The 108607-nt window shown below is 40.5% G+C and overlaps 15 protein-coding genes and 1 long non-coding RNA gene across 17 annotated transcripts; all 16 read right to left on the bottom strand.

Moving 5' to 3' along the window:
- Positions 1-12737: 12737 nt before the first annotated feature.
- Positions 12738-17007, bottom strand: LOC149975277 (uncharacterized). Its single transcript, XM_090209721.1, has 6 exons — positions 17003-17007; positions 15305-15354; positions 14654-14944; positions 14275-14526; positions 13919-14073; positions 12738-13815 (listed from the first exon to the last, which is right to left on the bottom strand). Exons 1-6 carry the CDS (start codon positions 17005-17007, stop codon positions 13723-13725), a joined length of 846 nt encoding a protein of 281 aa, XP_090065847.1. The 3' UTR covers positions 12738-13722.
- LOC149975276 (uncharacterized) lies at positions 16130-18709 on the bottom strand. The gene is made up of 5 exons (XM_090211523.1): positions 18675-18709; positions 18042-18314; positions 17663-17914; positions 17307-17461; positions 16130-17207 (listed from the first exon to the last, which is right to left on the bottom strand). Exons 2-5 carry the CDS (start codon positions 18232-18234, stop codon positions 17115-17117), a joined length of 693 nt encoding a protein of 230 aa, XP_090067649.1. The 5' UTR covers positions 18235-18314; positions 18675-18709; the 3' UTR covers positions 16130-17114.
- Positions 18710-19834: 1125 nt separating this feature from the next.
- On the bottom strand, positions 19835-21784 carry LOC149975275 (uncharacterized). Its single transcript, XM_090209720.1, has 5 exons — positions 21781-21784; positions 21382-21672; positions 21003-21254; positions 20631-20785; positions 19835-20531 (listed from the first exon to the last, which is right to left on the bottom strand). Exons 1-5 carry the CDS (start codon positions 21782-21784, stop codon positions 20439-20441), a joined length of 795 nt encoding a protein of 264 aa, XP_090065846.1. The 3' UTR covers positions 19835-20438.
- A 1408-nt stretch (positions 21785-23192) lies between these two features.
- On the bottom strand, positions 23193-25142 carry LOC149975274 (uncharacterized). The gene is made up of 5 exons (XM_090209719.1): positions 25139-25142; positions 24740-25030; positions 24361-24612; positions 23989-24143; positions 23193-23889 (listed from the first exon to the last, which is right to left on the bottom strand). The coding sequence occupies exons 1-5, from the start codon at positions 25140-25142 to the stop codon at positions 23797-23799; spliced, it is 795 nt and encodes a 264-aa protein (XP_090065845.1). The 3' UTR covers positions 23193-23796.
- Positions 25143-26550: 1408 nt separating this feature from the next.
- Positions 26551-31169, bottom strand: LOC118941496 (uncharacterized). Its single transcript, XM_036955131.2, has 6 exons — positions 31051-31169; positions 28747-28796; positions 28096-28386; positions 27717-27968; positions 27347-27501; positions 26551-27247 (listed from the first exon to the last, which is right to left on the bottom strand). The coding sequence occupies exons 1-6, from the start codon at positions 31167-31169 to the stop codon at positions 27155-27157; spliced, it is 960 nt and encodes a 319-aa protein (XP_036811026.2). The 3' UTR covers positions 26551-27154.
- LOC149975273 (uncharacterized) lies at positions 30351-37142 on the bottom strand. Its single transcript, XM_090209718.1, has 10 exons — positions 37138-37142; positions 35440-35489; positions 34789-35079; positions 34410-34661; positions 34050-34204; positions 32094-33950; positions 31461-31733; positions 31082-31333; positions 30726-30880; positions 30351-30626 (listed from the first exon to the last, which is right to left on the bottom strand). The coding sequence occupies exons 1-6, from the start codon at positions 37140-37142 to the stop codon at positions 33858-33860; spliced, it is 846 nt and encodes a 281-aa protein (XP_090065844.1). The 3' UTR covers positions 30351-30626; positions 30726-30880; positions 31082-31333; positions 31461-31733; positions 32094-33857.
- Positions 36600-40492, bottom strand: LOC149975272 (uncharacterized). The gene is made up of 6 exons (XM_090209717.1): positions 40488-40492; positions 38790-38839; positions 38139-38429; positions 37760-38011; positions 37396-37550; positions 36600-37296 (listed from the first exon to the last, which is right to left on the bottom strand). The coding sequence occupies exons 1-6, from the start codon at positions 40490-40492 to the stop codon at positions 37204-37206; spliced, it is 846 nt and encodes a 281-aa protein (XP_090065843.1). The 3' UTR covers positions 36600-37203.
- LOC118936466 (uncharacterized) lies at positions 39950-44103 on the bottom strand. Its single transcript, XM_090209716.1, has 6 exons — positions 44099-44103; positions 42401-42450; positions 41750-42040; positions 41371-41622; positions 40999-41153; positions 39950-40899 (listed from the first exon to the last, which is right to left on the bottom strand). Exons 1-6 carry the CDS (start codon positions 44101-44103, stop codon positions 40807-40809), a joined length of 846 nt encoding a protein of 281 aa, XP_090065842.1. The 3' UTR covers positions 39950-40806.
- On the bottom strand, positions 43226-47466 carry LOC149975271 (uncharacterized). The gene is made up of 6 exons (XM_090209715.1): positions 47462-47466; positions 45764-45813; positions 45113-45403; positions 44734-44985; positions 44380-44534; positions 43226-44280 (listed from the first exon to the last, which is right to left on the bottom strand). Exons 1-6 carry the CDS (start codon positions 47464-47466, stop codon positions 44188-44190), a joined length of 846 nt encoding a protein of 281 aa, XP_090065841.1. The 3' UTR covers positions 43226-44187.
- On the bottom strand, positions 47335-48857 carry LOC149975270 (uncharacterized). The gene is made up of 5 exons (XM_090209714.1): positions 48854-48857; positions 48455-48745; positions 48076-48327; positions 47720-47874; positions 47335-47620 (listed from the first exon to the last, which is right to left on the bottom strand). The coding sequence occupies exons 1-5, from the start codon at positions 48855-48857 to the stop codon at positions 47528-47530; spliced, it is 795 nt and encodes a 264-aa protein (XP_090065840.1). The 3' UTR covers positions 47335-47527.
- A 1408-nt stretch (positions 48858-50265) lies between these two features.
- LOC149975269 (uncharacterized) lies at positions 50266-52215 on the bottom strand. Its single transcript, XM_090209713.1, has 5 exons — positions 52212-52215; positions 51813-52103; positions 51434-51685; positions 51062-51216; positions 50266-50962 (listed from the first exon to the last, which is right to left on the bottom strand). The coding sequence occupies exons 1-5, from the start codon at positions 52213-52215 to the stop codon at positions 50870-50872; spliced, it is 795 nt and encodes a 264-aa protein (XP_090065839.1). The 3' UTR covers positions 50266-50869.
- A 1406-nt stretch (positions 52216-53621) lies between these two features.
- On the bottom strand, positions 53622-57775 carry LOC149975268 (uncharacterized). The gene is made up of 6 exons (XM_090209712.1): positions 57771-57775; positions 56073-56122; positions 55422-55712; positions 55043-55294; positions 54671-54825; positions 53622-54571 (listed from the first exon to the last, which is right to left on the bottom strand). The coding sequence occupies exons 1-6, from the start codon at positions 57773-57775 to the stop codon at positions 54479-54481; spliced, it is 846 nt and encodes a 281-aa protein (XP_090065838.1). The 3' UTR covers positions 53622-54478.
- Positions 56898-59684, bottom strand: LOC149975267 (uncharacterized). The gene is made up of 6 exons (XM_090209711.1): positions 59662-59684; positions 59442-59491; positions 58791-59081; positions 58412-58663; positions 58052-58206; positions 56898-57952 (listed from the first exon to the last, which is right to left on the bottom strand). Exons 1-6 carry the CDS (start codon positions 59682-59684, stop codon positions 57860-57862), a joined length of 864 nt encoding a protein of 287 aa, XP_090065837.1. The 3' UTR covers positions 56898-57859.
- Positions 59685-60601: 917 nt separating this feature from the next.
- On the bottom strand, positions 60602-63387 carry LOC110517953 (uncharacterized). 2 transcript variants are annotated; one of them, XR_016489044.1, is made up of 6 exons: positions 63261-63387; positions 62826-62952; positions 62175-62465; positions 61796-62047; positions 61444-61598; positions 60602-61344 (listed from the first exon to the last, which is right to left on the bottom strand). It is a non-coding gene; the product is annotated as an uncharacterized LOC110517953 (long non-coding RNA). The 2 variants fall into 2 exon arrangements; XR_016489045.1 differs by having other exon boundaries at positions 62826-62971; positions 63261-63382.
- A 3447-nt stretch (positions 63388-66834) lies between these two features.
- LOC110498164 (uncharacterized) lies at positions 66835-70977 on the bottom strand. The gene is made up of 5 exons (XM_021574774.3): positions 70827-70977; positions 70278-70571; positions 69916-70170; positions 67543-67703; positions 66835-67446 (listed from the first exon to the last, which is right to left on the bottom strand). The coding sequence occupies exons 1-5, from the start codon at positions 70873-70875 to the stop codon at positions 67276-67278; spliced, it is 930 nt and encodes a 309-aa protein (XP_021430449.3). The 5' UTR covers positions 70876-70977; the 3' UTR covers positions 66835-67275.
- A 14082-nt stretch (positions 70978-85059) lies between these two features.
- LOC110498163 (DNA-binding protein inhibitor ID-3-A-like) lies at positions 85060-87562 on the bottom strand. The gene is made up of 3 exons (XM_090211522.1): positions 87168-87562; positions 86724-86810; positions 85060-85977 (listed from the first exon to the last, which is right to left on the bottom strand). Exons 1-2 carry the CDS (start codon positions 87468-87470, stop codon positions 86757-86759), a joined length of 357 nt encoding a protein of 118 aa, XP_090067648.1. The 5' UTR covers positions 87471-87562; the 3' UTR covers positions 85060-85977; positions 86724-86756.
- Between the last annotated feature and the right edge of the window lie 21045 nt (positions 87563-108607).

The following is a 108607-nucleotide window of genomic DNA, read 5'->3' as shown; positions in this document are numbered from 1 at the left end:
CAGTTCTTAGAAACATGTCAAACGAAGTATGGAATCAATCTTTAGGATGTTTTTATCATAAATCTTCAATAATGTTCCAACCGGAGAATTCCTTTGTCTGTAGAAATGCAATGGAATGCAAGCTACCTCTCACGTGAACGTGCGTGGTAAGCTCATGCCACTCTGGCAGACCTCTGACTCATTCAGCTCCCATTCCCCCCTCCTTCACGGTAGAAGCATCAAACAAGGTTCTAAAGACTGTTGACATCTAGTGGAAGCCTTAGGAAGTGCAAGATGACCCCATAGACACTGTATATTCGATAGGCAATGAGTTGAAAAACTACAAACCTCAGATTTCCCACTTCCTGGTTGTTTTTTTTCTCCGTTTTTTTGCCGCCATGTGTGTTCTGTTATACTCACAGACATCATTCAAACAGTTTTAGAAACTTCAGAGTGTTTTCTATCCAATCTACTAATAATATGCATATATTAGCTTCTGGGACTGAGTAGCAGGTAGTTTACTCTGGGCACCTTATTCATCCGAGCTACTCAATACTGCCCCCCAGCCATAAGAAGTTTTTAACATGGTTAAAACTATAATTTTGATATCATGGATGGTCAGTCCTTGCATCCATAGCTCAGCCTATACATTTGAGAGTGGTTACATTTTTCCAGCCCTGTCCCTCAACTGTTTACCATACAATTAATGTGTCAAAGAATCCATCTACGGTGGCCTGACTAGGTCAAGTCTACCCTCTCATATACACAACATTGATGGGTAGGTGGAACTAATACCATGTTACTGCTGACTGGTACACCTATCTGATCCTACAATCAATGTGGTGTAAACCTGAGCCAGGGGTTCATTTAGGATTGGACAAATCTGGAAAAAGTGGGCTTTGTGGTATAGTAATAACACATACTAGAACACATAAAGATTTTGGTATAAAACAACTTCACAACATGTTGATGTGTGAAGCCATGTGGTTTACTCTGCTGCTATTGTTTATGTCCACTAGGTGGTGCAATGTCCCATGGTTTATGTACAAGGTGTACATGAACTGATGTAACTCAGTGACTGTATGATGTGACCTTCCACAGACCCCTCGATCAAATTTGATTAATCTGTTGATGTTAATAATATTATTATTTTTCGAACCGGCAACGGACCTCAGTTTGGGAGGCCCACCTTCCTGTTCTTCTTCTCTCATGTCTGGTGATGCACTTCCTGTTTCAACTTGGAGGTGTTCTGCTGGTGCTGGTTCTTCTCAGTGAAGTAGACAGTCTGTATCTCTGGAGAGTGATGTGGTTCTGGACAGGAGAGTGGTGTGGTTCTGGTCAGGAGAGTGCTGTGGTTCTGGAAAGGAGAGTGCTGTGGTTCTGGACAGGAGAGTGGTGTGTTTCTGGTCAGGAGAGTGCTGTGGTTCTGGTCAGGAGAGTGCTGTGGTTCTTCTCTCCCTGGTGAAGTCTTCACTGCTCTTGGAACAATGACCTGTTTGGAGATGAAACATTACAACATTTAAATTATTACAATGATTGTTATTTAAAACTAGCCAAACGTAGCTGCTGCTCATGTTGGTATCTGTACTGATGGCGCAAAAGCCATGACAGGGAGACATAGTAGAACGATAACGCACGTGTAAGCAGTTTCTCCTGACACCACTTGGGTACACTGCAGCATCCACCGAGAGGCTCTTGGGTACACTGCAGCATCCACAGAGAGGCTCTTGGGTACACTGCAGCATCCACCGAGAGGCTCTTGGGTACACTGCAGCATCCACCGAGAGGCTCTTGGGTACACTGCAGCATCCACCCAGAGGCTCTTGGGTACACTGCAGCATCCACAGAGAGGCTCTTGGGTACACTGCAGCATCCACCGAGAGGCTCTTGGGTACACTGCAGCATCCACCGAGAGGCTCTTGGGTACACTGCAGCATCCACTGAGAGGCTCTTGGGTACACTGCAGCATCCACAGAGAGGCTCTTGGGTACACTGCAGCATCCACCGGGAGGCTCTTGGGTACACTGCAGCATCCACAGAGAGGCTCTTGGGTACACTGCAGCATCCACGGAGAGGCTCTTGGGTACACTGCAGCATCCACCGAGAGGCTCTTGGGTACACTGCAGCATCCACCGAGAGGCTCTTGGGTACACTGCAGCATCCACCGAGAGGCTCTTGGGTACACTGCAGCATCCACAGAGAGGCTCTTGGGTACACTGCAGCATCCACAGAGAGGCTCTTGGGTACACTGCAGCATCCACCGAGAGGCTCTTGCTGCCAAGGGAATGCTTGACAGCTTGAAATACTTTTCAGACACGACAGTGAAAATGGTTAACTTTGTTAAAGCAAGGCCCCTGAACGCTCATGTATTTTTTGCACTATGCAATGATATGGGCAGCGACCATGTAACACTTTTACAACATACAGAAGTGCGCTGGTTATCAAGGGGCAAAGTATTGACACGTTTTAAAAAAATTGAGAGACGAGCTTAAAGTTTTCTTTACTGACCATAATTTTAACTTGTCTGACCGCTTGCATGATGACGAGTTTCTCACACGACTGGCGTTTCTGTGTGATGTTTTGTCTCGACTGAATGATCTGAATCTAGGATTACAGGGACTCTCCCCAACTATATTCAATGTGCGTGACAAAATTGAGGCTATGATTAAGAAGTTGGAGCTCTTCTCTGTCTGCATTAACACAGACAAAACACAGATCTTTCCATCATTGTATGATTTTTTTTGTGTGCAAATGAACTCAAGTTTACGGACAATGTCAAATGTGATATCGCGAAGCACCTGAGTGAGTTGGGTGCTCAATTACGCAGGTACTTTCCCAAAACGGATGACACAAACAACTGGATTCGTTATCCCTTTCATGCCCTGCCTCCAGTCCACTTACCGATATCTGAACAAGAGAGCCTCATCAAAATTGCAACAAGAGGTTCTGTGAACATTGAATTTATCAGAAGCCACTGCCAGATTTCTGGATTGGGCTGCGTTCAGAGTTTCTTGCCCTCGCAAATAGTGATGTTAAGATACTGATGCCCTTTGCAACCACATACCTATGTGAGAGTGGATTCTCAGCCCTCACTAGCATGAAAACTAAATACAGACACAGACTGTGTGGAAAATTATTTAAGACTGAGACTCTCTCCAATACAACCCAACAGTGCAGAGTTTTGTGCATCCTTTCAAGCACACATCATTAACCTGTGGTGAGTTATTCACAATTTTCCATTAACAAATAAGGTTTTATATGTAAGATGGTTAAATAAAGACCCAAATTATTGATTATTATTATGTTATTATTTGTGCCCTGGTCCTATAAGAGCTCTTTGTCACTTCCCACGAGCCGGGTTGTGGCAAAAACTCACACTCATTCTTATGTTTAAGACATGTACCGTATAGTGTGTGTGTGGCAGGCTTACAATGACGACAAAAAACAACATTTGAGAGTGCGCTGACCCTGGTGCTAGAGGGGGTAGGCAGCTGGAGGTTGAATGTTTGAAGGGGTACGGGACTATAAAAAGTTTGGTAACAACTGGTCTAGTATAATGCATAGATTAATGAATGACAGAGCAGGTATCTTTTCGAGTGAATGTTGTTCTTTAGGGATTTTATGTCTTCTGGTATGTTTGATGTATCCAACACCAAGTAACTAAGACTAATCGAACAATAACAATACCCACAATGGTGCCAACTGGAAACACAATGGTGCCAACTGGAAACACAATGGTGCCAACTGGAAACACAATGGTGCCAACTGGAAACACAATGGTGCCAACTGTAAACACAATGGTGCCAACTGGAAACACAATGGTGCCAACTGGAAACACAATGGTGCCAACTGGAAACACAATGGTGCCAACTGGAAACACAATGGTGCCAACTGGAAACACAATGGTGCCAACTGGAAACACAATGGTGCTAACTGGAAACACAATGGTGCCAACTGGAAAAACAATGGTGCCAACTTGAAACACAATGGTACCAACTGGAAACACAATGGTGCCAACTGGAAACACAATGGTGCCAACTGGAAACACAATGGTGCCAACTGGAAACACAATGGTGCCAACTGGAAACACAATGGTACCAACTGGAAACACAATGGTACCAACTGGAAACACAATGGTGCCAACTGGAAACACAATGGTGCCAACTGGAAACACAATGGTGCCAACTGGAAACACAATGGTACCAACTGGAAACACAATGGTACCAACTGGAAACACAATGGTGCTAACAGGAAACACAATGGTGCCAACTGGAAACACAATGGTACCAACTGGAAACACAATGGTGCTAACTGGAAACACAATGGTGCCAACTGGAAACACAATGGTGCCAACTGGAAACACAACGGTGCCAACTGGAAACACAATGGTGCTAACTGGAAACACAATGGTGCCAACTGGAAACACAATGGTGCCAACTGGAAACACAACGGTGCCAACTGGAAACACAATGGTGCTAACAGGAAACACAATGGTGCCAACTGGAAACACAATGGTGCCAACTGGAAACACAACGGTGCCAACTGGAAACACAACGGTGCCAACTGGAAACACAATGGTGCTAACAGGAAACACAATGGTGCCAACTGGAAACACAATGGTGCCAACTGGAAACACAATGGTGCCAACTGGAAACACAATGGTGCCAACTGGAAACACAATGGTGCCAACTGGAAACACAATGGTGCCAACTGGAAACACAACGGTGCCAACTGGAAACACAATGGTGCCAACTGGAAACACAATGGTGCCAACTGGAAACACAATGGTGCCAACTGGAAACACAACGGTGCCAACTGGAAACACAATGGTGCCAACTGGAAACACAATGGTGCCAACTGGAAACACAATGGTGCCAACTGGAAACACAATGGTGCCAACTGGAAACACAATGGTGCCAACTGGAAACACAATGGTACCAACTGGAAACACAATGGTGCCAACTGGAAACACAATGGTGCCAACTGGAAACACAATGGTGCCAACTGGAAACACAATGGTGCCAACTGGAAACAACTTTTTTTGTTTATGATGTATATTTTTTATTTTTTGGGGTGGGTGCACTGCATATATTAATATTATCTAGGATTAACAAATGACTAACTCATGAACTTTGTTTCTGAGGCTACATATATTTCTATGAGCTAACATGAACCCTTTCCTGGGTAGCCTATCTAAAACTGAACTCACAATCATAATAGGTTGTATTTCTAATAATTATATTACTGATACTAAAAAAAGGAATGAATGGGTTTTCAGCAGATGATGTTCAACAGAAGCCTTGTCTGGTTCAGCTCGGCCGCAGCAGGACACTCTATTATTCTGCATAGCTGTCTTGCTGGGCTGTTGGGCTCTTCTGATCAAATCAAATGTTATTGGTCAAACACACATGGTTAGTGTAGCGAAATGCTTGTGATTCTAGTTCCGACCATGCAGGAACATCTAACAAGTAATCTAACAATTTCACAACAACAAAGGAATGAATAAGAATATGTACATATAAATATATGGATGAGCAACGGCCGAACGGCATAGGCAAGTTGCAGTAGATGGTTTAGAGTACAGTATATACATATGATATGAGTAATGTAGGGTGTGTAAACATTATATAAAGTGGCATTGTTTAAAGTGACTAGTGATACATTTATTACATCCAATGTTTTATTATTACATTTTTTTTTGATTGCTTAAGCACGATTTTCAAAACACTACACACAATTAGCACAACCACACACCCAAGTAACAAAACACTACACACAATTAGCACAACCACACACCCAAGTAACAAAACACTACACACAATTAGCACAACCACACACCCAAGTAACAAAACACTACACACAATTAGCACAACCACACACCCAAGTAACAAAACACTACACACAATTAGCACAACCACACACCCAAGTAACAAAACACTACACATCCTTTGCAAAATTAAACACTCTTGTAAAAACTATACACTTCTTTTTAAAAACAACACTTTGTTACCATATGAAACACACACGTTTCACATTACTATACTCTGTTGACACGAGTTACACTCTGCTGTGATAAACCTAAAACACTTTTAGCACTTCTACTTCCCTATGACTAGAGTAGGCTACTATCAACAAAGTACAAATATAATGTAAATTCACCAAACACTACACAAGACCAATGTTGCAGACTGAAGAAACTAATTTATTTCTCAACACGCCCAAAATGTTGACAAGGAGATTCATAATACTGTAACCAAACGTCACTTTACGTATTGTAAGTAAAAAAAAACAACATAAAAACTAGACATTGCCTCTTCGCCTAGCTGGATCTGGCCAGAGAATTTCATCAACATCGCAGGCAATGTTGCCATTAGCAAGACACCTTGGAAAGAAACATCTTGAATGACGAATCCATCCTTGCATTGCTGCTACCTCCATCTGGTCACAGGCCTCCTCCATGGCTTGGATGAGGGGTACCTCAGCCTGAAGACAGAGATCATATACCTTCCACCGCCATGCCGAGAAAAACTATTCTATAGGGTTGAGGAATGGAGAGTATGGTGGAAGATATAGGACAGTGAAATGTGGATGTTGCTGAAACCAGTTCTGAACCAGAGCAGAGCGGTGGAAAGACACATTGTCCCAGACAACAATGTATTGCATATGATCGATTTGATTTGCTGCTGTTATGTTGTGCAATTGGTCCAAGAATGTAAGTATGAGTGCTGTGTTGTAAGGGCCCATATGGGCATGGCGGTGGAGGACCCCATTCTGTATAATGGCTGCACAGAGTGTTATATTATGCCCACGTTGCCCTGGGACATTGACTGTTGCCAATGATGTTTCTTCCCCTCCTTCGTGTTCTCGTCAGGTTGAACCCAGCCTCATCTACGTAAATGAACTCATGCTGGACCTCCTCTCCATCCATTCGTAAAACAGTGTCAGGCAAAATTGTGTAGTTCAGTGTAGATCTAGTATACATATTACAGTACAGTAAAAGATTATGAGACAGTATGCAAGATCACACTGCTAAAGTGAATACATACCTCTGCATAATCATGCCGCAGTCGTTTCACCCTTTCGGAATTGCGCTCGAAAGGCACTCGATAAATTTGCTTCATTTGAATATGTTATTTGTTTAGGATGCGTGCCAGTGTTGATGTTGAGACCTGATGGATATCGTGGAAAATGGCGTGGTTATTGACAATGTTAGCTTGGAGCTGCTTGAGTGTTATAGCATTGTTGGCCAAAACCATGTTTACTATCTCCCTCTCTTGCTGTTCTGTGAACATAGGAGGCCTTCCCCCTTGTCGTCCCTGACCCTCAATCCTATGTAGAAAAAAAGCCAGTATACAATAGTACAGTAATTTCACAGGAAAAGGTAACAGAAGTGCTGATAGTGCATAGAATACAGTACTGTAAGCAGTTACTGAAACCGTGCAGATGTTTTTGATATGATGATATTTTTACAATACCTATTTTCCAGTCGAAATGTTCTCATCACACTTGCGACTGTATATCGGCTTAGATTTGGCTGTACTCGCAGTCCAGCCTCCCTCAGCGTCAGGCCGTGGTTGACAACGTGGTCAACCAGTGTTGCGCGGATCTCATTTGTCAGATTCGGTCCTCTTTGAGCAACTTCTTGTCTTCCTCTTCCTCCCCTTCCTCCTCCTCCTCATCCTCTTCCTCGTCCTCCTCGTTCTCCTCCTCGTCCTCGTTCTCCTCGTCCTCCTCGTTCTCTTCCTCCTCCTCCTCGTCTTACTCTTTCTCTGACTCTTTCCATTGTGCTTGAAGACCGATGAACTCACCTGCTGCTTTTTATAGTGCTTATACACCTGAGTGGTGTGTCTACAGTTAAGCAAACGAGTGTTTGCACACCTGATGACTGTGTTGAACCAATTGGTTGGACGGTGTGGTAATTTGACAGTCAGTGCTTTGGTATTGCAAGGACGTGACTTCATGATAGATGTTTGTGTGTAATGTATGTTAAGTGTGTTTAGTGTTTTGCAAATCACTGTGTGTATAGTTTTGCAACAAGTGTGAGGTTGACAATGTGCTTATAGTTGTGCAAATAGGGGCTGATGTTTTGCTTCTTGAGTGTAAGGTTTTGCTAATAGTGTACTACTTTTAATTTGAGTGTGTAAGCAATCCAAAAAAACTGTAAAGTGGCTAGAGATTTGAGTCAGTGTTTTGGCAGCAGCCACTCAATGTTAGTGATGGCTGTTTAACAGTCTGATGGTCTTGAGATAGAAGGGTGTTGTCCTGTTAGCATTGGGGGTAGTGGGGTGGTGCTGTCAACCTCTGGAAGGGGCACGATGGTTTTGCACATAAAATATTTCCAGTTTTTTTGGGGGGGTGGGGTGGGGGGTGTTATTGATTTTTCTCCCCAGTCCCTAAATGTCTTTGCTCTGCAAAAGATGAGAGAGAACTTTACCGATGTCAACTAGATTGAAGCATTAATTCTAACGATCTACTGCAATATTCTGTTGAGCAAGGGTTTATTTAGTCTTCAAGGTCAAACATGTAATGACACAAGAGAAGCCGCATGTATCTAGAAAGGGAGTTGACTAACAAATAACCTACCAAAATGTCAGAAATTATAAGCAGAAGCATATCTAAATCAGGCAAAAAGTATCCTGCACCACATGCGGGTTAGGGTTGGGTGCCAGCCTCTGATTTTCACTTTATCACATATAGTGAGTGGGTGGTAGCAATTGCGGGTGGGTGCGGGTGAACAAACAGCCGACCCGCGCACAGATAATGTACACCTTGGTCCGTCTAATGTTACTAGCCCCAGTTCTGACTTCTGATTTCTGTTTCACTAATGTCTGCTCTTGTAAAAGCCTGGGTTTGCTGACATGACACTTGGCATTCAGGCCAAAGAGTTCAATCGTGGTTTCATCAGACCAGATAATCTTGTTTCTTCTGGTCTGGGAGTCCTTTAGGTACCTTTTGGCTAACTCCAAGCAGGCTGTCATGTGCCATTTACTGAGAAGTGGCTTCCATCTGGCCACCGTAGCATAAAGGCCTGATTGGTCGAGTGCTGCAGAGATGGTTGTCCTTCTGGAAGGTTCTCCCATCTGCACAGATTATCTCTGGAGCTCTGGTAAAGTGACCATCAGGTTCTTGGTCACATCCCTGATCAAGGCACTTCTCCCCCGATTGCTCAGTTTGGCCAGGCGGCCATCTCTAGGAAGAGTGTTTGTTGTTCCAAACTTCTTCCATTTAAGAATCATGGAGGCCACTGTGTTCTTGGGGACTATCAATGCTGCAGACATGTTTTGGTACCTTTCCCCAGATCTGTGCCATGACACGATCCTGTCTGTGAGCTCTACAGACAATTCCTTTGACCTCATGGCTTGGTTTTTGCTCTGACATGCACTGTCAACTGTGGGACCTTATATAGACAGGTGTGTGCCTTTCCAAATCATGTCTAATCAATTGAATTTACCACAGGTGACCACCAATCAAGTTGTAGAAACATCTCAAGGATGATCAATGGAAACAGGATTCACCTGAGCTCAATTTCGAGTCTCATAGAAAAAGGTCTGAATACTTATTTAAATAAGCTATTCCTGTTTTTAATACATTTGCATGCATGCATTTCTAAAAACCTGTTCTCACTTTGTCATTATGAGGTATTGTTTGTCGATTGTTGACGAAAAAAATAATTTAATCCATTTTAGAATAAGGCTGTAACGTAACAAAATGTAGAAAAAGTCAAAAAAAAATAAGTCAATCAACACAGCGGGAAGTTTTCCCCTCATCAAAGAGCTCAACATACTTACATTACACACACATGTGCACTGCTGTGGAATGATTGGTGGGCCTGATAATGTTTAAACCACAGAGGAGCCTGGATAGATCAGAGATAATACACTCTGGACGCATGAGTTCCCTGCTGGGTAAACATGTTATCTAGCAGAGCTATCAGAGCCTACATTCAAATAAAACACAAGTTGCATTAAACTGAGACATAGCGATATGATGTTGCCACGACCAGCAGAATGAACCACAGAATTTGTAGATAAGCGCAGAGCAAGACATTGTACTCACAGACTATATGTTCATGTGTAGGGTGTGCTTCACCTCAAAACATGCAGAGTTTAGCCTCATGCTTCAATGCTCTTAGTTGTTGTGGAAGTCGACCCGACACGGCTCTCCCTTTAAGCAGATACACTGCAGATAATACTAAATTAAATATGTGTTTTTTAAAAATCCCATGATATTACAGTCTGTCATATAAGATGCTGGTCAATTGGGTGTTGCTGTCCTGGTTTCTGCACATTTCTGTAAAGTGTTTGTACCTCAGAAGGGCCCAGTGGATCATCAACGATGACCTGCTAAAGATGAGACATTACAACATTCAAATCATCATTTAATAAAGCTAACAATCCTAACTAATACATTCATTTCACAGGAAGTACCTGAGTTGAGTCATCTTCTTTTGAGGATATCCATCTCTTGATCTTGTTAATGGCCATTATGGTGACAGCCAATCCAACACAGACAATCACTGATCGAACAATATTGGCTGCAATGGTCCTGACTGATAATGCTGAAGCTTTGGCGTCCTTCTCACCAATACCTGGGACACACAATCTGGGTTACCCTCTCAGAGCCAAAAATACAATATTCCCTCACTAGTTACATTAGACTGCAATACATTTGGTCTAATGTGATGGTCATTGTTTCCAACAGTCAACATTACTCTGTGGCAGGTACCTTGTATGTATCGAACGGTTCAATCAAAAGTCCTTGCAGCCAAGATTATAATAAATTGTTCCAATTATTATAGTTATACATACAATAATATAGTATAATGTAGTATAATAGTAATTATAGTATAATAGTAATTATTATAGTACATCTGTTTGCAGTTGTAATTCCAAAAAGAGTCCATGTAAAATATATATCCACAGGGAAAAGCACAGGAAGGATATCGAAGCTTTATGCTTAGGATGTTCATTTATTTCGAGTCAGTTTATCAACACCCAACGTCTTGACTAGGATGTTGTTGTTGTTGAAAGTACTAATTGACTTAGTCATCAAAACAATACCTAGTCAAAACATCAGGTGCTTATGTGTTTTCTCTAAATAAATAAAATACTAATTAAAGTACTTTGATATCCTGCGTTTGATTTTCCATGTGGATATATTTTTACAATGTGTGATATCGCATCATTTAGTATTAAACAATGACAGAGGTATTACAGAATGACTGTACAATATCAACATGAGGTTCAGCTTCTAACCTCACGGGTAGATCCTTAAATGAACGCTAGAATGGTACTTACAGTCCTTCATGGGTTGATAGATGGTCTGTGTGCTGACGTAGTTGCTGCTGGTGCATTGGATCCTTCCAGTCAATACGGAGATGGTCATGTTACCACCAGTTAGCGACGGAGACTGTTGTGACAGTGTACACTGACCGCTGTCACAGACAGACAACATCCAGCCATCTTTAACTGAACAGTTCACTGTGACATCACAGAGTCCCACACTTGTGTTGAGAGATGTGACATCCATGACTGGTTTGGGAACATGATCTATACGAACCAATGGAGTTGGGAAAGAGATACCTACATTCATGAGTGGTCTAGAGACTACAGTTGTATTTTTTAGTTTTTTAATTTCACCGTTATTTAACCAGGTAGGCAAGTTGAGAACAAGTTTTCATTTACAATTGCGACCTGGCCAAGATAAAGCAAAGCTGTTTCCTGTTTCAGCATGAAAATGCCCCCGTAAACAAAGCGAGGTCCATACAGAAATGGTTTGTCGAGATAGGTGTGGAAGAACTTCACTGGCCTGCAGAGAACCCTGACCTCAATCCCATCGAACACTTGCGAGCCAGACCTAATCGACTGCGAGCCAGGCATAATCGCTCAACAGTGCCTGACCTCACTATGCTCTTGTGGCTGAATGGAAGCAAGTCCCTGCAGTAATGTTCCAACATCTAGTGGAAAGCCTTCCCAGAAGAGTGGAGGCTATTAAAGCAGCAAAGGGTGGACCAACTCCATGCACATGATTTTGGAATGAGATGTTTGAACAGCAGGTGTCCACATACTTTTGATCATGTAGTGTAGCTACCGTTGTCTTCAAAACTCAGAGGAAGGACAAGGCAGAGTAAAAAGTAGCAGGTTATTGGTACAGAGATTATAAATACTTGTGTCCCAGTTAAAAGATGACTGATATCTATTTGTTTTGTTGAACCTTTATTTAACTTGGCAGGTCAGTTAGGAAAAAATTCTTTAAAAAAGACATATGACTTTGATGGCTTGACAGATAAAATGTGTTAAAGAATCCATATACGGTGGCCTAATGAGGTCAAGTCTGCCCTCTCATATACACAACATTGATGGGTAGGTGGAACTAATACCATGTTACTGCTGACTGGTACACCTATCACCCACCTAAGCACTCACATGCGGCCCAGTCCTCTCGCAGCAGTCAGAGGAGATGTTCACCCCTCCGCGTCCAGACTGAAAATGAATCGCGCATGCGCGAAGCCGCCGGAACTGATTTCCGCCCTGGTTTACATTCAGTGCGGGATGTAAATGTATAAAACTAAACTAAAAATATAAAGTAAATAATCCAATAAAAAAAACTAACTCCGCCAGTGTCTCTTTCGGGTCACTTTTGCCGGTCCCAAGCCCGGATCAAGGAGGAGGGTTGGAATTGTGACATTATACAACCCAAAATCGACAGAAGAAAGTTCATTTGTAGTTCTGAACATTTTTTGTGTGTTTTTTACTCACTTTTTGTCTCAATTCAAGGGGCTTTATTGACATGGGAAACACATGTTAACATTGCCAAAGCAAGTGAGGTAGATAATATACAAAAGTACACTTCAGATTTGACCATTCAACAAGTCACATGGCCAGTAATCCTATTTGTATCTGACTTCAAACCACCAGGAAGGCAGCTTAAAATATCCTATTCCATGTGCTATTTGACTGTTCAGACTGCAGGAAAAAATACGTTTTGAATTGGATGTGCAAAACAAATGGATTTGAAGTGAACGAGGCTTTACAGAATGGAACCCAGTTTGAGTCTTTGCGGGTCAAAAAAATACACGCGTCAAATAACACTATTTCACACGTTAAATGAGAGTTTAATTTGAAAACGTCAAATAGGGTTGCCAACTGTCCCGTATTAGCCGGGATGGCTCTTATATTGGGCTAAATTGGTTTGTCCCATACGGGACCTCCCTTGTCCCGTATATTCATCAAATCACAGTAAACACGCCAATTCCTGCAAAGTAATTTCTGTTGTTGTTCTCTCGGTTTGGCATATCAACGAAATATGGATAAACATGCAACAAAACCTCTCCTTCACTGATCTGGAGCAGGTGTTTTCCCTCAAAATGACAGAGACAGTCAGTATGGACCAACTCTATGAAGGGTTTTGTGCTTGCTGGGAGTAAATGCAGGAAGCTATACAGGATACCACCAAATCCACCAGTGAGAAGAACTAACAGACGGGTACTACATGTCAAGATACATTTTCAGTTTGTCAAAACATTTTATGATACATATTGCTTTTTTGTATTTCCACTTTTACTGATCATTTCAAAATAATGGTTCAATTCTATCTGTAACAATGTGAAGAGGGGTTTGTTCTCCACCCACTTCATTTCATGGATAAAGAAACTTCCATGAAATGGAATATAAAAATGTATATATATGTGGTTCTGGACAGGAGAGTGATGTGGTTCTGGACAGGAGAGTGATGTGGTTCTGGTCAGGACAGGGCTGTGGTTCTGGTAAGGAGATGCTGTGGTTCTTCTCTCCCTGGTGAGGTCTTCACTGAGTTGTAAACTCTTGGAACAATGACCTGTTTGGATATGAAACATTACAACATTTAAATGGTTGTCATTTAAAACTATTGTCTAGTATAATGCATAGATTAATGAATGAATGAATGACAGAGCAGGTACCTCTTCTAGTGGACTTTGTTCTTTAGGGATTTTCTGTCTTCTGGTATGTTTGATGTATCCAACACCAAGTAACACAGCAACTAGGAGTAATATACCAGTAACACAGCCCACAATGGTGCCAACTGGTAACACTGAGGCTTTCACATTACCACTACCTGAGTTCACACACACACACACACACACACACACAGATTAAGAACAGTGTTCATACAATGATAGTTTCAGGCAGAATTATTCCAATCTTAACTAGAGAAGAATCACAATAATGATGTCAAAACTTTGACCTAACTTGAATTCATATGTTATTAAAAAGTGATAGAGGTACACAGTGAAGGTGGAGGCTAAATGGTACTTACAGTCCTCCATGGGTTGAGAGATGGTCTGTGTGCTGACGTGGTTGCTGCTGGTGCATTGGATCCTTCCAGTCAATACGGAGATGGTCATGTTACCACCGGTTAGTGACGGAGACTGTTGTGACAGTGTACACTGACCGCTGTCACAGACAGACAACATCCAGCCATCTTTAACTGAACAGTTCACTGTGACATCACAGAGTCCCACACTTGTGTTGAGAGATGTGACATCCATGACTGGTTTGGGAACATGATCTATAAGAGACAGTTTTTAGAACCAAAGAAGAGACAGATAATTATTAGTCCCACATTCATTATTGAACCTGATCAGACACATTAAATGTACAGCAAATGACCAGAACTGAAGCCTTAGAAAACTCACCCTCCACTAACAGTCTATATGTAGTAGTTGATTGTTTCCAATGTTTCCTGTAGTTTACCATGTAAATTCCACTGTCAGTTTCCATTAGATTCTTAATACACAGAGAATGGTTATCATTGTTATAGTCCACCTTATCCTTGTATTTAGGAGAGATCTCGTTGTCTCCAAATATTACATCACTGTCCTTCCTCCATTGAAGTCCTTTGATCATCTCAGGAGGTTCTGGAACAACCAGACATATTGAACCCCCCTTCAACCCATGCTGGTCCACTGAAGGTTCTGCCCTGATTCCTAATGAGAGAGGACCAAGATCACATTTAGCATTTCACTGACTGTCATTAATGTACATATTAAATCAGTAAATCATTTGCTGCCTATAAAAAAAACTTTTCCAATTACCCATTTTATGTGCACAAAGTTAACATTCTACAGTTTAATTCCAATATCAAAAGAGATGTCTCCACACAATATAATGAATAGGTTACCTATGGTGATGCATAGCCATAAAATGAGAAGAAACCCCAGAATATTCATATTCCTTTTGAAAATGAGAGATAAAGTTTCACAGCGCAGTCCCTGAATAATGCTGCTTAATATATATCACTGCGACTTCAAACCACCTCTTCAGAATCAGGCCTGAACTATACTTACTGTTGATTGGTTCTCGGCCAAAGTAGGTGGTTTCAGGAGAGGCAAGTAGCCTTGTGGGTTACAGCGTTGGGCCGGTAAACGACATCAAATCCCCGGGCTGACAAGGTAAACATCTGTCGTTCTGCCCCTGAACAAGGCAGTTGTCGCTGTGTAAGTTAACGTTAGACCTTAATGTTAAGGCTAAATTGGGAACCGATCTCTCTTATCTGATTATGTTTACATCTGTGCTAGTAATACACGCATATGAAATGTGGTTATAGTATATTCATGTTTAGCTGATGTGGGCAGTGTTGCCAACTTAGCGACTTTGTCGCTATATTTAGCGAGTATTCAGACCCCTCTAGCGAGACTTTTTCAAAAAAGCGACTAGCGACAAATCTAGCGACTTTTTCTGGTGTTATTGGAGACTGACGTGAAAGCACGTATCGTTCTTACTCTTCTCAACGAGCAGCGGGTGCTGCCGTGGGCCCCACACCGTCCCAAAGCACTCACATGCGGCCCAGTCCTCTCGCAGCAGTCAGAGGAGATGTTCACCCCTCCGCGTCCAGACTGAAAATGAATCGCGCATGCGCGAAGCCGCCGGAACTGATTTCCGCCCTGGTTTACATTCAGTGCGGGATGTAAATGTATAAAACTAAACTAAAAATATAAAGTAAATAATCCAATAAAAAAAACTAACTCCGCCAGTGTCTCTTTCGGGTCACTTTTGCCGGTCCCAAGCCCGGATCAAGGAGGAGGGTTGGAATTGTGACATTATACAACCCAAAATCGACAGAAGAAAGTTCATTTGTAGTTCTGAACATTTTTTGTGTGTTTTTTACTCACTTTTTGTCTCAATTCAAGGGGCTTTATTGACATGGGAAACACATGTTAACATTGCCAAAGCAAGTGAGGTAGATAATATACAAAAGTACACTTCAGATTTGACCATTCAACAAGTCACATGGCCAGTAATCCTATTTGTATCTGACTTCAAACCACCAGGAAGGCAGCTTAAAATATCCTATTCCATGTGCTATTTGACTGTTCAGACTGCAGGAAAAAATACGTTTTGAATTGGATGTGCAAAACAAATGGATTTGAAGTGAACGAGGCTTTACAGAATGGAACCCAGTTTGAGTCTTTGCGGGTCAAAAAAATACACGCGTCAAATAACACTATTTCACACGTTAAATGAGAGTTTAATTTGAAAACGTCAAATAGGGTTGCCAACTGTCCCGTATTAGCCGGGATGGCTCTTATATTGGGCTAAATTGGTTTGTCCCATACGGGACCTCCCTTGTCCTGTATATTCATCAAATCACAGTAAACACGCCAATTCCTGCAAAGTAATTTCTGTTGTTGTTCTCTCGGTTTGGCATATCAACGAAATATGGATAAACATGCAACAAAACCTCTCCTTCACTGATCTGGAGCAGGTGTTTTCCCTCAAAATGACAGAGACAGTCAGTATGGACCAACTCTATGAAGGGTTTTGTGCTTGCTGGGAGTAAATGCAGGAAGCTATACAGGATACCACCAAATCCACCAGTGAGAAGAACTAACAGACGGGTACTACATGTCAAGATACATTTTCAGTTTGTCAAAACATTTTATGATACATATTGCTTTTTTGTATTTCCACTTTTACTGATCATTTCAAAATAATGGTTCAATTCTATCTGTAACAATGTGAAGAGGGGTTTGTTCTCCACCCACTTCATTTCATGGATAAAGAAACTTCCATGAAATGGAATATAAAAATGTATATATATGTGGTTCTGGACAGGAGAGTGATGTGGTTCTGGACAGGAGAGTGATGTGGTTCTGGTCAGGACAGGGCTGTGGTTCTGGTAAGGAGATGCTGTGGTTCTTCTCTCCCTGGTGAGGTCTTCACTGAGTTGTAAACTCTTGGAACAATGACCTGTTTGGATATGAAACATTACAACATTTAAATGGTTGTCATTTAAAACTATTGTCTAGTATAATGCATAGATGAATGAATGAATGACAGAGCAGGTACCTCTTCTAGTGGACTTTGTTCTTTAGGGATTTTCTGTCTTCTGGTATGTTTGATGTATCCAACACCAAGTAACACAGCAACTAGGAGTAATATACCAGTAACACAGCCCACAATGGTGCCAACTGGTAACACTGAGGCTTTCACATTACCACTACCTGAGTTCACACACACACACACACACACACACACAGATTAAGAACAGTGTTCATACAATGATAGTTTCAGGCAGAATTATTCCAATCTTAACTAGAGAAGAATCACAATAATGATGTCAAAACTTTGACCTAACTTGAATTCATATGTTATTAAAAAGTGATAGAGGTACACAGTGAAGGTGGAGGCTAAATGGTACTTACAGTCCTCCATGGGTTGAGAGATGGTCTGTGTGCTGACGTGGTTGCTGCTGGTGCATTGGATCCTTCCAGTCAATACGGAGATGGTCATGTTACCACCGGTTAGTGACGGAGACTGTTGTGACAGTGTACACTGACCGCTGTCACAGACAGACAACATCCAGCCATCTTTAACTGAACAGTTCACTGTGACATCACAGAGTCCCACACTTGTGTTGAGAGATGTGACATCCATGACTGGTTTGGGAACATGATCTATAAGAGACAGTTTTTAGAACCAAAGAAGAGACAGATAATTATTAGTCCCACATTCATTATTGAACCTGATCAGACACATTAAATGTACAGCAAATGACCAGAACTGAAGCCTTAGAAAACTCACCCTCCACTAACAGTCTATATGTAGTAGTTGATTGTTTCCAATGTTTCCTGTAGTTTACCATGTAAATTCCACTGTCAGTTTCCATTAGATTCTTAATACACAGAGAATGGTTATCATTGTTATAGTCCACCTTATCCTTGTATTTAGGAGAGATCTCTTTGTCTCCAAATATTACATCACTGTCCTTCCTCATCTCAGGAGGTTCTGGAACAACCAGACATATTGAACCCCCCTTCAACCCATGCTGGTCCACTGAAGGTTCTGCCCTGATTCCTAATGAGAGAGGACCAAGATCACATTTAGCATTTCACTGACTGTCATTAATGTACATATTAAATCAGTAAATCATTTGCTGCCTATAAAAAAAACTTTTCCAATTACCCATTTTATGTGCACAAAGTTAACATTCTACAGTTTAATTCCAATGTCAAAAGATATGTCTCCACACAATATAATGAATAGGTTACCTATGGTGATGCATAGCCATAAAATGAGAAGAAACCCCAGAATATTCATATTCCTTTTGAAAATGAGAGATAAAGTTTCACAGCGCAGTCCCTGAATAATGCTGCTTAATATATATCACTGCGACTTCAAACCACCTCTTCAGAATCAGGCCTGAACTATACTTACTGTTGATTGGTTCTCGGCCAAAGTAGGTGGTTTCAGGAGAGGCAAGTAGCCTTGTGGGTTACAGCGTTGGGCCGGTAAACGACATCAAATCCCCGGGCTGACAAGGTAAACATCTGTCGTTCTGCCCCTGAACAAGGCAGTTGTCGCTGTGTAAGTTAACGTTAGACCTTAATGTTAAGGCTAAATTGGGAACCGATCTCTCTTATCTGATTATGTTTACATCTGTGCTAGTAATACACGCATATGAAATGTGGTTATAGTATATTCATGTTTAGCTGATGTGGGCAGTGTTGCCAACTTAGCGACTTTGTCGCTATATTTAGCGAGTATTCAGACCCCTCTAGCGAGACTTTTTCAAAAAAGCGACTAGCGACAAATCTAGCGACTTTTTCTGGTGTTATTGGAGACTGACGTGAAAGCACGTATCGTTCTTACTCTTCTCAACGAGCAGCGGGTGCTGCCGTGGGCCCCACACCGTCCCAAAGCACTCACATGCGGCCCAGTCCTCTCGCAGCAGTCAGAGGAGATGTTCACCCCTCCGCGTCCAGACTGAAAATGAATCGCGCATGCGCGAAGCCGCCGGAACTGATTTCCGCCCTGGTTTACATTCAGTGCGGGATGTAAATGTATAAAACTAAACTAAAAATATAAAGTAAATAATCCAATAAAAAAAACTAACTCCGCCAGTGTCTCTTTCGGGTCACTTTTGCCGGTCCCAAGCCCGGATCAAGGAGGAGGGTTGGAATTGTGACATTATACAACCCAAAATCGACAGAAGAAAGTTCATTTGTAGTTCTGAACATTTTTTGTGTGTTTTTTACTCACTTTTTGTCTCAATTCAAGGGGCTTTATTGACATGGGAAACACATGTTAACATTGCCAAAGCAAGTGAGGTAGATAATATACAAAAGTACACTTCAGATTTGACCATTCAACAAGTCACATGGCCAGTAATCCTATTTGTATCTGACTTCAAACCACCAGGAAGGCAGCTTAAAATATCCTATTCCATGTGCTATTTGACTGTTCAGACTGCAGGAAAAAATACGTTTTGAATTGGATGTGCAAAACAAATGGATTTGAAGTGAACGAGGCTTTACAGAATGGAACCCAGTTTGAGTCTTTGCGGGTCAAAAAAATACACGCGTCAAATAACACTATTTCACACGTTAAATGAGAGTTTAATTTGAAAACGTCAAATAGGGTTGCCAACTGTCCCGTATTAGCCGGGATGGCTCTTATATTGGGCTAAATTGGTTTGTCCCATACGGGACCTCCCTTGTCCCGTATATTCATCAAATCACAGTAAACACGCCAATTCCTGCAAAGTAATTTCTGTTGTTGTTCTCTCGGTTTGGCATATCAACGAAATATGGATAAACATGCAACAAAACCTCTCCTTCACTGATCTGGAGCAGGTGTTTTCCCTCAAAATGACAGAGACAGTCAGTATGGACCAACTCTATGAAGGGTTTTGTGCTTGCTGGGAGTAAATGCAGGAAGCTATACAGGATACCACCAAATCCACCAGTGAGAAGAACTAACAGACGGGTACTACATGTCAAGATACATTTTCAGTTTGTCAAAACATTTTATGATACATATTGCTTTTTTGTATTTCCACTTTTACTGATCATTTCAAAATAATGGTTCAATTCTATCTGTAACAATGTGAAGAGGGGTTTGTTCTCCACCCACTTCATTTCATGGATAAAGAAACTTCCATGAAATGGAATATGAAAATGTATATATATGTGGTTCTGGTCAGGACAGGGCTGTGGTTCTGGTAAGGAGATGCTGTGGTTCTTCTCTCCCTGGTGAGGTCTTCACTGAGTTGTAAACTCTTGGAACAATGACCTGTTTGGATATGAAACATTACAACATTTAAATGGTTGTCATTTAAAACTATTGTCTAGTATAATGCATAGATGAATGAATGAATGACAGAGCAGGTACCTCTTCTAGTGGACTTTGTTCTTTAGGGATTTTCTGTCTTCTGGTATGTTTGATGTATCCAACACCAAGTAACACAGCAACTAGGAGTAATATACCAGTAACACAGCCCACAATGGTGCCAACTGGTAACACTGAGGCTTTCACATTACCACTACCTGAGTTCACACACACACACACACACACACACACACAGATTAAGAACAGTGTTCATACAATGATAGTTTCAGGCAGAATTATTCCAATCTTAACTAGAGAAGAATCACAATAATGATGTCAAAACTTTGACCTAACTTGAATTCATATGATATTATTAGTAGGTTATTAAAAAGTGATAGAGGTACACAGTGAAGGTGGAGGCTAAATGGTACTTACAGTCCTCCATGGGTTGAGAGATGGTCTGTGTGCTGACGTGGTTGCTGCTGGTGCATTGGATCCTTCCAGTCAATACGGAGATGGTCATGTTACCACCGGTTAGTGACGGAGACTGTTGTGACAGTGTACACTGACCGCTGTCACAGACAGACAACATCCAGCCATCTTTAACTGAACAGTTCACTGTGACATCACAGAGTCCCACACTTGTGTTGAGAGATGTGACATCCATGACTGGTTTGGGAACATGATCTATAAGAGACAGTTTTTAGAACCAAAGAAGAGACAGATAATTATTAGTCCCACATTCATTATTGAACCTGATCAGACACATTAAATGTACAGCAAATGACCAGAACTGAAGCCTTAGAAAACTCACCCTCCACTAACAGTCTATATGTAGTAGTTGATTGTTTCCAATGTTTCCTGTAGTTTACCATGTAAATTCCACTGTCAGTTTCCATTAGATTCTTAATACACAGAGAATGGTTATCATTGTTATAGTCCACCTTATCCTTGTATTTAGGAGAGATCTCTTTGTCTCCAAATATTACATCACTGTCCTTCCTCCATTGAAGTCCTTTGATCATCTCAGGAGGTTCTGGAACAACCAGACATATTGAACCCCCCTTCAACCCATGCTGGTCCACTGAAGGTTCTGCCCTGATTCCTAATGAGAGAGGACCAAGATCACATTTAGCATTTCACTGACTGTCATTAATGTACATATTAAATCAGTAAATCATTTGCTGCCTATAAAAAAAACTTTTCCAATTACCCATTTTATGTGCACAAAGTTAACATTCTACAGTTTAATTCCAATATCAAAAGAGATGTCTCCACACAATATAATGAATAGGTTACCTATGGTGATGCATAGCCATAAAATGAGAAGAAACCCCAGAATATTCATATTCCTTTTGAAAATGAGAGATAAAGTTTCACAGCGCAGTCCCTGAATAATGCTGCTTAATATATATCACTGCGACTTCAAACCACCTCTTCAGAATCAGGCCTGAACTATACTTACTGTTGATTGGTTCTCGGCCAAAGTAGGTGGTTTCAGGAGAGGCAAGTAGCCTTGTGGGTTACAGCGTTGGGCCGGTAAACGACATCAAATCCCCGGGCTGACAAGGTAAACATCTGTCGTTCTGCCCCTGAACAAGGCAGTTGTCGCTGTGTAAGTTAACGTTAGACCTTAATGTTAAGGCTAAATTGGGAACCGATCTCTCTTATCTGATTATGTTTACATCTGTGCTAGTAATACACGCATATGAAATGTGGTTATAGTATATTCATGTTTAGCTGATGTGGGCAGTGTTGCCAACTTAGCGACTTTGTCGCTATATTTAGCGAGTATTCAGACCCCTCTAGCGAGACTTTTTCAAAAAAGCGACTAGCGACAAATCTAGCGACTTTTTCTGGTGTTATTGGAGACTGACGTGAAAGCACGTATCGTTCTTACTCTTCTCAACGAGCAGCGGGTGCTGCCGTGGGCCCCACACCGTCCCAAAGCACTCACATGCGGCCCAGTCCTCTCGCAGCAGTCAGAGGAGATGTTCACCCCTCCGCGTCCAGACTGAAAATGAATCGCGCATGCGCGAAGCCGCCGGAACTGATTTCCGCCCTGGTTTACATTCAGTGCGGGATGTAAATGTATAAAACTAAACTAAAAATATAAAGTAAATAATCCAATAAAAAAAACTAACTCCGCCAGTGTCTCTTTCGGGTCACTTTTGCCGGTCCCAAGCCCGGATCAAGGAGGAGGGTTGGAATTGTGACATTATACAACCCAAAATCGACAGAAGAAAGTTCATTTGTAGTTCTGAACATTTTTTGTGTGTTTTTTACTCACTTTTTGTCTCAATTCAAGGGGCTTTATTGACATGGGAAACACATGTTAACATTGCCAAAGCAAGTGAGGTAGATAATATACAAAAGTACACTTCAGATTTGACCATTCAACAAGTCACATGGCCAGTAATCCTATTTGTATCTGACTTCAAACCACCAGGAAGGCAGCTTAAAATATCCTATTCCATGTGCTATTTGACTGTTCAGACTGCAGGAAAAAATACGTTTTGAATTGGATGTGCAAAACAAATGGATTTGAAGTGAACGAGGCTTTACAGAATGGAACCCAGTTTGAGTCTTTGCGGGTCAAAAAAATACACGCGTCAAATAACACTATTTCACACGTTAAATGAGAGTTTAATTTGAAAACGTCAAATAGGGTTGCCAACTGTCCCGTATTAGCCGGGATGGCTCTTATATTGGGCTAAATTGGTTTGTCCCATACGGGACCTCCCTTGTCCCGTATATTCATCAAATCACAGTAAACACGCCAATTCCTGCAAAGTAATTTCTGTTGTTGTTCTCTCGGTTTGGCATATCAACGAAATATGGATAAACATGCAACAAAACCTCTCCTTCACTGATCTGGAGCAGGTGTTTTCCCTCAAAATGACAGAGACAGTCAGTATGGACCAACTCTATGAAGGGTTTTGTGCTTGCTGGGAGTAAATGCAGGAAGCTATACAGGATACCACCAAATCCACCAGTGAGAAGAACTAACAGACGGGTACTACATGTCAAGATACATTTTCAGTTTGTCAAAACATTTTATGATACATATTGCTTTTTTGTATTTCCACTTTTACTGATCATTTCAAAATAATGGTTCAATTCTATCTGTAACAATGTGAAGAGGGGTTTGTTCTCCACCCACTTCATTTCATGGATAAAGAAACTTCCATGAAATGGAATATGAAAATGTATATATATGTGGTTCTGGTCAGGACAGGGCTGTGGTTCTGGTAAGGAGATGCTGTGGTTCTTCTCTCCCTGGTGAGGTCTTCACTGAGTTGTAAACTCTTGGAACAATGACCTGTTTGGATATGAAACATTACAACATTTAAATGGTTGTCATTTAAAACTATTGTCTAGTATAATGCATAGATGAATGAATGAATGACAGAGCAGGTACCTCTTCTAGTGGACTTTGTTCTTTAGGGATTTTCTGTCTTCTGGTATGTTTGATGTATCCAACACCAAGTAACACAGCAACTAGGAGTAATATACCAGTAACACAGCCCACAATGGTGCCAACTGGTAACACTGAGGCTTTCACATTACCACTACCTGAGTTCACACACACACACACACACACACACACACAGATTAAGAACAGTGTTCATACAATGATAGTTTCAGGCAGAATTATTCCAATCTTAACTAGAGAAGAATCACAATAATGATGTCAAAACTTTGACCTAACTTGAATTCATATGATATTATTAGTAGGTTATTAAAAAGTGATAGAGGTACACAGTGAAGGTGGAGGCTAAATGGTACTTACAGTCCTCCATGGGTTGAGAGATGGTCTGTGTGCTGACGTGGTTGCTGCTGGTGCATTGGATCCTTCCAGTCAATACGGAGATGGTCATGTTACCACCGGTTAGTGACGGAGACTGTTGTGACAGTGTACACTGACCGCTGTCACAGACAGACAACATCCAGCCATCTTTAACTGAACAGTTCACTGTGACATCACAGAGTCCCACACTTGTGTTGAGAGATGTGACATCCATGACTGGTTTGGGAACATGATCTATAAGAGACAGTTTTTAGAACCAAAGAAGAGACAGATAATTATTAGTCCCACATTCATTATTGAACCTGATCAGACACATTAAATGTACAGCAAATGACCAGAACTGAAGCCTTAGAAAACTCACCCTCCACTAACAGTCTATATGTAGTAGTTGATTGTTTCCAATGTTTCCTGTAGTTTACCATGTAAATTCCACTGTCAGTTTCCATTAGATTCTTAATACACAGAGAATGGTTATCATTGTTATAGTCCACCTTATCCTTGTATTTAGGAGAGATCTCTTTGTCTCCAAATATTACATCACTGTCCTTCCTCCATTGAAGTCCTTTGATCATCTCAGGAGGTTCTGGAACAACCAGACATATTGAACCCCCCTTCAACCCATGCTGGTCCACTGAAGGTTCTGCCCTGATTCCTAATGAGAGAGGACCAAGATCACATTTAGCATTTCACTGACTGTCATTAATGTACATATTAAATCAGTAAATCATTTGCTGCCTATAAAAAAAACTTTTCCAATTACCCATTTTATGTGCACAAAGTTAACATTCTACAGTTTAATTCCAATATCAAAAGAGATGTCTCCACACAATATAATGAATAGGTTACCTATGGTGATGCATAGCCATAAAATGAGAAGAAACCCCAGAATATTCATATTCCTTTTGAAAATGAGAGATAAAGTTTCACAGCGCAGTCCCTGAATAATGCTGCTTAATATATATCACTGCGACTTCAAACCACCTCTTCAGAATCAGGCCTGAACTATACTTACTGTTGATTGGTTCTCGGCCAAAGTAGGTGGTTTCAGGAGAGGCAAGTAGCCTTGTGGGTTACAGCGTTGGGCCGGTAAACGACATCAAATCCCCGGGCTGACAAGGTAAACATCTGTCGTTCTGCCCCTGAACAAGGCAGTTGTCGCTGTGTAAGTTAACGTTAGACCTTAATGTTAAGGCTAAATTGGGAACCGATCTCTCTTATCTGATTATGTTTACATCTGTGCTAGTAATACACGCATATGAAATGTGGTTATAGTATATTCATGTTTAGCTGATGTGGGCAGTGTTGCCAACTTAGCGACTTTGTCGCTATATTTAGCGAGTATTCAGACCCCTCTAGCGAGACTTTTTCAAAAAAGCGACTAGCGACAAATCTAGCGACTTTTTCTGGTGTTATTGGAGACTGACGTGAAAGCACGTATCGTTCTTACTCTTCTCAACGAGCAGCGGGTGCTGCCGTGGGCCCCACACCGTCCCAAAGCACTCACATGCGGCCCAGTCCTCTCGCAGCAGTCAGAGGAGATGTTCACCCCTCCGCGTCCAGACTGAAAATGAATCGCGCATGCGCGAAGCCGCCGGAACTGATTTCCGCCCTGGTTTACATTCAGTGCGGGATGTAAATGTATAAAACTAAACTAAAAATATAAAGTAAATAATCCAATAAAAAAAACTAACTCCGCCAGTGTCTCTTTCGGGTCACTTTTGCCGGTCCCAAGCCCGGATCAAGGAGGAGGGTTGGAATTGTGACATTATACAACCCAAAATCGACAGAAGAAAGTTCATTTGTAGTTCTGAACATTTTTTGTGTGTTTTTTACTCACTTTTTGTCTCAATTCAAGGGGCTTTATTGACATGGGAAACACATGTTAACATTGCCAAAGCAAGTGAGGTAGATAATATACAAAAGTACACTTCAGATTTGACCATTCAACAAGTCACATGGCCAGTAATCCTATTTGTATCTGACTTCAAACCACCAGGAAGGCAGCTTAAAATATCCTATTCCATGTGCTATTTGACTGTTCAGACTGCAGGAAAAAATACGTTTTGAATTGGATGTGCAAAACAAATGGATTTGAAGTGAACGAGGCTTTACAGAATGGAACCCAGTTTGAGTCTTTGCGGGTCAAAAAAATACACGCGTCAAATAACACTATTTCACACGTTAAATGAGAGTTTAATTTGAAAACGTCAAATAGGGTTGCCAACTGTCCCGTATTAGCCGGGATGGCTCTTATATTGGGCTAAATTGGTTTGTCCCATACGGGACCTCCCTTGTCCCGTATATTCATCAAATCACAGTAAACACGCCAATTCCTGCAAAGTAATTTCTGTTGTTGTTCTCTCGGTTTGGCATATCAACGAAATATGGATAAACATGCAACAAAACCTCTCCTTCACTGATCTGGAGCAGGTGTTTTCCCTCAAAATGACAGAGACAGTCAGTATGGACCAACTCTATGAAGGGTTTTGTGCTTGCTGGGAGTAAATGCAGGAAGCTATACAGGATACCACCAAATCCACCAGTGAGAAGAACTAACAGACGGGTACTACATGTCAAGATACATTTTCAGTTTGTCAAAACATTTTATGATACATATTGCTTTTTTGTATTTCCACTTTTACTGATCATTTCAAAATAATGGTTCAATTCTATCTGTAACAATGTGAAGAGGGGTTTGTTCTCCACCCACTTCATTTCATGGATAAAGAAACTTCCATGAAATGGAATATGAAAATGTATATATATGTGGTTCTGGTCAGGACAGGGCTGTGGTTCTGGTAAGGAGATGCTGTGGTTCTTCTCTCCCTGGTGAGGTCTTCACTGAGTTGTAAACTCTTGGAACAATGACCTGTTTGGATATGAAACATTACAACATTTAAATGGTTGTCATTTAAAACTATTGTCTAGTATAATGCATAGATGAATGAATGAATGACAGAGCAGGTACCTCTTCTAGTGGACTTTGTTCTTTAGGGATTTTCTGTCTTCTGGTATGTTTGATGTATCCAACACCAAGTAACACAGCAACTAGGAGTAATATACCAGTAACACAGCCCACAATGGTGCCAACTGGTAACACTGAGGCTTTCACATTACCACTACCTGAGTTCACACACACACACACACACACACACACAGATTAAGAACAGTGTTCATACAATGATAGTTTCAGGCAGAATTATTCCAATCTTAACTAGAGAAGAATCACAATAATGATGTCAAAACTTTGACCTAACTTGAATTCATATGATATTATTAGTAGGTTATTAAAAAGTGATAGAGGTACACAGTGAAGGTGGAGGCTAAATGGTACTTACAGTCCTCCATGGGTTGAGAGATGGTCTGTGTGCTGACGTGGTTGCTGCTGGTGCATTGGATCCTTCCAGTCAATACGGAGATGGTCATGTTACCACCGGTTAGTGACGGAGACTGTTGTGACAGTGTACACTGACCGCTGTCACAGACAGACAACATCCAGCCATCTTTAACTGAACAGTTCACTGTGACATCACAGAGTCCCACACTTGTGTTGAGAGATGTGACATCCATGACTGGTTTGGGAACATGATCTATAAGAGACAGTTTTTAGAACCAAAGAAGAGACAGATAATTATTAGTCCCACATTCATTATTGAACCTGATCAGACACATTAAATGTACAGCAAATGACCAGAACTGAAGCCTTAGAAAACTCACCCTCCACTAACAGTCTATATGTAGTAGTTGATTGTTTCCAATGTTTCCTGTAGTTTACCATGTAAATTCCACTGTCAGTTTCCATTAGATTCTTAATACACAGAGAATGGTTATCATTGTTATAGTCCACCTTATCCTTGTATTTAGGAGAGATCTCTTTGTCTCCAAATATTACATCACTGTCCTTCCTCCATTGAAGTCCTTTGATCATCTCAGGAGGTTCTGGAACAACCAGACATATTGAACCCCCCTTCAACCCATGCTGGTCCACTGAAGGTTCTGCCCTGATTCCTAATGAGAGAGGACCAAGATCACATTTAGCATTTCACTGACTGTCATTAATGTACATATTAAATCAGTAAATCATTTGCTGCCTATAAAAAAAACTTTTCCAATTACCCATTTTATGTGCACAAAGTTAACATTCTACAGTTTAATTCCAATATCAAAAGAGATGTCTCCACACAATATAATGAATAGGTTACCTATGGTGATGCATAGCCATAAAATGAGAAGAAACCCCAGAATATTCATATTCCTTTTGAAAATGAGAGATAAAGTTTCACAGCGCAGTCCCTGAATAATGCTGCTTAATATATATCACTGCGACTTCAAACCACCTCTTCAGAATCAGGCCTGAACTATACTTACTGTTGATTGGTTCTCGGCCAAAGTAGGTGGTTTCAGGAGAGGCAAGTAGCCTTGTGGGTTACAGCGTTGGGCCGGTAAACGACATCAAATCCCCGGGCTGACAAGGTAAACATCTGTCGTTCTGCCCCTGAACAAGGCAGTTGTCGCTGTGTAAGTTAACGTTAGACCTTAATGTTAAGGCTAAATTGGGAACCGATCTCTCTTATCTGATTATGTTTACATCTGTGCTAGTAATACACGCATATGAAATGTGGTTATAGTATATTCATGTTTAGCTGATGTGGGCAGTGTTGCCAACTTAGCGACTTTGTCGCTATATTTAGCGAGTATTCAGACCCCTCTAGCGAGACTTTTTCAAAAAAGCGACTAGCGACAAATCTAGCGACTTTTTCTGGTGTTATTGGAGACTGACGTGAAAGCACGTATCGTTCTTACTCTTCTCAACGAGCAGCGGGTGCTGCCGTGGGCCCCACACCGTCCCAAAGCACTCACATGCGGCCCAGTCCTCTCGCAGCAGTCAGAGGAGATGTTCACCCCTCCGCGTCCAGACTGAAAATGAATCGCGCATGCGCGAAGCCGCCGGAACTGATTTCCGCCCTGGTTTACATTCAGTGCGGGATGTAAATGTATAAAACTAAACTAAAAATATAAAGTAAATAATCCAATAAAAAAAACTAACTCCGCCAGTGTCTCTTTCGGGTCACTTTTGCCGGTCCCAAGCCCGGATCAAGGAGGAGGGTTGGAATTGTGACATTATACAACCCAAAATCGACAGAAGAAAGTTCATTTGTAGTTCTGAACATTTTTTGTGTGTTTTTTACTCACTTTTTGTCTCAATTCAAGGGGCTTTATTGACATGGGAAACACATGTTAACATTGCCAAAGCAAGTGAGGTAGATAATATACAAAAGTACACTTCAGATTTGACCATTCAACAAGTCACATGGCCAGTAATCCTATTTGTATCTGACTTCAAACCACCAGGAAGGCAGCTTAAAATATCCTATTCCATGTGCTATTTGACTGTTCAGACTGCAGGAAAAAATATGTTTTGAATTGGATGTGCAAAACAAATGGATTTGAAGTGAACGAGGCTTTACAGAATGGAACCCAGTTTGAGTCTTTGCGGGTCAAAAAAATACACGCGTCAAATAACACTATTTCACACGTTAAATGAGAGTTTAATTTGAAAACGTCAAATAGGGTTGCCAACTGTCCCGTATTAGCCGGGATGGCTCTTATATTGGGCTAAATTGGTTTGTCCCATACGGGACCTCCCTTGTCCCGTATATTCATCAAATCACAGTAAACACGCCAATTCCTGCAAAGTAATTTCTGTTGTTGTTCTCTCGGTTTGGCATATCAACGAAATATGGATAAACATGCAACAAAACCTCTCCTTCACTGATCTGGAGCAGGTGTTTTCCCTCAAAATGACAGAGACAGTCAGTATGGACCAACTCTATGAAGGGTTTTGTGCTTGCTGGGAGTAAATGCAGGAAGCTATACAGGATACCACCAAATCCACCAGTGAGAAGAACTAACAGACGGGTACTACATGTCAAGATACATTTTCAGTTTGTCAAAACATTTTATGATACATATTGCTTTTTTGTATTTCCACTTTTACTGATCATTTCAAAATAATGGTTCAATTCTATCTGTAACAATGTGAAGAGGGGTTTGTTCTCCACCCACTTCATTTCATGGATAAAGAAACTTCCATGAAATGGAATATAAAAATGTATATATATGTGGTTCTGGACAGGAGAGTGATGTGGTTCTGGTCAGGACAGGGCTGTGGTTCTGGTAAGGAGATGCTGTGGTTCTTCTCTCCCTGGTGAGGTCTTCACTGAGTTGTAAACTCTTGGAACAATGACCTGTTTGGATATGAAACATTACAACATTTAAATGGTTGTCATTTAAAACTATTGTCTAGTATAATGCATAGATGAATGAATGAATGACAGAGCAGGTACCTCTTCTAGTGGACTTTGTTCTTTAGGGATTTTCTGTCTTCTGGTATGTTTGATGTATCCAACACCAAGTAACACAGCAACTAGGAGTAATATACCAGTAACACAGCCCACAATGGTGCCAACTGGTAACACTGAGGCTTTCACATTACCACTACCTGAGTTCACACACACACACACACACACACACACAGATTAAGAACAGTGTTCATACAATGATAGTTTCAGGCAGAATTATTCCAATCTTAACTAGAGAAGAATCACAATAATGATGTCAAAACTTTGACCTAACTTGAATTCATATGTTATTAAAAAGTGATAGAGGTACACAGTGAAGGTGGAGGCTAAATGGTACTTACAGTCCTCCATGGGTTGAGAGATGGTCTGTGTGCTGACGTGGTTGCTGCTGGTGCATTGGATCCTTCCAGTCAATACGGAGATGGTCATGTTACCACCGGTTAGTGACGGAGACTGTTGTGACAGTGTACACTGACCGCTGTCACAGACAGACAACATCCAGCCATCTTTAACTGAACAGTTCACTGTGACATCACAGAGTCCCACACTTGTGTTGAGAGATGTGACATCCATGACTGGTTTGGGAACATGATCTATAAGAGACAGTTTTTAGAACCAAAGAAGAGACAGATAATTATTAGTCCCACATTCATTATTGAACCTGATCAGACACATTAAATGTACAGCAAATGACCAGAACTGAAGCCTTAGAAAACTCACCCTCCACTAACAGTCTATATGTAGTAGTTGATTGTTTCCAATGTTTCCTGTAGTTTACCATGTAAATTCCACTGTCAGTTTCCATTAGATTCTTAATACACAGAGAATGGTTATCATTGTTATAGTCCACCTTATCCTTGTATTTAGGAGAGATCTCTTTGTCTCCAAATATTACATCACTGTCCTTCCTCATCTCAGGAGGTTCTGGAACAACCAGACATATTGAACCCCCCTTCAACCCATGCTGGTCCACTGAAGGTTCTGCCCTGATTCCTAATGAGAGAGGACCAAGATCACATTTAGCATTTCACTGACTGTCATTAATGTACATATTAAATCAGTAAATCATTTGCTGCCTATAAAAAAAACTTTTCCAATTACCCATTTTATGTGCACAAAGTTAACATTCTACAGTTTAATTCCAATGTCAAAAGATATGTCTCCACACAATATAATGAATAGGTTACCTATGGTGATGCATAGCCATAAAATGAGAAGAAACCCCAGAATATTCATATTCCTTTTGAAAATGAGAGATAAAGTTTCACAGCGCAGTCCCTGAATAATGCTGCTTAATATATATCACTGCGACTTCAAACCACCTCTTCAGAATCAGGCCTGAACTATACTTACTGTTGATTGGTTCTCGGCCAAAGTAGGTGGTTTCAGGAGAGGCAAGTAGCCTTGTGGGTTACAGCGTTGGGCCGGTAAACGACATCAAATCCCCGGGCTGACAAGGTAAACATCTGTCGTTCTGCCCCTGAACAAGGCAGTTGTCGCTGTGTAAGTTAACGTTAGACCTTAATGTTAAGGCTAAATTGGGAACCGATCTCTCTTATCTGATTATGTTTACATCTGTGCTAGTAATACACGCATATGAAATGTGGTTATAGTATATTCATGTTTAGCTGATGTGGGCAGTGTTGCCAACTTAGCGACTTTGTCGCTATATTTAGCGAGTATTCAGACCCCTCTAGCGAGACTTTTTCAAAAAAGCGACTAGCGACAAATCTAGCGACTTTTTCTGGTGTTATTGGAGACTGACGTGAAAGCACGTATCGTTCTTACTCTTCTCAACGAGCAGCGGGTGCTGCCGTGGGCCCCACACCGTCCCAAAGCACTCACATGCGGCCCAGTCCTCTCGCAGCAGTCAGAGGAGATGTTCACCCCTCCGCGTCCAGACTGAAAATGAATCGCGCATGCGCGAAGCCGCCGGAACTGATTTCCGCCCTGGTTTACATTCAGTGCGGGATGTAAATGTATAAAACTAAACTAAAAATATAAAGTAAATAATCCAATAAAAAAAACTAACTCCGCCAGTGTCTCTTTCGGGTCACTTTTGCCGGTCCCAAGCCCGGATCAAGGAGGAGGGTTGGAATTGTGACATTATACAACCCAAAATCGACAGAAGAAAGTTCATTTGTAGTTCTGAACATTTTTTGTGTGTTTTTTACTCACTTTTTGTCTCAATTCAAGGGGCTTTATTGACATGGGAAACACATGTTAACATTGCCAAAGCAAGTGAGGTAGATAATATACAAAAGTACACTTCAGATTTGACCATTCAACAAGTCACATGGCCAGTAATCCTATTTGTATCTGACTTCAAACCACCAGGAAGGCAGCTTAAAATATCCTATTCCATGTGCTATTTGACTGTTCAGACTGCAGGAAAAAATACGTTTTGAATTGGATGTGCAAAACAAATGGATTTGAAGTGAACGAGGCTTTACAGAATGGAACCCAGTTTGAGTCTTTGCGGGTCAAAAAAATACACGCGTCAAATAACACTATTTCACACGTTAAATGAGAGTTTAATTTGAAAACGTCAAATAGGGTTGCCAACTGTCCCGTATTAGCCGGGATGGCTCTTATATTGGGCTAAATTGGTTTGTCCCATACGGGACCTCCCTTGTCCCGTATATTCATCAAATCACAGTAAACACGCCAATTCCTGCAAAGTAATTTCTGTTGTTGTTCTCTCGGTTTGGCATATCAACGAAATATGGATAAACATGCAACAAAACCTCTCCTTCACTGATCTGGAGCAGGTGTTTTCCCTCAAAATGACAGAGACAGTCAGTATGGACCAACTCTATGAAGGGTTTTGTGCTTGCTGGGAGTAAATGCAGGAAGCTATACAGGATACCACCAAATCCACCAGTGAGAAGAACTAACAGACGGGTACTACATGTCAAGATACATTTTCAGTTTGTCAAAACATTTTATGATACATATTGCTTTTTTGTATTTCCACTTTTACTGATCATTTCAAAATAATGGTTCAATTCTATCTGTAACAATGTGAAGAGGGGTTTGTTCTCCACCCACTTCATTTCATGGATAAAGAAACTTCCATGAAATGGAATATGAAAATGTATATATATGTGGTTCTGGTCAGGACAGGGCTGTGGTTCTGGTAAGGAGATGCTGTGGTTCTTCTCTCCCTGGTGAGGTCTTCACTGAGTTGTAAACTCTTGGAACAATGACCTGTTTGGATATGAAACATTACAACATTTAAATGGTTGTCATTTAAAACTATTGTCTAGTATAATGCATAGATGAATGAATGAATGACAGAGCAGGTACCTCTTCTAGTGGACTTTGTTCTTTAGGGATTTTCTGTCTTCTGGTATGTTTGATGTATCCAACACCAAGTAACACAGCAACTAGGAGTAATATACCAGTAACACAGCCCACAATGGTGCCAACTGGTAACACTGAGGCTTTCACATTACCACTACCTGAGTTCACACACACACACACACACACACACACACACAGATTAAGAACAGTGTTCATACAATGATAGTTTCAGGCAGAATTATTCCAATCTTAACTAGAGAAGAATCACAATAATGATGTCAAAACTTTGACCTAACTTGAATTCATATGTTATTAAAAAGTGATAGAGGTACACAGTGAAGGTGGAGGCTAAATGGTACTTACAGTCCTCCATGGGTTGAGAGATGGTCTGTGTGCTGACGTGGTTGCTGCTGGTGCATTGGATCCTTCCAGTCAATACGGAGATGGTCATGTTACCACCGGTTAGTGACGGAGACTGTTGTGACAGTGTACACTGACCGCTGTCACAGACAGACAACATCCAGACATCTTTAACTGAACAGTTCACTGTGACATCACAGAGTCCCACACTTGTGTTGAGAGATGTGACATCCATGACTGGTTTGGGAACATGATCTATAAGAGACAGTTTTTAGAACCAAAGAAGAGACAGATAATTATTAGTCCCACATTCATTATTGAACCTGATCAGACACATTAAATGTACAGCAAATGACCAGAACTGAAGCCTTAGAAAACTCACCCTCCACTAACAGTCTATATGTAGTAGTTGATTGTTTCCAATGTTTCCTGTAGTTTACCATGTAAATTCCACTGTCAGTTTCCATTAGATTCTTAATACACAGAGAATGGTTATCATTGTTATAGTCCACCTTATCCTTGTATTTAGGAGAGATCTCTTTGTCTCCAAATATTACATCACTGTCCTTCCTCCATTGAAGTCCTTTGATCATCTCAGGAGGTTCTGGAACAACCAGACATATTGAACCCCCCTTCAACCCATGCTGGTCCACTGAAGGTTCTGCCCTGATTCCTAATGAGAGAGGACCAAGATCACATTTAGCATTTCACTGACTGTCATTAATGTACATATTAAATCAGTAAATCATTTGCTGCCTATAAAAAAAACTTTTCCAATTACCCATTTTATGTGCACAAAGTTAACATTCTACAGTTTAATTCCAATATCAAAAGAGATGTCTCCACACAATATAATGAATAGGTTACCTATGGTGATGCATAGCCATAAAATGAGAAGAAACCCCAGAATATTCATATTCCTTTTGAAAATGAGAGATAAAGTTTCACAGCGCAGTCCCTGAATAATGCTGCTTAATATATATCACTGCGACTTCAAACCACCTCTTCAGAATCAGGCCTGAACTATACTTACTGTTGATTGGTTCTCGGCCAAAGTAGGTGGTTTCAGGAGAGGCAAGTAGCCTTGTGGGTTACAGCGTTGGGCCGGTAAACGACATCAAATCCCCGGGCTGACAAGGTAAACATCTGTCGTTCTGCCCCTGAACAAGGCAGTTGTCGCTGTGTAAGTTAACGTTAGACCTTAATGTTAAGGCTAAATTGGGAACCGATCTCTCTTATCTGATTATGTTTACATCTGTGCTAGTAATACACGCATATGAAATGTGGTTATAGTATATTCATGTTTAGCTAATGTGGGCAGTGTTGCCAACTTAGCGACTTTGTCGCTATATTTAGCGAGTATTCAGACCCCTCTAGCGAGACTTTTTCAAAAAAGCGACTAGCGACAAATCTAGCGACTTTTTCTGGTGTTATTGGAGACTGACGTGAAAGCACGTATCGTTCTTACTCTTCTCAACGAGCAGCGGGTGCTGCCGTGGGCCCCACACCGTCCCAAAGCACTCACATGCGGCCCAGTCCTCTCGCAGCAGTCAGAGGAGATGTTCACCCCTCCGCGTCCAGACTGAAAATGAATCGCGCATGCGCGAAGCCGCCGGAACTGATTTCCGCCCTGGTTTACATTCAGTGCGGGATGTAAATGTATAAAACTAAACTAAAAATATAAAGTAAATAATCCAATAAAAAAAACTAACTCCGCCAGTGTCTCTTTCGGGTCACTTTTGCCGGTCCCAAGCCCGGATCAAGGAGGAGGGTTGGAATTGTGACATTATACAACCCAAAATCGACAGAAGAAAGTTCATTTGTAGTTCTGAACATTTTTTGTGTGTTTTTTACTCACTTTTTGTCTCAATTCAAGGGGCTTTATTGACATGGGAAACACATGTTAACATTGCCAAAGCAAGTGAGGTAGATAATATACAAAAGTACACTTCAGATTTGACCATTCAACAAGTCACATGGCCAGTAATCCTATTTGTATCTGACTTCAAACCACCAGGAAGGCAGCTTAAAATATCCTATTCCATGTGCTATTTGACTGTTCAGACTGCAGGAAAAAATACGTTTTGAATTGGATGTGCAAAACAAATGGATTTGAAGTGAACGAGGCTTTACAGAATGGAACCCAGTTTGAGTCTTTGCGGGTCAAAAAAATACACGCGTCAAATAACACTATTTCACACGTTAAATGAGAGTTTAATTTGAAAACGTCAAATAGGGTTGCCAACTGTCCCGTATTAGCCGGGATGGCTCTTATATTGGGCTAAATTGGTTTGTCCCATACGGGACCTCCCTTGTCCCGTATATTCATCAAATCACAGTAAACACGCCAATTCCTGCAAAGTAATTTCTGTTGTTGTTCTCTCGGTTTGGCATATCAACGAAATATGGATAAACATGCAACAAAACCTCTCCTTCACTGATCTGGAGCAGGTGTTTTCCCTCAAAATGACAGAGACAGTCAGTATGGACCAACTCTATGAAGGGTTTTGTGCTTGCTGGGAGTAAATGCAGGAAGCTATACAGGATACCACCAAATCCACCAGTGAGAAGAACTAACAGACGGGTACTACATGTCAAGATACATTTTCAGTTTGTCAAAACATTTTATGATACATATTGCTTTTTTGTATTTCCACTTTTACTGATCATTTCAAAATAATGGTTCAATTCTATCTGTAACAATGTGAAGAGGGGTTTGTTCTCCACCCACTTCATTTCATGGATAAAGAAACTTCCATGAAATGGAATATGAAAATGTATATATATGTGGTTCTGGTCAGGACAGGGCTGTGGTTCTGGTAAGGAGATGCTGTGGTTCTTCTCTCCCTGGTGAGGTCTTCACTGAGTTGTAAACTCTTGGAACAATGACCTGTTTGGATATGAAACATTACAACATTTAAATGGTTGTCATTTAAAACTATTGTCTAGTATAATGCATAGATGAATGAATGAATGACAGAGCAGGTACCTCTTCTAGTGGACTTTGTTCTTTAGGGATTTTCTGTCTTCTGGTATGTTTGATGTATCCAACACCAAGTAACACAGCAACTAGGAGTAATATACCAGTAACACAGCCCACAATGGTGCCAACTGGTAACACTGAGGCTTTCACATTACCACTACCTGAGTTCACACACACACACACACACACACACACACACACACAGATTAAGAACAGTGTTCATACAATGATAGTTTCAGGCAGAATTATTCCAATCTTAACTAGAGAAGAATCACAATAATGATGTCAAAACTTTGACCTAACTTGAATTCATATGTTATTAAAAAGTGATAGAGGTACACAGTGAAGGTGGAGGCTAAATGGTACTTACAGTCCTCCATGGGTTGAGAGATGGTCTGTGTGCTGACGTGGTTGCTGCTGGTGCATTGGATCCTTCCAGTCAATACGGAGATGGTCATGTTACCACCGGTTAGTGACGGAGACTGTTGTGACAGTGTACACTGACCGCTGTCACAGACAGACAACATCCAGCCATCTTTAACTGAACAGTTCACTGTGACATCACAGAGTCCCACACTTGTGTTGAGAGATGTGACATCCATGACTGGTTTGGGAACATGATCTATAAGAGACAGTTTTTAGAACCAAAGAAGAGACAGATAATTATTAGTCCCACATTCATTATTGAACCTGATCAGACACATTAAATGTACAGCAAATGACCAGAACTGAAGCCTTAGAAAACTCACCCTCCACTAACAGTCTATATGTAGTAGTTGATTGTTTCCAATGTTTCCTGTAGTTTACCATGTAAATTCCACTGTCAGTTTCCATTAGATTCTTAATACACAGAGAATGGTTATCATTGTTATAGTCCACCTTATCCTTGTATTTAGGAGAGATCTCTTTGTCTCCAAATATTACATCACTGTCCTTCCTCCATTGAAGTCCTTTGATCATCTCAGGAGGTTCTGGAACAACCAGACATATTGAACCCCCCTTCAACCCATGCTGGTCCACTGAAGGTTCTGCCCTGATTCCTAATGAGAGAGGACCAAGATCACATTTAGCATTTCACTGACTGTCATTAATGTACATATTAAATCAGTAAATCATTTGCTGCCTATAAAAAAAACTTTTCCAATTACCCATTTTATGTGCACAAAGTTAACATTCTACAGTTTAATTCCAATATCAAAAGAGATGTCTCCACACAATATAATGAATAGGTTACCTATGGTGATGCATAGCCATAAAATGAGAAGAAACCCCAGAATATTCATATTCCTTTTGAAAATGAGAGATAAAGTTTCACAGCGCAGTCCCTGAATAATGCTGCTTAATATATATCACTGCGACTTCAAACCACCTCTTCAGAATCAGGCCTGAACTATACTTACTGTTGATTGGTTCTCGGCCAAAGTAGGTGGTTTCAGGAGAGGCAAGTAGCCTTGTGGGTTACAGCGTTGGGCCGGTAAACGACATCAAATCCCCGGGCTGACAAGGTAAACATCTGTCGTTCTGCCCCTGAACAAGGCAGTTGTCGCTGTGTAAGTTAACGTTAGACCTTAATGTTAAGGCTAAATTAGGAACCGATCTCTCTTATCTGATTATGTTTACATCTGTGCTAGTAATACACGCATATGAAATGTGGTTATAGTATATTCATGTTTAGCTGATGTGGGCAGTGTTGCCAACTTAGCGACTTTGTCGCTATATTTAGCGAGTATTCAGACCCCTCTAGCGAGACTTTTTCAAAAAAGCGACTAGCGACAAATCTAGCGACTTTTTCTGGTGTTATTGGAGACTGACGTGAAAGCACGTATCGTTCTTACTCTTCTCAACGAGCAGCGGGTGCTGCCGTGGGCCCCACACCGTCCCAAAGCACTCACATGCGGCCCAGTCCTCTCGCAGCAGTCAGAGGAGATGTTCACCCCTCCGCGTCCAGACTGAAAATGAATCGCGCATGCGCGAAGCCGCCGGAACTGATTTCCGCCCTGGTTTACATTCAGTGCGGGATGTAAATGTATAAAACTAAACTAAAAATATAAAGTAAATAATCCAATAAAAAAAACTAACTCCGCCAGTGTCTCTTTCGGGTCACTTTTGCCGGTCCCAAGCCCGGATCAAGGAGGAGGGTTGGAATTGTGACATTATACAACCCAAAATCGACAGAAGAAAGTTCATTTGTAGTTCTGAACATTTTTTGTGTGTTTTTTACTCACTTTTTGTCTCAATTCAAGGGGCTTTATTGACATGGGAAACACATGTTAACATTGCCAAAGCAAGTGAGGTAGATAATATACAAAAGTACACTTCAGATTTGACCATTCAACAAGTCACATGGCCAGTAATCCTATTTGTATCTGACTTCAAACCACCAGGAAGGCAGCTTAAAATATCCTATTCCATGTGCTATTTGACTGTTCAGACTGCAGGAAAAAATATGTTTTGAATTGGATGTGCAAAACAAATGGATTTGAAGTGAACGAGGCTTTACAGAATGGAACCCAGTTTGAGTCTTTGCGGGTCAAAAAAATACACGCGTCAAATAACACTATTTCACACGTTAAATGAGAGTTTAATTTGAAAACGTCAAATAGGGTTGCCAACTGTCCCGTATTAGCCGGGATGGCTCTTATATTGGGCTAAATTGGTTTGTCCCATACGGGACCTCCCTTGTCCCGTATATTCATCAAATCACAGTAAACACGCCAATTCCTGCAAAGTAATTTCTGTTGTTGTTCTCTCGGTTTGGCATATCAACGAAATATGGATAAACATGCAACAAAACCTCTCCTTCACTGATCTGGAGCAGGTGTTTTCCCTCAAAATGACAGAGACAGTCAGTATGGACCAACTCTATGAAGGGTTTTGTGCTTGCTGGGAGTAAATGCAGGAAGCTATACAGGATACCACCAAATCCACCAGTGAGAAGAACTAACAGACGGGTACTACATGTCAAGATACATTTTCAGTTTGTCAAAACATTTTATGATACATATTGCTTTTTTGTATTTCCACTTTTACTGATCATTTCAAAATAATGGTTCAATTCTATCTGTAACAATGTGAAGAGGGGTTTGTTCTCCACCCACTTCATTTCATGGATAAAGAAACTTCCATGAAATGGAATATAAAAATGTATATATTTGTGGTTCTGGACAGGAGAGTGATGTGGTTCTGGACAGGAGAGTGCTGTGGTTCTGGTCAGGACAGGGCTGTGGTTCTGGTAAGGAGAGGGCTGTGGTTCTGGACAGGAGAGGGCTGTGGTTCTGGACAGGAGAGGGCTGTGGTTCTGGTCAGGAGAGTGCTGTGGTTCTGACCAGGAGAGTGCTGTGGTTCTGACCAGGAGAGTGCTGTGGTTCTGGCCAGGAGAGTGCTGTGGTTCTGACCAGGAGAGTGCTGTGGTTCTGGTCAGGACAGGGCTGTGGTTCTGGTAAGGAGATGCTGTGGTTCTTCTCTCCCTGGTGAGGTCTTCACTGAGTTGTAAACTCTTGGAACAATGACCTGTTTGGATATGAAACATTACAACATTTAAATGGTTGTTATTTAAAACTATTGTCTAGTATAATGCATAGATGAATGAAAGAATGACAGAGCAGGTACCTCTTCTAGTGGACTTTGTTCTTTAGGGATTTTCTGTCTTCTGGTATGTTTGATGTATCCAACACCAAGTAACACAGCAACTAGGAGTAATATACCAGTAACACAGCCCACAATGGTGCCAACTGGTAACACTGAGGCTTTCACATTACCACTACCTGAGTTCACACACACACACACACACACACACACACAGATTAAGAACAGTGTTCATACAATGATAGTTTCAGGCAGAATTATTCCAATCTTAACTAGAGAAGAATCACAATAATGATGTCAAAACTTTGACCTAACTTGAATTCATATGATATTATTAGTAGGTTATTAAAAAGTGATAGAGGTACACAGTGAAGGTGGAGGCTAAATGGTACTTACAGTCCTCCATGGGTTGAGAGATGGTCTGTGTGCTGACGTGGTTGCTGCTGGTGCATTGGATCCTTCCAGTCAATACGGAGATGGTCATGTTACCACCGGTTAGTGACGGAGACTGTTGTGACAGTGTACACTGACCGCTGTCACAGACAGACAACATCCAGCCATCTTTAACTGAACAGTTCACTGTGACATCACAGAGTCCCACACTTGTGTTGAGAGATGTGACATCCATGACTGGTTTGGGAACATGATCTATAAGAGACAGTTTTTAGAACCAAAGAAGAGACAGATAATTATTAGTCCCACATTCATTATTGAACCTGATCAGACACATTAAATGTACAGCAAATGACCAGAACTGAAGCCTTAGAAAACTCACCCTCCACTAACAGTCTATATGTAGTAGTTGATTGTTTCCAATGTTTCCTGTAGTTTACCATGTAAATTCCACTGTCAGTTTCCATTAGATTCTTAATACACAGAGAATGGTTATCATTGTTATAGTCCACCTTATCCTTGTATTTAGGAGAGATCTCTTTGTCTCCAAATATTACATCACTGTCCTTCCTCCATTGAAGTCCTTTGATCATCTCAGGAGGTTCTGGAACAACCAGACATATTGAACCCCCCTTCAACCCATGCTGGTCCACTGAAGGTTCTGCCCTGATTCCTAATGAGAGAGGACCAAGATCACATTTAGCATTTCACTGACTGTCATTAATGTACATATTAAATCAGTAAATCATTTGCTGCCTATAAAAAAAACTTTTCCAATTACCCATTTTATGTGCACAAAGTTAACATTCTACAGTTTAATTCCAATATCAAAAGAGATGTCTCCACACAATATAATGAATAGGTTACCTATGGTGATGCATAGCCATAAAATGAGAAGAAACCCCAGAATATTCATATTCCTTTTGAAAATGAGAGATAAAGTTTCACAGCACAGTCCCTGAATAATGCTGCTTAATATATATCACTGCGACTTCAAACCACCTCTTCAGAATCAGGCCTGAACTATACTTACTGTTGATTGGTTCTCGGCCAAAGTAGGTGGTTTCAGGAGAGGCAAGTAGCCTTGTGGGTTACAGCGTTGGGCCGGTAAACGACATCAAATCCCCGGGCTGACAAGGTAAACATCTGTCGTTCTGCCCCTGAACAAGGCAGTTGTCGCTGTGTAAGTTAACGTTAGACCTTAATGTTAAGGCTAAATTGGGAACCGATCTCTCTTATCTGATTATGTTTACATCTGTGCTAGTAATACACGCATATGAAATGTGGTTATAGTATATTCATGTTTAGCTGATGTGGGCAGTGTTGCCAACTTAGCGACTTTGTCGCTATATTTAGCGAGTATTCAGACCCCTCTAGCGAGACTTTTTCAAAAAAGCGACTAGCGACAAATCTAGCGACTTTTTCTGGTGTTATTGGAGACTGACGTGAAAGCACGTATCGTTCTTACTCTTCTCAACGAGCAGCGGGTGCTGCCGTGGGCCCCACACCGTCCCAAAGCACTCACATGCGGCCCAGTCCTCTCGCAGCAGTCAGAGGAGATGTTCACCCCTCCGCGTCCAGACTGAAAATGAATCGCGCATGCGCGAAGCCGCCGGAACTGATTTCCGCCCTGGTTTACATTCAGTGCGGGATGTAAATGTATAAAACTAAACTAAAAATATAAAGTAAATAATCCAATAAAAAAAACTAACTCCGCCAGTGTCTCTTTCGGGTCACTTTTGCCGGTCCCAAGCCCGGATCAAGGAGGAGGGTTGGAATTGTGACATTATACAACCCAAAATCGACAGAAGAAAGTTCATTTGTAGTTCTGAACATTTTTTGTGTGTTTTTTACTCACTTTTTGTCTCAATTCAAGGGGCTTTATTGACATGGGAAACACATGTTAACATTGCCAAAGCAAGTGAGGTAGATAATATACAAAAGTACACTTCAGATTTGACCATTCAACAAGTCACATGGCCAGTAATCCTATTTGTATCTGACTTCAAACCACCAGGAAGGCAGCTTAAAATATCCTATTCCATGTGCTATTTGACTGTTCAGACTGCAGGAAAAAATACGTTTTGAATTGGATGTGCAAAACAAATGGATTTGAAGTGAACGAGGCTTTACAGAATGGAACCCAGTTTGAGTCTTTGCGGGTCAAAAAAATACACGCGTCAAATAACACTATTTCACACGTTAAATGAGAGTTTAATTTGAAAACGTCAAATAGGGTTGCCAACTGTCCCGTATTAGCCGGGATGGCTCTTATATTGGGCTAAATTGGTTTGTCCCATACGGGACCTCCCTTGTCCCGTATATTCATCAAATCACAGTAAACACGCCAATTCCTGCAAAGTAATTTCTGTTGTTGTTCTCTCGGTTTGGCATATCAACGAAATATGGATAAACATGCAACAAAACCTCTCCTTCACTGATCTGGAGCAGGTGTTTTCCCTCAAAATGACAGAGACAGTCAGTATGGACCAACTCTATGAAGGGTTTTGTGCTTGCTGGGAGTAAATGCAGGAAGCTATACAGGATACCACCAAATCCACCAGTGAGAAGAACTAACAGACGGGTACTACATGTCAAGATACATTTTCAGTTTGTCAAAACATTTTATGATACATATTGCTTTTTTGTATTTCCACTTTTACTGATCATTTCAAAATAATGGTTCAATTCTATCTGTAACAATGTGAAGAGGGGTTTGTTCTCCACCCACTTCATTTCATGGATAAAGAAACTTCCATGAAATGGAATATAAAAATGTATATATATGTGGTTCTGGACAGGAGAGTGATGTGGTTCTGGTCAGGACAGGGCTGTGGTTCTGGTAAGGAGATGCTGTGGTTCTTCTCTCCCTGGTGAGGTCTTCACTGAGTTGTAAACTCTTGGAACAATGACCTGTTTGGATATGAAACATTACAACATTTAAATGGTTGTCATTTAAAACTATTGTCTAGTATAATGCATAGATGAATGAATGAATGACAGAGCAGGTACCTCTTCTAGTGGACTTTGTTCTTTAGGGATTTTCTGTCTTCTGGTATGTTTGATGTATCCAACACCAAGTAACACAGCAACTAGGAGTAATATACCAGTAACACAGCCCACAATGGTGCCAACTGGTAACACTGAGGCTTTCACATTACCACTACCTGAGTTCACACACACACACACACACACACACAGATTAAGAACAGTGTTCATACAATGATAGTTTCAGGCAGAATTATTCCAATCTTAACTAGAGAAGAATCACAATAATGATGTCAAAACTTTGACCTAACTTGAATTCATATGTTATTAAAAAGTGATAGAGGTACACAGTGAAGGTGGAGGCTAAATGGTACTTACAGTCCTCCATGGGTTGAGAGATGGTCTGTGTGCTGACGTGGTTGCTGCTGGTGCATTGGATCCTTCCAGTCAATACGGAGATGGTCATGTTACCACCGGTTAGTGACGGAGACTGTTGTGACAGTGTACACTGACCGCTGTCACAGACAGACAACATCCAGCCATCTTTAACTGAACAGTTCACTGTGACATCACAGAGTCCCACACTTGTGTTGAGAGATGTGACATCCATGACTGGTTTGGGAACATGATCTATAAGAGACAGTTTTTAGAACCAAAGAAGAGACAGATAATTATTAGTCCCACATTCATTATTGAACCTGATCAGACACATTAAATGTACAGCAAATGACCAGAACTGAAGCCTTAGAAAACTCACCCTCCACTAACAGTCTATATGTAGTAGTTGATTGTTTCCAATGTTTCCTGTAGTTTACCATGTAAATTCCACTGTCAGTTTCCATTAGATTCTTAATACACAGAGAATGGTTATCATTGTTATAGTCCACCTTATCCTTGTATTTAGGAGAGATCTCTTTGTCTCCAAATATTACATCACTGTCCTTCCTCCATTGAAGTCCTTTGATCATCTCAGGAGGTTCTGGAACAACCAGACATATTGAACCCCCCTTCAACCCATGCTGGTCCACTGAAGGTTCTGCCCTGATTCCTAATGAGAGAGGACCAAGATCACATTTAGCATTTCACTGACTGTCATTAATGTACATATTAAATCAGTAAATCATTTGCTGCCTATAAAAAAAACTTTTCCAATTACCCATTTTATGTGCACAAAGTTAACATTCTACAGTTTAATTCCAATATCAAAAGAGATGTCTCCACACAATATAATGAATAGGTTACCTATGGTGATGCATAGCCATAAAATGAGAAGAAACCCCAGAATATTCATATTCCTTTTGAAAATGAGAGATAAAGTTTCACAGCGCAGTCCCTGAATAATGCTGCTTAATATATATCACTGCGACTTCAAACCACCTCTTCAGAATCAGGCCTGAACTATACTTACTGTTGATTGGTTCTCGGCCAAAGTAGGTGGTTTCAGGAGAGGCAAGTAGCCTTGTGGGTTACAGCGTTGGGCCGGTAAACGACATCAAATCCCCGGGCTGACAAGGTAAACATCTGTCGTTCTGCCCCTGAACAAGGCAGTTGTCGCTGTGTAAGTTAACGTTAGACCTTAATGTTAAGGCTAAATTGGGAACCGATCTCTCTTATCTGATTATGTTTACATCTGTGCTAGTAATACACGCATATGAAATGTGGTTATAGTATATTCATGTTTAGCTGATGTGGGCAGTGTTGCCAACTTAGCGACTTTGTCGCTATATTTAGCGAGTATTCAGACCCCTCTAGCGAGACTTTTTCAAAAAAGCGACTAGCGACAAATCTAGCGACTTTTTCTGGTGTTATTGGAGACTGACGTGAAAGCACGTATCGTTCTTACTCTTCTCAACGAGCAGCGGGTGCTGCCGTGGGCCCCACACCGTCCCAAAGCACTCACATGCGGCCCAGTCCTCTCGCAGCAGTCAGAGGAGATGTTCACCCCTCCGCGTCCAGACTGAAAATGAATCGCGCATGCGCGAAGCCGCCGGAACTGATTTCCGCCCTGGTTTACATTCAGTGCGGGATGTAAATGTATAAAACTAAACTAAAAATATAAAGTAAATAATCCAATAAAAAAAACTAACTCCGCCAGTGTCTCTTTCGGGTCACTTTTGCCGGTCCCAAGCCCGGATCAAGGAGGAGGGTTGGAATTGTGACATTATACAACCCAAAATCGACAGAAGAAAGTTCATTTGTAGTTCTGAACATTTTTTGTGTGTTTTTTACTCACTTTTTGTCTCAATTCAAGGGGCTTTATTGACATGGGAAACACATGTTAACATTGCCAAAGCAAGTGAGGTAGATAATATACAAAAGTACACTTCAGATTTGACCATTCAACAAGTCACATGGCCAGTAATCCTATTTGTATCTGACTTCAAACCACCAGGAAGGCAGCTTAAAATATCCTATTCCATGTGCTATTTGACTGTTCAGACTGCAGGAAAAAATACGTTTTGAATTGGATGTGCAAAACAAATGGATTTGAAGTGAACGAGGCTTTACAGAATGGAACCCAGTTTGAGTCTTTGCGGGTCAAAAAAATACACGCGTCAAATAACACTATTTCACACGTTAAATGAGAGTTTAATTTGAAAACGTCAAATAGGGTTGCCAACTGTCCCGTATTAGCCGGGATGGCTCTTATATTGGGCTAAATTGGTTTGTCCCATACGGGACCTCCCTTGTCCCGTATATTCATCAAATCACAGTAAACACGCCAATTCCTGCAAAGTAATTTCTGTTGTTGTTCTCTCGGTTTGGCATGTCAACGAAATATGGATAAACATGCAACAAAACCTCTCCTTCACTGATCTGGAGCAGGTGTTTTCCCTCAAAATGACAGAGACAGTCAGTATGGACCAACTCTATGAAGGGTTTTGTGCTTGCTGGGAGTAAATGCAGGAAGCTATACAGGATACCACCAAATCCACCAGTGAGAAGAACTAACAGACGGGTACTACATGTCAAGATACATTTTCAGTTTGTCAAAACATTTTATGATACATATTGCTTTTTTGTATTTCCACTTTTACTGATCATTTCAAAATAATGGTTCAATTCTATCTGTAACAATGTGAAGAGGGGTTTGTTCTCCACCCACTTCATTTCATGGATAAAGAAACTTCCATGAAATGGAATATGAAAATGTATATATATGTGGTTCTGGTCAGGACAGGGCTGTGGTTCTGGTAAGGAGATGCTGTGGTTCTTCTCTCCCTGGTGAGGTCTTCACTGAGTTGTAAACTCTTGGAACAATGACCTGTTTGGATATGAAACATTACAACATTTAAATGGTTGTCATTTAAAACTATTGTCTAGTATAATGCATAGATGAATGAATGAATGACAGAGCAGGTACCTCTTCTAGTGGACTTTGTTCTTTAGGGATTTTCTGTCTTCTGGTATGTTTGATGTATCCAACACCAAGTAACACAGCAACTAGGAGTAATATACCAGTAACACAGCCCACAATGGTGCCAACTGGTAACACTGAGGCTTTCACATTACCACTACCTGAGTTCACACACACACACACACACACACACACAGATTAAGAACAGTGTTCATACAATGATAGTTTCAGGCAGAATTATTCCAATCTTAACTAGAGAAGAATCACAATAATGATGTCAAAACTTTGACCTAACTTGAATTCATATGTTATTAAAAAGTGATAGAGGTACACAGTGAAGGTGGAGGCTAAATGGTACTTACAGTCCTCCATGGGTTGAGAGATGGTCTGTGTGCTGACGTGGTTGCTGCTGGTGCATTGGATCCTTCCAGTCAATACGGAGATGGTCATGTTACCACCGGTTAGTGACGGAGACTGTTGTGACAGTGTACACTGACCGCTGTCACAGACAGACAACATCCAGCCATCTTTAACTGAACAGTTCACTGTGACATCACAGAGTCCCACACTTGTGTTGAGAGATGTGACATCCATGACTGGTTTGGGAACATGATCTATAAGAGACAGTTTTTAGAACCAAAGAAGAGACAGATAATTATTAGTCCCACATTCATTATTGAACCTGATCAGACACATTAAATGTACAGCAAATGACCAGAACTGAAGCCTTAGAAAACTCACCCTCCACTAACAGTCTATATGTAGTAGTTGATTGTTTCCAATGTTTCCTGTAGTTTACCATGTAAATTCCACTGTCAGTTTCCATTAGATTCTTAATACACAGAGAATGGTTATCATTGTTATAGTCCACCTTATCCTTGTATTTAGGAGAGATCTCTTTGTCTCCAAATATTACATCACTGTCCTTCCTCCATTGAAGTCCTTTGATCATCTCAGGAGGTTCTGGAACAACCAGACATATTGAACCCCCCTTCAACCCATGCTGGTCCACTGAAGGTTCTGCCCTGATTCCTAATGAGAGAGGACCAAGATCACATTTAGCATTTCACTGACTGTCATTAATGTACATATTAAATCAGTAAATCATTTGCTGCCTATAAAAAAAACTTTTCCAATTACCCATTTTATGTGCACAAAGTTAACATTCTACAGTTTAATTCCAATATCAAAAGAGATGTCTCCACACAATATAATGAATAGGTTACCTATGGTGATGCATAGCCATAAAATGAGAAGAAACCCCAGAATATTCATATTCCTTTTGAAAATGAGAGATAAAGTTTCACAGCGCAGTCCCTGAATAATGCTGCTTAATATATATCACTGCGACTTCAAACCACCTCTTCAGAATCAGGCCTGAACTATACTTACTGTTGATTGGTTCTCGGCCAAAGTAGGTGGTTTCAGGAGAGGCAAGTAGCCTTGTGGGTTACAGCGTTGGGCCGGTAAACGACATCAAATCCCCGGGCTGACAAGGTAAACATCTGTCGTTCTGCCCCTGAACAAGGCAGTTGTCGCTGTGTAAGTTAACGTTAGACCTTAATGTTAAGGCTAAATTGGGAACCGATCTCTCTTATCTGATTATGTTTACATCTGTGCTAGTAATACACGCATATGAAATGTGGTTATAGTATATTCATGTTTAGCTAATGTGGGCAGTGTTGCCAACTTAGCGACTTTGTCGCTATATTTAGCGAGTATTCAGACCCCTCTAGCGAGACTTTTTCAAAAAAGCGACTAGCGACAAATCTAGCGACTTTTTCTGGTGTTATTGGAGACTGACGTGAAAGCACGTATCGTTCTTACTCTTCTCAACGAGCAGCGGGTGCTGCCGTGGGCCCCACACCGTCCCAAAGCACTCACATGCGGCCCAGTCCTCTCGCAGCAGTCAGAGGAGATGTTCACCCCTCCGCGTCCAGACTGAAAATGAATCGCGCATGCGCGAAGCCGCCGGAACTGATTTCCGCCCTGGTTTACATTCAGTGCGGGATGTAAATGTATAAAACTAAACTAAAAATATAAAGTAAATAATCCAATAAAAAAAACTAACTCCGCCAGTGTCTCTTTCGGGTCACTTTTGCCGGTCCCAAGCCCGGATCAAGGAGGAGGGTTGGAATTGTGACATTATACAACCCAAAATCGACAGAAGAAAGTTCATTTGTAGTTCTGAACATTTTTTGTGTGTTTTTTACTCACTTTTTGTCTCAATTCAAGGGGCTTTATTGACATGGGAAACACATGTTAACATTGCCAAAGCAAGTGAGGTAGATAATATACAAAAGTACACTTCAGATTTGACCATTCAACAAGTCACATGGCCAGTAATCCTATTTGTATCTGACTTCAAACCACCAGGAAGGCAGCTTAAAATATCCTATTCCATGTGCTATTTGACTGTTCAGACTGCAGGAAAAAATACGTTTTGAATTGGATGTGCAAAACAAATGGATTTGAAGTGAACGAGGCTTTACAGAATGGAACCCAGTTTGAGTCTTTGCGGGTCAAAAAAATACACGCGTCAAATAACACTATTTCACACGTTAAATGAGAGTTTAATTTGAAAACGTCAAATAGGGTTGCCAACTGTCCCGTATTAGCCGGGATGGCTCTTATATTGGGCTAAATTGGTTTGTCCCATACGGGACCTCCCTTGTCCCGTATATTCATCAAATCACAGTAAACACGCCAATTCCTGCAAAGTAATTTCTGTTGTTGTTCTCTCGGTTTGGCATATCAACGAAATATGGATAAACATGCAACAAAACCTCTCCTTCACTGATCTGGAGCAGGTGTTTTCCCTCAAAATGACAGAGACAGTCAGTATGGACCAACTCTATGAAGGGTTTTGTGCTTGCTGGGAGTAAATGCAGGAAGCTATACAGGATACCACCAAATCCACCAGTGAGAAGAACTAACAGACGGGTACTACATGTCAAGATACATTTTCAGTTTGTCAAAACATTTTATGATACATATTGCTTTTTTGTATTTCCACTTTTACTGATCATTTCAAAATAATGGTTCAATTCTATCTGTAACAATGTGAAGAGGGGTTTGTTCTCCACCCACTTCATTTCATGGATAAAGAAACTTCCATGAAATGGAATATGAAAATGTATATATATGTGGTTCTGGTCAGGACAGGGCTGTGGTTCTGGTAAGGAGATGCTGTGGTTCTTCTCTCCCTGGTGAGGTCTTCACTGAGTTGTAAACTCTTGGAACAATGACCTGTTTGGATATGAAACATTACAACATTTAAATGGTTGTCATTTAAAACTATTGTCTAGTATAATGCATAGATGAATGAATGAATGACAGAGCAGGTACCTCTTCTAGTGGACTTTGTTCTTTAGGGATTTTCTGTCTTCTGGTATGTTTGATGTATCCAACACCAAGTAACACAGCAACTAGGAGTAATATACCAGTAACACAGCCCACAATGGTGCCAACTGGTAACACTGAGGCTTTCACATTACCACTACCTGAGTTCACACACACACACACACACACACACACACAGATTAAGAACAGTGTTCATACAATGATAGTTTCAGGCAGAATTATTCCAATCTTAACTAGAGAAGAATCACAATAATGATGTCAAAACTTTGACCTAACTTGAATTCATATGATATTATTAGTAGGTTATTAAAAAGTGATAGAGGTACACAGTGAAGGTGGAGGCTAAATGGTACTTACAGTCCTCCATGGGTTGAGAGATGGTCTGTGTGCTGACGTGGTTGCTGCTGGTGCATTGGATCCTTCCAGTCAATACGGAGATGGTCATGTTACCACCGGTTAGTGACGGAGACTGTTGTGACAGTGTACACTGACCGCTGTCACAGACAGACAACATCCAGCCATCTTTAACTGAACAGTTCACTGTGACATCACAGAGTCCCACACTTGTGTTGAGAGATGTGACATCCATGACTGGTTTGGGAACATGATCTATAAGAGACAGTTTTTAGAACCAAAGAAGAGACAGATAATTATTAGTCCCACATTCATTATTGAACCTGATCAGACACATTAAATGTACAGCAAATGACCAGAACTGAAGCCTTAGAAAACTCACCCTCCACTAACAGTCTATATGTAGTAGTTGATTGTTTCCAATGTTTCCTGTAGTTTACCATGTAAATTCCACTGTCAGTTTCCATTAGATTCTTAATACACAGAGAATGGTTATCATTGTTATAGTCCACCTTATCCTTGTATTTAGGAGAGATCTCTTTGTCTCCAAATATTACATCACTGTCCTTCCTCCATTGAAGTCCTTTGATCATCTCAGGAGGTTCTGGAACAACCAGACATATTGAACCCCCCTTCAACCCATGCTGGTCCACTGAAGGTTCTGCCCTGATTCCTAATGAGAGAGGACCAAGATCACATTTAGCATTTCACTGACTGTCATTAATGTACATATTAAATCAGTAAATCATTTGCTGCCTATAAAAAAAACTTTTCCAATTACCCATTTTATGTGCACAAAGTTAACATTCTACAGTTTAATTCCAATATCAAAAGAGATGTCTCCACACAATATAATGAATAGGTTACCTATGGTGATGCATAGCCATAAAATGAGAAGAAACCCCAGAATATTCATATTCCTTTTGAAAATGAGAGATAAAGTTTCACAGCGCAGTCCCTGAATAATGCTGCTTAATATATATCACTGCGACTTCAAACCACCTCTTCAGAATCAGGCCTGAACTATACTTACTGTTGATTGGTTCTCGGCCAAAGTAGGTGGTTTCAGGAGAGGCAAGTAGCCTTGTGGGTTACAGCGTTGGGCCGGTAAACGACATCAAATCCCCGGGCTGACAAGGTAAACATCTGTCGTTCTGCCCCTGAACAAGGCAGTTGTCGCTGTGTAAGTTAACGTTAGACCTTAATGTTAAGGCTAAATTGGGAACCGATCTCTCTTATCTGATTATGTTTACATCTGTGCTAGTAATACACGCATATGAAATGTGGTTATAGTATATTCATGTTTAGCTAATGTGGGCAGTGTTGCCAACTTAGCGACTTTGTCGCTATATTTAGCGAGTATTCAGACCCCTCTAGCGAGACTTTTTCAAAAAAGCGACTAGCGACAAATCTAGCGACTTTTTCTGGTGTTATTGGAGACTGACGTGAAAGCACGTATCGTTCTTACTCTTCTCAACGAGCAGCGGGTGCTGCCGTGGGCCCCACACCGTCCCAAAGCACTCACATGCGGCCCAGTCCTCTCGCAGCAGTCAGAGGAGATGGTCACCCCTCCGCGTCCAGACTGAAAATGAATCGCGCATGCGCGAAGCCGCCGGAACTGATTTCCGCCCTGGTTTACATTCAGTGCGGGATGTAAATGTATAAAACTAAACTAAAAATATAAAGTAAATAATCCAATAAAAAAAACTAACTCCGCCAGTGTCTCTTTCGGGTCACTTTTGCCGGTCCCAAGCCCGGATCAAGGAGGAGGGTTGGAATTGTGACATTATACAACCCAAAATCGACAGAAGAAAGTTCATTTGTAGTTCTGAACATTTTTTGTGTTTTTTACTCACTTTTTGTCTCAATTCAAGGGGCTTTATTGACATGGGAAACACATGTTAACATTGCCAAAGCAAGTGAGGTAGATAATATACAAAAGTACACTTCAGATTTGACCATTCAACAAGTCACATGGCCAGTAATCCTATTTGTATCTGACTTCAAACCACCAGGAAGGCAGCTTAAAATATCCTATTCCATGTGCTATTTGACTGTTCAGACTGCAGGAAAAAATATGTTTTGAATTGGATGTGCAAAACAAATGGATTTGAAGTGAACGAGGCTTTACAGAATGGAACCCAGTTTGAGTCTTTGCGGGTCAAAAAAATACACGCGTCAAATAACACTATTTCACACGTTAAATGAGAGTTTAATTTGAAAACGTCAAATAGGGTTGCCAACTGTCCCGTATTAGCCGGGATGGCTCTTATATTGGGCTAAATTGGTTTGTCCCATACGGGACCTCCCTTGTCCCGTATATTCATCAAATCACAGTAAACACGCCAATTCCTGCAAAGTAATTTCTGTTGTTGTTCTCTCGGTTTGGCATATCAACGAAATATGGATAAACATGCAACAAAACCTCTCCTTCACTGATCTGGAGCAGGTGTTTTCCCTCAAAATGACAGAGACAGTCAGTATGGACCAACTCTATGAAGGGTTTTGTGCTTGCTGGGAGTAAATGCAGGAAGCTATACAGGATACCACCAAATCCACCAGTGAGAAGAACTAACAGACGGGTACTACATGTCAAGATACATTTTCAGTTTGTCAAAACATTTTATGATACATATTGCTTTTTTGTATTTCCACTTTTACTGATCATTTCAAAATAATGGTTCAATTCTATCTGTAACAATGTGAAGAGGGGTTTGTTCTCCACCCACTTCATTTCATGGATAAAGAAACTTCCATGAAATGGAATATAAAAATGTATATATTTGTGGTTCTGGACAGGAGAGTGATGTGGTTCTGGACAGGAGAGTGCTGTGGTTCTGGTCAGGACAGGGCTGTGGTTCTGGTAAGGAGAGGGCTGTGGTTCTGGACAGGAGAGGGCTGTGGTTCTGGACAGGAGAGGGCTGTGGTTCTGGTCAGGAGAGTGCTGTGGTTCTGACCAGGAGAGTGCTGTGGTTCTGACCAGGAGAGTGCTGTGGTTCTGGCCAGGAGAGTGCTGTGGTTCTGACCAGGAGAGTGCTGTGGTTCTGGTCAGGACAGGGCTGTGGTTCTGGTAAGGAGATGCTGTGGTTCTTCTCTCCCTGGTGAGGTCTTCACTGAGTTGTAAACTCTTGGAACAATGACCTGTTTGGATATGAAACATTACAACATTTAAATGGTTGTCATTTAAAACTATTGTCTAGTATAATGCATAGATGAATGAATGAATGACAGAGCAGGTACCTCTTCTAGTGGACTTTGTTCTTTAGGGATTTTCTGTCTTCTGGTATGTTTGATGTATCCAACACCAAGTAACACAGCAACTAGGAGTAATATACCAGTAACACAGCCCACAATGGTGCCAACTGGTAACACTGAGGCTTTCACATTACCACTACCTGAGTTCACACACACACACACACACACACACACACAGATTAAGAACAGTGTTCATACAATGATAGTTTCAGGCAGAATTATTCCAATCTTAACTAGAGAAGAATCACAATAATGATGTCAAAACTTTGACCTAACTTGAATTCATATGATATTATTAGTAGGTTATTAAAAAGTGATAGAGGTACACAGTGAAGGTGGAGGCTAAATGGTACTTACAGTCCTCCATGGGTTGAGAGATGGTCTGTGTGCTGACGTGGTTGCTGCTGGTGCATTGGATCCTTCCAGTCAATACGGAGATGGTCATGTTACCACCGGTTAGTGACGGAGACTGTTGTGACAGTGTACACTGACCGCTGTCACAGACAGACAACATCCAGCCATCTTTAACTGAACAGTTCACTGTGACATCACAGAGTCCCACACTTGTGTTGAGAGATGTGACATCCATGACTGGTTTGGGAACATGATCTATAAGAGACAGTTTTTAGAACCAAAGAAGAGACAGATAATTATTAGTCCCACATTCATTATTGAACCTGATCAGACACATTAAATGTACAGCAAATGACCAGAACTGAAGCCTTAGAAAACTCACCCTCCACTAACAGTCTATATGTAGTAGTTGATTGTTTCCAATGTTTCCTGTAGTTTACCATGTAAATTCCACTGTCAGTTTCCATTAGATTCTTAATACACAGAGAATGGTTATCATTGTTATAGTCCACCTTATCCTTGTATTTAGGAGAGATCTCTTTGTCTCCAAATATTACATCACTGTCCTTCCTCCATTGAAGTCCTTTGATCATCTCAGGAGGTTCTGGAACAACCAGACATATTGAACCCCCCTTCAACCCATGCTGGTCCACTGAAGGTTCTGCCCTGATTCCTAATGAGAGAGGACCAAGATCACATTTAGCATTTCACTGACTGTCATTAATGTACATATTAAATCAGTAAATAATTTGCTGCCTATAAAAAAAACTTTTCCAATTACCCATTTTATGTGCACAAAGTTAACATTCTACAGTTTAATTCCAATATCAAAAGAGATGTCTCCACACAATATAATGAATAGGTTACCTATGGTGATGCATAGCCATAAAATGAGAAGAAACCCCAGAATATTCATATTCCTTTTGAAAATGAGAGATAAAGTTTCACAGCGCAGTCCCTGAATAATGCTGCTTAATATATATCACTGCGACTTCAAACCACCTCTTCAGAATCAGGCCTGAACTATACTTACTGTTGATTGGTTCTCGGCCAAAGTAGGTGGTTTCAGGAGAGGCAAGTAGCCTTGTGGGTTACAGCGTTGGGCCGGTAAACGACATCAAATCCCCGGGCTGACAAGGTAAACATCTGTCGTTCTGCCCCTGAACAAGGCAGTTGTCGCTGTGTAAGTTAACGTTAGACCTTAATGTTAAGGCTAAATTGGGAACCGATCTCTCTTATCTGATTATGTTTACATCTGTGCTAGTAATACACGCATATGAAATGTGGTTATAGTATATTCATGTTTAGCTGATGTGGGCAGTGTTGCCAACTTAGCGACTTTGTCGCTATATTTAGCGAGTATTCAGACCCCTCTAGCGAGACTTTTTCAAAAAAGCGACTAGCGACAAATCTAGCGACTTTTTCTGGTGTTATTGGAGACTGACGTGAAAGCACGTATCGTTCTTACTCTTCTCAACGAGCAGCGGGTGCTGCCGTGGGCCCCACGCCGTCCCAAAGCACTCACATGCGGCCCAGTCCTCTCGCAGCAGTCAGAGGAGATGTTCACCCCTCCGCGTCCAGACTGAAAATGAATCGCGCATGCGCGAAGCCGCCGGAACTGATTTCCGCCCTGGTTTACATTCAGTGCGGGATGTAAATGTATAAAACTAAACTAAAAATATAAAGTAAAAAATCCAATAAAAAAAACTAACTCCGCCAGTGTCTCTTTCGGGTCACTTTTGCCGGTCCCAAGCCCGGATCAAGGAGGAGGGTTGGAATTGTGACATTATACAACCCAAAATCGACAGAAGAAAGTTCATTTGTAGTTCTGAACATTTTTTGTGTGTTTTTTACTCACTTTTTGTCTCAATTCAAGGGGCTTTATTGACATGGGAAACACATGTTAACATTGCCAAAGCAAGTGAGGTAGATAATATACAAAAGTACACTTCAGATTTGACCATTCAACAAGTCACATGGCCAGTAATCCTATTTGTATCTGACTTCAAACCACCAGGAAGGCAGCTTAAAATATCCTATTCCATGTGCTATTTGACTGTTCAGACTGCAGGAAAAAATACGTTTTGAATTGGATGTGCAAAACAAATGGATTTGAAGTGAACGAGGCTTTACAGAATGGAACCCAGTTTGAGTCTTTGCGGGTCAAAAAAATACACGCGTCAAATAACACTATTTCACACGTTAAATGAGAGTTTAATTTGAAAACGTCAAATAGGGTTGCCAACTGTCCCGTATTAGCCGGGATGGCTCTTATATTGGGCTAAATTGGTTTGTCCCATACGGGACCTCCCTTGTCCCGTATATTCATCAAATCACAGTAAACACGCCAATTCCTGCAAAGTAATTTCTGTTGTTGTTCTCTCGGTTTGGCATATCAACGAAATATGGATAAACATGCAACAAAACCTCTCCTTCACTGATCTGGAGCAGGTGTTTTCCCTCAAAATGACAGAGACAGTCAGTATGGACCAACTCTATGAAGGGTTTTGTGCTTGCTGGGAGTAAATGCAGGAAGCTATACAGGATACCACCAAATCCACCAGTGAGAAGAACTAACAGACGGGTACTACATGTCAAGATACATTTTCAGTTTGTCAAAACATTTTATGATACATATTGCTTTTTTGTATTTCCACTTTTACTGATCATTTCAAAATAATGGTTCAATTCTATCTGTAACAATGTGAAGAGGGGTTTGTTCTCCACCCACTTCATTTCATGGATAAAGAAACTTCCATGAAATGGAATATAAAAATGTATATATATGTGGTTCTGGACAGGAGAGTGATGTGGTTCTGGTCAGGACAGGGCTGTGGTTCTGGTAAGGAGATGCTGTGGTTCTTCTCTCCCTGGTGAGGTCTTCACTGAGTTGTAAACTCTTGGAACAATGACCTGTTTGGATATGAAACATTACAACATTTAAATGGTTGTCATTTAAAACTATTGTCTAGTATAATGCATAGATGAATGAATGAATGACAGAGCAGGTACCTCTTCTAGTGGACTTTGTTCTTTAGGGATTTTCTGTCTTCTGGTATGTTTGATGTATCCAACACCAAGTAACACAGCAACTAGGAGTAATATACCAGTAACACAGCCCACAATGGTGCCAACTGGTAACACTGAGGCTTTCACATTACCACTACCTGAGTTCACACACACACACACACACACACACACACACAGATTAAGAACAGTGTTCATACAATGATAGTTTCAGGCAGAATTATTCCAATCTTAACTAGAGAAGAATCACAATAATGATGTCAAAACTTTGACCTAACTTGAATTCATATGTTATTAAAAAGTGATAGAGGTACACAGTGAAGGTGGAGGCTAAATGGTACTTACAGTCCTCCATGGGTTGAGAGATGGTCTGTGTGCTGACGTGGTTGCTGCTGGTGCATTGGATCCTTCCAGTCAATACGGAGATGGTCATGTTACCACCGGTTAGTGACGGAGACTGTTGTGACAGTGTACACTGACCGCTGTCACAGACAGACAACATCCAGCCATCTTTAACTGAACAGTTCACTGTGACATCACAGAGTCCCACACTTGTGTTGAGAGATGTGACATCCATGACTGGTTTGGGAACATGATCTATAAGAGACAGTTTTTAGAACCAAAGAAGAGACAGATAATTATTAGTCCCACATTCATTATTGAACCTGATCAGACACATTAAATGTACAGCAAATGACCAGAACTGAAGCCTTAGAAAACTCACCCTCCACTAACAGTCTATATGTAGTAGTTGATTGTTTCCAATGTTTCCTGTAGTTTACCATGTAAATTCCACTGTCAGTTTCCATTAGATTCTTAATACACAGAGAATGGTTATCATTGTTATAGTCCACCTTATCCTTGTATTTAGGAGAGATCTCTTTGTCTCCAAATATTACATCACTGTCCTTCCTCCATTGAAGTCCTTTGATCATCTCAGGAGGTTCTGGAACAACCAGACATATTGAACCCCCCTTCAACCCATGCTGGTCCACTGAAGGTTCTGCCCTGATTCCTAATGAGAGAGGACCAAGATCACATTTAGCATTTCACTGACTGTCATTAATGTACATATTAAATCAGTAAATAATTTGCTGCCTATAAAAAAAACTTTTCCAATTACCCATTTTATGTGCACAAAGTTAACATTCTACAGTTTAATTCCAATATCAAAAGAGATGTCTCCACACAATATAATGAATAGGTTACCTATGGTGATGCATAGCCATAAAATGAGAAGAAACCCCAGAATATTCATATTCCTTTTGAAAATGAGAGATAAAGTTTCACAGCGCAGTCCCTGAATAATGCTGCTTAATATATATCACTGCGACTTCAAACCACCTCTTCAGAATCAGGCCTGAACTATACTTACTGTTGATTGGTTCTCGGCCAAAGTAGGTGGTTTCAGGAGAGGCAAGTAGCCTTGTGGGTTACAGCGTTGGGCCGGTAAACGACATCAAATCCCCGGGCTGACAAGGTAAACATCTGTCGTTCTGCCCCTGAACAAGGCAGTTGTCGCTGTGTAAGTTAACGTTAGACCTTAATGTTAAGGCTAAATTGGGAACCGATCTCTCTTATCTGATTATGTTTACATCTGTGCTAGTAATACACGCATATGAAATGTGGTTATAGTATATTCATGTTTAGCTGATGTGGGCAGTGTTGCCAACTTAGCGACTTTGTCGCTATATTTAGCGAGTATTCAGACCCCTCTAGCGAGACTTTTTCAAAAAAGCGACTAGCGACAAATCTAGCGACTTTTTCTGGTGTTATTGGAGACTGACGTGAAAGCACGTATCGTTCTTACTCTTCTCAACGAGCAGCGGGTGCTGCCGTGGGCCCCACGCCGTCCCAAAGCACTCACATGCGGCCCAGTCCTCTCGCAGCAGTCAGAGGAGATGTTCACCCCTCCGCGTCCAGACTGAAAATGAATCGCGCATGCGCGAAGCCGCCGGAACTGATTTCCGCCCTGGTTTACATTCAGTGCGGGATGTAAATGTATAAAACTAAACTAAAAATATAAAGTAAATAATCCAATAAAAAAAACTAACTCCGCCAGTGTCTCTTTCGGGTCACTTTTGCCGGTCCCAAGCCCGGATCAAGGAGGAGGGTTGGAATTGTGACATTATACAACCCAAAATCGACAGAAGAAAGTTCATTTGTAGTTCTGAACATTTTTTGTGTGTTTTTTACTCACTTTTTGTCTCAATTCAAGGGGCTTTATTGACATGGGAAACACATGTTAACATTGCCAAAGCAAGTGAGGTAGATAATATACAAAAGTACACTTCAGATTTGACCATTCAACAAGTCACATGGCCAGTAATCCTATTTGTATCTGACTTCAAACCACCAGGAAGGCAGCTTAAAATATCCTATTCCATGTGCTATTTGACTGTTCAGACTGCAGGAAAAAATACGTTTTGAATTGGATGTGCAAAACAAATGGATTTGAAGTGAACGAGGCTTTACAGAATGGAACCCAGTTTGAGTCTTTGCGGGTCAAAAAAATACACGCGTCAAATAACACTATTTCACACGTTAAATGAGAGTTTAATTTGAAAACGTCAAATAGGGTTGCCAACTGTCCCGTATTAGCCGGGATGGCTCTTATATTGGGCTAAATTGGTTTGTCCCATACGGGACCTCCCTTGTCCCGTATATTCATCAAACCACAGTAAACACGCCAATTCCTGCAAAGTAATTTCTGTTGTTGTTCTCTCGGTTTGGCATATCAACGAAATATGGATAAACATGCAACAAAACCTCTCCTTCACTGATCTGGAGCAGGTGTTTTCCCTCAAAATGACAGAGACAGTCAGTATGGACCAACTCTATGAAGGGTTTTGTGCTTGCTGGGAGTAAATGCAGGAAGCTATACAGGATACCACCAAATCCACCAGTGAGAAGAACTAACAGACGGGTACTACATGTCAAGATACATTTTCAGTTTGTCAAAACATTTTATGATACATATTGCTTTTTTGTATTTCCACTTTTACTGATCATTTCAAAATAATGGTTCAATTCTATCTGTAACAATGTGAAGAGGGGTTTGTTCTCCACCCACTTCATTTCATGGATAAAGAAACTTCCATGAAATGGAATATGAAAATGTATATATATGTGGTTCTGGACAGGAGAGTGATGTGGTTCTGGACAGGAGAGTGATGTGGTTCTGGTCAGGACAGGGCTGTGGTTCTGGTAAGGAGATGCTGTGGTTCTTCTCTCCCTGGTGAGGTCTTCACTGAGTTGTAAACTCTTGGAACAATGACCTGTTTGGATATGAAACATTACAACATTTAAATGGTTGTCATTTAAAACTATTGTCTAGTATAATGCATAGATGAATGAATGAATGACAGAGCAGGTACCTCTTCTAGTGGACTTTGTTCTTTAGGGATTTTCTGTCTTCTGGTATGTTTGATGTATCCAACACCAAGTAACACAGCAACTAGGAGTAATATACCAGTAACACAGCCCACAATGGTGCCAACTGGTAACACTGAGGCTTTCACATTACCACTACCTGAGTTCACACACACACACACACACACACAGATTAAGAACAGTGTTCATACAATGATAGTTTCAGGCAGAATTATTCCAATCTTAACTAGAGAAGAATCACAATAATGATGTCAAAACTTTGACCTAACTTGAATTCATATGTTATTAAAAAGTGATAGAGGTACACAGTGAAGGTGGAGGCTAAATGGTACTTACAGTCCTCCATGGGTTGAGAGATGGTCTGTGTGCTGACGTGGCTGCTGCTGGTGCATTGGATCCTTCCAGTCAATACGGAGATGGTCATGTTACCACCGGTTAGTGACGGAGACTGTTGTGACAGTGTACACTGACCGCTGTCACAGACAGACAACATCCAGCCATCTTTAACTGAACAGTTCACTGTGACATCACAGAGTCCCACACTTGTGTTGAGAGATGTGACATCCATGACTGGTTTGGGAACATGATCTATAAGAGACAGTTTTTAGAACCAAAGAAGAGACAGATAATTATTAGTCCCACATTCATTATTGAACCTGATCAGACACATTAAATGTACAGCAAATGACCAGAACTGAAGCCTTAGAAAACTCACCCTCCACTAACAGTCTATATGTAGTAGTTGATTGTTTCCAATGTTTCCTGTAGTTTACCATGTAAATTCCACTGTCAGTTTCCATTAGATTCTTAATACACAGAGAATGGTTATCATTGTTATAGTCCACCTTATCCTTGTATTTAGGAGAGATCTCTTTGTCTCCAAATATTACATCACTGTCCTTCCTCCATTGAAGTCCTTTGATCATCTCAGGAGGTTCTGGAACAACCAGACATATTGAACCCCCCTTCAACCCATGCTGGTCCACTGAAGGTTCTGCCCTGATTCCTAATGAGAGAGGACCAAGATCACATTTAGCATTTCACTGACTGTCATTAATGTACATATTAAATCAGTAAATCATTTGCTGCCTATAAAAAAAACTTTTCCAATTACCCATTTTATGTGCACAAAGTTAACATTCTACAGTTTAATTCCAATGTCAAAAGATATGTCTCCACACAATATAATGAATAGGTTACCTATGGTGATGCATAGCCATAAAATGAGAAGAAACCCCAGAATATTCATATTCCTTTTGAAAATGAGAGATAAAGTTTCACAGCGCAGTCCCTGAATAATGCTGCTTAATATATATCACTGCGACTTCAAACCACCTCTTCAGAATCAGGCCTGAACTATACTTACTGTTGATTGGTTCTCGGCCAAAGTAGGTGGTTTCAGGAGAGGCAAGTAGCCTTGTGGGTTACAGCGTTGGGCCGGTAAACGACATCAAATCCCCGGGCTGACAAGGTAAACATCTGTCGTTCTGCCCCTGAACAAGGCAGTTGTCGCTGTGTAAGTTAACGTTAGACCTTAATGTTAAGGCTAAATTGGGAACCGATCTCTCTTATCTGATTATGTTTACATCTGTGCTAGTAATACACGCATATGAAATGTGGTTATAGTATATTCATGTTTAGCTAATGTGGGCAGTGTTGCCAACTTAGCGACTTTGTCGCTATATTTAGCGAGTATTCAGACCCCTCTAGCGAGACTTTTTCAAAAAAGCGACTAGCGACAAATCTAGCGACTTTTTCTGGTGTTATTGGAGACTGACGTGAAAGCACGTATCGTTCTTACTCTTCTCAACGAGCAGCGGGTGCTGCCGTGGGCCCCACACCGTCCCAAAGCACTCACATGCGGCCCAGTCCTCTCGCAGCAGTCAGAGGAGATGTTCACCCCTCCGCGTCCAGACTGAAAATGAATCGCGCATGCGCGAAGCCGCCGGAACTGATTTCCGCCCTGGTTTACATTCAGTGCGGGATGTAAATGTATAAAACTAAACTAAAAATATAAAGTAAATAATCCAATAAAAAAAACTAACTCCGCCAGTGTCTCTTTCGGGTCACTTTTGCCGGTCCCAAGCCCGGATCAAGGAGGAGGGTTGGAATTGTGACATTATACAACCCAAAATCGACAGAAGAAAGTTCATTTGTAGTTCTGAACATTTTTTGTGTGTTTTTTACTCACTTTTTGTCTCAATTCAAGGGGCTTTATTGACATGGGAAACACATGTTAACATTGCCAAAGCAAGTGAGGTAGATAATATACAAAAGTACACTTCAGATTTGACCATTCAACAAGTCACATGGCCAGTAATCCTATTTGTATCTGACTTCAAACCACCAGGAAGGCAGCTTAAAATATCCTATTCCATGTGCTATTTGACAGTTCAGACTGCAGGAAAAAATACGTTTTGAATTGGATGTGCAAAACAAATGGATTTGAAGTGAACGAGGCTTTACAGAATGGAACCCAGTTTGAGTCTTTGCGGGTCAAAAAAATACACGCGTCAAATAACACTATTTCACACGTTAAATGAGAGTTTAATTTGAAAACGTCAAATAGGGTTGCCAACTGTCCCGTATTAGCCGGGATGGCTCTTATATTGGGCTAAATTGGTTTGTCCCATACGGGACCTCCCTTGTCCCGTATATTCATCAAATCACAGTAAACACGCCAATTCCTGCAAAGTAATTTCTGTTGTTCTCTCGGTTTGGCATATCAACGAAATATGGATAAACATGCAACAAAACCTCTCCTTCACTGATCTGGAGCAGGTGTTTTCCCTCAAAATGACAGAGACAGTCAGTATGGACCAACTCTATGAAGGGTTTTGTGCTTGCTGGGAGTAAATGCAGGAAGCTATACAGGATACCACCAAATCCACCAGTGAGAAGAACTAACAGACGGGTACTACATGTCAAGATACATTTTCAGTTTGTCAAAACATTTTATGATACATATTGCTTTTTTGTATTTCCACTTTTACTGATCATTTCAAAATAATGGTTCAATTCTATCTGTAACAATGTGAAGAGGGGTTTGTTCTCCACCCACTTCATTTCATGGATAAAGAAACTTCCATGAAATGGAATATGAAAATGTATATATACACAGTGCCTTGCGAAAGTATTCGGCCCCCTTGAACTTTGCGACCTTTTGCCACATTTCAGGCTTCAAACATAAAGATATAAAACTGTATTTTTGTGTGAAGAATCAACAACAAGTGGGACACAATCATGAAGTGGAACGACATTTATTGGATATTTCAAACTTTTTTAACAAATCAAAAACTGATAAATTGGGCGGGCAAAATTATTCAGCCCCCTTAAGTTAATACTTTGTAGCGCCACCTTTTGCTGCGATTACAGCTGTAAGTCGCTTGGGGTATGTCTCTATCAGTTTTGCACATCGAGAGACTGACATTTTTTCCCATTCCTCCTTGCAAAACAGCTCGAGCTCAGTGAGGTTGGATGGAGAGCATTTGTGAACAGCAGAAAGCAGGCCCAAACCATGATGCTGCCACCACCATGTTTGACAGTGGAGATGGTGCGTTCAGGGTGATGAGCTGTGTTGCTTTTACGCCAAACATAACGTTTTGCATTGTTGCCAATAAGTTCCATTTTGGTTTTATCTGACCAGAGCACCTTCTTTCACATGTTTGGTGTGTCTCCCAGGTGGCTTGTGGCAAACTTTAAACTACACTTTTTATGGATATCTTTAAGAAATGGCTTTCTTCTTGCCACTCTTCCATAAAGGCCAGATTTGTGCAATATACGACTGATTGTTGTCCTATGGACAGAGTCTCCCACCTCAGCTGTAGATCTCTGCAGTTCATCCAGAGTGATCATGGGCCTCTTGGCTGCATCTCTGATCAGTCTTCTCCTTATATGAGCTGAAAGTTTAGAGGGACGGCCAGGTCTTGGTAGTGGTCTGATACTCCTTCCATTTCAATATTATCGCTTGCACAGTGCTCCTTGGGATGTTTAAAGCTTGGGAAATCTTTTTGTATCCAAATCCGGCTTTAAACTTCTTCACAACAGTATCTCGGACCTGCCTTGTGTGTTCCTTGTTCTTCATGATGCTCTCTGCGCTTTTAACGGACCTCTGAGACTATCACAGTGCAGGTGCATTTATACGGAGACTTGATTACACACAGGTGGATTGTATTTATCATCATTAGTCATTTAGGTCAACATTGGATCATTCAGAGATCCTCACTGAACTTCTGGAGAGAGTTTGCTGCACTGAAAGTAAAGGGGCTGAATAATTTTGCACTCCCAATTTTTCAGTTTTTGATTTGTTAAAAAAGTTTGAAATATCCAATAAATGTCGTTCCACTTCATGATTGTGTCCCACTTGTTGTTGATTCTTCACAAAAAAATACACTTTTATATCTTTATGTTTGAAGCCTGAAATGTGGCAAAAGGTCGCAAAGTTCAAGGGGGCCGAATACTTTCGCAAGGCACTGTAGTTATAGAATTAACCAATAGATGGAGAAAAACATCAATTGCATTGTATGAAATATGTTTGTGTGTGTTCAAGTTTGTGTAAACTATTGTAAAGTATGAGTAGTAAGAAATGACATATATTTCTATGTATATTTTGTAAATGTTATGTAGCTACAAGTACATTGAAAGTGATCAAGTCATTTAGCTTTTCCTCTAGGCACAGCTGCTAGGCACTATTCATTTATTGGACTCTTGGCACGTTCTGGCCATTATTTCCTTTGTTTTGTCTTTATTTAGTATGGTCAGGGCGTGAGTTGGGGTGGGCAGTCTGTGTGTTTTTCTATGTTGTGGTTTTGAGTTCAGCCTAGTATGGTTCTCAATCAGAGGCAGGTGTCGTTAGTTGTCTCTGATTGAGAACCATACTTAGGTAGCCTGGGTTTCACTTTTGAGTGGTTTGTTTCCGTGTGAGTGTTTGTGGCCACACGGTACCGTTTCGGTTTCGTTCATGTTCACGTTTATTGTTTTGTATTTCATAGTGTTCCGTTTGTCTTAAAATAAACGTTATGGACACTTACCACGCTGCGCATTGGTCCTCCGATCCTTCTCGCTGCTCCTCCTCAGAAGAGGAGGAAGAATGCCGTTACAACTCTCCTGTATTTTACAGAAAGTATTTTAATGTTTTTCAATGACAGAGACACATATAAAATGAAGGGGAGACCGAGAGAAGGAGGTACAGAGTAGGTCCGGTAGGTGCCAGGACTCGTACCAACACAGGCAGGGAAAATCTACATAAACCAAGGCAGCAGCCTTAACCACAAGGTCAAGTTCAGAAACCGGTACTATTTTTAATTAGACAGGATGTGGAGCAATTCCACAAGGCATTGTATTGACTGTGTAATATTGAATTTGAACAGTGATGGTTCAATTAATAATTTATTTCAGTTCATTGATTCAATTCATCATTTATTCATTTTTGGGGGTAAAAACAAGAACTTAATAAGTTTGACATTCACCATTCCAAAAACACAAATGTGACATTCAGCATTCCAAAAACACAACCGAAGTGTGATATTCAATATTCCAAAACACTAGTTGCGTTAAACTGAGCCTTAGCGATATGACGTTGCCACGACCAGCAGAATGAACCACAGAATTTGTAGATAAGCGCAGAGCAAGACATTGTACTCGCAGAGTATATGTTCATGTGTAGGGTGTGCTTCACATCAAAACATGCAGAGTTTAGCCTCATGCTTCAATGCTCTTAGTTGTTGTGGAAGTCGACCCGACACGGCTCTCCCTTTAAGCAAATATACACTGCAGATAATACTAATTTAAATGTGTTCAATATTTGTCCCGTGGTATTACAGTCTTATCATACAAAATGCTGGTCTGGGTGTAGTCCATTCAGTGTTGCTGTCCTGGTTTCTGCACATTTCTGTAAAGTGTTTTTTTACCTCAGGAGGGCCCAGTGGTTCTGGCCTCACCTCTGCTGAAACATTCACTGTGGTGTCAGCGACTTCAACGATGACTTCCTAAAGATGAGACATTACAATAACATCAAATCTTCATTCAACAAAGCTTACAAAGTAAAACAATAAAATGAAAAAAAGCCATTTCACAGGAAGTACCTGAGTTGAGTCATCTTCTTTTGAGGATATCCATCTGTTGATCTTGTTAATGGCCATTATGGTGACAGCCAATCCAACACAGACAATCACTGATCGAACAATATTGGCCGCAATGGTCCTGACTGATAATGCTGAAGCTTTGGCTTCCTTCTCACCAATACCTGAGATCAGTGGTGGAAAAAGTCCCAATTGTCACACATTAATAAAAGTAAAGATACCTTAATAGAAAATGACTAAAGTAAAAGTGAAAGTCACCCAGAAAAATACTACTTGTGTTGAAGTTTAAAAGTGTTTGTTTTTAAATATACTTAAGTATCATAGTAAATGTAATTGCTAAAATATACTTATTAAGTATCAAAAGTAAAAGTACTATCAACATTTTAAGCAAACCAGCCAGGGTACACTCCAACACTCAGACATAAACGAAGCATGTGTGTTTAGTGAGTCCACCAGATCAGAGGCAGTAAGGATGATCAGGGATGTTCTCTTCATAAGTGTGTGAATGGACCATTTTCCTGTCCTGCTCTGCGTTCAAAATGTAACGAGTAGTTTTGGGTGTCAGGAAAATGTATGGAGTAAATAGTATATTATGTTTTTTAGGACTGTAGTGAAGTAAAAGTAAAAATGATCAAACATATAAATAGTAAAGTATAGTACAGATACCCCCCCAAAAACTACTTAAGTAGTACTTTAAAGTATTTGTACTTAAGTACTTTACACCACTGCCTGGGACACACAATCTGGGTTACCTTCTCAGAGTCAAAAAGACAAGACATCACCAATACAATACTACACCAATATATTTGGTCTAATGTGATTATCATTGTTTAAAATAATCAAAATTACTCTACGGCAAAAAAAAAAATGTAACCTTTATTTTACTAGTCAAGTCAGTTTTTAATTTTCGCCTAAAATGACATACCCAAATCGAACTGCCTGTCGCTCAGGACCTGAAGCAGGGATATATGCATATTCTTGATAACATTTGAAAGGAAACACTTTGAAGTTTGTGGAAATGTGAAACTAATGTAGGAGAATATAACACATTATATCTGGTAAAAGATAATACAATTTAAAAAAATACGCATTTTAGATTTTATTTTTTGTTCCTTCTTTGAAATGCAAGAGAGGCTGTTATATCACTTAGGAGTCTAGTTGCAGTTGTGATGTTGGCCACTAGATGGCAGCAGTGTATGTGCAATGAACCATTGCATTACTGTTCAAAGTGTTGTATCAAATCTGCCCAAATGTACCCAATTGGTCAATTGTTACATTTTCAAGTATGTAACTATGGAAAACATACAACAAATATATGGTAATAAAAAATATACGTTTACACACTCCCAGGAATGTCATAAAGGAAGGATAATTAGTTTCCCTACAGACACTAACCTTCACACATCTAGATGGGCGGGTTCAAACTGTAGAGATTCAAACTGTAGAACCCAGTTCCTACATTTGATTATAAAAATGTATCAAACAAAACTATGGTACATTTTTATCTCTGGCAACCTCAGGATGACAAATCAGAGCAAGATTACTGAATGTAAGTACATTATTTACCTTCAGAGGTGAATATATCAAAACAGTTGCCGTGATAAAAGTGTTTTGTTGTTGTGCACTCTCCTCAAACAATAGCCTGGTATGTAGCTACTGTAAATGAACAGTGCAGTTAAATTAACAATAATTTAACCTTTCTGTCCATATAAGACATGTCTATGTCCTGGGATATGTCCTATGTCCTATGTCCTCACGTTAGCTCAAGTGTCCAGCGGGGACACACCGATACCATAGAGGTTAAGAACAAATTCTTATTTACAATGACGGCCTAACCCCCGGCCAAACCCGGACGATGCTGGGCCAATAGTGCGTCACCCTATGGGACTCCCGATCACGGCCGGATGTGATACACATGTATCATATCGTTCAAACAAAAGTCCTTGCAGCCAAGATTACAATAAATAATTCCAAGTAGATGTTTGTGGTTCTAATTCCAAAAAATATATCCACAGGGAAAAGTGCACAAAGGATATCAGAGTTATATGCTTAGAATTTATTTATTTAGTGCCAGTTTATCAACACCCAACGTTTTGACTAGGATTTTTTGTTGTTGTTGAAATTAGTAATTAAGTTATTCATCAAAAAAAGACCTAGTCAAAACATTGGGTGTTTATGACCTGGCTCTAAAATAAATAAAAATATTAAGCATATAACTTTGACATCCTGTGGATATATTTTTACAATGTGTGATATCGCATCATTTAGTATTAAACAATGACAGAGGTATTACAGAATGACTGTACAATATCAACATGAGGTTCAGCTTCTAACCTCACGGGTAGATCCTTAAATGAACGCTAGAATGGTACTTACAGTCCTCCATGGGTTGATAGATGGTCTGTGTGCTGACGTAGTTGCTGCTGGAGCATTGGATAGTCCCGTTCCCATTGGAGATGATGATGTTGACCTCAGACAGAGACATTAACTGTTGTGACAGTGTACACTGTCCCCAGCCACAGACAGACAACATCCAGCCATCTTTAACAGAACAGTTCACTGTGACGTCACAGAGTCCCACATTTGTGTTGAAGAGAGATGTGACATCCAAGACTGGTTTGGGAACATGATCTATAAGAACCAATGGAGTTGGGAAAGAGATACCTACATTCATGAGTGGTCTAGAGACCACAGTTGTATTAAAGAAACAAAAAGAAAACTACCAGCACAAAACTCACCCATCACCTTTAGTCTGTATGTGGTAGTTGAATATGTCCAGTCTCTCTGGTTAATTGCACTTATTATGTACATTCTACTGTCTGTGTTCAACAGATTCTTTATACACAGAGAATGGTTCACAGAGTTATAATCCACCTTTTCCTTGTATTTAGGAGAGATCTCTTCATCATCAACTATTATATCACTGCCCGTCTTCCATTTAAGTCCCTTGAGAATCTCAGGTTCTGCAACAGCCAGACATATTGAATCCCCCTTCAACCCATACTGGTCCACTGAAGTTTCCACTCTGTTTCCTGAAGAGAAAGGAACAGGTTCACATTTAAACCAAACTTTCAACATGTTTTAAAGTACTGTATCTCATCTATGGTTTGTGTTCAGATCACACATGTTCAAAGTATCTCATCTATGCCAATCTATGGCTTGTGTTACAGAAGGATGAATAATTAGGCCTACAACAGGATCCCCAGTAGCTACATCCAAGTCCAAGAGGTATACCTCCTTTAACTCTAGAATTCATTACATGTCAAACTTGTGAAGAGTTTAGATACCTGTGATGATTTCCAGCCAACAGATGTGTAGCAGAAACAGAGTTTTCATTTCTAAATATTGATGGATTAAGTTTGACTTCCTGTCTGTCGAAACGATGAGACCGTGTGGTGGTAAACTACAAGTAGTATGCCTTTCAGGAAGTAAATGGGTGCTCTCTCAGTCAAAGTAGGACATAGACCGTGGCTTACTAAACTCCCCTTTCCACTCAAAGTATTTTCTATAGAAGAGCTTGTGGTTTATCAGAAACAAGGTGGTTTGGAGGTTTGGTGGAAGGAAGTCCTTAGTGATGTGTTATCTGCAGATACACTGTACTGAGCATTGTTCAATATGTTAACATCTGAAATAGTGTAGTTAGTTAGAATTATGTTGAATAATTAAATGTATTTATCAATCTGACTCCATTATTCTGTGACTAAATGTAATAAGGCCCTATGTGTCTCTGCCGGAACATCATAGACACATTCTGTCATCTAATTATCACATTCTGTCATCTAATTATCACATTCTGTCATCTAATTATCACATTCTGTCATCTAATTATCACATTCTGTCATCTGATTATCACATTCTGTCATCTAATTATCACATTCTGTCATCTAATTAACACATTCTGTAATCTAATTATCACATTCTGTCATCTAACTAGCACATTCTGTCATCTAATTAACACATTCTGTCATCTAATTAACACATTCTGTCATCTAATTATCACATTCTGTCATCTAATTATCACATTCTGTCATCTAATTATCACATTCTGTCATCTAACTAGCACATCCTGTCATCTAATTAACACATTCTGTAATCTAATTATCACATTCTGTCATCTAATTATCACATTCTGTCATCTAATTATCACATCCTGTCATCTAATTAACACATCCTGTCATCTAATTAACACATTCTGTCATCTAATTATCACATTCTGTCATCTAATTATCACATTCTGTCATCTAATTAACACATTCTGTCATCTAATTAACACATTCTGTCATCTAATTAACACATTCTGTCATCTAATTATCACATTCTGTCATCTAATTAACACATTCTGTCATCTAATTAACACATTCTGTCATCTGATTATCACATTCGTACATTTCAGTTTGAAGACAGGAGAGGAGAAGCGGCCAGCTCAACAGACGGATTCGACCCAGTCACTCTACTAGGGAATTCCATTCCACATACAACACAGCAACGCATGTCAAACTGTTCATCTCTTCATGACCTATTGATATAATCCATGCATGACAATGAAAAACTCCTACAATTACATTCACAATGTCAGGTCCAGTTTGAATCACTTTCAACCTTGAGGGCAGGGAGAAATTGGAGTCGTCTCACTGTGAGGGGTGGAGTCTCCGCCAATGTAATAATGGGAGCGTGAAAGTTTGTATGAATGAGCTGTTTGGCAGCTTTGGAAAGCACTATGCCCATGTTCCCATAGAAACTGTTTCACCATTAATATCAGATATGTACGGTCCTGGTTACCTCTCTCTCTCTCCCTCGTTCTTCCGTTCATACATTATCCCAGAAACCCTAGACCCACTCCAATTTGCATACCGCCCTAACAGATCCACAGATGATGCAATCTCTATTGCACTCTACACTGCCCTTTCCCACCAGAACAGAATAAACACCTACGTGAGAATGCTATTCATTGACTACAGCTCAGCGTTCAACACCATAGTGCCCTTCAAAGCTCATCACTAAACTAAGGACCCTGGGACTAAACACCTCCCTCTGCAACTGGATTCTGGACTTCCTGACGGGCTGCCCCCAGGTGGTAAGGGTAGGTAACAACACATCCGCCATGCTGATCCTCAACATGGGGCCCCTCAGGGGTGCATGCTCAGGCCCCTCCTGTACTCCCTGTTCATTCATTACTGCACGGCCAGGCACGACTCCAGCACCATCATTAACTCTTCCGGTGAAACTGGAGGGCACGCAATTAAAGTAAATAATCATAAAAATTATGGATATTAAACATTTATGTGCATACAAGTGTCTTATATCAGTTGAAAGCGTAAATTCTTGTTAATCTAACTGCACTGTCTAATTTACAGTAGCCATTACAGCGAAAGCATGCCATGTGATTGTATGAGGACGGCGCCCCACATCAAAAAAAAATTCCACCGGCACAGGTTTCATAAATTCACAAATAGCGATTAAATATTCACTTAATTTAAAAACATTTCCTCTGATTTGTCTTCCAAAGGGTCCCAGCTATAACATGTAGTGTCGTTTTGTTAGATAAAATCCTTCTTTATATCCCAAAAAGTCTGTTAGATGGCACCATTGATTTGAGTAATCCACTTGTTCAACATGCAGAAAAAGCTATCCAAAAATCTAACGCTTGTTAAAACAAGTCAAAATAAGTTTCTATTGACTCCTCAGATACCCTAAAATGTAATTAAACTATAATATTTCATACAGAAAGAAGTATGTTCAATAGCAAATCGATATTAGCAGGTGCGTCTTGTCTTCATCGCGCTCACATACACGAATTTCCAATAGTGTGTCCTAGTACTAAAACTCATTATTCTTACTCGTTTTGGAAGAAACAAGCCTGAGACCTTGAACATAGAGTGCTGACACCCTGTGGAAGCCATAGGTATTGCATATTGGGAGCTAGATTTGATTATTTACCTATACTTTCCATTGTAAGAGCATGGGCTCTCAAAAAAAAAGAATCAGGTTGGTTTTTCTTTGGATTTTCTCCTACCATATTTATTGTGTTATAGTCTCATACATGATTTTAACATTTCTACAAACGTCAAAGTGTTTTCTTTCCAATGGTACCAATGATATGCATATCCTGGCTTCAGGGCCTGAGCAACAGGCAGTTTACTTTAGGCATGTCAGTCAGGCGGAAATTGAGAAAAAAGGCCCCTAGTCTGAAAAAGTTTGCCGATGACACAACAGTGTCAGCCTGATCAGCCTGATCACCGACAACAACGAGACAGCCTATAGGGAGGAGGTCAGAGAGGCCGTGTGGTGCCAGGACAACAACCTCTCCCTCAACGTGATCAAGACAAAGGAAATACAGGAAAAGACTACAGGAAAAGGAGGACTGAGCATGCCCCCATTCTCATTGATAGGGCTGTAGTGGAGCAAGTTGAGAGCTTCCTTGATGTTCACATCACCAACATGGACTCTGTACCGATACCCCCTAGCCTCCACATTGACTCTGTACCGGTACCCCCTGTCTAGCCTCCACATTGACTCTGTACCGGTACCCAATTGTTTAGTAGCTACTATCTTGTAGCAACTCCCGTACGGGCTCGGGAGAGAGGAAGGTTGAAAGTCATGCGTCCTCCATTACCCAACCAAGCCGCACGGCTTCTTAACACAGCGTGCATCCAACCCGGAAGCCAGTGTCGGCACCAATGTGTCGGAAGAAACACCGTGCACCCTACCGGCCAAGCCCTCCCTAACCCGGACGACGCTAGGCCAATTGCCCCACAGACCTCCCGGTCGCGGCCGGTTACGACAGAGCCTGGGCGCAAACCCAGGGACTCTGATGGCACAGCTGGCGCTGCAGTACAGCGCCCTTAACCACTGCGCCACCCAGGAGGCTGTTTTGTGACCTGTCTGTTCCTGAATAAATGTTGACTCCCCGTACCTGCTGTAAAGTCTAAACCTTTTGTATTCGGCGCATGTGACAAATGAAATTAGAGATTTTATTTTTTATTTTATGTAAAAAATGATCATACTGTGGTCTCAGTGTGGTGGGGCGATTGCATCCCTTTTGAGACTTCCTGGGGGCCTTGTGGTTTGGGGGAGGAGTTAGACGAGACAATCACTGCATTATTAGGCTACAGCCCTCTGAAAGAAGGCGGCAGATTTCATCTCTCATTTTCAAATGGAATATGAATATTCTTGGGTTTCTTCTCATTCGTTGGCTAGTTATCAACACAGGTAACATTCATTATATTAATTTTATTGTATGGAGGAATCTCTTTTAATTTTGAACTTGAACTCTAGAAATAATAATGTATACACATAACATGGGTAAATGGAAAAGTTTTGACTTCAGGCAGCAAATGACTTACGGACTCAACATGTACAGTTGAAGTCGGAAGTTTACATAAATCTTAGCCAAATACATTTATACTCAGTTTTTCACAATTCCTGACATTTAATCCTAGTAAAAATTCCCTGTCTTAGGTCAGTAAGGATCACCACTTTATTTTAAGAATGTGAAATGTCAGAATAATAGTAGAGAGAATAATTTATTTCAGCTTTTATTAATTTCATCACATTCCCAGTGGGTCAGAAGTTTACATACACTCAATTAGTATTTGGTAGCATTGCCTTTAAACTCAGATGTTTCAGGTAGCCTTCCACAAGCTTCCCACAATAAGTTGGGTGAATTTTGGCCCATTCCTCCAGACAGAGCTAGTGTAACTGAGTCAGGTTTGTAGGCCTCCTTGCTCGAACATGATTTTTCAGTTCTGCCCACACATTTTCTATAGGATTGAGGTCAGGGCTTTGTGATGGCCACTCCAATACCTTGACTTTGTTGTCCTTAAGCCATTTTGCCACAACTTGTCCTTAAGCCAGTTTGCCACAAGCAAGTATGGTTGGGTCATTGTCCATTTGGAAGACCCATTTGCGACCAATGTTTTAACTTCCTGACTGATGTCTTGAGATGTTGCTTCAATATGTCCACATCATTTTTCTTCCTCATGATACCATATATTTTGTGAGGTGCACCTGTCCCTCTTGCAGCAATGCACCCCCACAACATGATGCTGCCACCCCCGTGCTTCACGTTTGGGATGTTGTTCTTTGGCTTGCAAGCCTCACCTTTTTTCCTCCAAACATAACGATGGTCGTTATGGCCATTATGGCCAGTTCTATTTTTGTTTCATCAGACCAGAGGACATTTTTACTAAATGTACGATCTTTGTCTCCATGTGCAGTTGTAAACCGTAGTCTGGCTTTTTAATTGCGGTTTTGGAGCAGTGGCTTCCTCCTTGCTGAGCCACCTTACAGGTTATGGTGATATAAGACTCATTTTACTGTGGATATAGAAACTTTTGTACCCGTTTCCTCCAGCTTCTTCACAAGGTCATTTGCTGTTGTTCTGGATTGATTTGCACTTTTCACACAAAAGGACGTTCATCTCTAGGAGGCAGAACGCGTCTCCTTCCTGAGCGGTATGACGGCTGCGTGGTCCCATGGTGTTTATACTTGTGTACTATTGTTTGTACATATGAACATGGTACCTTCAGGCGTTGGACCAGACTTGTGGAGGTCTGATTTCTTTTCCCATGATGTTAAGCAAAGAGGAACTGAGTTTGAAGATAGGCCTTGAAATACATCCACAGGTACACCTCCAATTGACTCAAATGATGATCAGAAGCTTCTAAAGCCGTGACATCATTTTCTGGAATTCTCCAAGCTGTTTAAAGGCACAGTCAACGTAGTGTATGTAAACTTCTGACCCTCTGGAATTGTGATGCAGTGAATTATAAGTGAAATAATCTGTCTGTAAACTATTGTTGGACAAATGACTTGTGTCATGCACAAAGTAGATGTCCTAACCGACTTGCCAAAACTATAGTTTGTTAACAAGAAATGTGTGGAGTGGTTGAAAAACAAGTTTTAATGACTCCAACCTAAGTGTATGTAAACTTCCGACTTCAACTGTACATTAATGACTGTCAGTGAAATGCTAAATGTGATCTCATTAGGAATCAGGGCAGAACCTTCAGTGGACCAGTATGGGTTGAAGGGGGATTCAATATGTCTGGTTGTTCCAGAACCTCCTGAGATGATCAAAGGACTTCAATGGAGGAAGGACAATGATGTAATATTTGGAGACAAAGAGATCTCTCCTAAATACAAGGAGAAGGTGGACTATAACAATGATAACCATTCTCTGTGTATTAAGAATCTAATGGAAACTGACAGTGGAATTTACATGGTAAACTACAGGAAACATTGGAAACAATCAACTACTACATATAGACTGTTAGTGGAGGGTGAGTTTTCTAAGGCTTCAGTTCTGGTAATGTGCTGTATTCCAGTGGATTCAATGTAGCGTTGCAGCTTCAGCCTTCAACATGTAGTATGATTGATACATTTGTCATTGGGTCCATTTCAACAGTCAGTCACCTTTCCTTATCGCCTCTCCTTAATTTACACTGATGAAGATGCATCAGGATTTAGAGTTGCATTATGGGTGAATGCAATATGGTGGACACCTTAAAAATCTCCAGATCAGTAATTTATATAGGCCTAATATTTATCTTTCTCAACTCTTATTTGGTTCTTAAAACTGTCTCTTATAGATCATGTTCCCAAACCAGTCATGGATGTCACACCCCTCCACTTTAATTCAAGTGTGGGATTCTGTGACGTCACAGTGAACTGTTCAGTTAAAGATGGCTAGATGTTGTCTGTCTGTGACAGCGGTCAGTGTACACTGTCACAACAGTCTCCGTCACTAACCGGTGGTAAGATGACCATCTCCGTATTGACTGGAAGGATCCAATGCACCAGCAGCAATCACGTCAGCACACAGACCATCTCTCAACCCATGGAGGACTGTAAGTACCATTTAGCCTCCACCTTCACTGTGTACCTCTATCACTGTTTACTAACTTACTAATAATATCATGTGAATTCAAGTTTAATTTATTGGTATGAATAATACATCTGAACAGTTTTTATTAGAAATTCAGTTGTAATTCCTCTCCAGCCTTCACATGGTAATAATTCTGCTTATGTTAAACTATCGGTCTATGATGATTATTTGACCGAATCTATTGTCATTTAAGTAATTCTACAAGGATGAATCCGTCTGTTCTCTGTGTGTGACCTCAGGTAGTGGTGAGACGGATGGACAAGCTTCAGTAATTCTACAAGGATGAATCCGTCTGTTCTCTGTGTGTGACCTCAGGTAGTGGTGAGACGGATGGACAAGCTTCAGTAATTCCAGACGTCATTATGGGTACTGTTATTGGTAGATTACGCTTAGTTGGTGGGTTAGCTGTGTTTTGTGGGGTTTCGACACATCAAATATGTCAGAAGACTGGCAACTCCTAAATAACATTCACTATAAAAGGTACTTTCTCTTTCATTCATTTATAAATACATTATAACTGCAAAAAAAAAATGAATTGAAATGTTATTGTAATATTTCATGTTTTATCTCTAAGCAGATCATTGTCAAAGTAATTACAACTCCAGAACCATATTGTCCACCTGAGACACTTCCTGTCTTTGTAACTGAGAGGAAACCAGCAGATCTCAGTTGAAACAGGAAGTGCATCGCCAGGTCTAAGGAACGCAGAAAAGGACTTCCTCTGAGGTCACATCATACAGTCATTGGGTTACATTGCACAGAAACTTTGGAACATTTCACTATGGCCATGTGAACATGGATCTGAATTGGACAGGTATTAGCAGTATCCCACTGGGCAAAGACTGGTGAATCAATGTCGTTTCCACGTCATTTCAACCCCAAAAATGCACTGTGATAACATTGAAAACAGATTGGATTTGAGAAAAGTAATCGACGTAAAGGGAATTTCATACTTTTTCACCCAACTTTTAACCGAAATTCAATGACATGGTGAAATGTTCTGTTGATTTCACGTCGAAGTCATGACAACTCAACCAAATGTAAATCAAAACAAGACGTTGAACTGAAGTCTGTGCCCAGTGGGATGTTATCAGCTTGCTAGATTGAATTTCCACCATATTCAATAGTACACAAGGGGGTTGGGGCATGGAGTTCATTTGGGATTGGGCATCTCGCCAAAATGCAAGAATTTCCTTCTAAATGGAAGTGGAACGGTAGCTTACATGTAGGCCGCTTCTACTCCCATGACAGACTGTTTAACACTGTGCCTTACGTCTTACAGCTACTGCAAGATCCCTCGCCCATCACTGTCATGTTGCATACCTGAAAACCTGAAAACTTGAAAACCTAAATATTTGCTTCTGTCATGTTTATACCTGTATAGATGAAAGTAACTGTTTTATATTTTTAAAAACTGAAGCCTGGCTTCATAAAACTGAAATATAGTTTATAGAAAAGATAACACTTGAACAAATCATAAGGTTTCAACTTTGATTGTGTTGTTGTGTTGTATTGTTGTTGTTGTTGTTGTTGTGTTGTATTGTTGTGTTGTATTGTTGTTGTTCTTCTGTTGTTGCTGTTGTTGAATTGTATTTTGTTATGTTGTGTTGTTTTGTATTTTGTTGTGTTGTTGGGTTGAAATGTGTTATTGTTGTATTGTTTTGTTGTTGTTTTGTATTTTGTTGTGTTGTATTGTGTTAAATTTGTCTTGTATTGTGATGGTGTTGTGTTGTTGTGTTGTATTGTGTTATATTGGTCTTGTATTGTGTTGTTGTTGTATTGTTGTGTTGTTGTGTTTTGTATGATCAATGGCTGTTTCCTCTTGGCCAGGGTTCCCTTGAAAAAAAGAGTCTTATCTCAATGGGAGTCACCTGAATAAATACTTGAAAATACTAATGTTATTGACAACTGCCTTCTGTTTGTTTAGCCTACTTAAAACAACGCTGTAATCACGTCAAGTAGGCTTGTGCTTCTAGGCCTACTGCAATGGTGCAGTTTGTTATTAGGCTTAATTGATTCACTTGAAATAAATAGCAGTTGAATTACCAGAAATCAAATACCTTTTATCAGTTCAGACAATCGAAACATCAGCTGTGTAGTTTTGAGGAGAACACACCCAGGATTTTATGAGATCATGTCAAATCTAGATAATTATTAGGGTTAAAGTTCAGATACTGAACCAAAAACTCAACACTAGGCCAAACATTAACCCTCCCCAGGTATCACACTGACTGATGCAATACATTCTTTTCTACTGAATTTCTCTCAGTGAAAATAGATCATTCACTTGGCAATAAAGCCATTCCAATTAATTTACTGTCTATTTCTTTTAATTTATTTGACTATTATTCATGTATTTCTTTATTCTGCATACGGTAGCTTTGACTTCTCCATTTGTGGGGTAAAATTTTAGAAGCAATTTGTTTTACACTCAATTCCTGAAAAAGATTGAATGTGGCTGTTAGTGCAGCTTTTGTAAATAAAGAGGAAGGGTGACTTTGTTACCCAAATCTAGTTCCCCTCTACTGCGTGTACTGTGGTGCTCCTGGTCCTCAGACCTCTTCATGCTAGTATAACAACAATACAATGAATGTCAATATATAATTTTGTGGATCCTTAAATTTGTTACATTTTTTGCATATCCCTACTTCCCCTGAGACACTCTCAGAGAGTTGGGTCATGGCTAGGGTAATGACAGAATCATCTATCATTTCTAATTACCAGGTCTGTCTTGAGGACAAAATATTTTAAGCGTAATTACACGAAGAAGAACAACAACAAAGAAGAAGAAGAAGAATAAGAAAATCCACAAATCCCAGACTTCAGCTTTAGTTCAACAATGTCCTGAAAAAAAGGAACAACTTACTCTATTAAAAGGAAACTTGACAGACATCTATTTTATTGTCTTTGGCAAACGCAGGAGTTACAGACGACCAACTCTAGTGCATACCAGAAGTGTGCTTACAGAATCATTCCAGGCAGGGCATACGAGATATGAAGATGCCCTGACTTCAATCACTGCCCTCACTCCAGGACTGCAGAAATCACTGAAGTTGGAGACTTAGATTTCCCTCACTAACTTTAAACATCAGCTATCTGAGCAGCTTACCGATCGCTGCTGCTGTACACAGCCCATCTGTAAATAGCCCATCCAATATACCTACCTCATCCCCATATTGTTGTTATTTACTTTTTCTCTCTCTTTTGCACACCAGTATTTCTACTTGCACATCATTATCTGCACATCTATCATTCCAAATGTTAATTTGCTAAATGTTGATTACTTCGCTACTATGGCCTATTTATGGCCATACCTCCTCACGCCATTTGCATACACTATATATATATATATTTCTATTGTGTTATTGACTGTACGTTTGTTTATGTGTAACTCTGTGTTGTTGTTTTTGGCGCACTGCTTTGCTTTATCTTGGCCAGGTCACAGTTGTAAATGAGAACTTGTTCTCAACTGGCCTACCTGGTTAAATAAAGGTTAAATAAAAAAAATTAAAATAAATAGATCCTGGACTTTGGGCTTGGACTTTGTAGTCTCCCTGTTTAAATCCCGCTTCAGAGACGGGTTACCTGCCTGTCTACTCCACAGGCCAGGACTGAGTAAGGCCTGTTTCCTCTCTCTACACAGCCTGACCCACCTCCTGGACAAACTAGTGGCGCCTCCTGGTGTTCTAGTCTCCTCAAGTGACAATAAAATACTCTAGATGGCATATAGTCCTTTTCCTCATGCTGCAGAATGTACCTGTCTCTGGCCTGCAGCGATAACAGAATGGGATTCTTTTTAGGCAAGTTAGATACCTGAGGCAGCTGGAATCGTGGTCAGTCCACCTCAACATGGTATAGACTCTATTCTGAGTTGGAAGTCTTGTATGTCAGTCCAGACAAGATGCACTCTGATGCACTGAACAAGTTCACTGAAAAATGTGACAAAGCTGCCACCCAGTGGTTCTCTCTGATACTACCTCTAACCCAGTGGATACAACTGTAACGTCTAACCCAGTGGATACTACTGTAACATCTAACCCAGTGGATACTACTGTAACAGCTAACCCAGTGGATACTACTGTAACCTCTAACCCAGTGGATACTACTGTAACCTCTAACCCAGTGGATACTACTGTAACCTCTAACCCAGTGGATAATACTGTAACCTCTAACCTAGTGGATACTGCTGTAACATCTAACCCAGTGGATACTACTGTAAGCTCTAACCCAGTGGATACTACTGTAACGTCTAACCCAGTGGATACTACTGTAACCTCTAACCCAGTGGATACTACTGTAACCTCTAACCCAGTGGATACTACTGTAACCTCTAACCCAGTGGATAATACTGTAACCTCTAACCTAGTGGATACTACTGTAACATCTAACCCAGTGGATACTACTGTAACCTCTAACCCAGTGGATACAACTGTAACGTCTAACCCAGTGGATACTACTGTAACATCTAACCCAGTGGATACTACTGTAACAGCTAACCCAGTGGATACTACTGTAACCTCTAACCCAGTGGATACTACTGTGACCTCTAACCCAGTGGATACTAGTGTAACATCTAACCCAGTGGATACTACTGTAACCTCTAACCCAGTGGATACTACTGTAACCTCTAACCCAGTGGATACTACTGTAACCTCTAACCCAGTGGATAATACTGTAACCTCTAACCTAGTGGATACTACTGTAACATCTAACCCAGTGGATACTCCTGTAACCTCTAACCCAGTGGATACTACTGTAACCTCTAACCCAGTGGATACTACTGTAACCTCTAACCCAGTGGATACTACTGTAACCAACCCAGTGGATACTACTGTAACAGCTAACCCAGTGGATACTACTGTAACCTCTAACCCAGTGGATACTACTGTAACCTCTAACCCAGTGGATACTACTGTAACCTCTAACCCAGTGGATACTACTGTAACAGCTAACCCTGTGGATACTACTGTAACCTCTAACCCAGTGGATACTACTGTAACCTCTAACCCAGTGGATACTACTGTAACCTCTAACCCAGTGGATACTACTGTAACCTCTAACCCAGTGGATACTACTGTAACCTCTAACCCAGTGGATACTACTGTAACCTCTAAGCCAGTGGATACCACTGTAACAGCTAACCCAGTGGACACTACTGTAACCTCTAACCCAGTGGATACTACTGTAACAGCTAACCCAGTGGTTACAAACTCCAATTCCTGGAGGGCTGTGTGTCTGCTGATTTTTGTTATTTCCTTTAAATTTGTGTCCAATAAAGACCAAGACAACCAGGTGAGGGGAGCTCCTAACTAATCAATGACCCTTAAGTGATCAATAAGTACAAGGTGGGAGCGAGAACTCCCAGAAATACTGCCCTCTAGGAATTGAGTTTGGGACCTCTGCACAAACCTTTGGGTGGTTCCTGCTAGATATAGCAAGACATATCCATCCCTTGTTCCCTTATTATTAAAAACTAAATCACCAATTTGAAATGTACTTAAATCAATGTACTCTACTAAAATAGTCTTGCAATAACATGCATTGTGCATGGTCTTTGAAAAGTGCAGTAATGTGACGTCAACCACTAGGTGTCAGTACCTATTCACAACTGAAGTCAACTACTTTAAAAGAGGGGCCCAGTGCTTTCAGATCAGTGGTCCATTTTATTTCTTTCTTTTTTTCATCAGTTCAATTGTACACTTTTGCCGCAAAATGAAAATGGTAGAAATATCTTTTTTTATGATATTATGTATTTACCATTATTTTGTTTAATAATGACATAACTGCCAAATAATGGTGGGTTGGTTACTTCCCTACCTCTAGGTATAAAGAGGTTCAAAGGTCAAGAAGGAGTTCATTTGCTGCCTGGAACTTATTTTGACAGGTCCTCTCTCAGGTTCTATAGCATCCGAACAAAATTAGGTCAACACCCGCTAACTGTCAAAATCCAGAAAAATAACGTTAAATTCTACAACCACCTAATAGGAAGTGATTCCCAAACCTTCCAGAACAAAGCCATCATCTACAGAGAGATGAACCTGGAGAAGAGTCTCCTTAGCAAGCTGGTCCTGGGGCTCCGTTCACAAACACAAATCCCACAGAGCCACAGGACAACAACACAATTAGACCCAACCAAATCATGAGAAAACAAAAAGATCATTAGATAATTACTGGACACATTGGAAAGAATTTATAAAAAACTGTGCAAACTAGAATGCTATTTGGCAAGTCAGTTAAGAACAAATTCTTATTTACAATGACGGCCTAGGAACAGTGGGTTAACTGCCTTGTTCAGGGGCAGAATGACAGATCTTTACCTTGTCAGCTAAGGGATTCAATCTAGCAACCTTTCAGTTCCTGGCCCAATACTCTAACAACTAGGCTCCCTGCCGCCACTGTCTCAACAGAAGACAGGCTATGTGCACACTGCCCACAAAATGAGGTGGAAACTGAGCTGCACTTTCTAACCTCCTGCCCAATGTATGACCATATTAGAGAGACACATTTCCCTCAGATTACACAGATCCAAAGAATTCGAAAACAAACCCAATTTTGATAAACTCCCATATCTACTGGGGGAAATACCACAGTGTGCCATCACATCAGTAATATTTGTGACCTGTTGCCACAAGAAAAGGGCAACCAGTGAAGAACAAACACCATCGTAAATACAACCCTTATTTATGTTTCTTTATTTTCCCTTTTTTTAAACTTTAAATATTTGCACATTGTTACAACAGTATATATAGACATAATATGTTTGGCTTTTTGCAACTTCTGTGAGTGTAATGTTTCCTGTGAAAAGGTTTTGTTTATTATCTAGATCACTTGCTTTGGCAATGTTAACATGTGTTCCCATGCCAATAAAGTCCCTTGAACTGAAAACCACTAGGTGGCAGCATTGTCTATTCTTTGGGGGAACAAGTTCGGTGCATCAGAGTGCATGGTGTCTGGACTGGATGTATGTCATGTTTCCGTACCATACTGTATAGATTGCTAGATTGCCTACCTAGAAGTAATAATTTACCTATATCACAAATAAAAAAACATGGGATATATTAGTCTCCAGAAATGCCAAGCATTTAAGATCTGACATTGAGATTCATTGTGACAAAGCTATTGACTGTGACGGGATGGGTGAAGATGATTAAGCTACAAACACAGCTATAGGCAGTCTAACCTGTTGTGCTAAGTTGGGCTGATTAGATATAATAAGAGTATATTATATCATACATGTAGTGCAATTTGTAACTAGGTGTCAACTCCTCTGAAAAGCATCATTATTACCACATAGATTGCTGCTTATGTTACAGCTCATGGAAAAAAACTGAAGAGAGATACAGGAAACACCCGTCATTTGATTTCCAACCACAAGACCTCAACCTTCTATTGAATACAGGTACATCCTGTCATATCAAGGTATGTAATTCAATCATAAGAGATCTTCAAGCCAATCACCCACCATACTTAGCTATATAAATATTAATGCATCCTGACCGTCACCCTATTCCCTATATCGAGCACTACTGTGGCCACATGTAGAGCACTATAAAGGGAATAAGGTGCCATTTGGGATGCACAATCCTTAAAGTTAAACTAACAAAGAAAGAAAAGCTTCAGTACTTCGCAGAACGTTCACGACATTTCTTCATTTTATTACATAAGAACGTACATACAACCCAGACTTTGATTTTTAAAAAAGAAAAAAAAGTTTATAAAACTCAGCAATTATTTGACATTGTCCGTAGAAATAAACAATCCCTACAAACATTTACAATCAACTCTATTACAGAGTTGTGATTATATCCAAGGACCCCCGCACAAGACCAAACTCATTTAACCCATCTCTTTCAGAGTTCACAGTGACCAAATTAGATCTTTACACAATTTGACCAAGTTCTGAAAACCTTCAAATTATAAGATAACAGAGGATATGAAGAGAGAATTAAGTGATAGAGAGAATTAAGTGATAGAGTTTTAGGACTGGCTAGGAGAGGAGGGAAGGGAGGAAGGATGGGGGGGGGGGGTTGTAACAAAATATTGGAAGGTCAATCCAAAAGGTTTGGTTTGGAATGTAACACAAAAAGATAAATCAACAAAGCTTGATGTATCGATACATTCAGAGGGATACAAAACCACAACTGAGAGGAACAAGTAGAGAGAGAGAGAGACAGGGAGAGGGACAGAAACAGAGTCAATTCAAATATTTTTCTGCTTTGGTGTGTGTTGTTTATGTCACTTCTGCTGACAAGAGAACAGAAAACAAGAGGGTGATCCATCCATCCATCTGAGAACTAAAGAGTCCTCTTCTCTCCCACTCTAAATACCTGTCCCAGACCTTCTTTCTTGCCCTCTTGTCCTCTTGCCCAGATCTGAGAACTAAAGAGTCCTCTTCTCTCCCACTCTAAATACCTGTCCCAGACCTTCTTTCTGGCCCTCTTACCCAGATCTGAGAACTAAAGAGTCCTCTTCTCTCCCACTCTAAATACCTATCCCAGACCTTCTTTCTGGCCCTCTTGCCCAGAGTGAATTGGAGATGTGTTTCTCTGCACCTGCACACAGAGAGAAAGGGAAGAAAAAGTTAAGTCGGGACAGACAGTGCTCTCTCTCACACTCCCGCCCTCCGCCTTAGAGGTGGAGCAGACTGGAGCCTAGTGTGGAACTTTCACTAACCCCAGGCTGATAGCAATGAATCCACCACACATTCATCAACCCCAGGCTGATAGCAATGAATCCACCACACATTCACCCACCCCAGGCTGATAGCAATGAATCCACCACACATTCACCCACCCCAGGCTGATAGCAATGAATCCACCACACATTCACCCACCCCAGGCTGATAGCAATGAATCCACCACACATTCACCCACCCCAGGCTGATAGCAATGAATCCACCACACATTCACCAACCCCAGGCTGATAGCAATGAATCCACCACACATTCACCCACCCCAGGCTGATAGCAATGAATCCACCACACATTCACTGGCTTGGCTAATTGGCAACCATGGTGAGTGGGAGATAAGAGAGGAAAGGGGACTAGACTATTCCCCTGCATATCAATGTCCCCTTCATTTCCAGTAACAGTGCCTGACATTGCTATTTATTGCTATGAATCATCTTAGAAAGTAAGGCTACATCATTTTTTTTAGAGGTATGCAGTTTGTTGACAGAGTTTCATTGAAGCAGTTCATTGCCATTGCCAGCCACGTCACAGCAAGTCGGGAATTATATTGGATACATGTAATGCAATAGTAATAACACAAGTATAGATGACTATAGATTGGCTACATACCATTTATGGACGTTATAGGCCTATTCCTCCTCTTTAACGGCACAACCGTCCATCTTCTTGGGAGAAATTGCGTGCAAGGTCTGCATTCTTCATGGGGGGAAGGGGGGGGGGGGGGGGAGATAAATATTATAGCCGCTAACAGCGAAATTATGAGCCTCACTGACAGCAAGACATAAACAAGGACACGTGCAGTAGATGTACTTATGGTTACATGTATTGCAACGACATAGCCGAGGCCTGCACTGATATTTGGTTATATTTTGATCGTGCATCATGTAACAGCAAATATAAATGCTTTCCAACATCACATTGTTCATATGTTTACACGGCAAAAATAAAAACCTACGTTTTCCTTTACATGCGCGTCAATTTGATACAACGGAAACTATGAGACAATGCAATAAATCCTACATAACGGGGGCGCGAGCGAGTAACCATCCTCACCTTTAGTGACAGCACCAAATCAGGCGTGGTTGTCGCTGAAGACTCGTCTTCCAACGCGATTTGGAGGTCGAATATGTAGTCGATAACGTGTTGCAGAATTTCCACTTGGCTGACGGACTTGTTCTGTGGGATGCTCGGTACCAGCTCCTTCAGTTTGGAGTAGCAGTCATTCATATCGCACAGCGCGCCGACGGATTCCTCCATAGATGGCTTATTCCGGGTGATGGAGAGACTCTGATCCGAAATGCAGCGGACAGCTTCGTAGCAGCTTCTGACAGATCTCATAGGACTGATGGCTTTCATGTTTTTAAAGTAGCCTACAATTAGTTAATCAATGTGAAATAAAGTGAGACGCTAAGGCAACAACCAGCTACAGTACTTCGGTGTGGGTGTGAGGATGGCTTTATACACCCTTGTTAGTCAGTCGCCGCCCATTCTCACAAATAAATACACCCTCGTGCTCTGATTAGCCACTGTAGAGACTTCCTGGTTGTTCTGAGAAGCTCGGGGTTTATGATTGGCTGTTCAAACGTCACCTACCGGGGCGAGGTAGGGGTGGGGGCAGATGGAATGAGAAATTCAAGCAATGATGCTAGTCAATCCTATGGGCAATTACCCACCTCATTTCAGATATTAGGCTACAATCAAGAAAACATAATTTTGGTGAGCACTGAATACATAAACTATCCAACAAGAAACATTCAACTTGGTTAATAGACCTAAATATGTCTGTTTTGCTCACTGACATAGACTCTCTGGATCTTCTTCCTTTATCAAATTGAAGCCACACGTTACCGTTACGGGTTTCACGCCAACGTGTTCCTCTCATGACGTTGCAGACATTCTGGCGTCAGGAATCATTTTTCTACCTCTTTTGGCATCACATGATTTTAAGACTTGTCAAGCGGCAGGCAGGCAGACAGACAGAGAAGATAAGCTTGAAAATCCTGTAATTATAAGCCTTATAAAAAGTAATGGTTTTCACATTTCTTCACCCAAAAGATGTAGGCTAGGAGGATAGGGATACAACAGTCATTTTCATTAGCAATAGATTCAAGAAGCCTAGATAAGCTATCCAAACAGTTGAATGCCATACATGAGTTCTTGAAAGTGCAAACTCCCTTCATTGTGAATAACAGTTTTGAACTTGTTATTATTAGCTAATCATATTATTATCATAAGAAATAAGAAACTCTGTTGTATATGCCTAGCTGGACTTTGTCTATACCACTATCAATTAATCTTATTTTTTCTTTTTAATGTCAAATAAAATAAAGATTAAAAAAAAAACGAAATCCAAACAAAAATGAAATCTGCAGTTAACCATGACAGAGGAGAACAACATTCGGTTATGTTATTGTGAATACAATTCGGGATGAACCCTAACTCAAAATAAGTTGCATATTCTTCTCTTTCTTTTTAACTCCTGCATTTTTTTTTTGTCAAACCGTGTCCCCTCTGTTCCTATTTGGTCTTATTTTCCTTTTTCTCACAATCGTGTTTTGTGGAGGAATGTACCCTCGCCCAGCTGTGTGTCCTATTCCACCCCAGCTGTGTTGATCTAACGCGCCCGTCCCAGACAGCCTGGCGCCAGTCTCCCGACGTCATCCATTCACCCGCTCCAACGCGCCGCTCTGGCAAAAGGCCCACCCTGACCAGAACTTCCTCACCGAGATATTTTACTGGGCCCGTCACTCAAAGTCCTGGGTCTGCCCACTTCTCTCTGTTGCTGCAGCCCACTGAGCTTTGTTCCGACCTCCAATGCATGAGAATAAAAATATGCTGACTCTTTAAAAATAACCAATTTGGTTCCTCTCCTCTGAAGGCGCAACCATATCTTTGTTAATGTCAATACTAGCATTAGATAACACTGGGGCCATTGGGTTGGTTTACACATCATCTGATTAAAGAGGGAGTAAATATTTGTCATCAATTGGGAAAACCAAGGATGTAGTAATCCTTCACTTAAAAGACACAAACATATAAAAATAAGATTTAGGAGTGAGTTTTAATCCTCGCTATTTTTATATTTTGAACAAATAGAAGTATAGCCTAATTGTTTTATGTTCGATAAAGATACGTGCGTAAATATGCGCCAGTGGAATTGGCCCAATGGCCCGCCCCTTTTCAGCGGTTGCACAGATGTTCATGTCAGCGTGTAGGCTGCTACCCCCCACTTGTTGACCCCTAATGACTACAAGTCATTCAACGACCTCACTCAAGAGCAAACTACTAATTTTATACCGTGTGACCAGAGTTCGGTCCATTGCTATTTTAAAAATACATTTTGTGAACGTTACTGGTTGTCCAAACAAGACTTCTACCTCAGATATCTGTCTTAAATATGTCAAGGGGAGAAGGGTGGACAAATATTGTCCTAAAATCGCTGGCGTGGTGAGAAAATGACTATTTATACATGTGTTCTGTATAAAGCAACATTATATTATTATATATGCGTAAAAATAAAACACTACAATTAGAAGAATATGGTGGCAAACAAAGTTAGTCTACATGAAACATAAGTATACAAAAGTGAAATACAGTTATATTGCTGCACGATTATAAACACTTTTTCTGCGCGTTGGTAGGCTACAATGTTACACTTCTGGATGTAAAAAAATGGCATAAGCAGCGGGTGCCCTCACCAGCCTGGACTTTTTATTGCCTATCTGCAGATTCCTGGGCTCTGAATCCGTGTGACACTGGTGCGTCTGGGCAGGGATCAGGTGCCCTCGCGCCACGCTGTCGGAAAGGCCCCAACACAATCGAGGCTCTCTTTCAATGGATGGGAGAATTTCGAGACTGGCGTCAGTGAGTCTGCCTCGCTCCGCATCCCCGCCCTCTCACTCCCCCCCCCCCCCGGTTCTCTGTGCAGCTGGACGCAGACAATCAAGCTATCAACAATCGCCATGCATAATTAGCATCGCCCTCCTCTCCCCTCCCCACCCCACCTGCCCCCTCGTAACCCCTGTCGCCTCCCCCTCGTTTCTACCCAAAGAAAACCATTCAAGGCGTTCCTTCTTAATCTGCCGTCAACAAAGACCCTCTATTTCTTCTTCTGGTAACAACAGAGGAGAGAGTAGCTAAAAGTCCAGTCATCACGTGGAGAGAGATAGCCGCACACTCACACACGTACCGTTGGAAAGGCAGGCAATTGAAGACAAAATAAGGTTTTCCCCACAAGTATCACTGGGTAATTTACTGACACTTCATTCATTGTATCTGTAGTGTAGTTCACCCTACCACCCCTCCTCTCCTGGCTCTGTCTGGCATCAAAGTAGAGCCTTGAGGGTCCCTTTCAGCTTTGAGGGATTCACAAATTCCAATGCTCTCTCTCTCTGATGCTTCTGAATAACTGGCTTTACATAAACAATGTTTGGATGTTCTAGCATCCATCATGTCAATGTGATGTTCTAGCACCCATCATGTCAATGTGATGTTCTAGCACCCATCAGATCAATGTGATGTTCTAGCACCCATCAGATCAATGTGATGTTCTAGCACCCATCAAATCAATGTGATGTTCTAGCATCCCTCAGATCAATGTGATGTTCTAGCACCCATCAGATCAATGTGATGTTCTAGCATCCAACAGATCAATGTGATGTTCTAGCCTCCATCAGAACAATGTGATGTTCTAGCACCCATCAGATCAATGTGATGTTCTAGCATCCATTAGATCAATGTGATATTCTAGCATTTTATCATATCAATGTGATGTTCTAGCATTTTATCAGATCAATGTGATGTTCTATCCTCCATCAGATCAATGTGATGTTCTAGCCTCCATCAGATCAATGTGATGTTCTATTATTTTACCAGAACAATGTGATGTTCTAGCATCCATCAGATCAATGTGATGTTCTATTATTTAATCAGATCAATGTGATGATCTAGCATCCCTCATGTCAATGTGATGTTCTAGCACCCATCAGATCAATGTGATGTTCTAGCATCCCTCAGAACAATGTGATGTTCTAGCCTCCATCAGATCAATGTGATGCTCTAGCCTCCATCAGATCAATGTGATCTTCTAGCATCCATCATGTCAATGTGATGTTCTAGCACCCATCAGATCAATGTGATGTTCTAGCATCCATCAGATCAATGTGATGTTCTAGCACCCATCAGATCAATGTGATGTTCTAGCCTCCATCAGATCAATGTGATCTTCTAGCATCCATCATGTCAATGTGATGTTCTAGCACCCATCAGATCAATGTGATGTTCTAGCATCCGTCAGATCAATGTGATGTTCTAGCACTTTATCAGATCAATGTGATGTTCTATTATTTTATCAGATCAATGTGATGTTCTATTATTTTATCAGATCAATGTGATGTTCTAGCATCCATCAGATCAATGTGATGTTCTATTATTTTATCAGATCAATGTGATGTTTTAGCACCCATCGGATTAATGTGATGTTCTAGCACCCATCAGATCAATGTGATGTTCTAGCATACATCAGATCAATGTGATGTTCTAGCACCCATCAGATCAATGTGATGTTCTAGCATCCATCAGATCAATGTGATGTTCTAGCACCCATCAGATCAATGTGATGTTCTAGCACCCATCAGATCAATGTGATGTTCTAGCATCCATCAGATCAATGTGATGTTCTATTATTTTATCAGATCAATGTGATGTTCTATTATTTTATCAGATCAATGTGATGTTCTATTATTTTATCAGATCAATGTGATGTTCTAGCCTCCATCAGATCAATGTGATGTTCTATTATTTTATCAGATCAATGTGATGTTCTAGCATCCCTCAGAACAATCAGATGTTCTAGCATCCATCAGATCAATGTGATGTTCTTGCATCCATTAGATCAATGTGATGTTCTGGCATCTGTCAGATCAATGTGATGTTCTGGCATCTGTCAGATCAATGTGATGTTCTGTTATATCATCAGATCAATATGATGTTCTAGCACCCATCAGATCAATGTGATGTTCTGGCATCCGTCAGATCAATGTGATGTTCAAGCATTTTAACAGATCACTGTGATGTCCTAGCATTTTATCATATCAATATGATGTTCTAGCACCCATCAGATCAATGTGATGTTCTAGCATCCATCAGATCAATGTGATGTTCTAGCATCCATTAGATCAATGTGATGTTCTAGCATCCATCAGATCAATGTGATGTTCTGGCATCCATCAGATCAATGTGATGTTCTAGCATCCATCAGATCAATTTGATGTTCTATTATTTTATCAGATCAATGTAATGTTCTAGCACCCATCAGATCAATTTGATGTTCTAGCATCCATCAGATCAGTGTGATGTTCTAGCCTCCATCAGATCAGTGTGATGTTCTAGCCTCCATCAGATCAATGTGATGTTCTAGCACCCATCAGATCAATGTGATGTTCTAGCATCCATCAGATCAATGTGATGTTCTAGCACCCATCAGATCAATGTGATGTTCTATTATTTTATCAGATCAATGTGATGTTCTAGCACCCATCATATTAATGTGATGTTCTAGCATCCCTCAGAACAATCAGATGTTCTAGAATCCATCATATCGATGTGATGTTCTGGCATCCGTCAGATCAATGTGATGTTCTAGCATCCATCATATCACTGTGATGTTCTAGCACCCATCAGATCAATGTGATGTCCTAGCATCCATCATATCACTGTGATCTTCTAGCACCCATCAGATTAATGTGATGTTCTAGCATCCCTCAGAACAATCAGATGTTCTAGCATCCATCAGATCGATGTGATGTTCTGGCATCTGTCAGATCAATGTGATGTTCTAGCATTTTATCAGATCAATATGATGTTCTAGCACCCATCAGATCAATGTGATGTTCTAGCATCCATCAGATCAATGTGATGTCCTAGCATCCATTAGATCAATGTGATGTTCTAGCATCCATCAGATCAATGTGATGTTCTGGCATCCATCAGATCAATGTGATGTTCTAGCATCCATCAGATCAATTTGATGTTCTATTATTTTATCAGATCAATGTGATGTTCTAGCACCCATCAGATCAATTTGATGTTCTAGCATCCATCATGTCAATGTGATGTTCTAGCACCCATCATGTCAATGTGATGTTCTAGCACCCATCAGATCAATGTGATGTTCTAGCACCCATCAGATCAATGTGATGTTCTAGCACCCATCAAATCAATGTGATGTTCTAGCATCCCTCAGATCAATGTGATGTTCTAGCACCCATCAGATCAATGTGATGTTCTAGCATCCAACAGATCAATGTGATGTTCTAGCCTCCATCAGAACAATGTGATGTTCTAGCACCCATCAGATCAACGTGATGTTCTAGCATCCATTAGATCAATGTGATATTCTAGCATTTTATCATATCAATGTGATGTTCTAGCATTTTATCAGATCAATGTGATGTTCTATCCTCCATCAGATCAATGTGATGTTCTAGCCTCCATCAGATCAATGTGATGTTCTATTATTTTACCAGAACAATGTGATGTTCTAGCATCCATCAGATCAATGTGATGTTCTATTATTTAATCAGATCAATGTGATGATCTAGCATCCCTCATGTCAATGTGATGTTCTAGCACCCATCAGATCAATGTGATGTTCTAGCATCCCTCAGAACAATGTGATGTTCTAGCCTCCATCAGATCAATGTGATGCTCTAGCCTCCATCAGATCAATGTGATCTTCTAGCATCCATCATGTCAATGTGATGTTCTAGCACCCATCAGATCAATGTGATGTTCTAGCATCCATCAGATCAATGTGATGTTCTAGCACCCATCAGATCAATGTGATGTTCTAGCCTCCATCAGATCAATGTGATCTTCTAGCATCCATCATGTCAATGTGATGTTCTAGCACCCATCAGATCAATGTGATGTTCTAGCATCCGTCAGATCAATGTGATGTTCTAGCACTTTATCAGATCAATGTGATGTTCTATTATTTTATCAGATCAATGTGATGTTCTATTATTTTATCAGATCAATGTGATGTTCTAGCATCCATCAGATCAATGTGATGTTCTATTATTTTATCAGATCAATGTGATGTTTTAGCACCCATCGGATTAATGTGATGTTCTAGCACCCATCAGATCAATGTGATGTTCTAGCATACATCAGATCAATGTGATGTTCTAGCACCCATCAGATCAATGTGATGTTCTAGCATCCATCAGATCAATGTGATGTTCTAGCACCCATCAGATCAATGTGATGTTCTAGCACCCATCAGATCAATGTGATGTTCTAGCATCCATCAGATCAATGTGATGTTCTATTATTTTATCAGATCAATGTGATGTTCTATTATTTTATCAGATCAATGTGATGTTCTATTATTTTATCAGATCAATGTGATGTTCTAGCCTCCATCAGATCAATGTGATGTTCTATTATTTTATCAGATCAATGTGATGTTCTAGCATCCCTCAGAACAATCAGATGTTCTAGCATCCATCAGATCAATGTGATGTTCTTGCATCCATTAGATCAATGTGATGTTCTGGCATCTGTCAGATCAATGTGATGTTCTGGCATCTGTCAGATCAATGTGATGTTCTGTTATATCATCAGATCAATATGATGTTCTAGCACCCATCAGATCAATGTGATGTTCTGGCATCCGTCAGATCAATGTGATGTTCAAGCATTTTAACAGATCACTGTGATGTCCTAGCATTTTATCATATCAATATGATGTTCTAGCACCCATCAGATCAATGTGATGTTCTAGCATCCATCAGATCAATGTGATGTTCTAGCATCCATTAGATCAATGTGATGTTCTAGCATCCATCAGATCAATGTGATGTTCTGGCATCCATCAGATCAATGTGATGTTCTAGCATCCATCAGATCAATTTGATGTTCTATTATTTTATCAGATCAATGTAATGTTCTAGCACCCATCAGATCAATTTGATGTTCTAGCATCCATCAGATCAGTGTGATGTTCTAGCCTCCATCAGATCAGTGTGATGTTCTAGCCTCCATCAGATCAATGTGATGTTCTAGCACCCATCAGATCAATGTGATGTTCTAGCATCCATCAGATCAATGTGATGTTCTAGCACCCATCAGATCAATGTGATGTTCTATTATTTTATCAGATCAATGTGATGTTCTAGCACCCATCATATTAATGTGATGTTCTAGCATCCCTCAGAACAATCAGATGTTCTAGAATCCATCATATCGATGTGATGTTCTGGCATCCGTCAGATCAATGTGATGTTCTAGCATCCATCATATCACTGTGATGTTCTAGCACCCATCAGATCAATGTGATGTCCTAGCATCCATCATATCACTGTGATCTTCTAGCACCCATCAGATTAATGTGATGTTCTAGCATCCCTCAGAACAATCAGATGTTCTAGCATCCATCAGATCGATGTGATGTTCTGGCATCTGTCAGATCAATGTGATGTTCTAGCATTTTATCAGATCAATATGATGTTCTAGCACCCATCAGATCAATGTGATGTTCTAGCATCCATCAGATCAATGTGATGTCCTAGCATCCATTAGATCAATGTGATGTTCTAGCATCCATCAGATCAATGTGATGTTCTGGCATCCATCAGATCAATGTGATGTTCTAGCATCCATCAGATCAATTTGATGTTCTATTATTTTATCAGATCAATGTGATGTTCTAGCACCCATCAGATCAATTTGATGTTCTAGCATCCATCATGTCAATGTGATGTTCTAGCACCCATCATGTCAATGTGATGTTCTAGCACCCATCAGATCAATGTGATGTTCTAGCACCCATCAGATCAATGTGATGTTCTAGCACCCATCAAATCAATGTGATGTTCTAGCATCCCTCAGATCAATGTGATGTTCTAGCACCCATCAGATCAATGTGATGTTCTAGCATCCAACAGATCAATGTGATGTTCTAGCCTCCATCAGAACAATGTGATGTTCTAGCACCCATCAGATCAACGTGATGTTCTAGCATCCATTAGATCAATGTGATATTCTAGCATTTTATCATATCAATGTGATGTTCTAGCATTTTATCAGATCAATGTGATGTTCTATCCTCCATCAGATCAATGTGATGTTCTAGCCTCCATCAGATCAATGTGATGTTCTATTATTTTACCAGAACAATGTGATGTTCTAGCATCCATCAGATCAATGTGATGTTCTATTATTTAATCAGATCAATGTGATGATCTAGCATCCCTCATGTCAATGTGATGTTCTAGCACCCATCAGATCAATGTGATGTTCTAGCATCCCTCAGAACAATGTGATGTTCTAGCCTCCATCAGATCAATGTGATGCTCTAGCCTCCATCAGATCAATGTGATCTTCTAGCATCCATCATGTCAATGTGATGTTCTAGCACCCATCAGATCAATGTGATGTTCTAGCATCCGTCAGATCAATGTGATGTTCTAGCACCCATCAGATCAATGTGATGTTCTAGCCTCCATCAGATCAATGTGATCTTCTAGCATCCATCATGTCAATGTGATGTTCTAGCACCCATCAGATCAATGTGATGTTCTAGCATCCGTCAGATTAATGTGATGTTCTAGCACTTTATCAGATCAATGTGATGTTCTATTATTTTATCAGATCAATGTGATGTTCTATTATTTTATCAGATCAATGTGATGATCTAGCATCCATCAGATCAATGTGATGTTCTATTATTTTATCAGATCAATGTGATGTTCTAGCACCCATCGGATTAATGTGATGTTCTAGCACCCATCAGATCAATGTGATGTTCTAGCATACATCAGATCAATGTGATGTTCTAGCACCCATCAGATCAATGTGATGTTCTAGCATACATCAGATCAATGTGATGTTCTAGTACCCATCAGATCAATGTGATGTTCTAGCACCCATCAGATCAATGTGATGTTCTAGCATCCATCAGATCAATGTGATGTTCTATTATTTTATCAGATCAATGTGATGTTCTATTATTTTATCAGATCAATGTGATGTTCTATTATTTTATCAGATCAATGTGATGTTCTAGCCTCCATCAGATCAATGTGATGTTCTATTATTTTATCAGATCAATGTGATGTTCTAGCATCCCTCAGAACAATCAGATGTTCTAGCATCCATCAGATCAATGTGATGTTCTTGCATCCATTAGATCAATGTGATGTTCTGGCATCTGTCAGATCAATGTGATGTTCTGGCATCTGTCAGATCAATGTGATGTTCTGTTATATCATCAGATCAATATGATGTTCTAGCACCCATCAGATCAATGTGATGTTCTGGCATCCGTCAGATCAATGTGATGTTCTAGCATTTTATCAGATCACTGTGATGTTCTAGCATTTTATCAGATCAATATGATGTTCTAGCACCCATCAGATCAATGTGATGTTCTAGCATCCATCAGATCAATGTGATGTTCTAGCATCCATTAGATCAATGTGATGTTCTAGCATCCATCAGATCAATGTGATGTTCTGGCATCCATCAGATCAATGTGATGTTCTAGCATCCATCAGATCAATTTGATGTTCTATTATTTTATCAGATCAATGTAATGTTCTAGCACCCATCAGATCAATTTGATGTTCTAGCATCCATCAGATCAGTGTGATGTTCTAGCCTCCATCAGATCAGTGTGATGTTCTAGCCTCCATCAGATCAATGTGATGTTCTAGCACCCATCAGATCAATGTGATGTTCTAGCATCCATCAGATCAATGTGATGTTCTAGCACCCATCAGATCAATGTGATGTTCTATTATTTTATCAGATCAATGTGATGTTCTAGCACCCATCAGATTAATGTGATGTTCTAGCATCCCTCAGAACAATCAGATGTTCTAGAATCCATCATATCGATGTGATGTTCTGGCATCCGTCAGATCAATGTGATGTTCTAGCATCCATCATATCACTGTGATGTTCTAGCACCCATCAGATCAATGTGATGTCCTAGCATCCATCATATCACTGTGATGTTCTAGCACCCATCAGATTAATGTGATGTTCTAGCATCCCTCAGAACAATCAGATGTTCTAGCATCCATCAGATCGATGTGATGTTCTGGCATCCGTCAGATCAATGTGATGTTCTAGCATTTTATCAGATCAATATGATGTTCTAGCACCCATCAGATCAATGTGATGTTCTAGCATCCATCAGATCAATGTGATGTCCTAGCATCCATTAGATCAATGTGATGTTCTAGCATCCATCAGATCAATGTGATGTTCTGGCATCCATCAGATCAATGTGATGTTCTAGCATCCATCAGATCAATTTGATGTTCTATTATTTTATCAGATCAATGTGATGTTCTAGCACCCATCAGATCAATTTGATGTTCTAGCATCCATCAGATCAGTGTGATGTTCTAGCCTCCATCAGATCAATGTGATGTTCTATTATTTTATCAGATCAATGTGATGTTCTAGCACCCATCAGATCAATGTGATGTTCTAGCATCCATCAGATCAATGTGATGTTCTAGCACCCATCAGATCAATGTGATGTTCTATTATTTTATCAGATCAATGTGATGTTCTAGCACCCATCAGATTAATGTGATGTTCTAGCATCCCTCAGAACAATCAGATGTTCTAGAATCCATCATATCGATGTGATGTTCTGGCATCCGTCAGATCAATGTGATGTTCTAGCATCCATCATATCACTGTGATGTTCTAGCACCCATCAGATCAATGTGATGTTCTAGCATCCATCATATCACTGTGATGTTCTAGCACCCATCAGATTAATGTGATGTTCTAGCATCCCTCAGAACAATCAGATGTTCTAGCATCCATCAGATCGATGTGATGTTCTGGCATCCGTCAGATCAATGTGATGTTCTAGCATCCATCATATCACTGTGATGTTCTAGCACCCATCAGATCAATGTGATGTTCTAGCATCCATCATATCACTGTGATGTTCTAGCACCCATCAGATCAATGTGATGTTCTAGCACCTGTCAGATTAATGTGATGTTCTAGCCTCCATCAGATCAATGTGATGTTCTAGCATTTTATCAGATCAATGTGATGTTCTAGCCTCCATCAGATCAATGTGATCTTCTAGCCTCCATCAGATCAACATGATGTTCTAGCATCCATCAGATCAATGTGATGTTCTAGCACCCATCAGATCAACATGATGTTCTAGCACCCATCAGATCAATGTGATGTTCTATTATTTTATCAGATCAATGTGATGTTCTAGCACCCATCAGATTAATGTGATGTTCTAGCATCCCTCAGAACAATCAGATGTTCTAGCATCCATCAGATCGATGTGATGTTCTGGCATCCATCAGATCAATGTGATGTTCTAGCATCCATCCTATCACTGTGATGTTCTAGCACCCATCAGATCAATGTGATGTTCTAGCCTCCATCAGATCAATGTGATGTTCTAGCATTTTATCAGATCAATGTGATGTTCTAGCCTCCATCAGATCAATGTGATGTTCTAGCCTCCATCAGATCAATGTGACGTTCTAGCATTTTATCAGATCAATGTGATGTTCTAGCCTCCATCAGATCAATGTGATGTTCTATTAATTTACCAGATCAATGTGATGTTTTGGCATGCAGAATTCTGAAAAATATCCTCTGTGTACAACGTAGAACACCAAATAATGCATGCAGAGCACAATTAGGCCGATACCTGCTAATTATCAAAATCCAGAAAAGAGACGTCAAATTCTACAACCACCTAAAAGGAAGCGATTCCCAAACCTTCCATAACAAAGCCATTGCCTACAGAGAGAGGAACCTGGAAAAGAGTCCCCTAAGCAAGCTGGTCCTGGGGCTCTGTTCACAAACACAAACACACCCCACAGAGCCCCAGGACAAAAACACAATTAGACCCAAGCAAATCATGAGAAAACAAAAAGATAATTACTTGACACATTGGAAAGAATTAACAAAGAAAGAGAGCAAACTAGAATGTTATTTGGCCCTAAACAGAGAGTACACAGTGGCAGAATACCTGTCCACTGTGACTGACCCAAACTTAAGGAAAGCTTTGACTATGTACAGACTTAGTGAGCATAGCCTTGCTATTGAGAAAGGCCGCCGTAGACAGACCTGGCTCTCAAGAGAAGACAGGCTATGTGCACACTGCCCACAAAATGAGGTGGAAACTGAGCTGCACTTCCTAACCTCCTGTCCAATGTATGACCATATTAGAGATACATATTTCCCTCAGATTACACAGATCCACAAAGAATTCGAAAACAAATCCAATTTGGATAAACTCCCATATCTACTGGGGGAAATTCCACAGTGTGCCATCACAGCAGCAAGATTTGTGACCTGTTGCCACAAGAAAAGGGCAACCAGTGAAGAACAAACACCATTGTAAATACAACCCATATTTATGCTTATTTATTTTCCCTTGTGTTCTTTATCCATTTGTACATTGTTACAACACTGTATATATATATATATGTATAATATGACATTTGTAACATCTTGATTGTTTTGACATTTCTGTATGTGTAATGTTTACTGTTAATTTTTATTGTTTATTTCACTTTTGTATATTATCTACCTCACTTGCTTTGGCAATTATAACACATGTTTCCCATGCCAATGAAGCCCATTGAATTGAATTGAATTGAAATAGATAGATAGATAGATAGATAGATAGATAGATAGATAGATAGGTGAAAGAGGGAGATAGATATATAGAGAGGTGAATGAGGGTGATAGAGAGGTAGAGGTGAAAGATAGGTAGAGAGAGGTAGAGGTGAAAGATAGGTAGAGAGAGGTAGAGGTGAAAGATAGGTAGAGAGATTTAGAGGTGAAAGATAGGTAGAGAGAAGTAGATGTGCAAGAGAGGTAGAGAGAGGTAGAGGTGCAAGAGAGGTAGAGGTGAAGGATAGGTAGAGAGAGGTAGACGTGAAAGAGAGGTAGAGAGAGGTAGAGGTGAAAGATATGTAGAGAGAGGTAGAGGTGCAAGATATGTAGAGAGAGGTAGAGGTGCAAGAGAGGTAGAGAGAGATAGAGGTGAAAGAGAGGTAGAGAGGTAGAGGTGCAAGAGAGGTAGAGAGAGGTAGAGGTGCAAGAGAGGTAGAGGTGAAAGATAGGTAGAGAGATTTAGAGGTGAAAGATAGGTAGAGAGAAGTAGAGGTGAAAGAGAGGTAGAGAGAGGTAGAGGTGCAAGAGAGGTAGAGGTGAAAGATAGGTAGAGAGAGGTAGAGGTGAAAGAGAGGTAGAGAGAGGTAGAGGTGAACGATAGGTAGAGAGAGGTAGAGGTGAAAGAGAGGTAGACAGAAAGAAAGACAGAACGGTAGAGAGTGAGGGAAAGGGCCCTGCTGCTGCCAAGGGTTCAGCTGGTCAGGTCTCTAAGAGTCGCAAAGAAGGGGGACATGAGGTCCCTGGTGGGTATCTCTGCACCTGTGTGTGTGTGTGTGAGTGTGTGTGTGTGTTTTTCTGGGTCAAGGGGGTCCCTGAGAAATAAGACAGGCCGCAGCAGTGACTTTTTCCCTCCTCTCTTCCACTCTCCCTCCTCTCACTCTCTTTCTTAAGCAATCTTCAGCTCCACTTCTTCCATCTTCTCCCCTCTTCTCGTCATCACTCCATCTCCTCTACACACCACTAATGAAGTGAAACGGTGTGATTGAGAGGTGACACACAGCTGATCCCCCTCTCCTCACTCCTCTCCTCCCTCCTCTCCTCCCTCCTCTTCTGCTCCACTCACCCTCTTCCTATCTGGGTCACTGATCTCCCCCTTACCCCCCTCCCCGCCACCCCATTACCCCTTCCAGATGGTCACAAATAAGGAGCAGACAGACGGGTTTAGAACACACAGTGGCCTGACTATAGGTGGTGTCTAGAGGGGTCTAGAACACACAATGACCTGACTATAGGTGGGGTCTAGAGGGGTCTAGAACACACAATGACCTGACTATAGGTGGTGTCTAGAGGAGTCTAGAACACACAACGACCTGACTATAGGTGGGGTCTAGAGGGGTCACGAACACACAACAACCTGACTATAGGTCCGGGTCTAAAAGGGTCTAGAACACACAACAACCTGACTATAGGTGGGGTCTAGAGGGGTCTAGAACACACAACAACCTGACTATAGGTGGGGTCTAGAAGGGTCTAGAACACACAACAATCTGACTATAGGTGGGGTCTAGAGGGGTCTAGAACACACAGTGACCTGATTATAGGTGGAGGTCTTGCACAGACTAGTGAGCCACTAAGCTAATCAAAACAGAAACCCTGTCTGTCTGTCTGTCTGTCTGTCTGTCTGTAGGTCGGTTGGTTGGTCGTTCTGTCTGTCTGCCTGTCCGTCTGTCTGTCTGTCTGTCGGTCTGTCTTCTCATTTGTCTTTAGGTCTGTCTGTCTGTCTTCTCATCTGTCTTTAGGTCTGTCTGTCTGTCGGTCTTTCTTGTCTAGTTGGACGTTCGGTCTTTTCAGTCTCTCTGTCCATCTTTCTCTCTGCTCGCATTGCATTACTCATGCATGAATGGTATTAATCTTATAAGGTATAGCTGAAGGTATATGAGGTTCGAGCACAATTCTACGATACTTAAATCAGTGTCATTAAAACAGATGCACTGTGGATGGTGATGTAAGATACAATTGAAAAGCTTTGTGTGAAAAATATGTAAACTATTATGGTAAGAGCCTATTATTTCTGGTGTTGAATGCTGGGCTAAGTCGACCAGTCAGGACTTCCAGTAAGAGATATAGACATTACATGGAAATTCCCAACCTAGTCTGTGTCCCAATTGGCCCCCTATTCCCTATATAGTGAACTACTTTTGACCAGGGATTTATAGGGAATAGGGGACCATTTGCGACGTGTTCTTAGTTTCAGGTCTGTGTATTGTCCTGTGTGTGCTCACTTCCTGCTAGCCTAGCATACTTTCTTCACTCTGTAATTGGCTCAAAATATCCCCTCACCATTTAGTTAGACTTTTCAATGTGGCAGAGGGTCATTGGCTCTCAAGATTCCTCAAATGGTATGTTCTCATCGCTTCTCATGGCCAAAAGAGGAACGGCCATGAAAACATAGTTCTCACGAGCCAGTATAGCTCTTATTCTTAAAATAACACTGTCATTAATAATAATACAACAATATATTCACAAGAGTGTTGTTTCCCGGCTCTGCATCCTTTCACTATAGACAAGCTATCGGAAGACTACTGTATTAAATTCAACATAACTTTATACATCCCAGAGGGGCAATTCTAAATATACGGTTTACATGATATTTAACTGAAGCAACTATAAAGTTCACATCTCTGATAGGAAAACTAAGTATAGTAATTGAGTGTTTTTGATGTGTAAGTTAGCCATCTTAACTGGCTGAAGAATGCTCTGAGATATACAACAGAAAAGACCATAAATGACATCAGTGTATGAACCCGCTCCCTGTCTAAGAGGACAAACTACAGACGGAGAGAGAGAAAGAGAGGGAGAGAGAGAGGAAGGATGGAAGAAAGGAAGAAGGTGAGAGAAACTACAAATAGAGAGAGGTATAGAGACAAAGGGACAGAGAACAGATGGTAGGCTGAGGACAATAACATTCAGAGAGCTCGGATAAACGGAGAGATAAGATTCACACAGTGAAGGAGGAGGGAGCTCCTTTGAATGTCAGAAAGACAGTGATAGGCCCTAAAGAATAAACTAACTAAAGAAATAAAAAACTAAAGACTAAAGAAATAAAGACTAAATACTAAATAACTAAACACTAAAGATTAAAGACTAAAAACGAAAGAACTAAAGATGAAATATTTTTTTTAAACTGAAGACTAAAGACTAAAGAACTAAATACTAAATAAATCAAGTCTAAAGACTAAAGAACTAAAGATCTAAAGACTAAAGAACTGAAGAAATAAAAAACTAGACTCAAGACTAAAGAACCAAAGACTAAAGACCTAGAGACTAAAGACTAAAGAACTAAAGACCTAAAGACTAAAGAACTAAAGACCTAAAGAACTGAAGACCTAAACACTAAAGAACTAGACTACATAACTAAACACTAAAGAACGAAAGACTAAAGAACTAAAGAACAAAATAATAAAGAACTAAAGAACCAAAGACCTAAAGACTAAAGAACTGAAGACCTAAACACTAAAGAACTAAAGACTACATAACTAAACACTAAAGAACTAAAGACTAAAGAACTAAAGAACAAAATAATAAAGAACTAAAGAACCAAAGACCTAAAGAACTGAAGAACTGAAGACCTAAACACTAAAGAACTAAAGACTACATAACTAAACACTAAAGAACTAAAGACTAAAGAACTGAAGACTAAAGAACGGAAGACTAAAGAACTAAAGAAATAAAGACTAAATGACTAAAGAACTAAAGACTAAAGAACTAAATAACTGACGACTAAAGAACAAAATAACTAAAGACTAAAGAACTAAAGAACTAAAAAATTAAAGAACAAACTAATAAATAACTAAAGAACCAAAGACCTAAAGACTAAAGAACTGAAGACTAAAGTACTAAAGTACTAAAGAACTAAAGACTAAAGTACTAAAGTACTAAAGACTAAAGAACTAAAGACTAAAGAACTGAAGACTAAAGAACTAAATAACTAAAGACTAAAGAACTAAAGAACCACAGAACTGAAGACTAAAGAACTAAAGGCTAAAGAACAAAATACCTAAAGAACTAAAGAACTGAAGACTAAAGAACTACAGAACTAATGAACTAAAGAACTAAATAACTAAAGATTAAAGAACTAAAGGCTAAAGAACAAAATACCTAAAGAATTAAAGACTAAAGAACTAAAGACTAAAGAACCACAGAACTGAAGACTAAAGAACTAAAGACTAAAGAACTAAAGAACTAAAGAACTGAAGACTAAAGAACTAAAGAACCACAGAACTGAAGACTAAAGAACTAAAGGTTAAAGAACTAAAGAACTAAAGAACTGAAGACCTATAGAACTACAGAACTAATGAACTAAAGGCTAAAGAACAAAAGAACTAAAGACCTAAAGACGAAATAACTAAAGATCTAAAGAGTAAAGAACTGAAGACTAAAGAACTAAAGCCTAAAGAACTAAAGACTAAAGACTAAAGAACTGATGACTAAAGAACTAAAGACTAAAGAACTAAAGACTAAAGAACCCTTAGACTAAAGAAATAAAGACTAAAGAACTAAAGGCTAAAGAACCCTTAGACTAAAGAAATAAAGACTAAAGAACTAAAGTCTAAATAACTAAAGACTAAAGAATCATTAGACTAAAGAACTAAAAGTTTAAGAACTAAATACTAAATAAATAAAGACTGAAGAACTAAAGAAAGAAATAACTTAAGACCTAAAGACTAAAAAACTAAAGAACTAAAGACGAAATAACTAAAGACCTAAAGACTAAAGAACTAAAGACTGAAGACTAAAGAAATAAAGTCTAAAGAACTGAAGAACTAAAGACTAAAGAACTAAATGCATACTTTAATACCCTGGCGATGGAATATTTGGCAATAGTTTGTCTCATGAGGAGGAATCTGCTGTGTGTGTGTGTGTGTGTGTGTGTGTGTGTGTGTGTGTGTGTGTGTGTGTGTGTGTGCTTAGTATGTGTAAGTCTATGCATGTGAGTCTATGCATGTGAGTCTGTCACGTATGCCTACGTGCAATGTTTAAGGGAGTTTGGGTATGTTAAAAAACGAAAGACTAAAAAACGAAAGACTAAAGAACTAAAGACTAAAAAAATATAGACTAAAGACTAAAGAATGTAAGACCTAAACACTAAAGAACTGATGACTAAAGAACTAAAGAACTAAAGACTAAAGAACTAAAGACTAAAGAACTAAAGACTAAAGAACTGACGACTAAAGAACTAAAGAACTAAAGACTAAAGAACTAAAGACTAAAGAACTGTAGAACTGAAGAACTAAAGATTAAAGAACTAAAGACTAAAGAACTAAAGAACTAAAGAACTGAAGACTAAAGAACTCTAGAACTAAAGACTAAAGAACTAAAGACCCAAAGAACTACAGAACTAACGAACTACAGAACTAAAGAACTGAAGACTAAAGAACTGAAGACTAAAGAACTAAATAACTAAAGACTAAAGAACTAAAGACTAAAGAACTAAGGAAGTGAAGAACTCAATTCTAAAGATTAAAGCCTCACATGCACAGCTAGTATAGATAGATAGAGGATGGCCTAAATCATGAGGTGTTAATATAATATCCCTGCATTGTATTCATAGTACGTTGTTTTAGGCTGTGTGTATTTCTTTGTGAACAAAGTGTGTATGAGTGTGTATTGGGTGTGTTTGACTGTGTATGAGTGTGTATGAGGTGTATCGGTTGTGTATCGGGTGTGTATTGGGTATATACTGCACCTATACCTACATTAAAAATGGCTCCAAAGTGGTTCTTTGGTTGTCCCCATAGGACAATCCTTTTTGGTTCCAGGTAGAACCCGTTTGGGTTCAATGTAGAACCCTCTGTGGAAAGGGTTCTACATGAAACCCAAAAGGGTTCTACCTAGTACCAAAAGGGGTTCTGCAAAGGGTTCTCATTTAGCGGCAGCCGAATAACCTTTATAGGTTCTAAATACCACCTTTTTTCTAAGTGTAATCAAAGTCCACTGTAAACACATTTTTAATTTGCAGTGACACCTGGGCGTGTGCCATGTGCCAATGATTAGACACCAGATATAATTGTGTCACTGCGTGTATCTGGGTGTGTATCTGTGTGTGTGTGTGTCTAACTATCTGCTTGTGTGTGTTTAGCCCCCTCCTGACGACCTGCTAATGGCTCTTAACTAACTCCAGAGCTGCTCACCTGTGTCAACGCCTCCAGTTAATGACCAGCTGCATTATGGCTACTGGCTTGAGAGATAATGATGGACAATCAGGTAGAGAGACTACAAGACAGACAGACAGACAGACAGAGAGAGAGAGAGAACGATTATCAAAAATAAGCTTTGGCAATATGTACATTGTTATGTCATGCCAATAAATTGAATTGAATTCAAATCATATTTATTTATATAGCCCTTCGTACATCAGCTGATATCTCAAAGTGCTGTACAGAAACCCAGTCTAAAACTCCAAACAGCAAGCAATGCAGGTGTAGAAGCACGGTGGCTAGGAAAAGCTCCCTAGAAAGGCCAAAACCTAGGAAGAAACCTAGAGAGGAACCAGGCTATGAGGGGTGGCCAGTCCTCTTCTGGCTGAGCCGGGTGGAGATTATAACAGCACATGGCCAAGATGTTCAAATGTTCATAAATGACCAGCATGGTCAAATAATAATAATCACAGGCAGAACAGTTGAAACTGGAGCAGCAGCACAGCCAGGTGGACTGGGGACAGCAAGGAGTCATCATGCCAGGTAGTCCTGAGGCATGGTCTTAGGGCTCAGGTCCTCCGAGATAAAATGTAATTGAATTGACAAAGAGAGATAGACCAAGACAGACAGAGAAGGAGAGAGAGACAGGCAGACAGAGAAAGAGAGACAAGAGAGAGAGAGAGAGAGAACCAAAGACTAAAGAACTAAAGACCTAAAGACTAAAGAACTAAATACTAAAGAAATAAAGACTAAAGAACTAAAGAACAAAAACTAAAGAACTGAAGAAATAAAATACTAAAGGCTACAGACTAAAGACTAAATAATTCATTATTAAAGAAATAAATAACTAGAGACTAAAGACCTAAAGAAATAATTAACTAAAGGCTAAAGACTAAATAATTCAATATTAAAGAAATAAAAACTAAAGACTAAAGAACTAAAGATTAAATAAATTGTGGAAATGACTGGACCAAGGTGCAGCATGATGAGCGTACATTTCTTTATTTGATAAATGTCGCCAACAAAACAAAGAACAATGAAACGGCCGTGAAGCTTACTTAGGGCGTGACAGTACCCCCCCTCCCCCAAAGGTGCGGCCGCCAACCTGACACTATAGAGGAGGGTCCGGGTGGGCAACTACTTCGGTGGCGGTTCCGGTGCGGGACGCAGACCCTGCTCCACATCTGGCTCCCCCCACTTTGGTGGCGCCCCTGGTGCGGGGATCCTCGTCGCCAACCCCGGACTGGGGACCCTCGCTGCAGGCCGGACTGACCCGTGGAGCAGGCACAGGACTCACCAGGCTGGGGAGACCTACCGGGGAGCACTGGAGATCTGGTGCTTATCCTTGGCACCACTCTTCCAGGCTGAATGCCCACTTTAGCCCGGCACCTCCAGAGCGCAGGCACAGGTCGAACCTGGCTGTGGGGGAGCACTGGAGATCTGGTGCATAGAATTTGCACCGCACCTCGTGGCTGAATGCCCACATTAGCCCAGCACGTGCAGAGCGCAGGCACAGGACGCACTGAGCTGTCACAGCGCACCGGAGACCAAGAGCGCTGAGCTGGCACAATCTGCCCTGGCTGGATGCCCACTCTAGCATGGCACTTGCGGAGAGCTGCCTCCGAGCGCAATGGGCTGTGCACCGCATAACACGGTGCCTGACCA

This window comes from Oncorhynchus mykiss, chromosome 19, assembly GCF_057628025.1.
Source record: "Oncorhynchus mykiss isolate SJ-2025 chromosome 19, ASM5762802v1, whole genome shotgun sequence".
In the NCBI taxonomy this organism is placed as follows: domain Eukaryota; kingdom Metazoa; phylum Chordata; class Actinopteri; order Salmoniformes; family Salmonidae; genus Oncorhynchus; species Oncorhynchus mykiss.
This window is presented reverse-complemented; position numbering and strand designations above follow the sequence as displayed.

Bases quoted from the DNA above. Each gene is read 5' to 3' on its own strand.
- LOC149975277 (XM_090209721.1), bottom strand. The intron at 14,945-15,304 runs GTAAGTATAGTT...CTCTCTCATTAG, and splicing joins TGGCCGAGAACCAATCAACA to GAATCAGGGCAGAACCTTCA. The intron at 14,527-14,653 runs GTGAGTTTTCTA...TGTCTCTTATAG, and splicing joins ATATAGACTGTTAGTGGAGG to ATCATGTTCCCAAACCAGTC.
- LOC149975276 (XM_090211523.1), bottom strand. From the start codon at position 18,234: ATGAGGAAGGACAGTGATGTAATATTTGGAGACAAAGAGATCTCTCCT. The intron at 17,915-18,041 runs GTGAGTTTTCTA...TGTCTCTTATAG, and splicing joins ATATAGACTGTTAGTGGAGG to ATCATGTTCCCAAACCAGTC. The intron at 17,208-17,306 runs GTACCTGCTCTG...ATATCCAAACAG, and splicing joins AACAAAGTCCACTAGAAGAG to GTCATTGTTCCAAGAGTTTA.
- LOC149975275 (XM_090209720.1), bottom strand. The intron at 21,255-21,381 runs GTGAGTTTTCTA...TGTCTCTTATAG, and splicing joins ATATAGACTGTTAGTGGAGG to ATCATGTTCCCAAACCAGTC. The intron at 20,532-20,630 runs GTACCTGCTCTG...ATATCCAAACAG, and splicing joins AACAAAGTCCACTAGAAGAG to GTCATTGTTCCAAGAGTTTA.
- LOC149975274 (XM_090209719.1), bottom strand. The intron at 24,613-24,739 runs GTGAGTTTTCTA...TGTCTCTTATAG, and splicing joins ATATAGACTGTTAGTGGAGG to ATCATGTTCCCAAACCAGTC. The intron at 24,144-24,360 runs GTAAGTACCATT...GTGTGAACTCAG, and splicing joins CTCTCAACCCATGGAGGACT to GTAGTGGTAATGTGAAAGCC.
- LOC118941496 (XM_036955131.2), bottom strand. From the start codon at position 31,169: ATGACCATCTCCGTATTGACTGGAAGGATCCAATGCACCAGCAGCAAC. The intron at 28,797-31,050 runs GTACCTCTATCA...GTAACCCACAAG, and splicing joins TTAGCCTCCACCTTCACTGT to GCTACTTGCCTCTCCTGAAA. The intron at 27,502-27,716 runs GTAAGTACCATT...GTGTGAACTCAG, and splicing joins CTCTCAACCCATGGAGGACT to GTAGTGGTAATGTGAAAGCC.
- LOC149975273 (XM_090209718.1), bottom strand. The intron at 34,662-34,788 runs GTGAGTTTTCTA...TGTCTCTTATAG, and splicing joins ATATAGACTGTTAGTGGAGG to ATCATGTTCCCAAACCAGTC. The intron at 34,205-34,409 runs GTAAGTACCATT...GTGTGAACTCAG, and splicing joins CTCTCAACCCATGGAGGACT to GTAGTGGTAATGTGAAAGCC.
- LOC149975272 (XM_090209717.1), bottom strand. The intron at 38,012-38,138 runs GTGAGTTTTCTA...TGTCTCTTATAG, and splicing joins ATATAGACTGTTAGTGGAGG to ATCATGTTCCCAAACCAGTC. The intron at 37,297-37,395 runs GTACCTGCTCTG...ATATCCAAACAG, and splicing joins AACAAAGTCCACTAGAAGAG to GTCATTGTTCCAAGAGTTTA.
- LOC118936466 (XM_090209716.1), bottom strand. The intron at 41,623-41,749 runs GTGAGTTTTCTA...TGTCTCTTATAG, and splicing joins ATATAGACTGTTAGTGGAGG to ATCATGTTCCCAAACCAGTC. The intron at 40,900-40,998 runs GTACCTGCTCTG...ATATCCAAACAG, and splicing joins AACAAAGTCCACTAGAAGAG to GTCATTGTTCCAAGAGTTTA.
- LOC149975271 (XM_090209715.1), bottom strand. The intron at 44,986-45,112 runs GTGAGTTTTCTA...TGTCTCTTATAG, and splicing joins ATATAGACTGTTAGTGGAGG to ATCATGTTCCCAAACCAGTC. The intron at 44,535-44,733 runs GTAAGTACCATT...GTGTGAACTCAG, and splicing joins CTCTCAACCCATGGAGGACT to GTAGTGGTAATGTGAAAGCC.
- LOC149975270 (XM_090209714.1), bottom strand. The intron at 48,328-48,454 runs GTGAGTTTTCTA...TGTCTCTTATAG, and splicing joins ATATAGACTGTTAGTGGAGG to ATCATGTTCCCAAACCAGTC. The intron at 47,875-48,075 runs GTAAGTACCATT...GTGTGAACTCAG, and splicing joins CTCTCAACCCATGGAGGACT to GTAGTGGTAATGTGAAAGCC.
- LOC149975269 (XM_090209713.1), bottom strand. The intron at 51,217-51,433 runs GTAAGTACCATT...GTGTGAACTCAG, and splicing joins CTCTCAACCCATGGAGGACT to GTAGTGGTAATGTGAAAGCC. The intron at 50,963-51,061 runs GTACCTGCTCTG...ATATCCAAACAG, and splicing joins AACAAAGTCCACTAGAAGAG to GTCATTGTTCCAAGAGTTTA.
- LOC149975268 (XM_090209712.1), bottom strand. The intron at 55,713-56,072 runs GTAAGTATAGTT...CTCTCTCATTAG, and splicing joins TGGCCGAGAACCAATCAACA to GAATCAGGGCAGAACCTTCA. The intron at 55,295-55,421 runs GTGAGTTTTCTA...TGTCTCTTATAG, and splicing joins ATATAGACTGTTAGTGGAGG to ATCATGTTCCCAAACCAGTC.
- LOC149975267 (XM_090209711.1), bottom strand. From the start codon at position 59,684: ATGCGTGTATTACTAGCACAGAT. The intron at 59,082-59,441 runs GTAAGTATAGTT...CTCTCTCATTAG, and splicing joins TGGCCGAGAACCAATCAACA to GAATCAGGGCAGAACCTTCA. The intron at 57,953-58,051 runs GTACCTGCTCTG...ATATCCAAACAG, and splicing joins AACAAAGTCCACTAGAAGAG to GTCATTGTTCCAAGAGTTTA.
- LOC110498164 (XM_021574774.3), bottom strand. From the start codon at position 70,875: ATGAAAACTCTGTTTCTGCTACACATCTGTTGGCTGGAAATCATCACA. The intron at 70,572-70,826 runs GTATCTAAACTC...CTTTCTCTTCAG, and splicing joins TTGGCTGGAAATCATCACAG to GAAACAGAGTGGAAACTTCA. The intron at 70,171-70,277 runs GTGAGTTTTGTG...TGGTTCTTATAG, and splicing joins ATACAGACTAAAGGTGATGG to ATCATGTTCCCAAACCAGTC.
- LOC110498163 (XM_090211522.1), bottom strand. From the start codon at position 87,470: ATGAAAGCCATCAGTCCTATGAGATCTGTCAGAAGCTGCTACGAAGCT. The intron at 86,811-87,167 runs GTGAGGATGGTT...CCCCCCATGAAG, and splicing joins ATTTGGTGCTGTCACTAAAG to AATGCAGACCTTGCACGCAA.